Source organism: Urtica dioica, chromosome 4 (genome assembly GCF_054948205.1).
Source record: "Urtica dioica subsp. dioica isolate 48M chromosome 4, U.dioica_male_clone48M_v1_H2, whole genome shotgun sequence".
NCBI classification, from domain to species: domain Eukaryota; kingdom Viridiplantae; phylum Streptophyta; class Magnoliopsida; order Rosales; family Urticaceae; genus Urtica; species Urtica dioica.
In genome coordinates this window covers 12,504,952-12,632,474 of record NC_142759.1, presented here as the reverse complement: position 1 = coordinate 12,632,474, position 127,523 = coordinate 12,504,952, and the positions used below count along the sequence as shown (strand labels likewise).

At 38.5% G+C, this 127,523-nt stretch overlaps 9 protein-coding genes across 11 annotated transcripts; 7 read left to right on the top strand and 2 right to left on the bottom strand.

Annotated features, from left to right (window-relative positions):
* Window positions 1-5,738: 5,738 nt before the first annotated feature.
* LOC149400530 (zinc finger protein ZAT9-like) lies at window positions 5,739-7,199 on the top strand. Its single transcript, XM_089610301.1, has one exon. The coding sequence runs from the start codon at window positions 5,862-5,864 to the stop codon at window positions 6,954-6,956; it is 1,095 nt and encodes a 364-aa protein (XP_089466427.1). The 5' UTR covers window positions 5,739-5,861; the 3' UTR covers window positions 6,957-7,199.
* Window positions 7,200-37,484: 30,285 nt separating this feature from the next.
* Window positions 37,485-44,124, top strand: LOC149400529 (protein transport protein SEC16B homolog). 2 transcript variants are annotated; one of them, XM_089611270.1, is made up of 14 exons: window positions 37,487-37,582; window positions 37,696-39,366; window positions 39,455-39,781; window positions 39,872-39,988; window positions 40,110-40,232; window positions 40,362-40,529; window positions 40,931-41,056; window positions 41,153-41,287; window positions 41,527-41,654; window positions 41,768-41,876; window positions 41,964-42,263; window positions 42,348-42,491; window positions 42,569-42,870; window positions 42,966-44,124. In XM_089611270.1, the coding sequence occupies exons 2-14, from the start codon at window positions 37,846-37,848 to the stop codon at window positions 43,498-43,500; spliced, it is 4,035 nt and encodes a 1,344-aa protein (XP_089467396.1). In that variant the 5' UTR covers window positions 37,487-37,582; window positions 37,696-37,845; the 3' UTR covers window positions 43,501-44,124. The 2 variants fall into 2 exon arrangements, with proteins under 2 accessions (XP_089467395.1, XP_089467396.1); XM_089611269.1 differs by having other exon boundaries at window positions 37,485-39,366.
* A 2,793-nt stretch (window positions 44,125-46,917) lies between these two features.
* On the top strand, window positions 46,918-50,574 carry LOC149400528 (uncharacterized). The gene is made up of 7 exons (XM_089613736.1): window positions 46,918-46,985; window positions 49,191-49,480; window positions 49,594-49,653; window positions 49,748-49,860; window positions 49,954-50,022; window positions 50,119-50,170; window positions 50,285-50,574. The coding sequence occupies exons 2-7, from the start codon at window positions 49,193-49,195 to the stop codon at window positions 50,414-50,416; spliced, it is 714 nt and encodes a 237-aa protein (XP_089469862.1). The 5' UTR covers window positions 46,918-46,985; window positions 49,191-49,192; the 3' UTR covers window positions 50,417-50,574.
* On the bottom strand, window positions 50,488-59,145 carry MEE44 (Nucleotidyltransferase family protein). 2 transcript variants are annotated; one of them, XM_089613734.1, is made up of 17 exons: window positions 58,081-59,145; window positions 56,890-57,426; window positions 56,683-56,784; window positions 54,662-56,593; window positions 54,468-54,572; window positions 54,125-54,307; window positions 53,984-54,046; window positions 53,830-53,901; window positions 53,468-53,722; window positions 52,980-53,099; window positions 52,647-52,706; window positions 52,456-52,496; window positions 52,247-52,324; window positions 51,999-52,083; window positions 51,714-51,874; window positions 51,110-51,391; window positions 50,488-50,903 (listed from the first exon to the last, which is right to left on the bottom strand). In XM_089613734.1, the coding sequence occupies exons 1-15, from the start codon at window positions 58,951-58,953 to the stop codon at window positions 51,740-51,742; spliced, it is 4,641 nt and encodes a 1,546-aa protein (XP_089469860.1). In that variant the 5' UTR covers window positions 58,954-59,145; the 3' UTR covers window positions 50,488-50,903; window positions 51,110-51,391; window positions 51,714-51,739. The 2 variants fall into 2 exon arrangements, with proteins under 2 accessions (XP_089469860.1, XP_089469861.1); XM_089613735.1 differs by having other exon boundaries at window positions 50,488-50,805.
* A 21,584-nt stretch (window positions 59,146-80,729) lies between these two features.
* SPX3 (SPX domain protein 3) lies at window positions 80,730-84,720 on the top strand. The gene is made up of 3 exons (XM_089612842.1): window positions 80,730-81,061; window positions 83,576-83,741; window positions 84,265-84,720. Exons 1-3 carry the CDS (start codon window positions 80,819-80,821, stop codon window positions 84,660-84,662), a joined length of 807 nt encoding a protein of 268 aa, XP_089468968.1. The 5' UTR covers window positions 80,730-80,818; the 3' UTR covers window positions 84,663-84,720.
* A 22,800-nt stretch (window positions 84,721-107,520) lies between these two features.
* On the top strand, window positions 107,521-109,955 carry PVA12 (plant VAP homolog 12). Its single transcript, XM_089611793.1, has 8 exons — window positions 107,521-107,754; window positions 107,927-107,997; window positions 108,101-108,182; window positions 108,299-108,414; window positions 108,501-108,662; window positions 108,770-108,835; window positions 109,284-109,367; window positions 109,561-109,955. The coding sequence occupies exons 1-8, from the start codon at window positions 107,703-107,705 to the stop codon at window positions 109,669-109,671; spliced, it is 744 nt and encodes a 247-aa protein (XP_089467919.1). The 5' UTR covers window positions 107,521-107,702; the 3' UTR covers window positions 109,672-109,955.
* On the bottom strand, window positions 109,934-111,461 carry LOC149400524 (calmodulin-like protein). Its single transcript, XM_089611792.1, has 6 exons — window positions 111,015-111,461; window positions 110,785-110,904; window positions 110,580-110,693; window positions 110,434-110,494; window positions 110,223-110,347; window positions 109,934-110,125 (listed from the first exon to the last, which is right to left on the bottom strand). Exons 1-6 carry the CDS (start codon window positions 111,387-111,389, stop codon window positions 110,057-110,059), a joined length of 864 nt encoding a protein of 287 aa, XP_089467918.1. The 5' UTR covers window positions 111,390-111,461; the 3' UTR covers window positions 109,934-110,056.
* A 1,531-nt stretch (window positions 111,462-112,992) lies between these two features.
* LOC149400523 (uncharacterized) lies at window positions 112,993-118,257 on the top strand. The gene is made up of 8 exons (XM_089610444.1): window positions 112,993-113,190; window positions 113,275-113,756; window positions 113,862-114,217; window positions 114,605-115,218; window positions 115,351-115,384; window positions 116,009-116,825; window positions 117,027-117,605; window positions 118,182-118,257. The coding sequence occupies exons 1-8, from the start codon at window positions 112,993-112,995 to the stop codon at window positions 118,255-118,257; spliced, it is 3,156 nt and encodes a 1,051-aa protein (XP_089466570.1).
* A 4,370-nt stretch (window positions 118,258-122,627) lies between these two features.
* Window positions 122,628-125,699, top strand: LOC149400522 (phosphatidate cytidylyltransferase 4, chloroplastic-like). Its single transcript, XM_089610303.1, has 7 exons — window positions 122,628-123,079; window positions 123,473-123,744; window positions 123,836-124,026; window positions 124,281-124,405; window positions 124,560-124,693; window positions 124,844-124,959; window positions 125,076-125,699. The coding sequence occupies exons 1-7, from the start codon at window positions 122,780-122,782 to the stop codon at window positions 125,165-125,167; spliced, it is 1,230 nt and encodes a 409-aa protein (XP_089466429.1). The 5' UTR covers window positions 122,628-122,779; the 3' UTR covers window positions 125,168-125,699.
* The last annotated feature ends 1,824 nt before the right edge of the window (window positions 125,700-127,523 follow it).

The following is a 127,523-nucleotide window of genomic DNA, read 5'->3' as shown; positions in this document are numbered from 1 at the left end:
AATTCCATAAATAACTTATGTGTTATGTTGGAAATTAATTTATTTGTGAGTAAAGGTTACGTTACATGGGTTTAATGCATTAAGTGCCTTTATTCTGGAGTAATGGAGACGTTTGAGCGAGCTTCCAAGACTGCACACGTTCATAACTGACCAGTATTCAAGTGCCTTTATTTTGGAGCATTAAGTGCCTTCAAGTGCCATTATTCTGGAACGTTTTCTTGTTCAAATCTATTCAGAATTGTGCCTATAAAAGCAAGGCCCGAGTTCTCATTCGAACACACAACAACACTCCTCTCTCCCTCTCTTTGAAATTGTTTTGTCTTTTGTAGTCCGGTGATAGCTTCTGACGCTCGGGTTCTAGTTCGCCGAAACCGAGTCTTGTGGTGCATTGCTCGTCTTAGTAGTCGTTGTATCCTGAGAGGTTTTTGCTCACGAAATTCAGCACCCGTGGGAGGGCGATAAAAAGCTTCAAAGAAACCGTCAAACGGGCCTCGACCTTTTCCTTTCCAACTTCCTGTTCTTTTCTATTTCCGGTTTATGTTCTATTTTTTTTTCTTGCATGTGTCTTTAATTTCCTATCAATATTATTTGTAATATTGCTAACAATTTTTACTGCTTACAGTTTTCTTTTCCCTTTTTACTATTTACAGCTTCATTCTTTTTTTGTTATTTTTTTTATTGTTTCATCTAAAAAATGATAAAATTGTTTGAAAATGAAAAAAATAAAGACATATACTTGGTAAAGGTTAAAATTTAAGTTATTCAAAGAATTAGCATCTTTAAATGAGTTATACGTGTAACTCTCCCAAAATAATTAAATGGACACAAATAACCTTAAATGGACATCAGTTTAAATTAAAGGATGTACAAATAAAGTCATTAATCCTGAGAATGTCTAAAACTCTATGAATCTTATTTTATTATTATGTTTTAATCAAATGTTTACCCTTTCAAGTTGTTTATAATCCTTTTATTTGAATTTTATTCTAATAGATGCATGGATATATTATAAATGATATTTTAGCATATTTAAATATGGAATTATAATTAGGTTTTTATTCCGGTCAATTTTCTTATATCCTTTTATATTTCATTCACATACTCAAAATATTTATTTGTTTATTTATTACTAATTAACTATTGTATATTTATAAAAAAAAAAAAAAAAAAAAAAGGCATGAAGTTTTCCATTAGAATTTGGGTATAATACTCATAAATACAGGATAATTACATCTTAGTACAAAGCAAACCACGGACCTAAGTCGGAGTGAATCTAACACTAAGTACAGGTGTTCACTCGTGTGTGCATACTTCCGACACAAGAATGAATATAGAGCACATTATAATTCGAGCACTCATTTGGCTTTTTCAAAATTCCCACAAAGGTTTCTAGAAAAATCCAAACAACCGTGGTCCGATGACTATGAAAAAAATAATTCTTCCACCTGTATAAGCATAAACCTAATATGAAGCCCACAAATGGGAGGTGAAAGGTGCTAATCCGTCTCCAATTCGAAACAAAACGATCAACAAGCAAAAAAAATCAAAATATTCAAAAATATCGTAAGGTTGGAAATAATAAAATTAAAATCAAATCTGAAAACGCATATGGCAGTATTGGTCAATATTACATGATATATTAACAGTGTAAGCGCATTTATCAATATTAACCAATATTACAAATTTTAGTATAGTAGCATTAAGGATTAAGCGGAAAGAAGATATATATATATATATATATATATATATATATATATATATATATATATATATGTTGGAAGTTTAAGAGATTATTTTGTCATAATTAATGTTTAAATGTTGTAATAGCATACTAATATGTAATATATTGGCAATATCAACTATGATCAACGATTTTATTGTTATGTAACACCATAGTTTTTTATACTAGTACGTACGCTTGTAAATTTTCAACTCTTTACACAATTTAAAACCATTTATATACTTCAAAAAATGATAACCAAGTAACTAATTTAATTATGAATAAATCATAGGATATCCTGCGTGATAAAATAACCAACTCATGGATAGAATTTATATACATATACTATACATACACGCCAAGTGGATGAGAGAAACCGGACACACTTAAGGATTAAAGATGATAATATGTAGGGTCTGAGTAGAGTCTTGCAAAAGCAAAATCAGACCTTACTCACGATTTTTTTTTTAAATCATATCTTATCTATATCCATTTATTTTTAATAAGTCTGAGTCTGAATAAAACTCTATAAGGTGCATGATAAGCCATATATATATTTTCTTTTACTAATTTTAGTATGATTTATTAATAATAAATAAATAAATAAATCTAAAAATATATTTGAATAAAAACTGAACGAATTTAAAAAAAAATACTTAAATTAATAAATTTGACACTAAAATTTACTTAGAATTCATAAATATAATAGTAATTTTAAGCGAGTTAAGTCTTGGATAAGGTACCTAAAAATCATACGCATACTCATACTCATATAATTTTTAATAGATAATACACGTTCCCTATTTATTACTCGTTTGTTCGGGTAAGATCTTGCCCGTGATAAATAAGATCTTGAGGGTACGTAAATCCGTGGATAAAAATTGCCATCGATAGACACGTTACGAAGCTAAAAAGCCATGCCCTTAATTAAAGACCTGAAATCTTACAAAGCATGCGTTAAAGTGGTGTCGAATATTTCCAATGGATCAATTCAGTGCAAACAACATTGCCAACTATTCTTTCCAAAACTGAGAAATATGAGAGCACATCACAATATATTTCTATGTTTAGAAATAAAAGTCATGTATTAATGGCGTGACTGTGACAAGTATTCAGCATATTTAACACTAACCCATGGAATAAAATTGTTACTGATTCTGTGGTTGAATTGAAGACGACGTTATTAGGGGAAAATCAAAACTGTTAATTCCGAGGTTAATCGCATGATCATTTTACCATTACAAAAACAATCTGGTTCATTGCAATTGGCCAACTCTGCATGGTTTCAGAGAACTCACTATTAAATGCGTTTATTAGCTTTGAATAAAGGCTAATCTTGAAATTGAAGTTCCAACACATTAAATTTCAGAACCACAAAATCCCAAAAGTGTGATTTCTGGCTGTGTTATTCTCTGTGTAAAAATCGGGAGTTAATTTAATATAATTTTGCGCGTGACATATGCTAATTCAAAAACATTTCACTATCACAAAAGGCAAAAGGCCTACTTTATATGTCAATGTTTTTCAGTGCTAATGTTAAAGAGCAAATAAATAATAACAAACCTTTAAAAAAAATATTATAAAAGTCTTCATAATAATAATAATAACTGTAACTTAGAGAGAGAGAGAGAGTATTATTAGTATGGTATCGTTTCGGCCGAACTTTCTCTTTTCCTCGATTTGACTAATCTATACTCTATAGTATTCAATCACTCGAATAAAAAGAAAGCTTTTTGTTTGTGAATGAATAATATCTTCCATGCCTTTACTCGAAAGAAATTACAGCAAAAGTACGCAGCTATTACATTTTGGCCATAACAACTAACCAACATTTGAAATCACACGATCCACAAATAGTTGCGTTAAGTTATAATTTTTAGCAACAAAAAAGAATATATTGGTTTTTGAAACACATAACTAAGATTGTTCAATTGCTCGATATATCAATCGCTTCATTGTTCATACCACATTTTGCATAGCCACTCTCCTCATATTCTTACCTATTATACACAAACAATATATAAACTCACTTGCGAAGTTTGAAACGACACTTTCATGGGGATAAATGCATTCAACAAAAGTTATATGGTATGATCATAATTTTGTCTGCTAAATTCACAACAATATTTTTCCAAATACACTCAGTCACGAGACAAAGCAAGGAGTCACACGATGGTGTTAATTAATATTTGTATAAAGTATAGGGTCCCTAAATTTATACCGCATTGTAATATAATGTACATTTATTTTGATTGACATTTTTTTTATAGAAGTGATGGACAAAGTTCACATGCATGAGTGACCAAGCTAGAAAATTTTCCATTAAATATACAGCCTTTGGGTGGCTTTCAAAAGTCTTGTATGGCCATTCATGACACATGAATGTCAACATTTAAAACGTAATGATAAACGTCCAAATTTTCATATACAGTAATTAACATACCACCCTATACGTACATCTACAAGAATTCTACAATACAATATTAAGATGAAGAAAAAAAGAGCAACCCACAAAATAAAAAGAATATTTCTTTATGTATACTTAGCCAACCTATAGCTAGTTTAAGCCCAATAATAAGATGATAATGCTCTATTACAACATTGTGATAATGACATTTACTTGCCGGTATTAAAATTGATCATAGGGTTGGATTCTCATAATCACAAAGCCATGATATTGAACAACCAAATGGACAAAAGAGAGAGAGAGAGAGAGAGAGAGAGAGAGAGAGAGAGAGAGAGAGAGATATACATATTGGATCAATGAAACTAGACGTTTATGAGCTCTTTGCATTGACACAAATAAGTGCATTCACACTCACATTATCTTATAATTTTTTTTTTTCTTATGGCCATATTGCTTACGAATCATGCAATTAATATTTATGTGATTCTAATTTAATTAATGGCCAAAATGGACCGGGCTTGTTTGAACAAAAAATGTGGGGAAGCACATTTAGGAGAGTAAGACTTGGTCTACCAAACCCTAACAATCTCTCTTTCAATCCCTTAGAAATCTCCTCTCTCTATGGGAGAGGACAGAGGAGGTTAGTTAACCAAAGATCCAAAATTAATGGGAGAGAGAGAAACTAGTTTACTCAGCACATAACTCTAAACAAATCAAAACAAAATGGGTGTTATATATAGATTGTGACTAAATAGCCTAGTTTCGGTTACATCGGAGTGGAGAGACTTGGGCTATTTTTGTAAATCATCGGTTGGTGTGTTTTTGGTTTGGTGGTGACACGTCCATTTTAATTATAGTTGTTGTATTTATGAAGCTTTCAAAGACACTAAAATTAATAATAATATTACATGTTTAGGGAGTGTGTTTGTGATTGATTAAGAGTCACAGCTCGGTGATGGTTAAAAATGAGGTGGTAGGGTCGTTTTTCCTTTTCGAAGGACACCTTTGTGTGTGTGTGTGTTTATTTTCTGCCTCGTCGTTACAACAAACCTCTTTAGCAGTTTCCTTGACTTGGACAAGCAAGCCACCGGTTTATTCTGGTAACTCTTGAACATTGAAATCACCATAATGCCCTCATTAATAACCACGCCTTAATTAAAACATAAAAAATATGTTTAGATATATGGAATGACGCAGATGCCCTTTGTGTTTGGAGAGTGTTCCGAAGCAGTTTGTAGCGAGTGGTTTGATTGTTAACTAAAAGGGGAAGAAATATGATGGTGAAGTATTGACTAGAGAAAGGGTATTATTGGAAATAAAAAAGAATAGTGAATTTATAAAGGAGAGGGAGAGAGAGAGAGAGAAGGGGTGGGAATAAATACAGAAACGGGCAAGGTTCGCATGTTACATGTTGCTCTTTTCTCTCTTCATGCATACGCTTTTAATTAATACTTAATTCATTATTAAAAAAGAAATTCATAAATATTTTCCATTTGCCGTTTCTCATAAGATAAAAGTTACGAAAATTCACAACCCAAAAAAAAAAAAAAAAAAAAAGAAGTATCTCTCTCTTTGCCCTTTTTACTTTGTATATATCTCTCTCTTGGTGGAGGAATGCTTGTCACCTACTCCTTTTTTTAGCTTCCAACTCTCTCTCTCACACCACAACGCAGCAACTAAAAAAAAAAGAAGAGCGAGAGAGAAAGAGAGAGAGAGAGAGAGACTCTGTTTGGTATGATGGAGAAGCACAAGTGCAAGCTCTGCTTCCGAAGCTTCTCCAATGGCAGAGCTCTCGGCGGTCACATGAGGTCTCACATGATGAACCTTCCCATCCCTCCCAAGCCACACCTAGTAGTAGTAGAAGAGAACAAGCTCGCCGAAGAAGCCGATTCAGCTTCGTCGCGATCGGAGCAACATTTTCGGCGATTCAACGTCGACGATGTCGAAGAAGAAGAAGTCTCCGACGAAAAGTCTCTGTTCTACGGACTCAGAGAGAATCCGAAGCGGAGCGTGAAGCTCGTCGATCCGGAATTCTCGATGGTGATCCTCCAGGACCGCGAGAGCGAGACCGAGTCTTCCAAGAACCCGACCCGACGCCGATCGAAGCGCGCTCGGAGGCCCGACTGGTCCACCGAGCCGGAGCCGGAGCCCGAGCCGGCGAGCTCGATCTCCGACGCCACGACGGAGGAGGACGTGGCGTTCTGCCTCATGATGATGTCCAGAGACAATTGGATCAAGAATCGGATGAAGAAGAAGAGAAGATCGGACGATGAGGAAGACGAAGTAGATGAAGATGAGGACGAATTCGAAAACGACGAAGACGAAGACGAAGAAGAGAGCGAGTTCGAAGGAGGAGGGGAAAAACGACAGGAATCATCGGCGGCCAAGTGTAGTCCGAAGGGAAAGTACAAGTGCGACACGTGCGACAAGGTGTTCAAGTCCTATCAGGCTCTCGGAGGCCACAGAGCGAGTCACAAGAAGCTCAAACTCAGTAACCAGGCCGAGTCCAACCGCACCGAGTCGGACAGGAGGGACGGCAATGCGGTTTCGCCGGAGAAGAAGTCGCACCAATGTCCGATTTGTCTCAGAGTCTTCTCCTCCGGCCAAGCTCTCGGCGGCCACAAGAGGTCACACGTCATCGCCGCCGATGCTTCTCCGCCCAAGCCCAAACCGAAGCCGATCGTGGTTTCGGCGCCGAGGAGTAATTATAATAAGCTCGGCGGCGAGAACTTGATCGACCTCAATTTGCCGGCTCCGGATTACGATGATGACGAGACTAGTCAAGTCTCCGACGCTGAGTTCGTCAACAGAGCAATCATTAGGCAATGAAGATATATATATATATTTGAATATATATACACGACAAAGAAGTCTCTTTTTTTTACCTCTTAGGTAAGGATTTTTGGATCTGAGAATTGATATTATTGAAAGTCTCTGTTCAATTTCGCTATATATTTATCTATTTTTCGTTTTTAGCTCTCTTCATATTGATTCTAACAGTAATTCATTTCTTATGAAGAAAAAAAAAACTATCTTTGTTCTGGTTTATGTAACTCTCCTCTTACTAATTCCAACAATGATGGAGCAAGCAACAACAGTTTTTTTTTTTTTTTTTTAGTTTATTTTATTTTGAGGCCGTTTTTAGTTCTGATCCACTATTCTTGTTTTGTTTGTTGTGTGCGTAGTTTTTTTTTTTTTTTTTTTTTTTTGAAAAAGTCATTCACTCTGTCTCTTGAGCTTAGAGATCAATCAAGCTCAAAGTTGTTTTTTTAGTTAATTAAATTAATAGATGAAAGAAAAAGAAATAGTAAAGTGTAGTTGCTTAGTAGTACTTGCATTGTACGACAAAATATAGTTGAACTTGAAAGAAGAGGAAGCTAATTCTCTCTTATCTACTACTGTGCCACTCTGTCTTTGTCTGCCTGGGTTCTGTTCTGTGTGTTTACTTCTTAGATATATATCTGCACTGCACAACAAGTATGTCTAGACTCTAGAGATTAGAGCAAGAGAGAAAAATTTGCATGTTTTAGAGAGAGAGAGAAAGTAAAAGCGGAAGTGTTTTACTATAATACCCTTCGTATGTGTCTGACTTTGATACTCTTATTTATTTCATTCTATTTTGTTTTTAATTTGTTTTCGTTAATTAAAATTCTGGGGAGTAGAAGAAGAATAAGTCATTTAAGGCATTTTAAGACGTAGGAGATCTGAAAAAGTTGATATTGAGTAATAATAGGCAAATCCCTCGTTTCACTAACAGGATTTTTTTTTTTTTTTTGTGGGTTTTTTTTTTCTTTTTCAAAATAACATTTTGGTTTGGCTTGAGCCCACGTATCTTCTCGTGTGGCAAAATGATTTTTTATTTTTTAAGAAAAAAAAAACTGATTATGTAGTTTGTTTTGTATTTTTGTGTATTTGTTTATATATATATATATATATATATATATATATCGTTTTTTAACTGCTTTATCATATCATAGCATTAGTTGGGAGTAATCTTAGTCATTTAGTTGAAGTTAATCTTAGTCTTAAATTTAAAGTTTCAGTTGAGAAAAAAAATTGAATTTTACACACACTAAGCATTATTACAAGAAAAATTATATTTCCGTAGTTGACAAAATTGTTGTTTTTATTATAAGATAACCTAATAAACCAAAAAATTAAATAAATAAATGTGTTTAACACTTAATTGCTCGAATGTACACGTATTTTGTTGCAAAGATATAATAAACAATTGGCTAAAGAACAAAGTGCATGGCTATTGCATCATGCAGTGTTAACCTTACAACTTGGCATTTGTCACACTGATGTGCATAATAGCCAAATCTGGTTTATCACTGATTTTGATTAGCATATGTTTAGGTCTGATCAGTTGGCAAATTGAAGAAGAATTAAATTATCTTCTTTCTATGCATCATTATCGTCACACCTCTTTCCCTTTTTTATGATGATAACTACTTTTCATCTTATACCAATCTCATTTAATCACTCATAACTTGCTCAAAACTCATGAATGCTAGAAACTTGATTTTAATTTTGTTTTCCCATTTCGGTACGAATAGAAGTTGCCAAATCCGTAAGAAATTATCAAATGTTAACTTTTACCAAGTTTATCTTATCATAATTTTTATTTGGCCATTTGTCTATATATATGCATGAAAAATATTATAATTTAATGCGTTTGGTTAAATATTAATTGAGAGATCGCTACTACAAGTTTACAATATATAAAAGTGCCCATTGACAATGTATTCCATTTGTCAAACTGGAGAATAAAATAAAATAATAAAGGCTTAGCTTATTCAAAGTGGACCATTTTTTTTTTTATTGGATAGAATTAAATATGATTCTTTCCTTGAAATTTTAAATAAAAAAATTAATGACTTCCACATAAAGACTCTTGAGTTTTTCCCTTCTCATCGACTGTCTGCGGTCATCCTATTTTCTCTCCTTCCTATGTTAGGCCAAACCCAACTTGCATTGGCATTCCATATCATCTCCTCTAGTTCTCTAAGTCAAGTGGAATTATTTAATCATTCATAATACTTATTCCAAAGAATATGTTTCACCAACAGATTTTGTGCTAATCGGTGAGCTTTTTTTATTCGATCGATATTTACCACACACACACACAAAAAAAAAAAAAAAAAAAAAAAAAAAATCGATCAAGTAAGCATAACTTATTCACAGATGACGTTAAGCTTGATAAATAAATAAATAATAGTTCTAGATTCAATTTTTGCAACCGAAGAGAATTTTGTTGCTTTTTTTTCGTATATATATCAGCTACGTTTGCTACTAGAAATATATTACATTACGTGTTGACTAGAGAGCCATACACATAAAACATATGTATTAGTCGACAATAAAACAAAGTGTACATATATATGACGAAAAATATACATCAAAGAAAGGATCATTTGAATAGAAATATTTGTTTATAAACCTTTTTCTTATTGACCCGATTTCAATCGTAAATATTCACTTTATATTCCCTGTATAATGCCAAAAATATATTATTCGTAGACCGACCTTGCCTTATCAATCTTCCACCTCCACTCTCCTAAAATAAAAAGAGATTGAAAAAAAAGTAAACAAGTTTTTTTTAAATGTAGAAAATAGTTATCACCATTAGTAGACACTAGGGTAACACTAACATGTATGTATAGAGCAATACAAGTAGAAGAATATACTATATTTAACTTTTTTTCTTTTTCTTTCACTTTTTTTTCCCTTTCCCATCATACAATTGAGCGGACCATATGGAATTTCATAGAGAAAAAAAAGAAGAGAAGGTTAAAATCAGATTCCGTATTCATTGTAGTCCATTATTAAGTAGTATTAGTTTTCACCTAAGGTAATAAGGCCTCAAAATCATCATATGAAAGAAAGAAAGCTCGTCATCATTATCATCATCTTCTAGATCTAATTGTCCACAATTTAGGTTATGGCATGCTTAGCTTTAATGAGGAGCCAATGAGAAGAATACATAGCAAAAAATTTAAGCTAAGTATTCTGTATATATACATGTGTGTGTATATATATACATGTGGTGTTGGCTGGATAGCGTTGGTTTTGGCTAGCTGGCTTTCCCTATATTTTGAAGAGGGCCATATCAGTCGGTGCGTCGGTTCTGGTTCCATTCGAGAATTAAAATTAAGTATTTTATAAAATTAATAACCCACAAAAAAAAATTGATAATCGGTTAAAGTTAAATTGACAAAGTAAAAAATAAAACAAAACAAGTCATCTGTGGTGTGAGAGGGCTATATACTTCATGCCCTCACGATGTACATACAAATGTGACTAAGTAGTGGATGATTGTGCAAAGTTTCAAACGAGATATAATGATAATAAAAATAATAATAGAAAAAAAAAAAAAAAGAAAAAAAAAAACAGACAAACCAAAGCAGGCGTTAATTGGCCGTGTAATGACTTTTAGAAAAAGGGCCCAAAAAGAACCAAGTCAACAATGGGATTTCTTTTTTGAATTATTTTTCTCTTGCAAATTGTTCTAAGTCTAACCAACACTACATCATCATTGGAAGAAGCCATTGTAACTTCTTTTCTTCATTTAGTGGGAGAGAGAGAGAGAGAGAGAGAGAGAGAGAGATGGTCATGGCTTCCATGAATTCCATGTTAAGTACTATCACCAGAACCACAATATAGAAATACGAGTTTGGTCTCTTCTAATTATACTCAAGTTCATCACGAGATTAAAAATGAAAAATAAAAAAGGCCAAAAAGCAGTTTGAGATTGACCAAAAGTTTATAATTGAATTTACTGTGGGGGTGTATTTTATTTATTAATTTGGTCTTGAGCTAGAATGTATAGTTGCTTGACTTTCACATCAGACTTTAAATAGCTAAGTGCTCCAAAGTAATAAAGGACATGCTCTTGTGTCATTTGTGTATTCATACTTTACTATATCATAAAGTCACTACTGTGCTAATTGAGATCTATTGTGCACGCAATATTTAGGGCTGAAGTTGAACAGTATTGTCTAACTTAATTTTCAATAATTGGGACATGTTTATTATGTGGCATGGAGCAAAAACATTGACACCTTTCTCATTTACCATAACAAAATATCACCTCTCTCTTTCAAAAAAAAAAAATATCACCCCATGACTCATGAGGTTATATATATAGTAATGAAATGAAATTTTAGTCCCTAGTTCAAGTTCAACGTATGAGTTATGTGCACCATGAATATCTTCGCACTATTGGCTAAAGATGCTACGTACTCACAAGAATCTTGGTCTATTATTTTTTTCCTTTTCTTTCTGGCTCCCTTTCATAAACTAAAAAAGAAAGTGGAACTAAAAGCAAAATTCAAGTACTATTTAGAGTGTGTGGTTTTAGCTGAATTGAAGCTAATTAAGCTGTAAAATCGTCAAAGTGGAACAAGTTTTGTTAATTCGTAGTGATGTTGAGTGTATATGAACTTATACCTTAACTAAATTATTTATAATACTCACTAGAACAAATAGAGGCTTCCGGTGCGATGTCGCACCTAATGCCCTATAATCGCACCTAATAGTTTATTAGATACGACTTTCGGTGCGGCAAAGTCGCACTTAAAAGTCCGTCGCTAAAATTATTAGGTGCGACATGTCGCACCTAAAGATGTCCATATTAGGTGCGACACTATCCGGTACGACATGTCGCACCTAATACCCAATCTATTTTGCTGCAAAAACTCTTAAAATTGACGGATGATTTTATATCGGGTGCGACATGTCGCAGTTAATATCTTTATGCACTAAAAATGTGAATTTATAGTAGTACTGCACTAGCAATATATTTTAGCTAAAACTCAACTGTTGGAAGATTTATCTATTACCTAACATGTGAGACTCTATAACTACCAATAAATAATGGCAATAGCTTGTAGCATTTAAAATATCGGTTTAGTGAGAAGGCAATAGCCACATAGTCAACAAAAGGCTCAACATAATCCATTTAACCGCATAAGAATGATCGATGTGTATTGTTTTAGTCAAATAATTACCGCACAAAAACAAAGAGAGCGTTAGAGAGTTTCAATGCTCAACTTGTGAATCAACCATATGTTTCCTCACCAATTTTGGCATTCAAGACATGTCGTCCTAACCAATTTTTCTTTATGAGACCTCTCTAATCTCCACACATTTATACATTCTTTGCTTTCCATTTTTTAAGAACACTCTTCGCTATATATGTGTGTGTATATATAATTATATATATATATATATAATTATATATATATATATAATTATATATATATACACGCGCATATTTACTTTTAAATTTTTATGCAAAGATGTAGTTAGGAAAAATAACAAAATTACCTCAGATTTAAAAAAAGATGGGAATTTTCAATATATTGTCTCGGAATAAAAAATAATTAATTATTTTGATTAACATTTGGATATTTTTGTTCTCAATATGTTTTATAGACTTTAAAATTGACGAACTAGACCGAACTCTAAAACAACTTGTATATCATAAACACGTTAGGGCTAAAATCATACTAAGAACTAAACCTGGCTTAGCGGTATTCTCCGCACGTCCCGCTCCCGCATATGCCCGGACTCCCGTTATTTGACCAGACGGGAGTCCCGTCCTGTTACGTAACGGGACAGTAGCGGGACCCGCCTAACGGGATTCGGATAATAAAGATTTTAAAAGATTTTAAATAATTACATAGAAGAATTTAATTGAAAAGATTTTAAACTAAATGGGTAGAAAGAAATAATAAAGAAGAATGTCAATTTAAAAATGGGCCTCCTAAAAAACTTCACCGACCCCAAAAAATGTGCGACGGCGAGGAAAAAGAGCACCCCTTACCTCGTTAATTATTTGAAAAATTATCCCGGCCGACAAGGGCCGGGATATCCCTTAGTTATACAAGTTAGACTAACCATTGATGTTTACATTTGCAAAATCAACTTCAAAATCGTCAAGAATATCAAAGCACATGAATGTTTCTTGTGCTCGATTTCTATGTTGAATCCAATCCTTACCACATGTCAATGCTTCGACCATCTCCGGTTTCAAGGTACATCTTCTATCGTCGATGATGCGGCCCGCGCTACTAAAAGCCGCCTCAGATGACACGGTTGAAACATGGATGGTGAGGATGTCTTGTGCCATAGATGACAAGACCGAGAACCTCCTTGCGTTCTGTCGCCACCAAACTAAGAGGTCGATGGCTTCGTCATCCGGTTTGACTCACTCGTTCCGATCGTACTCTTGTATCTCGGGATGGGACCGTGTGTCGGCTGGGCTCGACCTCGGTTGACTTGTCTCACCTTCTTGTTGTTGAGGAGATGGCTATAAGCAGGCGCATTGACGAAGACATTCGTGTATTGGTGTCTTCTTGGATACTGCGTCTGTGATTGATTTGGTTGTGTTCGATATTGCGGTAGGAGTTTCGCTTCATATACCCTGAAAAGATCATAAAAAGCTTGCACGATCCTCGCAAGATCAAGTGCAACGTAATCTTGGTCCTCGAAATGATTTCTAATGTATTTAAGAAACTTTTTTAATCCACCGATTTTACATCGGCAGTCTAGAATGGCTCCAAAACCGTATAAAAATGGGACCTTTCCAGCCCCCCAATATTTTAAAAACTTGGCTCTCATTGCTTGAATACAATCTTCAAAAATTGTTTCATTTTATATTTATCAAAATACACAGCAATTGCGGTCATAGTATGAAGACCGAGAAAAGAAGTAGGAGTGTAAACAGCGGAAAGATAACAAATTTCTTTATAAAAAACGTCAAGAAAAGAAACAAATGATTCAGCCATCTTAATATCATATTCGGTGATAGCGTCATCGCCATGTTCACTGTTAATGTAAGAAACAATAACATTGACATTATGCTCAGATAGAAAGTTGGTCAACATAAAAAATGTAGAATTCAACCTAATTTTGTTATCTAGATGGAACGTGCACTCTTGGAGACCGTTGTGTCTAAGGCGTCTCTTAAGCTCGTCTACTCTACTGGTTGAACTATTGATCCAACTAATGTAATTCCTAATTTTGTTGATGGATGAGTCATAACTAGCGGCTCCAGCTTGAACTATAAGGTTTATGATATGGGTAGCACATCGTTGATGCAAAAGGGTATCGTCACAATGAAGTCTTTGCTTGTGGCATTATCTAAGGTTACAGATATAATCTTATCGGTCAAACCCCACTCAGCTATAACACTAACTATGATATCTAAGATATTTTGACTAGTGTGAGAACCTTCTATCTTCCTAAAGGCTATGATACGTTTGTTGAGGTTCCAACCGTTGTCTATATTATGCACTACAACACTCATGAAATCCATCTTTGATTGACCAGTCCATATATCAGAGGTTAAGGCTACACTATACCTACCAGATGATATTGTGGCTTTCATTTGTTCATTTTCTCCTAAAAACCATTTTAGGATATCGGATCTCAAGGCTTTCCTAGACATCATTTGAACGTTTGGAATTATAGAACTGATGAATTTAACAAAGCCTTGAGATTCGATAAGACTAAAAGATTGATCGGTGGAAACAAAATATTCTACTAAATCACGTCTAAAGAGTAAAAGATCGATGTGACTTACAGTGCTTGACGAGGCTCCAGATTGCGTCCCCTGACAGTACCTGTGATGACGTTCCGACTCTTGTGTTGTGAGCGCTGAAGATTTTTCCACAATTGTGACATTCTCTGGCTTTTTCGCCGTTCGAAATCACCTCTTCAAACCACGTCCACACAATGGACCTAGCACGACGTTGTGGTTGTTGTTGTGATTGTTGAGGCGGTTGTTGTTGTTGAGGTGGTGGTTGTTGTTGTTGAGCACCTTCATGTTGTTGTTGTTGTTGTTGTTGTTGTCGTGCTCGTCGTTGTTGTGTCTCCTCTTGTTGTTCACGTTGTCGAGGGCGTGGAACTCTAACGGCAGGATCGACTTGACTTTGACTTCGACGTTGAGGTGGTGGTGGTGGTAGGTCTTCTTCTTCCTCCTCCTCCTATTCTTCATTTGGATTTTGGGTTTCATCGTCATCTTCTTCTTCATTTGGATTTTGAGATTCACGCATATGTTGCTCGTATTCTTGAAATGCTTCATAAGCCACTTCGGATGGCGGAATTTGAGCTTGATACGCTTGCTCGGGATCCATTTGAGGGTAGTATGGCACTTGGGTGTTTGGAATTTCGGTGAATTCAGAATGGCCGAAAGTAGGAGCAACATAATTTGGATCGAAACTGTATTCGGTGTTTAGGTCGGGGGCGTTTTGAGACAAGTGCAACCAATTTTCTTCAAATCGGTGCATTTGTTTACCTCGGGAAGTTCTTCTCCTTCGACCTCATCGGTTGTGGGATGAAGATATCATGAAAAATTGAGAGCGTTTGAGAGAATTTTAGATTGAGATTGAGAGGGTTTGAGAGAATTAGAGAATGAGATTGAGATAGTTTGAGAGAGTTTGAGAGAAAGGTGTGAAGAAAATGAATGAAATGGGGGGTGTGTTTATAGATTTTAGAAATAAATGTCTAAAAATAAAAAATAAAAAGTGGCTGAAATAGCCACCAACGGCTCTTTTAAAACGGTCAAAAACACCAACGGCTCTATTTTTTCGGCCGTTGGATCAAAGATACGGCCGGGACTAACGGGATAATCGTGTCCCACTAGGACAAAAATAGTCATCCGGTGCGACCATTGTCAAACCAAATACGTCAAAAGTCGCACCTAAAAGCCCGTCGCTAAAGGCATTAGGTGCGACATGTTGCACCTAATAATCATATCTTTAGGTGCGACACTTTCAGGTGCGACATGTCGCACGTAATGCCCAAGCTATTTTCCTGCCAAATTTATAGAAATTATTCATATCGGGTGCGACATTGTCGCATCTAATACCCTTCCCGCCATTATATTCGGTGCGACATGTCGCACCAAATATGTTATTTTAATTAAAAAATTTACGAAATCAGAAATTAAAAAATTAAATCAAAATAATATGTTATTTTAATTAAAAAAATTACAAAATCAGAAATTAGAAAATTAAATCAAAATTCATTTAAAATTAAATAAAAATTAATTAACAAAATTCTAAATTAGAAATAATATTCTGAAAGTGAATTGTTAATTAAAAATACAAATTCATTCTAAAAAACGAAAAATTAATTCCTAATTTTTTTTCATATACAACTTATCGATAGTAGAATTCCCTCTACCAAATAAGTTGCCAGAACTTCGGGAACCGCTTCCGCGTCCTCGTCCACTGCTGCCTGATGCGCTGGCGCTCGTTCCGCCGCTTCCGTAAGGACGGTCTCGCAATAAATCCATAGAACCAGGCGTAGAACCCGCGTGGAACCTGGCGTCTGCTGATCAGTGCCACCTGGTTGCGGTGCAGGCAAAGGTTGGGGAGTCATGGGAGGCTGTTTGTGCAACTGGCTGAGGAAGGCGATCTGTTGCCGCATCTCCTGCAGCTCGGCTTGTTGGGCATCCATCTAAGCTCGCATCTCGGCAACCAATGGATCGGTCTGAGATGACGAACTTGACGAGCCTCTATCTAGCGCTTGAGCAACACCCAGCGATGACTTTAGGATCGAAGGCCCTAAACGGACTTCCCAGTCTCTGCGTACTCCCAAAACGTCACGCATCGCGTACATCTCTGCATCTTCTTGGGAGATCACAGTGTTTTTCTCCTCCGCTTGCCGCAAAATATCTATCGTCTGGGCGGTGATTTGATCCTTAAAAAAACAAAAACTTATCAGATAAGAATAATGAAAGTAATTAAATATAATAAATAAAACAAATAACTTACAAATTGCGACTTCGCGAAGTCCGTCGTCCACGATCCCTTAGCGTCATGGTGTTTTTCTGACCATACTCTCATCTTCCCTTCGCTGTAATTTTTCAACATTAAAATATGAATCACATATATATTGCATATTAATATTAAGCGACTTACGTTCCTCGAGCGATGACCAAAAAAACTAAGCGACCCTTGTCTCGCCTTCGTCTTCTTCTTCTTCGAATTTTCCCGGTTGCAGACAAATTTTGCCTGCGAGACATAAATCCGTTAAGTTCAATATTAAGAAATTCAAATAACCATCGAAAGTTCAACTCATACCTTATGCTCCGGCGAGGCGAACGTCTCTATTGCCTTCAACCAGGCTTCCTGGTTATAACCTTCGGGAGTTTCCTTTTTAGCGAGATCCTTACTCCCGCAAAACGTCTTGAAGAAGAAAGAGAGGGCCGGTGAGACAGAGAGAGAGGGGGACGTACCAGGGAGGGCCGGCAGCGGCGGAGCGGGGAGGGACGGCGGCGGGGGCTGGGTGAGAGAGAGAGACAGAGTGAGACGGTGAGAGAGAGAGAGAGGGGGACGTACCAGGGAGGGCCGGCAGCGGCGGAGCGGGGAGCGGCGGGGGCTGGCTGAGAGAAAGAGAGAGACAGAGTGAGACGGTGTGAGAGAGAGAGTGAGAGACGGCCGGTGAGACAGAGAGAGAGGGGGGGACGTACCCGGGAGGGCCGGCAGCGGCGGAGCGGGGAGGGACGGCGGCGGGGGCTGGCTGAGAGAGAGAGACAGAGTGAGACGGTGAGAGAGAGATAGAGTGAGTGAATGTGTGAAAAAAGGAGAAAGCTCGGGTTTAAAACCCCAAACCTATTGGGTGCGACACTAACGCACCTAATAATCATATTGAGTTCGACAATGTCGCACCCAATATGAAATCTCAAATCCAAAAAAAATTCGGAGGGATTCTCTGACAACTTTAAATTTAAAACCCATTGGGTGCGATATTTGTCGCACCTAAAAGTATTAAGTGCGACAATTTCATATTAGGTGCGACACTGTCGCACCGAATAATACTAAACATTAGCGAAATTTTTAATCATCCGAATGAGTATCCGATGTGACATGTCGCACCGAATATGGTCTTAGGTGCGACATTTAGGTGCGACATGTCGCACCTAATACCCTTCCGCACCAGAAATGTGAATTTGTAGTAGTGTCCCGTTAGTCCTGTTAACGGGACTCTCTTCCCGTCCCGCCACAGTAGCGGGACTCCCGCTCCCGCTACTGAGCCTAACGGTAGCGGGGATTCCGTCCCGTCCCGCTACCGTTAGGCCAGGTTTACTAAGAACTAAGACGAAGTAAGCTTAGAAGCGAGCATCGATAAAGCTTCATATAAGATGAAAAAGGTCTTGCTCACAAAATAGATAAAATAATGTAGATAAATAATATACACTTCTCCTCTCCTCTTAATATAAACAATATAAAGTTACTCAAGACTAGTCTTAAAATTATAGAATAGTTTTTTTTTTTTTTTTTAGTAAAAATTATAGATTAGTTCTAAGGTTAGTTTCTCTTAATAGTCTAGAGCGCGATATCAAGACCTAGACATGCATTTCCCTTAGTTCACGCTAGAAATTACTAAATATACTCTGTTCCCCTCCTTAAAAGTCACATATATGTACTAAAAAAAATCCCATCAATGGTAAAAGCTGACCATTTGATTTTTGACTCACGTGTGAGTTACAGCCCACTAGAGAGAGTCGCTTTTAGACTTCACATTTTCTTCTCGGTTTCACCTAAAACTCCATATGAGAATTGTGATCAAAAGCGTGTCACAAACGGTTGTGAGTACGGGATCAGAAGGAATGCCCAAAACCTAAAGACTGAATTTAAATAAACTATTTCCTTATTAACTGAACTAGCTGTTGTCTCATTCCTTAAGCCTCGTATATGGAAAAGGCAATGCATGATGTATATATGTACTTATATTTATATAGACCTTAGACGACGAATATTCCACTTTTTTTAACGACGCTATCACACTTAATTTCTAGTTAAATAGAATGTTGATGGATGAGAAAGATACGTGCAAAGAAGAGAAGAGTTTTGATAAATCATTGACCAAACTTAGGAAACCGCGTTAACACATGCAACATAGATATATTGATTATATAGTACTACTATACAGACAAAATAAATTAACAAATTAAGTGTTGTGGATCTTTTTTTTTTTTTTAATAAAAATACATCACATATTTTTTTGTCTATTTACTTCCTCTTGTCCCAAAATGTTTGCGGATTTTTTTTTTTTTCACTTTTCAGTTACTTGACTTCTAATCTATTAAGGCTTAGGATTATTATCTTCTCACGCCTAGCCAGTGAGATTGAATTGATTTGATTGCCTTTGCCCATTTGTGGCTTGCCCTCAAAATTATTCCGCAAAATTAGAGCCAAAGAATAAAAAAGATACTTTCGATCGGATCGATTAAGCAACAGTGTTAGGCCTACTAATGCTAATTTGGTGCCATTTTTTTTTTTTGCTTAAAAGGTTCCCCCCATATATTTATATTATATACATATACATGCACACACGTATTTTGTGACACTTCAGCAACACCAAAAGTTGTTTTTTCTTGTATTTTGATACTCCCAAAAGAAAATCATATTCCGGTAAGCTTATAATGATATGAGATTATACGGAAAACAATGAAGCATATTATAAGCTTAAATTTTACCAGCTATAATTAACTTCACCTTTTTCTTCTTCTTCTTGTTCTTCTTTCAGAAGAGCTTATTCAGATTTATTGATTTAATTTGTCTTTTGGCAAACTTCTAGAACTTTAATTACAAACCCCTCTAGTGGGTTGGATTTTTTTTTTTTTAAATAACTTTTATGGCCATTACGAGGTCTGTGTGTACACGTGGTTTATAACGCAATTGGGCTCAAGTTGACCAGACGGGACTTAATACATATTTCAAAGAAACAGAATTATGCGTACGAGTTTTTGGAAAACGTATGAAATGGTTTAGAAACTGATTGCTCACACAGCAAAGATGTGATTAATAGGAAGCCAACGAGTAAGCCGAAAAGGAGGAGCTATTTCCTTTCTTATTTACGCGTGACAGAAATTTATGCAGGTTAAGGTTGACGTCAGCAAGTTTATAATTGACTAATGACTATCGAACCCCAATAAGTATAATTACTATTGTACGTGTTTATAGTTTGTTCAACCACTTGTGTTTTGGATGCCAGTCTAAATGTCTCATTGTGCCTGGACTATTGACACTTTTCCGAACCATGCACTAATTGCTTACCACCAAACCTAATTATTTTATTTTTTTTAGTTATAGATATTTATCTATTAGAAAGTTGATAAATTTTATGAAGGATAGATAGTCTACTTCAAAACTGAAATTTATTATGTTTTGCAAAGCAGTTAAGGTTTGATAGGTATTGTAAATTGATCATATACGTCTTGTTTGGAGTCATACGGTGGATTTTAGAAGACTATGGCGAAAAAGAGGAGAAGACCCGAAGGGCTACAATCACTAAAGAACCCTCGGAATCACGAATGAGTAGTGAGAGGGAGAGTTTTGGCATGATTTTGCCTAAAATTGAGAGAACTTACCTCAAAGTGGTGGTTGCATGGGGTATTTATAAGCCTTGAAGGCTTTGGGAGGCCCAAATCGAGTTCTTGGGCGAGCTTGTTATTTGGGACGGACTCTAGCAAGCCCGCTGTGTGTGTGGATTCTGGCGAGTCCGATGTGCAGGCCACATCATGACGGCGGGGAGAGCCCGATGTGCGGGGCGTGTTGGGCCATAGGCAGGCCCGGCCCAAGCATTAGGCCAACTAGGCAATGGCCTAAGGCCTCAAAATTTTGGGAAAAAATTAAGGCCCCGTTTGAGGCCCAAAATATTTGTTTATGATTTATAAATTCTTAATCTGGAGAGCAAAAGTCTCACATAATATTCCTCATTCTTTTTACAGACTTAGTGTTCTAAATTGGGTCTTTGTTAATTTATTTCTTTTCGTATTTTGGGCCTTTTATTTGATGGCTTTATTTGTAAACAAAAATGGTCTATCCCTTAGAAAAGCTTGTGAACAAATATGCGTAAATATGAAATTGTGTTTTTAGTTATTTATTTTTGGATATTATGTTTATTAAATTTGGGAGAGAAAAAAAACTAGTACATTTATTTGGTACACAAACAAGTTCTCTAGATTAATGGTTTCAGCTTTATTTGGAGAGTATGTTTTCTACATATTAGGTTTATTATAGATCAAAAAATAGAGTTGGAAGAAAACGACACCAATAATTGACATTTTTTTTTGTTAGTGTTTTTAGTTCTTTGTTATTATATTTTTTTATTATAAAGGGAATTGTAATATTTTGATTTTTTTTTTAAATCAATGATGGTTGAAGATTTTTTTTAATATTTTTTTTGTTTTTTTTATTAAATAATAGACCTAATTTTTAATTTTCGCCTAAGGCCTCGCTATATATCGGGCCGGCCCTGGCCATAGGTAGGGGTTTTTAATTGAGTGTGTTCGTCGTTTCCTCTTTTTACTGTAATTTTTTACGTCGACGTGTTCATTTTTCACTTTACACGTCACAAAAGGCATTAATCAAAATAAATGTGAGAAATTTGACATAGTTATATTTATTAATTACTAATTAAAATGAAAAAAAATATGACTAAAAAGTTTGCCTATTTAACTTTCAAAATATAAAAATCTGTCGAAATTGATGAATACCACTCCTACACATAAACAAATTAAATTAATTAAAAAATCACTCCCAGAGTCGAAAGTTAGTATAGGTTGTATCCGTTAATAATGATTTTTAAAAGTATATATTCGTTCACATTTACTATTGCAAATATAAAAAGATAAAGTTGGAACTTTTCAAAAAAAAATTATTAAAAAAAATTAACATAAATGTTGATTTCTATATAATTCTAACATTTTAATTGATTTAATCCATGTAATTTTTCTTCCATAAACAATCAAGTTCGACTATTTTCACACGTTAGTCACCTAATAATCGCATAACTGTACCAAGTGGTTGGATATGATCGTATGATCCTTCTCAAATAATAAATATAATTGATAAAAATAAAAACAATCAAAAGCAGCGTATGTTTTTTTGAAGTTAAACTAATAAATTTAGCTTAGAATAATGCTATGCTCACCCGGCAGCGGTGCAACACTTTGAGTGTCTACAAGGGTGTGGAGTTTTGCGAGGATGGTGCTTTTGTCCCCGACAGAGAGCATCCGAGACCAGAGGTTGGACGCCGATCTTTTTTGGGTGGACTTCGGATTATGCTGACTTGTGTTTGGATCTCGGTTAAATCTGATCAGATTCATCTCCTTTGTGCTCATCAGACTTCGGTTAAATGGATCTATCCACGAACTATTTTGTGTAATTTGAAAGAGCCTGATTTGATTTAAATGTGTTTTCTGTTTTTCTCTTTGTCGGAAACATGCATAAATTGAGTGATTACTTGTACTTAATATTAGATTCATTATGTCTACGTTTGTTGCGTGCATTAAGATGTTTTCGCATGTATTCGAGGATATCTTATCCTATTTCTAATGATAACTTCATGCCTTATTTTCAAATCCCATAAATAAATAAATAGGTAATATTAAGGACGCGTAAAAGACTCCAAATAATTGCATTCTAAAATTATTGTATTCAAATCCTTGTGATTTTGGTTATGCAGTGAAGGACACAAAATTGACAACTCCTAAGAGGTGTATCTAAATTTGAGACATTTTATATTTAGAGCCAAGTTGGCTTTAGCCAACTTGAATCAATGTCGAACTTCATATTTTGTCCTTAAGAAAATAATACAGCATAATTTGTTTTCCTTTGATTTTCTTGCTTGAGTTTGGAAACTAGGGTTTTACAATGAAAACCAAAATAAATTTTTAAAAAATTTAAATAAAAGTACAAGATATAATAATAATAATTACTACCAAATTTTAGTTTTGTCGCATTGTTTTGTTTATTTGAGCTACCTTTTATTTGCATGTTTATGTTTTGATTTAGTTTAAATTGAGTGTAGATCATATTATTACCTACCAATTTTGTCGCAATATAATTTGAATTAGTCTCCTCTACCTCTACGTGGGTGTTTTTATCTCGGTTGTTGGTGAATGCTCATCATTATAGATGTGCTTCTAAAAGAGTCATTTATGTGCTAAATTGGCCATCCGCCTTTTTTATTCCAACTCATCGAAACTTGACATGTGTTAACACCCCACGAGCACTTTCAAACACCAATATTGATAGATTTAGAGATAAGGATTTTTATATCCTACTTAAGAGTTTTTCATCAAATTAGTGGTCGTAATTGTTTGTTTTGTGAATGAAATGATAATGTTCATTGCAGTTTGCTTGGAATCCACGTATGCTAATTTGTTGGAATATTTATTGCTCACATGTTTTTTCAGAGAAATGAAAAATCAATTTTATTATACATTTTCTATCATATTTTTACTTATAATTTATTTTTCTGAAATTTTCTCAATTCACACAGCACAACTGTAACACAATTTCTCATTTATTCCTTGGAGTTTTTATGTTCCAAACGTACGTTAAGAGAAGTATCAAATATCTAATCCAAGTGTAGATTCAGATTTTTTGGAACCAAGCATGTAGACATGATCCACTGATCAAATATGTAAATTAAAACTTAAAAGTAGACATCACAGTTCGCCACTAAAGAGGATGAGTTTATAATTAAATTCCAAAAGCATGATAATAAATTGGGATTATTCCTAAACTATTACCTCTACACTATTTTTTGACCAAAATTCAATATGTCTAAATTAATCCAAATATATGACTTTCATTTTGTTTAACTTACTCTTTTACCCTTTTTTTACTCTCTACTCATTTGTCATTCTCTCTCTCTCTCTCTCTCTCTCTCTCTCTCTCTCTCTCTCTCTCTCTCTCTCTCTCTCTGCAATGATTCTATCTTCTTCTTTTTGCTGTGTGTTCTTCAATCTGTGGCCAAACCCTAAAATCAAAACCCAAATCTTCGCTGGAGAAAGCTGGTACACGGAGCGAGGAAGCGGTGCGGCTCGGCTTCCGAATCGAGCGAAAACCAGCTCGACGGAGACGATCGTCGAGCTCCAGCGCGTTCGTTGCTCTGTCACGCCTGACGGGATTTGAAACTCGCCATCGCTCTCGACTCTTTTGGTTGGGCATGGGCGAAGAGGGTTTCGGTGCCGTCGACGGCTAAGTGGGAGGAGCTGAGGTGGGCCGGGGTCGAGGGCACGACAGCGGTGGTCGGAGGAGGCATAGCTCGGCGACGTCGTTTGGGAGGCCTGTGATCAGCTCTGAAAATTTATAGGTTTTCGTTGAAGATTTATTGACATTGATGTCAATAAATATGCATTTTTATTGACATCAATGTCAATAAATCTTCAAAAGAAGTTCCCAGAATCGTTGAAGATTTATTGACATTAATGTAAATAAAAATGCATATTTATTGACATCAATGTCAATAAATCTTCAACGAAAACCCAGAAACGTGAGACGTGAGGGAAGACACATAGACATGAAATACGCAGGAAAAGAGAGGGAAGAGAGAGGGACGTGAATAACCTATCCCATTAATTCAAAAATAAAAAAAGAAAGTCAAATACTTAAATAAGAAAGAAAATCAAATGTTATTAAAAATAAGGGTATTTTTGTATTTAGTGAAAATAGGTAGTCATAATTTAGGATTTATTTGGGTTTAGTATATTTTGGTCCAAAATCTTTGTACAAGTCATAGAATATGAATAACCCCTAATAAATTAAAGAAATCATTCCCATAGTGACTTTTAAAATTTGATGAGAAGGGACTTCCAATGGATTTCATTTGGCCCATAATTGTCTATATAGTATATATGCAGTTTGGGAAATGGTCTATAACTATATACTGGGAGAGTTTTCAAATGAGCATCTAAACAGTCCCACTACTAAAAATCATCACAAGTATTACCGTTTCATAATATTATTTTTATTTTTCACCAAAATTATAATTTAGACAAAAATACTAGTAAAAAGAAGAGAGAGAATATTTTTTATTTATTTTTACCCTCTTTTTTTCTTTACTTTTATTTTAAACAAAATTAGTCTCGTTTGTGCTAAAAAATTTGGTTTTTAATTTTATTTTAGAAATCTGAGTCTTTTTTTTTTTTTTTTGCGATTTGTTGACATATATATGTCAACAAATGACAACTGGAAGTTGGTTGATTTGTTGACATAAATATCAACAATTGACATAATTTGTTGACATAAATGTCAACAATTGACATAATTTATTGACATACATATATCAACAATCAGCACAATTTATCAATGTCAACAATCGACATGATTTCTTGACATAATTGTCAACAATTGACACTTTTCTATAGTCATTTATTGAGAAATATACCTACTTAAAAAAAATTAACAACCAACCACACAAAATCATTCTAATCCCAGAAGTTGTTTGTGATTATTAATCTCTAGAATGAATTACCAATACTGATAAAAAAATATATATATACAAGTAATCAAACAATAAAAAAGAAGCTGAAATTAATATTAACATACAACATCTCTAGCACAATTAAAATCTGCCACACAATAAAAAAGTTAAAAATTAAGCAATAAATAAAATAAAAATGCTGACATAGATTAAGAAATGATTCATCCACTCTTCTTCTGTGGGAAACTGGAGAACAACAATAATGGCACACAATCACTCTCACTCTCACCCAGCTTCGAGAACAACAAAAATGGCAGATAAAGACGAATGAGCGCAAGTAGACGACGACTTCAAGAAGCTCTACACACTTATGTCGGACTGAGATTCGGCGTCTACCTCGCTGTGTTCCGGTGATAGACAGATGAGCTCCATCGCGCAAAGGAGAAGATCTGGAAGATGCAGTGGCGGAGAAGAGATGGCGCGAAGATAAGTGGATTCTTCATGAAATTGCACATGGAAAGCGGAGGAGCAGATCGACTCTGCGAACCAAGAGATTGCTTTCTTCAATGCCGTCGTCGCCGACCTAGAGAAGAACACAGAGGAATCCAGGGACCGCGCCTATGCAGACTCCAAGTCGACCTCGTCTAGCGTGACCACTAATTTATCGACAGAAAGCCGAGATGAAGAAGATGGAGCGAAAACAACATTCCCGGGTTTGGAAGCGAGAGCGGAAGAGTTCACCGAACATAGTCAAATCGTCGATGGAGAAGGAACGAGGACGGTCGGAGCTCGCCGAAGATTTGGATTTGAAGTCAGAGGGGCGTTTTACTCTGCCCAATAAAATTTATATGTGCTTTTTTTGCGTAACTGTGTGTGTTTATGGATTGTGGCTGTGTGAAAGAGAAAATGGTTGAAAGGAAAAAAAATAAGGCCAAAACGATATTTGCACACTGGGTCCACTGGTAGAATTGTCAAAATGAGTGTTTTGGTGGAAAATGAGAAAAAATGTTATAAGATGGTAGTACTTGTGGCAATTTTTTTTTACTTAAATTGGAACAAAATTAATTACACCAATAGATTTAGAAATTAACGGTTTCAATATCAATGATCATTAAATATTACTATACTTTTAGGCTACTTTTTATTGCCCATCAAGGGCCAATTCAATTTGCATCGATAATTTTCATGTGTGAATATTTTTTTTTCTGTTCCTTAACGGAGTAGTTAATTTCTAAATGTCATTTTCTCTTCTATAAAATCGAGGTAAAAGTTCATAACTAACTTAAAACATGCGATACTTTTTACATTTCACTCATATTTTTAAAATATTTTACTAGTAACCGTTTATCTTTTTATCGGACAAAAATAACTTCATGTTTCAGAAGTTTAGTCAACAATTATTGAAATATGATCACCAATTATTGAAATATGATCAACAACTATTGAAATTCGGTTAATTGTTATTGAAATCTAGTTAAAGGTTATTGAAATCTGGTCAATAGTTATTGAAATATGGTCAACAACAATTGAATCTGATTAACTGTTTTTGAAATCTAGTTAAGTGTTATTGAAAATGGTTATTTATGAAAATGAGAAGATTCAACGGCTTGTTGTCGGCCCGTCTAGGGCCGACGAGGACAAAGGTATCTCTTCGACCCGCGTGGCTGGTGTGAGGTCTTGAACGGCGAAACCCTGACCCAACCAGGGGCCGGCCCAAACCAATGGCCATGTCAAATGCCTCACTCGGCCATTGGCTGAATCAATGACTCACTCGGCCATTGGCTGAGTCAATAGCTCCCTCGGCCATTGGCTGAATCAATGACTCACTCGGCCATTGGCTGAGTCAATAGCTCCCTCGGCCATAGGTTGAGTCAATGGCTCACTCGGCCATTGGCTGAGTCAAGGACTCACTCGGCCATTGGCTGAGTCAATGGCTCCCTCGGCCATGGGCTGAGTCAATGACTCACTCGGCCAACGGCCGAGTGAACCTTCCAGCCGCCCAGGCAATTCACTCGGCCAATGGCCGAGTGAACCTTCCAGCCGACCAGGCAGTTCACTCGGCCATTGGCCGAGTGAACCTTCCAGCAGTTCACTCGGCCAATGGCCGAGTGAACCTCAGCCGGCCCAAGCTTTTCACTCGGCCAATGGCCGAGTAAACCTCACCACCATGTTCACTCGGCCATTGGCCGACCCAGCCACTCAATGGCCGACCCAACCTTGCTCACTCGGCCAAGGGGTCTTCAAACCACCCCTTGGCTGCCTATAAATACAAGGGTCCTTCCCTTGACCCAGGTAATCCATTCTTGAGTACTGAAACGCTGCCGAACTCGTACCTCGCTCGTTTCTCTCAAGCTTTGGCCTCTAAACACCCCTAAAACCTCTATACTCCACCTCAATCCCACTAATGTTGAGCGTCGGAGAGGTAAATAGGGGCACCCCCCCTGTTTCCCCTTTGTAGTTCACGTGTTCTCTACTCCTTTTCAGGTACTCTGACGAACTCAAGGGACATCCACAGCTAAGGGACGACTCGGGATACCGGGTCCGACACGCTCGAGTCAAGACGAGACCACTTGGTCCGGCCTTGGGTCTAACCGTCTTCGGCTCCTAAATAGTTGTCCGAAAATCAGCGACAACATTTTGGCGCTAGAAGGAGGGGATCTCTCGACCTTGGCAACACATCCCCTCTACCGGTCTTCTTCTCACTTCTACGACTCTCGAGAGATGAGTCGTAGCCCCGCCACCTCCGTGGGCGCCCGAGCGACTAGCTCGAGGCGCGACCTCCAAAGCTCTGCGCACCGTCTCGAAGGGCAACCTCATGATAATGAGAGCCAGCCCCGAGACCGGCGAATGACCCCGAGGCCGCAGTCCGAAAGGACACGGCTCGAAGGCTTGCCGAACTCCTAGACCGCCCCGGCGTTACCAACGCACTCATCGCCGACCTCCTCGACTCTAACGACGTCGACGACATCAACCACGAGACCAACCTCGACCACGCTATTCACGAAAGTGGACACGCGCGCACGCTTCCAAGGGGACACCCTCGGGCGGCCGCGTCGAAGCATCAACCTTTTGGTGAGCACCCACACGCGCCCTCGAGGGGACACCCTCGGGCGACCATGTCAAGGCATCAAGGCTCGCACAATGCCCGAGGACGCTCGGCCTCGAGGTCCCGAAAGGGACGCTCCAAGCTCACCGTCCGCATCCAAAACCCTTGTGAAGGTGACAACGTCGATGGTCTCGGCCTCCGCCAAAGGTGTCGCCTGAACGACGCGCCCTTAACAAGGGTGATAGGGACGGCCTCCGGAGACTTGAGAGACCGCCTCAACTCTCAAAGAGAGGATCACGAGTTCGACTTGAGAGAAAAACTCGACGCTCAACGTGAGACCGCGATCGTCTTGGGGCAGCGACCACCCAACATTGATCAAGCACCCAACCAAAAGCGCGCAGCCGTGGGTGTGAAACCGGCCGTTGATCATGAGTCACGAAGGAAAAGGCACCGGAAGGGTCAAGTCCCTAACGACCACCCTTCTCCGACCCCAAAGCGATCCTTCGTCCCGCTCAACACAACGCCCGACCGGATCCTACGCTTACGCCGCGATGAGCTGGGAAGCCCCACTCCACTCACAAAAGACCCCGCGAAGCGAGATCGAAGTAGGTTCTGCGAATACCACAAAGATCACGGGCACGTGACGATCGAATGCAAGCAGCTTAAGAAGCGAATTGATTCCCTAATTCGAGTTGGGAATCTCAGGGAATTCGTCGCATCTGCTAGCAAGCCATGATTGTCGCGACTTCGACATTTAAATTCACGCCCGAACTCGATCGGCTTCGTGGTCACTTTCATTTCGAAAATGTAATTTCCTTTTTTCAAAGAAGGCCAAGTGCCATGACAAACTGTAGTGACCCCCTTATTGCAATAAAGAGTTATTTCACACATGAAAAAAATGTAACGCATACTATTGTATACCTCTAACGCGAGAGTTTCTCAACCTTTGTCTCACAAACGCAAGAAACTCGGGGGGCTAACAGGGACCAACGCTCAATCAAAAAACAATTCAACAACAACTCAAAAAATAAAAATAAGAGAGACTCTTCACATGTCTCCTCGAGATGAATTCATTCCTCGAGTCGAGCTACGAGTCCGCGAGTCGACCGATACTCCTCGCGCCGACTCTTCACAAAACTCCTCGTGCAAGCTCTACGTGAGTCCTCGAGTCGAGTTTGAGTCCACGAGTCGACTGATACTCCTCGTGCCGACTCTTCGCATGTCTCCTCGAGATGAATTCATTCCTCGAGTCGAGCTCCGAGTCCGCGAGTCAACCGACACTCCTCGCGATAACTCTTCACGAAACTCCTCGTGCAGGCTCTACGTGAGTCCTCGAGTCGAGTTCGAGTCCACGAGTCGACTAATACTCCTCGTGCCAACTCTTCACATGACTCCTCGAGATGAGTTCATTCCTCGAGTCGAGTTTCGAGTCCACGAGTCGACTGATACTCCTCGTGCCGACTTTTCACATGTCTCCTCGAGATAAATTCGTTCCTCGAGTCGAGCTCCGAGTCCGCGAGTCAACCGACACTCCTCGCGATGACTCTTCACGAAGCTCCTCGTGCAGGCTCTACGAGAGCCCTCGAGTTGAGTCCCAAGTCCACAAGCCAACTAACCACTCCTCTTGCAGGCTTTACATGGGTCCTCGAGTTGAGTCCCAATTCCACAAGTCAACTGACTATTCCTCGTGCACGCTCTACATGAGCCCTCTAGTTGAGTCTTGGGTCCGCGCTCGCCGCCCAGCTCGTGGGCCGAAAGGCAACGAGTTACAAATGGGTTCAAGGTCTGCGTCCGCAGGGCGTATCTGGTCTAGCCAGCGCCCACGGGAAACCTCGCCACACAAATGTGGCATCGTGCTCGCCGCCCAGCTCGTCGGCCGATAGGCAACGATTTACCAATGGGTTCAAGGTCTGCGTCCGCAGGGCGTATCTGGTCTAGCCAGCGCCCACGGGAAACCTCGCCACACAAATGTGGCATCGCGCTCGCCGCCCAGCTCGTCGGCCGATAGGCAACGAGTTACCAATGGGTTCAAGGTCTGCGTCCGCAGGGCGTATCTGGTCTAGCCAGCGCCCACGGGAAACCTCGCCACACAAATGTGGCATCGCGCTCGCCGCCCAGCTCGTCGGCCGATAGGCAACGAGTTACCAATGGGTTCAAGGTCTGCGTCCGCAGGGCGTATCTGGTCTAGCCAGCGCCCACGGGAAACCTCGCCACACAAATGTGGCATCGCGCTCGCCGCCCAGCTCGTCGGCCGATAGGCAACGAGTTACAAATGGGTTCAAGGTCTGCGTCCGCAGGGCGTATCTGGTCTAGCCAGCGCCCACGGGAAACCTAGCCACACAAATGTGGCATCGCGCTCGCCGCCCAGCTCGTCGACCGATAGGCAACGAGTTACAAATGGGTTCAAGGTCTGCGTCCGCAGGGCGTATCTGGTCTAGCCAGCGTCCACGGGAAACCTCGCCACACAAATGTGGTATCGCGCTCGCCGCCCAGCTCGTCGGCCGATAGGTAACGAGTTACAAATGGGTTCAAGGTCTGCGTCCAAACAAAGACGTGCAAATCGATTATGCCTTCGTTGGCAAATCGAGAAAACAAGACGCGCACAACGCAACAAAGACGTGCAAATCGATTATGCCTTCGGTGGCAAATCGAGAACATAAGACGCGCACAATACAACAAAAACGTGCAAATCGATTATGCCTTCGTTGGCAAATCGAGAAAACAAGACGCGCACAACGCAACAAAGATGTGCAAATCGATTATGCCTTCGGTGGCAAATCGAGAACATAAGACGCGCACAATACAACAAAGACGTGCAAATCGATTATGCCTTCGTTGGCAAATCGAGAAAACAAGACGCGCGCAATACAACAAAGACGTGCAAATCGATTATGCCTTCGTTGGCAAATCGAGAAAATAAGACGCGCGCAATACAACAAAGACGTGCAAATCGATTATGCCTTCGTTGGCAAATCGAGAAAACAAGACGCGCACAACACAACAAAGACGTGCAAATCGATCACGCCTTCGTTGGCAAGTCGAGAAAATAGGCCACGCACAATAAAGCCGTGCTAATCGATCACGCCCTCATTGGTAGATCGAGAAAATAAGCCGCGCACGGTCAACCCGAAACCATAGGCCGTCCCTCGCGACGCGCGAAGGCCATTCCTCATGACGCAAACCCGAGAGCGTTCATCCCGCATCCGTATAAAAGCGTAGATTTTGAGTTTCCACTCGATCTACGCTCGACCGGAAACTCGGGGGGCTAATGTTGTCGGCCCGTCTAGGGCCGACGAGGACAAAGGCATCTCTTCGACCCGCGTGGCTGGTGCGAGGTCTTGAACGGCGAAACCCTGACTCAACCAGGGGCCGGTCCAAACCAATGGCCATGTCAAATGCCTCACTCGGCCATTGGCTGAATCAATGACTCACTCGGCCATTGGCTGAGTCAATAGCTCCCTCGGCCATTGGCTGAATCAATGACTCACTCGGCCATTGGCTGAGTCAATAGCTCCCTCGGCCATAGGTTGAGTCAATGGTTCACTCGGCCATTGGCTGAGTCAAGGACTCACTCGGCCATTGGCTGAGTCAATGGCTCCCTCGGCCATGGGCTGAGTCAATGGCTCACTCGGCCATTGGCTGAGTCAATGACTCACTCGGCCAACGGCCGAGTGAACCTTCCAGCCGCCCAGGTAGTTCACTCGGCCAATGGCCGAGTGAACCTCAGCCGGCCCAAGCTTTTCACTCGGCCAATGGCCGAGTAAACCTCACCACCATGTTCACTCGGCCATTGGCCGACCCAGACACTCAATGGCCGACCCAACCTTGCTCACTCGGCCAAGGGGTCTTCAAACCACCCATTGGCTGCCTATAAATACAAGGGTCCTTCCCTTGACCCAGGTAATCCATTCTTGAGTACTGAAACGCTGCCGAACTCGTACCTCGCTCGTTTCTCTCAAGCTTTGGCCTCTAAACACCCCTAAAACCTCTATACTCCACCTCAATCCCACTAATGTTGAGCGTCGGAGAGGTAAATAGGGGCACCCCCCCTGTTTCCCCTTTGTAGTTCACGTGTTCTCTACTCCTTTTCAGATACTCTGACGAACTCAAGGGACATCCACAGCTAAGGGACGACTCGGGATACCGGGTCCGACACGCTCGAGTCAAGACGAGACCACTTGGTCCGGCCTTGGGTCTAACCGTCTTCGGCTCCTAAATAGTTGTCCGAAAATCAGCGACAACACGGCTAATATTGATTTTTTTTTTACGAAAAACGGTTACGTTTGACTATTTTCACTAAAATTGGTGTCGCTGTTTATAGTGATCCCTTAAGAAACCCAAATAAAATGACATATTCATATGAATCTCGCTTTCATATGATTCCACCCAAACATATCTTTGTAAAAACTCTGTTTCAACGCGGGAAAAATTGGTATAGCCAGCAAAGATTATTTCATCATTTTAAGAGGGGCGCATAAAATTTAGAGATATTTGAGGGGGCAGCGTATACCTGAAAAAAAAATATACATTTTTTTTTTTAAAATATGAAAATTTTATATACAAAAAGAATAAATAACAAGCAAGGAGTTAGTTACCAAGTGGTAATTCGTGAACGGTGCCAAATAAGAAATGGTCAGCTAAAAAAACTGTGTTTATCGAAGAATCTATGGTTCTCATGTGGTTTTAAAGCAATTCTCATGGGTCAATTTTCAATTCGACTATTTTATTTAATTTTTTTGTCTAAAATTTGCACTTTACTCCATCTTATTGAACCTGAAACCTTGAAAGTAACAGAACAATCACAGAGAAAAACCAGATCTCTCGAGATTAAATCATGCAGAATTTATCCATTTACCGCGAGATTCTTCTACTTTCTAACCTCTGCTCATTGTTTTCTTCCTGAAAATCATAAGAGCGTGCAATTTTCTTGTGGTAACCAACCCGGTTCTCGTCAGTTTATGATTTATCAAAATACCTTGAAGGTTTTTTTTTTATATTTGATTTAATTTATAAGATTTATTTTTGAGTTTAATTAGTTCACTACAGTATAATATTTTATTCTCAAAGTTAATTATCCATACCCCGATTTTATTCAAAAAATTTAGCTGCTTTTTTTTTTTTTTTTTTTTTTTTTTTATGTATAGAGGTTTGATTTCGAGTTTATGTAATTGTTTCTTGACCAATTTAGAATTTAATTAATCAATTTAGCAAATTTATTAGTGCGTTTTATACACTCTTATCATTTTTTTAATCGAAGTAGTTTTCTCTAATATATAGGTTATTAATGAGGTACAAGTGTTTTGAGAGTAATGAACCAATTTTAGGGGATTCGAAGACTTTTCGGACAAGTTAAAGCGAAACTAGAAACTTGACGAAATCTTATGTATGATTTTGAGATTTAGATATCGGAGCAATCAGTTATGACACATTTAAGTTTCTTAAAAATAATAAAATCATTTATAATGTTCTTATTTGGAATGTTTAAGCAAAAAGGGAAAAAAAATTAATATACATAAATAATTCTAAAATGGACTATTTTACCAAAATTACGTAAGAATTTGACATTATTATTTCATGTAACTTTGTATCATTGTTCGGATTTCTCTTTACTAAAAGTGGCTCGTAGTTTAGTCTAGTGTTAGTTTTAAATAATTAAAATTACAAAAATTTATATAAATAGTCAATTAAAACGTTTGGAATTGCTATATAACCAACGTTTCGTAAATCTTAGATAAATAACCATAAATGTGACGTGGCCTAATAAATGGAGGTGGCTATTTACCTAAGATTTACATCTATAAATATATGAAAGTTGTTATTTATCTAAGATTTACGAAACGTTGACTATTTAACAATGTCATAAGGTAAATATGACTATTTACTTAATGTACCCTTAAAATTAGGCCGTGGGTTCAAACACACCTCCACCATAGGACAAATGCCTTCTAAAAAGATTATATCTATTAAAAAGTATCATAGATATTTCTTTTATCATTTTTACATGGTTTTCTTAATACACACTCACTCACACACACACACACACACACACACACACACACACACACACACACACACACACACACTCTCTCTCTCTCTCTCTCTCTATCTCTCTCTCTCTCTCTCTCTCTCTTCTTTGAATCATCATATTAAAATATAACTAAAAAAAATTAGTCCATTTTATCCATTACAAAAATTTATTGGAAAATTAAGAAAATAACCAATTTAAACGTTTGACATTGCTAAATAACCAACGTTTAGAAAATCTTAGGTAAATAGCCACTTTCAGACATAAATCTTAGGTGAATAGCCAACGTTTGACATATAAAAGTGATTATTTACCTAAGATTCACATTTGATAGTGACTATTTATCTAAGCTTGACCAAACGTTTAAATTAGTTATTTTCCTAATGAACCCACAATATTTAGTTGTTAATTTTGGTAAAAGAAAAAAAAAACGAATATTGCGCACGTGTACAAAAGACCAAAATGGTTAATTTTCATAGTCAATGGAAAATAATGGTTTGTTTTGGTAAATAACAAATGTTAGGCATGCATACAAATTCCATACATGTTATGCATATCATATTGACAAATAAAATGCCAACAAAACAACTTACTAAAAATAAATTACCAAAAATTGTTTTTGATAGATTTGTGAGAGTAGATGTTGGGTTTAAAAAAGAAAGATACCAGAGCGAGAAATGAGAGAGAGAATTTAGATACTTAAAAAACGGAAAAAGTAAGGTTGTGTTTGGTAGTTAACTCAAAAAGTTTTTTGTTTTCTGTTTTCTAATTTTTGTAGTTGTATTGAAAAACTGTTTTGTAGTTGTTTTCAAAAAGATGTTTGGTACAGTTTTCATTTTTGTTTTTGAGAAAGTGAAAAAACTGAAAAAAGTGTTTGGTATAGTTTTCATTTTTGTTTTTGAAAGAATGAAAAGAGAAGATGAGGAGAAAGATGAGAGAAGAGAAGAAATTTTTTTTCAAAAACACCTTTTATTTGTTTTCAGTTTTCTTTACTTTTTTCCAAAACAACTTCAAAATTTTTTGAAATTTTTTTCCAAAAACACCTAACCAAACATGTTTTCAATTTTGGTTTTCAATTTTTTCAACCCAAAAACTAGAAAACAGTTTTTGAATGAAGAAACAAACATGGCCTAAGTGTGCAGGGAGGGAGAAAAAAAGATAATTATGAAATAAAATATAAAAGTATTTTAAAATAAATACTCGACAACAATTATTGAAAAATTGATTTCATTGGCACAACACTCAGATGGGTTATTTTGTTAAATATTTAGGTTAATTCGTATGATTTTATAATATTAAGTGGCCTAATTCGTATGATTTAGCTTAATTTTTAATGTTTATTTACCAAAATAAGCACGACAAAAGTGTAAATTATCATGTTACAACGTTTTTAAGATTGTCAACACAAACTATTAAAAATAAACTAGAGAAATGTGATAATATATATTTTACTATGCATATTTTGGTAAATGAACAACAAAAATTATACAAAATGCCGATTAGTTGATAAATTTATAATTATGATAACAATCACTTTGATCATGGTTATTTTGGTTTAAACTTTAAAGAAACAACCCACGCAACGTACTGAATTCTTTATCATTTGACATTTCAAACATAAACCCACCACCACATGCATCTAGAAAATAATAAATAAATAAATAAATTGAAGAGGAAAACCATTCCCTTTTCGTAGCACGTGGAATATATTATATTGAAACACTTCATAAATAAACAAGTATTTGTTTTTCTTGAAATAAATAAACTAGTATGAGCTTGTCACATCACAATTTTGAAAAGAAGATTTATTTATAAAAAAATAACACATATATATAAATATCATGTTTTGAGGGAAAATATCAAGTTAAACTAATTCATACCATAAAATATATAATTGTGCAACAACTATTCCTTATCTTGATTTGTCATTAATATTGAATATGATATTTATATGTGAACCTTATTTTATCTTTACTCGTTTGTTCATTATAATCATATATGTAATTTATTATAAAAAAATTAAATAAAAATAAAGATCTCTAAAATGATAAAAATCGACATTCAAAAACCATAAGAATTACTGATTCGAGCGTGAAATCCAAAAATCAAAGTCGCAGTTTGAGAGGTATGAATTTTATTAGTCTATTTTGATTTAGTTCGATTACAAAATTATGGATTGGAGAAATAAATTACATATAGGACCATAAGACGCGAATTTATAAGGGTAAAATGAGATTTACATATAAATATCAGAGTAAAAATTTATTAAAAGTCAATAAAAAGATGATCTGTAGCATATTTATCTATTTTAGGATATAATTTTATCATTTTAAATAAACGAAAGGTATAATCTCGATATTTTTTAAAATCAGAAGTTAAACTCGACATTTCACTCAAACACAAGAGATATATGTGTCATTTTTCCTTTATTTATAGGTCATTTTCCCTAAAAAAAAAATATCGATAAAAAAATAACTAACGAATATTTTAAATTTCGCTTTAGACCTCAAAATGTATTAAGTTGGTCCCGATGATATAATTGTCTATAAAAAAAAAGCCTTATATTAGGAGAGTAGTGTATAAAATGGCTGAGGCTGAGGCCAATCGGTGAGCAGTAATGCAGTAATTTATGTTGTACTCTCTATGCACTTTTGATATTTCTCTATTCAAATCATACATTACATACAGTCAAACATCATTAATGCTTTCAATTGGTGGATCTAATTTGTCTTTAGACCAAATTATCTATGCGTAGATACTTTCAAAATCTACATTATAAAATCCAATTAATTTCTTTGAATTTATTTAGTTTTTCGAAAAAAAAACAAAAAAAGAAAGACGATTACTTCGCTTAAATCCTTTAAATGTACGTGGGTAAATGAATATATAGAAGTTTTTTTTATGCTAAAATCACATGAATATATATTGGGTATAAACTCACGATTCTTCAATTAGTGGTGTAAATTTGATATAACTGAAGACTTGAAGGTTCTCATTGCAAATGCTCAATTCATTTTTCGGAAGAAAAAAAAAACAAAGAAAAGAACAGAAAACGAGATTGAAGCATTTTTCAAGATCCACCGTCTGTCTGTATTTATCATAATCATACTAAAAACCTCTCTCAACTCAAAAGCCTCAGTTAAACCTGTAAGTTGCGTTCGTTTGAATCCATTATTATGTGCATCTCCACTCTTTTCTCTTCAAAATGATCTGTTAGTTTTTTTTTTTTTTTTTTCGATCCTCTGATTATTTTTTTTTAGCAATCTCGCTGATCTTGCTAATTCCGATCCCAAAAAGCCCTAAATTTGTGGAACAATCGATGTAATTTGTGATGAACCGAAGAGCTTGAATTTTTTTTGGTGAATCGAATCGTCGACTGTTACTGCGAATCGGAATTCGGGTCGGTATCCATGGCATCTTCTCCGTTCGAGCTCGATGATCAGACAGACGAGGATTTTTTCGACAAATTGGTCAACGATGACCTGGATTTCGGTGGATCGTCGAAGCCGGGTGGTATTGTTGAGACCAGCGAAGTCGTGTTAGCGAACGCGGTCGAGAATTTGAGCATTTCAGCAGTCGAGAAGCCCGAGAGAGTCGATTCGGTTTCTGAGGATACTTTTGGGTTCGGCGATGGTTTGGGAGAGAAAACAAATCTGGACTCGTTGAACTTATCGGCCGTTGCTGAAGAGAGCAAAGTCAGTGAATTAGAGTCCGAATCTGGGAAAGTGAAGGTGGTTCAGTGGGATTCGTTTACCTCGGATTCGACGAACCTTCGCGGGTCGTATTCAGATCTTTTCGGTGGATTCGGGGAGAATTCAGATGACCCGTTTGCGAATGTGGGCAGCGGAGAGATTTCCGTGGTTCAAGCTAGTGTAGAAAATGTTGCTTTGGAAGAAAGTTTTGTAGGTGCTTTAGGTTCTTCCAGTCACGAGAAGCCTCGGGAAGATCAACAGAACTTCGGGAATTCCGTGGATTTGAATAGCAGTCAGTATTGGGAGAACGCTTATCCGGGTTGGAAGTATGACCCGAGTACCGGCCAACAGTATCAAGTAGAGGATCACAATGCAAATGTGAATTCAAGTGCTAATTATCAGGGAAGTTCGAATTTGAGTAATTCGTCCGCTTCGAACCAGACATCATATCATAGTTATTCGGAGCAAACAGGAGCGAATAATGCTGTTTGGAACCAAGTATCGCAGGGAAGCACAGAGTACCCTTCCAACATGGTGTTTGATCCTCAATACCCTGGATGGTATTATGATACGATATCCATGGCGTGGAAATCGTTGGAGTCGTATAATCCAGTCGTGGATTACTCTACAAGTGTTGACGGCGGTCAACAATACGCCAACAAGACTGATCAGTACTACCCGACACAGAATAACGCGACTCAGCAAGAAAGTGTAGCGAAATGGGACGGTTCTCATAGCGATTACAATCAGCAAAACGCGAGCGTGTGGCAAACCCAGCAGAATGCACAGAGTGTGACGGTTGGCTATAATGGAGTTCAGCAATCGGGGAGCCAATACTCAGTGGAAGATCATGGAAACAACAACTTAGTAAGCCATCAACAACAAATGGGGTCGAGTCAAGTATTTGGTGGCGGGTTTGGAGTCAGCAGCGGGGTTCAGAATTTCAACTCCCAAGGGAACTTTCCACAGTTTCATAACCATGTTCAAGAGGTGAAACCCCAACCCCAAGAAGCCCATTTCTCGGCCGCACCGTACAACAACGGTCATAACATGGCTCTTTATTCGAGCCAACCTATGCAGAGCCAAAGTAGTAGTGGGTTCTCTTATGTTGGTGGTGGTGAAGAGAGGACATCTGCGAAAAGACCCCCACATGCTCTTGTTACTTTTGGATTTGGTGGGAAACTTGTGGTCATGAAAGACGCTACTTCTTCATACTCCAGCTCGGTGTATGGAAGTCAGGTAAAGACTCTTAATTTCACAGTATACTTCTATGTATATATATTATGTGTTTTACGTGTTAACACTTTTTTTTCGGCTGTGAGATTAGGATGCTCAGGGAGCCGGTGGTGTGATCAATGTTTACAACTTAATGGAAGTTGTAATGGAAAAAACTGATGCATCAAGTCTCGGAACTGGTGGTCGGGATTATTTCAATGCATTATGCCACCAATCTTTTCCGGGTCCTTTGGTTGGAGGGAACCCCGGAACTAAGGAGTTGAATAAATGGATTGATGACAAGATTGCAAGCTACGAAACTGCTTACATGGATGTTGCGACGAGAGACCTCTTGAGGATGCTTTTCTCCTTACTGAAAATTGCTGTGCAGTATTATGGAAAACTTCGATCTCCCTTTGGCAGTGACCAAGCGCTAAAAGTATGTTTTTTTTTTTGGAACAATTATGACCTGTTAGGAATTAAGCTCATGTGCGTGACTGATTTTTTACTTGTATTTTAATTTTTATAGGAAAATGACAGTCCAGATTCAGCTGTTGCAAAGCTTTTTGCATCTGCTAAAACAAGCCAAGAGTTTGGGAATTATACGCAATGCTTACAGAACATACCTTCAGAAGCGCAGATTCAGGTTTATCCCATCTCTTTTTCTTTATTTATTTATTTTTTAGTACTCTCATATTCCCTGCCAAGCCTGCTAATGTGCATTTTTGGGTGATAGACTTACGTTTTAGTTATCTGTGCTATTTTAGGCTACCGCACTCGAGGTACAGAAACTTCTCGTCTCTGGTAAGAAGAAGGAAGCTCTTGAATTCGCACAAGAAGGTCAGCTGTGGGGTCCAGCGCTGGTCCTTGCTTCACAACTTGGTGATCAGGTTCCTATCTCTTTAAAACTTAATTTAGTAGAATTCTGATATTTTTTATATGCACGTTGTGTACTTATCACGTTTTTCAGATCTATACCCGATTCGATTTATTATTTATTAATTTTTTTTTATGCGCAGCCTTATGGTGATACTGTGAAGAAGATGGCACTAAATCAGTTCCAACCAGGATCACCATTGCGAACCTTATGCCTTCTAATCGCCGGGCAACCCGCAGATGTGTTCTCTAATCCCGCCACCCAAAGCACTGTACCCGGTTCCTTGAATACTTTTCAACAACCTGCACAGGTGACATACAAATTCACTGTATTCTGTCAAGGATCCCATATCATTGAAAATAAAGGCAGTAAACAAGGTGTTGTAAGATCTTGAGATACTCCTCTCATTGCCGATTGATTTTGAGATGGAACCCATGATAGTTAACATGGTATCAGAACCCACAAAACTCAGACGAGTGTAATGGGATCCGGCCCAAGACGAGTGAGCCTAAAGAGCCGCAATTTTTTGAGGAGTAGGTTAAGGATCCCGCATATTTAAAATAATGGGACTTAACAGGATTTTTATGATCATCGGTGATGGAACCCAACAAATTCTGTTAATGGATACATTGCCTCTAGACTATTAGTTGTGCTGAAAATTATACTTCATTAAATCAATTTTCCCAATGTTAATTATGACTTGTGCCACAGGTACGACATAACTCTTTCTTGGACGAATGGACACAAAATCTTGCTATCATAACCGCAAACAGAACAAAAGATGATGAACTTGTTATCATCCATCTTGGTGATTGCCTGTGGAAGGAGACAGGAGAGGTATAGTGAGTTTTCATGTTTTGACTTTCTTTCCTGTGTGTGACATAAATTTAAAGCTGTTCTTTCTTGGAACTGACTTAAGACTTAATTATACAGATCACAGCTGCGCATATATGCTATTTGGTAGCAGAAGCCAACTTGGAGCAATATTCGGACAGTGCAAGGCTGTGTCTTATTGGTGCAGATCATTGGAAATCGCCCCGAACATATGCGAGTCCCGAGGCAATTCAGGTCTATAACAATATCCTCTGTTTCTGACCCTTCGTAACAGTTTCGCGTGTAGGAAAATTCTAAGAGGACATTAAGGGATTAACAAAAACTTGAATTTTATCTTGGCATTAAATTTAAGCTGAACTATGTTTCTGTTACATTAAGTTTCTCTCAATGAAACTTCTGCTTCTTGAGGTTTTCTTATTTTTCTGGATTTTCGCTCATGTGCATAACAAACAAGCTTTTGACTTTCTGGGCAGAGGACAGAGCTATATGAATACTCGAAGGTTCTTGGAAACTCTCAGTTTTCTCTCCTACCTTTTCAGCCTTATAAGCTTGTATACGCATACATGCTGGCTGAGGTTGGCAAGATTTCAGTGGCTCTGAAGTAAGTAATACAGTTGTTGATTGACTCTATTTTATCATCTATCAATGTCGTTGACTGAGTCATCAATAAGGTCAATGCGACCATTTTCTGATCCCCACATTACATTTGAGCAGGTATTGCCAAGCGATACTGAAGTCCTTAAAAACTGGCCGATCACCAGAAGTGGAAGCATGGAGGCAATTAGTGTTGTCTTTGGAAGACAGAATCAAAACCCATCAACAGGTCAAATATGTAACTAAGTTTTGGTGGTTAATTCCTCGTTCTGAATTTTGAAACCTCTTAACAAGAGAACATTTTGTGTGAGCACAGGGTGGTTACGGTACAAATTTGGCACAGGGTGGCACCAAACTGGTGGGTAAACTCCTGAGTATCTTTGATAGCACTGCTCACCGTGTTGTCGGAGCAATGCCTCCGCCGATACCCTCAGCAGCACAAGGAAATACTCAACATTCCGACCACGCTCCTCAACTCGGAATCCCCAGAATATCCAACAGCCAATCAGCCCTGTCCTCACCCTTCTTAATGCCCTCTTCGTCAACGGAGAATGATAACATTACGATACCGAATCGAAGCATTTCGGAGCCAGATTTCAGCCGAAGCCCACGAAAGGTCATTTTTTTTTTCTTTCCCATAATCTTCAATTTGTAATTAGAGGGAGAAAGGGTAATGAAAGTAAGGTTTCTCTGGTATCAGGTTGATTCAACCAAAAAGGAGAACTCCAGTACTGCTCCAGAAAAGACCACGGCACCTGGGAGTTCTCGCTTTGGTCGTCTTTTTGGGTCCAAACTACTGCAGAAGACTGTCGGATTGGTCATTCGACAGCGTCCAGAGAATGAGGTAACCATTTGCGGTTCCTTCTATTCACCTCTTGAGTTTTTCCCAGTATTAAGTACTCTATGTATGTTCTCGTGAAGGCTAAGTTGGGGCTCGAAGAGATGACTTTCTATTACGACGAGAACCTTAAACGATGGGTTGAAAGAGGGGTCACACCTGCAGCCGAACAAGAACCCTTGGCACCGCCGCCGACTTCCGTGGCTTTTCAGAGCGGAACTCAAAATAACAACAGCTTTCAAAGCTCTCCACAACCAGACCGTTTCAACACCGGCCCAGAAACCCGAAACTCGAGCCCTCCAGAGGGCAGTCCTGGGATTCCCCCAGTTCCACCCAGCTCGAATCAATTTTCCGCTCGTGGCCGTAGTATGGTTGGCCGTCCAAGGTACCGAAAATCTGAGTACTACCTGTTAAAACCCGTCTGCTTAGAGAGCTCTTCGACGTGACTTGCTCTAAAAAAATATATTCGAAATTCCACAGGTACGTCGATACATTCAACAGGTCAGGACCCGTGACAACAAAAACATTCCACTTGCCGCCCGCTCAGGCTGCTAAACCCGTCGGCGGAGCCAAGTTCTTTGTCCCGGCGGCAGTGACATCGTCGGAGCAAACTGTGTCAGAGAGCTTTCAAGAGGGAACTATGACTAGCAACGGTTCCTCGTCGTCGTTGAAAGACGAGGCGAGCTCTCCGATGACCCAATTCCCTACAACTCCGGCGCCGGCGTCGGCTCCGGCGATGCAACGCTTTCCGAGCATGGACACGATTGCGAGCAGATCTGGGGATATGGGCAGAGGAGGAAATTATGGGTTGGTACCGGCAAACTCGCGGAGAACGGCTTCGTGGAGCGGAGGACTCAACGAGGCTCGTGATAACAATCCTTCTTCGACGAATGAGATAAGGCCTTTAGGGGAAGCTTTAGGGATACCTCCGCAGATGTACATGGGAAATTCGACGCAGCATCTGCGGAGGAACAGTGGCAGTTTTGGGGACGATCTTCATGAGGTCCAACTTTAAATGTTGAATTTGTTTTACTTTTTTTAGGAAAATATTTATTATTCTTTTTCAAGCAATAGAAAAGTCAGGGGATCATTTTTTTTTTCTTCTTTTTTAGTTGTGTTCTTTTTTGAGTGAAGTCCCTTTGAAGTTGAACCACATAGCACAATTAGACTATTGTTAATGTACATCTCTGAGAAGCCAATAAGTGGTTTTACCAAAAGAATGAGGTGTTTGTCCTTTGGTTGTGAAGGGCATGGATGCCATGGAATTCAATTCATGACCTGCATTAGCCGCTTTGCTGATGACGTGGCATGTTATGTATGGAAGGAGATTTGGGTTGATGCGTTTTTGAAGGAAGAACGCTAGGCATTTCTCTCTGCCAATTTGAGGGGTAAACTATACCGTATTTACTTTAAAAGAAATACAGTGAATAACATGCCACTGTATAGCATTTCTCTTTTACCACTTTCATTTTCTTACTTGCTACGTACATCTAAGATCTTTCATATCTCATTGCTGTGTTGTAGTAAATGTGAACAATACATTTCGCTTTTAACGAGACGAATATTCATGCCACACTTCGCTTCTGTTCAAACCAAGAAGAACATATTTCGATGAATAAAAGGTGGTTCATTTGTATTATCTTTTAGGATTTATCCTACTTATTACTCTCTTACAAAATTATCCTCCACTTTTTGTTTTTTTTTTTTTTTTTTGTTTTTTTTTTTTTTTTTAACTTTAACCACATACGCTCAACAATCTGTGTTTCTCTTAACGGAAAACCAAAAATATATCGAGTTAAAATTTGCTTTTTATATTAGTATTATGTATTTCAAATATAATTATTTGATTAAAAATGTCGTTTTTTACTTGTATTTTTACCTTTTTTAAGAACTAAAAATGTCGTTTTTTACTTGTATTTTTATCTAGTATAATCTAGTTGATGATTCCACACCACCTCCAAAATAGCGGTCGTGAGTTCAATCTCATTGACAGCAAAGTAATCCTAAAAAAAAAAAAATAAACATTGAATTATGATATTCGATGTAATGACGAAATCATTAAATCGTGTATAATTATACTATTTTCTTATTTATTTACATGTTAAAAAAAATAGGACGGGCTAGCTATCTAGCCCATATTAGACCTCTCTTTTAAAATAAATAGCTAAACTATGAGTTTAATTGGATAAATAGCCCAAACTCAAACTCACAATACAATATACCAAGTATACCCTTCTACAACAACGTCTTCATTGTCATCAACCCTAACAACTCAGTCAAATCGAAATCTGCGACTTCAGAGTTTCAACATTGTCTCTCTCGGCGTTCGAAGACTTGAACGACATCGAGATTGACTCCGACGCCGCCAGATTTGGTTCCACCATTGTACGGAAACTCGAAACCCTAAGCTTCACAAACCTCTTACTCCGAACCTATGTCGAGCTCGATCTTATTCGCCAGAGCAAAGACGAGTCCTTTTTTGCCGCCGAGATGCCCAAATTCGTGATCCTTGTCGGGACAAAGCAACGATCAGATTAACTCATGCAGAGTTAATCCAATTAACTTTCACAGTTAATCGGATTAATTATCTCATTTATACGCAAAACTGGACTTGCGACCTCCGAACGGTCGGATTGGCGCAACCGTGGGACTCGCCGATATTCGAGATCGTTTCAGGAGAAAGATTGTCACAGTTAATCGGATTAACTCTCACAGTTAATTCGATTAACTGTCATAGTTAATACGCATAACTAGACTTGCGGCCTTCGAATAGTCGGATCGATGCAACCGCGGGACTCGCCGATGTTCGAGATCATTTTCGGAAGAGCTTCATCATAGGTAATCGGATTAGCTGTGACAGTTAATCGGATTAACTGTCGCCAACCTAAACTTGCAGAAGCGAAGAGTCGGGGAACACAGATCCATTCATGGTGGCTCCGCCTGGACACTCTCCATCGGCGACGAGCACGATTGGAGACGATGGTAGATCGTCTCTCTCTCTCCCTTCCGCGTCCTCACAACGATTCACCCACTCCGGCGACCTCTCCGATTTAGATCCGGCCAATCTCGCGTTCCGGGAAGACGAAACCCTTGCGATCAACCTGATCAACTTGCTCCACTCCGTCTTAGTCGTCGACGACCAGAGAAGCAGGTTTCTTCGCTCGATCCGGAGCCTAGGGCCAAGGATCGTCACCATCGTTGAGGAAGAGGCGGATCTGGACTTCTCAGACGATGAGGAGTCCTTCGTCGCTTGTTACGAGAGTGCGTGAGGTGATTTAGGGTGTCCTTTGAGGCGATCGACGAGAGCTTTCCGAGAACGAGAGGCTGATTTTGGAATCTGCCGCGGGACGCTCGTGGACCTCATTGCGCTCTCGCCTGAGGAGTCGACGGAGAAGAGAGAGACGGCCGAGAGGTGGGGAAGAAAAATCCGATTGGCGAGATTTTCCCCGACGCCGTTTTGCGACAAGGTCTGCGACGACGAAGAATCGGAGAGGAAAGAATGGTGATTGATGTTGAACCATTTCTTTTTAATGGGAGGGTAATTTTGAAACCCAAAATATTTTGGATTATTTTCTTAACAAAAATGATATTTTAGCTACTATTTTAATTGCTTCGGCTGCTTATTAACAAATCTAAAAAAAGGAAAATATCAAGAATATCCCTCGTGTTTATGCGAGATTTATCTCCTCTATTCCTAGAAATATTAGACATCTCCTTTCAGTTTAATATTCAAATTATTTTTTTGTAAAAAATAAACGAAAAATGTGATCTTTGTAATATAACATTTTTTTAATGGAGGTATAGGTTATTTATATTAAACTGAGTGGATATATCAAATATTTCTAAAAATAGAGGGGATAAATCTCACATTTCGATTAAAGAGGAGGATACTCTTGAAAAAAAAATAATGAGAGATTGAGAGATTGTTTGATAAACTTGAGAAACATTTGACACACTAAAAAAATAACTTTTAAGATCCATAAAAGTAAAAGCCCGGCGAAGCGCAAAACCAAACAACGGCGTGAGAAGGATAAATGAGTGCTTCTCTTTTCCTTCATCTTCTTCTTCTTCTTCTTCATTCAATAGTTGTTCCTTTCCAAAATAATCTTGACTGAGAAGAAAATGGATTATTCCTCATCGTACCCACCACAACCACAGGTACAACAAGGGTACGAATACCTTCAGCAACAAGCACAAGCACAACCATATTCCACAAACACTCCGAAGGAAATGCATTATTCCTCATCGTACCCATCACAACCACAACAAGGGTACGAATACCTTCAGCAAGCTCAAACACACACACAAGAAGGGTATCAGCAACAATACTCGCACGATTCGACCCAATCCCAAACCTACGATCCTTCTCAGCCCTCCTATTACCATTACTACCCTTACGATCCACAGCAACATTACCCATATTACCCTCCTCCGCCGACTCTGACCCACCAACCCATTTCCGATCCGCCTCCTCTTCCCATCTTTCCCGCCAACTTTCCGGTAAGCAGACCTCCCTTATGCCTAGATTTTCCTTTCTAATCCGTCTTCACATTATTTATCCGGTGGTGAAAAGCTCTTATCTTTTGTTTTTTTTTTCTTTCAATTTGCTCCCAAACCGGTTGCGTTACCAGATGATTGCATATTAATTCCCTTCTTGCCTGTATGATTTGATGAGAAGAACAAGACCCATTATAATACCCATTTGAATCCACAGATTGCACAAAACCCGTACCGAGGAGGAGGCAGATCGGGAAGGCCCTCGAGAGGAAGCGGCCGAGGCCGCGGCCCCCACACCCCATCTTCCTCGGCCGCTTTGCCACGTCAGCCAAAGCCTAGTCCTCAGCCACAGCCTAGTCCTCAGCCACAGCCTAAGTCTCAGCCACGGCCACATCCGTATTCCTGCGAGGTTTGCATGGTCGGTTGCAACTCCCGGGAAATCCTCGAGATGCACAACAACGGAAAGAAGCACAAAAAGAAGCTGCAAGAACTCGGCCGAGCAAGTCACAAGCCCGATAACGAGACCAAGACCGAGACCGAGAGCGAGAATAATGCAGAAGGGGAAGGAGATGTGGCTGTGGTGGTGGACAATCCGAACAGAGACGATGAGGGTAATAATAAGAGGAAGAGTACGACTAGTATAGCCTCCGAGCGGGGCTGTAAGAGCAGAAGACTCGGCGGCGAAGGAGGAGCGGCTCCGATCGTGTGCGAGTTGTGCGATGTCAAGTGCGACACTCGGGCTGTGTTCGATATCCATTTGAGCGGCAAAAAGCACCGATCCAAGGTCATGCGATTGGGTCGGCAGAGCGCAACCGTCGAGGACCCTCAGATCGCGCTGGCTCGGCTTCTCAGGACTTACGCGGCTTCGAACGTTCAGCTCGACCCTGCTCAGCTCAAGTGCCTCGTCGATTTGTGCAACGGTGCTGCCAACAATGTCGCCGCCGTGCCTGTGGAATCCGTCGAGCAAGTCCCGGACCAGCCACAAGATGGCAAGACTGAGTAGTTTCGGTAAATCATTGATTGCTTGGTTTTTTTTAGGTTTGTCCCATTAACAGTTCCTTCTGTTTGTTTGGGATTTTGGCGAGTTGGAGTGTCAAAATTGTTACAGAGATGAGATATTGTCGGAGCTTTTCCGTGCCATTGCCATACAAGAGTCTCTAATGAGGTTGGCATGTTGATAATTAATGTGAAAAGTTTGACTCATTTTTTTGTTTGACCTTATATTGGAGCGAACATTTTGAGCAAATAGGATCCTAAATCTCTCATTAATTTACTCTTTTGAAGTCAAATAGTCGTGTTTTTTCTTCGGAGTAAAGGTGAGCAAGATGATTAACTGGTTATTTATTTTGACCATTTTGAAGGATTTACGGTTAACTGTGCAAAACGGTTGAATGTTAAACCAACTAATATATATTTCCAGTATTTTGTTAATTTTGACCAAAAACACCGGTTAAAATGCTTTGCCTCGGCTTCGGAGACAATAAAATTGGAGTAAAACAGTCCTCAAATTTTTTTTTTTTTTTTTTTTTTTTTTCATATTTTTATGTGGCTAATAACCTGAAACAACTGTACACTGGTAATCAACAGAGCCAAAAAAAAAAAAAAAAAAAAAACCAGATTCAATTCCACTTCCCGCGTATATCCTTTCCAAACTATGAGAGAGTAACATTTGCTTCGCTAATCAGATTCAGAGTCCAACAAGACGGGGCTTGGCAAACGGAAATCCCGAGCCTCATCCATAGTACCAATGATCTATCGACATTCGAAATGGTCAAAGACTTCTCTTTCCCAATGTAATGTTCCACAAAATGTAATGTTTTATCGGCCTTTTTCCGAAATGGAAGAGGAGGGCAATGATTTAGGCCATATATATTTCGCAATCTTCAACGCGGCGCGCTTGAAATGTTCCTCATCCTTGAATTCAAACTTGTCCTGTGTTCGGATTTCACCAAGTGCTCCGATTTCTAAATAAAAAAAAAAAAAAAAAAAAAAACCACATCATAAAAAATGCAAGAACTTTGTTAATTGTGCAAATAGAAAATTTTGTCCTAGTGATAATATTTAAAAGTGTAATTAAATTATCTAAATGTGTAAAATATTTAACAAATTGATCACTGCCTCCAAACAAACATGACGTAGCTAAAAAATACTAGAGCAAAATTTGTATTTTGACCATTAAATTCGTCTCTCTCTCAATTTTGCGCGCAGGGATGTGGTCGGTGCAACTACAACGAGCTTCCCTGCCGCCACAATCATCATTCCATGGCTTCGTTCAAAATCCCCAAAACGCCCCTTTCACTCTGCCCTTCCCTCCCCAGAAACGTAGACACATTAACGGAGTAAAGGCCGTTTCGAGTTTGATAGATGAAATTCCACCGAATGCCCTTCGCCGGAAGCGAGACCCGAACTGGAGAGGAGGCTTCAGTCTGGGGGTAGATTTGGGATTTTCCCGCACTGGCCTCGCTCTCAGCAAAGGCTACACCGTCCGTCCTCTCTCCGTAATTATCCCACACCCTCCATGTCCAATTTCGTCTTTTTAAAGAATAAAATTGTTATTACTATTAGTTCGTCGCTCTTCCGTTTTGTTGTTGACTCTGTTACTCCGTTTAAGGTTTTGAAATTGAGAGGAGACAAACTTGAGTTACACCTTCTTGAGGTTGCTAAGAAGCAGGTACGTACGTCGACTAAAACACTAGACTGAGTTTTCATTTGATTTTCATTTTTCTGTTACTGAAAATTTAATAATAAATAAGTAACAAATGTAGGAAGTTGATGAGTTTATAATTGGGCTTCCAAAATCAAGCGATGGGAGTGAGACGCCACAGTCAAACAAAGTTCGGAGTGTTGCTGGCAGATTTGCCGCTCGAGCTGCCCAAAGGTGGTACTTTTATTTTTTAATAAATATAACTTGTTTGTTTATTGACGTAATGTTGACCATAATAACTTTAATCTGTGCTTCGTCATAATCCAGGGGTTGGAGAGTTTACTTGCTAGATGAACATGGGACAACTAAAGAAGCATCTGACAGAATGATCAACATGTAATTTTTCATGTGCATATTCATATTTTTATCACACATACTGTCATTGTGGATTGGTTAATAACTTGCGAAATCTTTTTTTTTTTTTTTTTTCAGGGACCTAAGTGATTCTGCTAGGCGAAACAATTCCGATGCCTATGCTGCAGTGGTAACGGAATTAAATATTTTCAGATTTTTTTTTATTTTTTTTTTTATGTTTGGTGTAATGTTTTCATAAGTGAAGCTTTTGATGTCTTTGGTTTGCTTTACTAATTTGGAACAGATAGTGTTGGAGAGATATTTTTCGACAGAGGGCGAGGGGATCGAGCTTGTCTTGCCGAAGAGCGGAGATCTACAAGAGCAACTCCGACGAGGTCCTCCCAAGGACGTTGATCTCTTCTCTGAAGACGACTAGAGTTTATTAACTTGAACATCGTGGATCGTTTTTTTTTCAAGTGGAGACAATTTTGTTGTAAGGTTTGCCTTTGTATTAAATTAATACATAATGTACAAATTACATTACATGTAGTGTACATTTACAACTATAGAACCAAACCACCCTGTTACAGAAAAGAGAGCGGACTGCGAATAATTAACAAGTACAAATGTAGGATTGTTTATGCGATTATCAAACAGAGAGCACAAGCGTGGAGAAATGAGTAAGGGTGATAACTGCAACAATAATTCACTACTCAGGCTATAGATATCGCTTGTCAGGACAACCTGGCTATGCCCATGAACTCGAGGAAGATTTATTCACGGCTCCTTTATCTTGGGAAAACCAGTTTATTACTTTCTTCGAATCTGAAGTGTCAGTTTTGAGAAGGAAAATGGGTTAGTTGCGGTTCGCTCAAAACTGGCATACGTGTTATCTACATGCTTGAAACTTGGTGGCATTTTCCCTGGACATAGGAAAAATCAGCCATATTTAAGTTATGTATAGAATATATAACTCGTGAATTGTAACAGAGATCTCATAAGAGATGTGTAAAGATTGCCAAGACGTTTCGGATGGCACCCATGTCTTTGACTTTCCAAAGTAATTTATGCTAATTCAGTAAGTCACAAGAAAGCATCATTTTGTCTATAATTTTACAGAATAAATTACCTCAATTATGATGGAGATGTAATGAGACAGTTCCCCCAGATATCCCGATGATGACATGCGGTGCGAGGCCTGAGTACAAAATCATCATTTGAGAATAAGACACGGTCGCTCTCGATGTTCAGATCGCGCCTCCTATTAGAGAGAGCTGAAAAACTATGGTTTTTAGTTTCACCCATCTTTTTCTCAGAGTCTTGAGCCCTTTACTCGAAACCATTTACGGTATGTAGAGCTTACATACCGCTGCGATCTTTTACTTAATCAAGAAACCGAACGCTGCGAATGCTATAAGAAGAGGGAAAATATTAAGAACATTGTAATGTAAGAACTATGAAGATAGAAGTGAAGTGACAAACCCTGGGAAGTAACATTAAGAAATTCATTTTGAAAAATTACACAAGATGTTCACATAGTTCATATTTTAAAACCCAATCCGATGCTATTCTCTGTAAGGAAGAGAATTCTTTAAAACGGAAAAAATTAGATTTCTGTTGCTTTTTGTTAATGTTGTCTTAAATTGTTTGTCCTCACTTAACACCCAGAAAGAAAAGAAAAAAAGACGGCAGATAAACTATTGTAACATTACAACAACGAAATCCGAGAATACCTTCCAAACATGTAGTGTATGATGCATTACTCCTCCTGCGATAAACCAATACTTGGTATAATTTTTGGAAGCAGTTTTGGAGAAACATCCGAACTCATATCCTTGTCACTGGAAAAGTTGGCACACTCATTCTCCAATATCACATATGCTTCCGAGAATGCCTATATCATATTTATTTGTGTGTGTCACTCAAAACATATATATCCACAAGAGTAAAGCAAAACTGAACGGAATGAGAGCAAAAATAAACTGAGACCATAGTTGAAATATAATATAGGAAATTACCTTGATACATTGATGAATCCTAAAGCAATTCCTACCCACATTATTTGTTGGGAATAGGGGATCATCAATGTGTATTGGATCAATGCTGGAACATCAAACATCATGCAGATATGATAATCAGAATTTTCGTATCACTGAATCAAACCTGCAACTTTTTGGTTTATCTGACTTCTCTTATCATGATAGCAAGATTTTTGGAAAACTAAAATCTATGCTTATGGTATAAAGCAAAAATAGGAGTGCCTTACCTACAACCTCTTTCCCTTTTTATATAGATTCCACTTCCCCTCACTGATGTTCGCATTTGACGAGGATCAAATACATTCCTGGAAATAAAGTTGGTTTATATAAGATAAAACGTTTTTTGAGGAGCGTACATGAATAACGAAAAGATTTCATGACATGTCTCATGTAAATAAAATAAGCACTTGAATTAAAGACAGCATTCACAACATACCCAAAAAAGTAAAGAAAATCTATCAGCAGGCTCCCATAATTCTGCAATAAAAATATAATGTCACTAAAATATAATTTGGCTTCAGCTAGATCACTAAATCTGTGAACCGATCAACTTGTGGTCCATGTAATTTAATTTCACGTGTGATAAAACATTCCATAAAGGATGCTGCTAAAACAGCATTAACTCACCTGATTGATAGACCGGCCAAGATGATGCTGATGTTGAAGAAAGCGTATAACTAGCAATATCTGTCATGGGAATGAAGATTACGATTGATTACATACTAAGGAGATAAAGTAGACATTTGATACCAGGCACAGGTGTGGCAAAGCCGAGCCTGATTAGTTAAAGCCACAATTACAGGATCTCTAGTATTAATTCACCAGAATGCATCAATTGGATGGTAGTATATTTTGATCAGCAAGATCCAAAAACATTTGCATATGATTTATAGGACTCGGTTTAACATTACAACACACCATCATCATGTCCCAAATTGATCGAATGAAATGACTACTCACCAAACAATACGAGCTCAAGCCACCAGAATAGGATTGATCCAGACTTCGATCCGACAAGAACTGTTTGAGTACCATTGCAAGCGGCACAGCTGCTGGAAACTGCTCAGTCAGCTTCTTAACCTGCAATTTGAATTAATATTTAGGAATAATTCATAAAGTGCTAAAGGTGTTCTAAGTACAAATGCAGAGGAATATAAGGCACAACTTCAAGTAACGCAGTTCTGTCCTAGTCATATTATTTATTAAATTGAGTTTATATTTATCTGCTTGGCATTATATCTTTTACAGTTAGTAATCATTTCTATGTGTTAGCTCCTAGATATTTGAGTTTAGATAGATTTAAATAGCATGTTATACCCAAAATTACATATTCAGAAATAAGAAAGAGAATCGTTTGCTTCTCTATCTGCAAACAGGTGGACACATAAACACCCAAGGGATAGAATCTGAAGGTCTTTCTGTATACAAATATCAACAAAATTGCATACCAGCTCAGTAGTCTGGAGTCCTGTATGTGACGGAGATTTAAAACTAATGTCAAGCCGAACTGATATTGAGTCCTTTGGAGAATCACGGTTTATCGGTGTGCTTTTTGGCAAAGTAGATTCTTCCAAAACAACCACATCGCTATGAGCTGTAGAGCCTTGGTCATGACTAGGTTCTTCTTTTGGTGATTGAACGTTTGAACTAGATGAGGCGATCAGATCATGAGGAACTTCAACCGCGAGCATGATTATAGGTATCTGTTTCAAAAGACGAATCAGACGAGAAATAAGTTAATTATGGTACAGATGATGGAATGAAAATTACACCCGTAATTAGGGGGATAAAAAAAGGAAGAAAACCATACAGCTGTATTTTCCACGGTCTTCAAAGAATCGATTTGAACCCAATCCTGGTTGGCAAGATATCTAGCTGCATGCTGAGGAGAAAGGCGCAATTCATGTTTTAAATAGCCAATCGAGTAGAAAGTAAAAAGTGAAGATGAAAAAGTGCAAAGATACCTGAAGGCATGTTTCTTTAATACCATTACGACCCTCCAGTATACCAGCTTCTTTGATTGGCTCCTACAGACAAAATTCAATTCAATCTTTCCATTTTTTTAGCGATATCGAATTTTCGAAGGGTGAGATTAGCAAATTTACCAGGTTCCTCACAGGAGGGAGACAAACAACAAGGTCTACATCACTGGTAGGAAGTGCCAAACCTGTCAAATTCGAACCAAATATGTTTGTCCTGGACCTGGGCCACAGCACTTGGAGAGAACGTGTAACCCGCTTGACAGCCCATGTAATGTAAGGCTTTCTGGCCAGATTTTGTGCAGCAACCTGGAGGATCCATGCAAAAAAATCATTTGTATATTTTAGGTCATGCAAATGGCCAGAAGCTTCGAACTTAAAAGAAAACTTCAATCAGTGAGTTTGGAACAGAGGCTAATGATCAGTAGAAGCCAATGACGAAAATAAAGCGGCTAATCAAGCTTTATACCTTCTTGCAGAAAGCTTCAATCTCATCATGGAGTAGGGTAAGGGACGCTTTTCGAGTTGGACAGCTTTGTAACTCAGCTGGTTGCATCGGTAATGCAACATCTGGCTGCAAGAAAACATAGTTTGGAGTATTAAACTAGAGCATACTAGAACAGAAAGTAAATTGATTTGAAGCAAAAACAATGCTTCACTTACGTGTTCTTGGTCACGAGCTAGATGGGATATAGCTATGAGACGATCCTGCAGCAAAGCTGGAGGAAGAGGTTGTATGATTGAGTTCCCTGAAAAGTTATTACTTCTCCAAGATGGCCAGACAATTTCAGCACCATCTCTGTATAAGCAAGCTTCTTCCAGATTAGCTCCATCGTGGAACCAGCCTCGCATACCCCAATGCCTTGGGCTCGAACTACCAGACCTAACAGTCGGAAAGCCCCTGTGTTTTCGGGAATCACTCACGGGGGACGGTGGAGGGGGCCGCGGGCCCCGCGTAACACATCGCATGACAGGCGACGGTGGTCGCTTTACTCGAGGGTGTTCGCTTCTAGAAAGCGGAAGACACGGACTTTTAACATCATGACCACGCTTAAACTCGGACCTTGACCTGTCCCGCGTTATATTTGGGATTACGATGGGAGGTAAAACATGATAAGGAAGGGAATCTCGAGCTTTCCCTTCGACCTCACCGGTTAAATCTGTCAGCGATCTAGATGTATCTTCCTCGGAAAGTGCATCCGTAAGTGTTGTCGGGGTATGAAGAATCTTGGCCTGAATCTCGCTTCCCGCCATGACATAGCCCAAGGCCTGGTGACCTGGGCCAAGAGTATCGAAAGGAGAACAAAACGCAGCAGTCGGAGAAGTCAAACCGTTTGTGCTGTACGGAGATGAGAAAGCAACCATATCGTCGACAGCTCTGTTCATGTCAGCCTCGCGCCAAGCCCATGAACTGTCGTCTGAGCTAAGGGAAGGAGGACGAGAGAATCCTCCCATGGGGCGATCGGACGGGTCCCAGTACATCACTCCACCACCAAAATATTGATTATAATCTACTTCATGGATATCCATTTCGTCCTCCGATAACCACTGGCTGTCCCAGTCCTCCTGTAATTCATTTTTATTCTTTAAATCGGGAGAATCTACGAAATCCCCGGAATTCTTTCTTTCCTCATCAGTGCTCGCTGGATTAAGAGGCATGTTGCAGTTAGAGAATTCCTGGGGATAAGTGTAGTGCCACCTCGGCACGAACCCGGATTCATAATTACAGGTCCGAGATGGAGCTAGCCCACAAACGCTGCGAACCATAGGAGGCCAGTCTACACTCATAGGCAGTTGTCGGGCCAAGAGCGGGCTACACGTACCTTCAATATTTCGCTGGTGTATGGCCGGTATCAAAGTCTGAGGAAAGTGATGATGCCAGTTGCGACTTACATCCAGATGCAATCGATCTGTGGCATGAGGGAGATGTGGATAACGAGGTGGAAAGTACGTAGAAGCAACACTCGGCCACTCATTTGGAGGGCCATGTGAAGAGCTTGAAGGCGTTGTATCAGATAGACATCTACCATCTTGATCCCGAATTAAAACATTTTTCTCTTTAATGTCAAAAACTCTAACCTGTTTCTCTGACGAAGATGATTTTAGATCAGGTTCTCTAATAAGTTTAGGCTTCTCTATGTTTATATATCCGTTTCCAACACTGTGACCATCCAACACATGCGTAGAGAAGGGTACTGCATTTCCATTAACAATACAGCTAGGTTTTCCTAAAATTGACGGTATACTTTTATTCTTGTTTGACTGACAGGAGTCGGCAACTTCAGCGTCTTGAACACTTTGGATGTTATCTGTGATGGGATGTCCTTTGGCAGAACTAGAAGAGCTTGAGCTGACAAGGGCAGGGCTCTTAACTGAACTCTCACTTGACTCGTTCTGAAAGCTTAAACTAACGGACGATGGGCTTGATATCTTATCTTGAGAAACGACAGAACTGGAAGCTTCCGTAACTGATCTTTTACAGTCCATTACTTCACCAGGATCCTTAAAGCCATTAATCCTTTTTTTTCCTTTTCCTTTTCTCGTCTTTCTAGCAGCGGATTGAGTTTTTCCAACATTCGGCACATTTGCAGGTTCCTGATGGCACGGTAACAGTTACAAAAAATTCAAACTTTCAAGGAAATAGGAGAACCAAACTAAACGAAAGGACAAGGAATCACTCCTACTTTAAGTGAAGACATCTTGCTAACATCAGTCCCTTGAGGCACCTCAGGTGCCTCCTTGGGCTCCAACTCTCGCTGCTCATAATTTATTGTACAATCGATGGCCTGGCATAACACAAACACAATATCCAGTATTTGTTATCAACAAGCTTTTCATGTATTAAAAAGACAATTTGCAAATCCCTCGCAAAACAATGAAGGAGAAAATACCTTAACTGATTTGTTCAACAATTCCCCACATCCCCCTGAAACAGGATCTAGCTTCTTTGTGTTACGGGGCCTCCCTTTTTTCTTACGGCTACTAGCACCTGATTTTCCCTTGGGTTTAATAGGTGAAGAACTAACACTTTCCTCTGCTATAAGTTCAAGTTTCGTGCAATCAAGTGAGATAACCATTAGCAATCCTCTTACTTTTCTTAGTATAAAATCAGAAATTGTACAAATTGAACTCAACGAGCTGAAGAAAATTTTCCCTTTATCACAGCCACTATCTTGACATAAAAATGTCATCTTTACAATATCCCGAAGCACAATTAAACTATTCAAGGCATTACATAAGGAAGCAGATTTTCCAGAAGCAGAAGGTGGGACAATGTTTGACCCAAATTCAGCGTCAGTTCCAAGTGTCGAGACACTCTTTCGTGTATTTACATTATAGCTGTACCTCAGTGGCTGCTCGTCTCCCGTTTTGAAGAGCCCGAGCTCATCCTCTGATCCACTACTCGCCGCCTTCAGAATCTCACCAGTCTGGAGATCAAACGGATCAGAGTTTATCTTATTACCGTAAAATGTATCAAAACCAGGATTTAACCACAATGATCATATTTCAATGGTATTATGAAATTGTAAAGGTCACGAATTTATTTCCATTATCGTAAAAGCCCACGAGGTACTGAGTCAGCGGTATGGAAGATAGCCCGTGAGTCTGACTCAGGCAGAGGTCACTGGGGCAGAAAATATGTGACAGCTGGAACCTGGAATTGGGGCGTGTGGGGTTCACAAAAAAAAAAAAAAAGAAAAAAAAAAAGAAGAAGATAATGCTATCGAAACAGAAACAGCTAGCCTTTCAAGCTATAAAGATCACGTCTTGATCTCCATCGCAGTAAAGATTTTAGGAGCCAAATCAATAATATGATTTTCCAAAGCTGTTATGAAACTCAAAACTATCAGAGCTAAACACTTTAAGGTAAGACGCATAAAATCAAGCATTGAATGAACTTGCTAATTGAAAAGAAAGAAAATTTGCCACAAATGGTATACAAAACGATCAGAGACTTCAATGCATATATAATATTGAAGTCGCTTCAAAGTTCATCTCCAGGACAGAGAAACTATCAAAGCCAAACGTATGTAGAAAAAAGAAACATCTTTTTCGGATATTACCAAGCAAGAAGAACTAACCAGATTCTTAGCTGATTTTCCTAACGCAGAAATGAACAACTTCTTCTTGGTCGGAAGATCAATATTGTCCCACCAATCAACACAACCTTTCTTCCTCCAATAAACATTCGCCGCCACTCCGGCGGCGGCGAGCTTCTCCTTCAACCTCGCTCCTCTCTTCTTCACGTTTCCACTGCACTGATTCAGCCAAGCCAACCTCAACGAGACCTCTAACCGGTTCGCCACGAAAGCTTCAATGCTGTAATAGCCTTTGTCCTTCAGCCACTCTAATTCGACCCAATCCGATCCCAATTCGCTCTCTTCGCCTCTCAGAAACCTCCCATCGGAGACTCCGTCCATGACTTCAACAAATCTATCGAAATCCTCGACCAACTCCTCGATCACCGTCATCGAGTCCAAGCGACTAGCCGACGAGAACGAGGACGATGACGAACACTCGGCCTCCTCTTCCGACGAGAAAAGCCGCGTCGACTCGAAGATCGCCCTCTCCGACTCGTCCGACTCGGAAACCCTAGCGAGCAATCCCGATGAGCTCTTAAAGCAGACGCTGGGGAGATCGCCGGAGAGGATGTCGGAGAGGACGATGAAGCGGCCATGGCCACGCGCGCGGCGCGTGGAGAGCATCTGGACGAGGACGCGGACGAAGCCGGCGTCGACGGCGGTGAGGTGGGAGCCACGGCGGTGAACGGAGAGGGACGCGAACCACTTGAGAATGGAAGACCTCGGGTTGGGGTTAGGGCTAGGGTTTGAAGACGGCGATCGGGATTGGGATTGAGAGTGGTAGAGAGAGATGTGAGAGGTGAGCGCGTCGACGAGCTGGTTCTGAGTCGGGAGCGAGTTCCGGAGATGACTCAGCTCTGGTTTCGAAGACATAGTTTGATGATTTCATGCACACGGTGAGAGCGCGAGAGATTCGTTTGATTGCAGAGACCGATGAAGATGGAAGAAGAATGAGACGACAATTACGAGGGAATTCCAGTTTTTTTTTTTTTTGTCAGAACAATCGGAGTTTCGACTTTGTTGTTTTTTTTTTTTTTTTTTCCCTTCCGGGTCGCTGTGTTACTGTTACCGTGAAATAAAAGATACGCCGTTTGTCAAGGTCTGTGTGTTTGTACTTTGTAGACGCCGTTACTCAGATGTTATTTGTTGTGATGTCGTTAGAATTCAGACATGTATATAGATTGCCAGAAACTTGTCAATAATATAAACAAATTGAGAACACCTAACTGATTAGAACTTGGTATATTTTCTTAGAAATTTATTATGTTTGAATTTCAGGAGTTATTATACATGTTCCCAATTTTCATCGCTCATCGCAATTTTCATCAGCCATTACAATTTTCATAAACACATTTATTTTCAACTTTCACATATTTATGTTGCAATTACTATCGGCTACCACAAAATTTATGATTTTTGAGGGGCATGGAGGCGAAGCGACGTTTCAATCCTTGCTTTGATCTTCAACTTTAAAGATATATAACTTAAACAATTTAATTCCAAGAGTATGACTTTTTGCATTGTTTATTTACTAGATATATTTTATTTTTATTTTTGAAATTAATAATATTATTAATTTATCAACCCCATCTTCTACAACTGTTTTACTCATTTCAGATCGAGGAGGTACACATTTTGCGAACTGAATGAAAAAAAAAAACCAATTCAGTGGTGACATTCCTCCTCAATAAGATTTTATCCTTCCATTCGCTTTTATCTTTCCATCTTTTTACGGACATGTGATGTGCCATATAAGCAATAGTATAAGGGAGAATGGTAAATAACAAAATCCTTCTTTGAGAATATAAAAATGAATGGTGCTATTAGTAATTAAAACAACATGAAACACCATGGTTGATTTGTCCATCTTGTTGACAAGCATGTTGTCGTTTAGGTTTAATAGAAGATTCGATGGCTCTTCTTCAAATTGAAAAGCGGCTCGCCTTTGCAGCATTCCAGATAATGTTTATGGGTCCGACAATAACTTCTTTATAAATCATGGTCTATTTTTCTTCTTCCTCGCATCTATTGTGCATTCCCATTTTGTCTTAGGCAGAGACGACCAATCAACTCCTCTTACAATTAAAACACATTCTCAAGCAAAGAACCTATCCTATCGTAATGCTCAAAGACTTGAAAGATGATAAAAAAAAAGCCGAGTCATCTAGAACATGTTAGACTTTATTTTATAAAGGTCAAGTATGTGTGTGGCCCAAGTGTAATACCAATTAGTGGGCTTAATATATAATCAGATTAAATCTTATTGGTTAATTAAAATAAAGGTAATTTTCCTATATTCCCCGATGATGAGTCTATATAAAGAGAAATTCTAGGGATTGGTCATCTTTCAACCCATTACGTATTTTTTCTATATCATCAAAAGAAAGTTTTCAAGTAAAAAATGGTCAAAAGAGAAAAACCAATTTCAATGATTCTGTCACCGCCGTCGTTGCTCTCATCATAGATTGAGGTAGGCTTTCTTGATCTCTAATGATATGTGAAAATCATCTAGTTCTAACATTTTGGTTATTTAATATTGTTCAAATTAATGCTTACTTAACATGTATTACTTAATTTCCAAGACAAAGCATAAGTTTTTTTTTTTTTTTTATCATGTACATGTTTGAAGGTGTACCAACCAGAATTTCTCCTCATTTGAAGACTTTCAAACACATTTTGACATTTAGTACATCTGGAATATGAATTTGAAGATACCATCTAAATTATCATTGCCCTACCCAAATCCTCTATTATCTTAAGCGGATAAACACCGACCTTAACAAAATCCTCTACTAATTAATTTATGTGATAAGTACAATGAAAATTGCTTGAATCATCCCAATCAATTGCTAATATAACAACCATTTTTATAAACACGCATAATTCATATATTAGTGAAGAAATTTAGTGTTTGAAAAAAAAGGACTGCTTTCTGTTGAAATCAAGCTCATCAGTTCGCCAACTTGTCCGAGCTAAGCTTCACCTCGTCCTCGTCACTTCGCCCCTCTTCCTGACAAGTGTGCATTTGGAACTCGCACCTCTTGGCATTCATTTCACATGGGAAAGTGTCGCATTTATTTATCATGTTATTTTCTATGTCTTGTTCTCTGTGTAATATTTATTACTCTCTATTTACTAGGCATATTTATTACACGTCTTTATTACTTCACATGTATTTAGATTACTCTCATGTATCTACCATATGTATAAATAGGTGATACAATTTCATATGAAATAAGATAATAAATATTCAAAATCTCGGAACACTCTCTCTCATTTCCGATTCTCTCTTTCTTTATCGTTTCTACATGGTATCAGAGCCCAGAAATTCAATAATCATGAACTCCTTCGAAAACTCATCCGCCCTCAACACCACTTCGATCACCTTCCAGACCTCGCCCACTCAGTCTCAATCTGAATCCTTCTTTCAACATATCACGAGCCACAAACTTAATGGCCCCAACTTCCTACAGTGGTCTCAGTCCGTGCTCATGTTCATATCAGGACGAGGTAAAGATGACTACCTTACAGGCGTGGCTAAATCTCCGAAGATTGAAGATCCGGCGTTTAAGAGTTGGAAGGCCGAAAACAACATGGTGATGTCCTGGCTCGTAAACTCTATGCATCCCGAAATCGGGAAAACCTTCCTCATTTATCCAACGGCAGCGGAAATCTGGCAAGCAGCTAAAGAAATCTTCTCCAACTCAGAAGATGTGTCCGAACTGTTTGAGACTGAGAACACTCTCCACGACCTACGTCAAGGGGATATGTCTGTTACTCAGTTCTTCAGCTCGCTCACGCATCTATGGCAGAAGATCTACCTCTACGAACAGCACCAGTGGACCTGCTCGGAAGACTCAAAACTCTACCGCAGGATAGTGGAGACCAAACGTGTGTTTAAACTATTATCCGGTCTCAACCAAGACCTCGATGAGGTCAGAGGTCGGATACTTAGTACAAAACCACTATCATCTCTCCGTGAAGCCTTCTTCGCGGTCAGACACGAGGAAAGCAGGAGGAAACTCATGCTTGGAGTTATCCAATCGAGCTCAATTACGGGCTCATCTTCAGACTCGTCCGCCCTCACCACGCATGGAGACGAAGTACTTGCAGCTCGCGACTCAACAGAGAAACCTCGCAAACCTCGCCCCTACTGCGACCATTGCAGACGACCTGGACACCTCCGAGAAACCTGCTGGAAGCTGCATGGGAAACCACCGAGCTCGAAGTCAACCCGAGACACTAAGGATCCGAACTCAATCAGAAACTTGGTATCCATTTCGTCCGCTGCCTCGACCTCGATCTCGGACTCTCCCTTCAACAACAATCAACTCGTTATTCTCCAAAAGCTTATCCAACAAGTCCAACTCAGTGGAGAACACTCTGGCATTGGTCCTCTAGGTAACTCTCCTAGAGTCCTCCATGTAAGCTCAGAGAATCCCACAGCATGGATTGTCGACTCCGGTGCCTCCGATCACATGACTGGTAATCGAAGTCTATTCACAACTTACTCCGTTTGTAATAGAAGCATATCAGTCACCATCGCCAACAGAGCCAAAACTCAAGTCACTGGTGTTGGCACCGTGGTCTTGACGAAGTCTATGAGGCTAGAATCTGTGTTCTTTGTTCCCCAACTACAATGCAATCTCTTATCTGTGCATAAGATCAACAAAGACTCTAAGTGCCGAACTTTTTTTTATGAAAGTTCATGTGTGTTTCAGGAACAGGTCACGGGGAGACAGATTGGTAATGCCGAGCTGAGTACCGGACTCAATGTCATCAAGCCAGATCATCCCGCCATGTGTCAGCTCACCCAACAATCACTCCAGTATAAAGAGATCATGCTCAATCACTTTAGACTAAGACATCCAAATTTCATGTATCTCAAAAGACTGTTTCCTTCTTTGTTTATCAATAAAAATATCAATTCCATTCAGTGTGACATGTTTGAGTTCGCTAAACATACTCGAAGTTCATATCACTCCACCTCGTGCAAACCATTTGCCACAATTCACAGTGATATATGGGGACCCTTAAAAGTTCCCAATATCACTGGAGTTCGATGGTTTCTTCTCTTTGTTGACGACCACACTAGACTTAGTTGGATATATATGATGAAACAAAAATCTGAAACATCCAACCTATTCAAAACATTTCACAAACTGGCCAAACACAGTTCAACACCTCCATCCAAATTGTCCACACCGACAACGCTCGAGATTACTTTAATTCGAGCTCGGCGATTTCTTCAAAACACATGGCATAATTCACTCCAGCTCGTGTGTTCACACCCCGCAACAAAATGTTGGGAATATTCCCCACTTGAAGATAATGAATAAATGATTACTAAATTCGATAATAAGACTACTTTATTAGCATTATATGATTAGTGGGTTGAGTTCTAAACAATTAAAATCAACAACAACTATCTTCCAAAGCCTCCGTATCTAACTGAGTCACGTGCTGGGCACCTGAGTTCGGGCGGTGTGCTAAAACATGGTCGATGACTGATATACGCCTGGAAAGCTATATCTAAAGTCATATATGTGGAACACATAGGTGAAGGTTGATCACTATGTGGGAGCATTCTACATTTGTGGTAAGTGTACGACCTGGACAGGTCTTGGTGTAGATGTGTCTTGGGAGCATCCTAGAATGGATCATTGTCACGCTCATCAACAATAAACTTTCCTTAAATGGAAAGACATGATCTTGAGATATCACTATCGATCATACTAACTTGTCTGAAAGTTATTAGCCCATATTTAATAGATCTACCTGTTAAGCTATTAGCTTAAAGGAATATAGAGATCTATAAAAGGATTAATGAAATGGTTTAAGCTTTAATAAGCTATAAGACAAGGGGATTGAGCCCTTAAGGAGAGACATTATCATCAATGATACTCTTCTTTCTGATACAACGAACCACTTCATTAGGGATCTTCAAAATTGAAGATGAACTGTCCTTTGAGGATGAAGTTCCAATAACATAAAGACATGGATCGAAGTAGTTATACTACTAAACCTTTTGAAATATGAAAGGTAGATCCTAAGTACTTCATGATTGTACATGGATGTTTGTTATAATCGATATTTTGAGAATGATCGATAAGTATAGCTCCTAAACAAGTGTCATGAATAAAGTCATTACTATTATAGTTCTAGACCTCATTATGACACAAGTAAATTGACTGAGCTAACTCTTTCTAAAATTAAATTTAGAAACGACATGCTCGTTCCATTATGTCTCAAACATACTTATTGATATAAGGTATGAGCTCAATGTTGATGCTATCAACATTGTCTTTAAAAGGACTAATAATTAGACTTTAGACAATGTCGTATTTCCGAGAATAACTACATGTGTTGTAAACACTGTAATTTCTGGAAATAGTAAGATACTTAGTTATTTAAATATAGTAAATCCTTAAAGTCCTGTGTATATATTGAATATGAACACGACAAACAAGGATGAACTATAAATAACCAAGTAATGGAAATAGGTCAATAAAGTTCTTATTTAAACACGTTCAATATATCACACTATAGTAAGTGGTGATGAGATCAAACCATGCAATGGTGCAACCTGTTTTGGCACCAATAAGGGATGTACACCTTGATAGGGAGACTTGTTATCTTTAGATATAAAGTCTGGTGTATAATCTAATGGTATGCGAAGTGTTAATTTGTTCTAAAGTAAATTTATTTACTATGGACAATTTGACTTGACCTTAAATGGTAAGTCAAAGATCACTTGCAAAAATGCATGAACTAGAATAATATGAAAATGGGATATATGTCAGATCGACATAAATGACAGAGTATAGATAAAAGTGAGAATCCATATGATGGGAATCTCAATCCTGGGTCAAGGTCTAAACCGTCTACAATGATGACAAAGAATTAAATTGGCTGAAGGAAACTTATCTTCTCTGGTCAAAGTGGGAGATTGTTGGGAATATTGCCCACTTGAAGATAATGAATAAATGATTACTAAATTCGATAATAAGATTACTTTATTAGCATATATGATTAGTGGGTTGAGTTCTAAACAATTAGAATCAATAACAACTATCTTCCATAGCCTCCGTATCTAACTGAGTCACGTGCTGGGCACCTGAGTTCGGGCGGTGTACTAAAACATGGTCGATGACTGATATACGCCTTGAAAGCTATATCTAAAGTCATATATGTGGAACACATAGGTGAAGGCTGATCACTATGTGGGAGCATTCTACACTTGTGGTAAGTGTACGACCTGGACAGGTCTTGGTGTAGATGTGTCGTTTAAGGACCGTTACGACACACTAACCGAGGCCACTATGATGGTCACAGTGAGACTTGATCTAAATCCTGAAGTGATCATGGACACTGGGTTATGTTACTGAGCTCTTTGACTCATTCGCTAAAAGGCTATTCATGCTAATCACAGCTTATGTCTTGGGAGTTTTCTCAGAGCATGATTCGAGTGGGAAGTGATTTACAGATACGGAATCCAGCCTTCCTGAAAGAAGGTTAATGTTCACTCACCTAAGGGTTGATTCCAGAACCGATAGATTGCTAGCACTTTCGAAGTAAGTAACGTTCGAAAGAATCTTTCGCTGGGGAAGCAACAATGCTTATGGCTGATATGTATCAAGAAAAGTATAACGGAAATATTGACTTCTCTTGACACGGGTTGAACCTGGAGGATCTTGATCACGAACTGACTATATCAGTGGACACTCGTCACGATGAGTAAATATAATTCTTGTATAAATGAGAGTTCAGTCTTGGCTTACAAGGTGGAGTATTTGACCAAGATTAGACGAATCGATGGACAACAGAGAAAGGACTATTTCGTCTTTTTCATCGGATTTGTTAAGCTTCTATTACTAGGTCCATAGTCCCCGATTCGGCTCTGATAAAGGCGGATAAGAACTTTCGTATAATAATGTTTATCATTATTAATCTCACTTGTTGTAATTGTGATTGACATCATTAATTCTGGAAAACGGGTATTCGCAGAATTAAATAAATATTTATGGTATAATTGTTTATTTATTGTTTGATCAAGTAAATAAACAATTATTAATTATTTGTTTATTGTTGGACCAAGTAAATAAATAATTAATTGGGTTTTAAGCAATTGGGCCTTGCACAAAATATGAAAATCGGATTTGGGAATTTTTGGCACTAGGGTTTGCGCAAATTCCCCCTTGGCCGTGTGCCTAAAATTCGAATTTTATAATATTGGTATTTACCAATATTTTCTCTTTAGTTGTTTAAATAAATGAGAGAGAAAAATATAAGATATTGTCCTATATTTTCTCCTTATTTAAAGGAAAGTATTTAGGGGAATATTTAAGAGAATAATATATTCTCCTTTATTATCTCACTAAATAAATTATTCTCTATTTAAATAAAAGAATAATATCTCATAGATATTGATCTGATGGATGAGAGAAAAAGTATGATTCACTTGTTGAGATCCAAGGGCCTAGATTTAATCCACCAGTGTGAACTTAAAAGGAAATAAAATATTCTGGAAGATTCCATGAATATCTCATTTTACTACTATAAATAGGGGTTCATGAGAAGGCAAAAATAAAGGATTTTAACCTAATAATTTCGTGGCCCTCCCTTGGCCGTGCGAAATTTTCTCTCCCTCCCCTTGGAAATTCGTTTCCATTCTTAGTAAAATAAGAGAGAGATCTCGAAACACCTAGTTTCGTGATCCAGTGAGATAAAGACTGTGTCCACTCATCTTTCTTATTCGTCTCGGAGATTACGTTTCGGAATACTAAGGTGTCATCCTCGAGTCCTTCATCAAGACGACGCAAGGAGTACGCGATTGGATTGGAGCGTTCTGTAGCTGAACCGAAAATCAATGTAAGTACTCGTTTACTCTTATATCGGTTGCTTGACTTATATGCTCTCGTGATTAAAATAATTAAACATAACTAGATCTTGTTTATTATAACCATAATTTAATTAGCTTATGATCAGCGTAATTAATTATTTTCCGCATTAATATGTCGTAACGGTCCTCAAACGTCACATCTCATTTTTGGGGAGAAGCAGTCCTCACGGCCACCTACCTCATAAACAGAATGTCATATCGTGTCCTTGGCTACAAAATCTCATCCCAAGTCCTTCAAGAGACATACCCTCACTCTCGACTCATCTCAACTCTACCTGCGAAAGTTTTATGTTGTTCAGTCTTCACTCATTCTTATGACCAAGGTAAACTTGAACAAAAATCGCTCAAGTCCATCTTCCTTGGCTATTCAGCAACCCAGAAAGGCTACAAATGCTATGAACCCCGATCACGAAAATTAATAGTCTCCATGGATGTATCTTTTCATGAGTTCAGTCCTTACTTCTCCAATTCAGCTCGTCAGGGGGAGAATAATGAAAATAACTTCCCAAATTGGCTCATCATAAACCCAGAATTCACCTCGCCTCTTAGTCCACCTAGTTCCTTACCTATCCAAAACACGATCACCTCGCCCCAAAGTCCGACCTCACCTGTTCAAGATAATCCCACCTCGTCCAGTCCGTCTCCGACTCCCAGCTCGCAAGCCTCTGAACCCTCTCCATGCGAACTGATCATCACCCAGAGTCCGGTACAAGCTCGCGAACTAGATGTCTCTCCGAACCTGAACCACGACACTACTGAACAAGGTAACACCTCATCTCCGGACTTACCAATTGCGTTGAGAAAACCTGCTCGGTCGTGTGGTCAATACGGGATGGAGGATTACGTGTACTATGAGAACTTATCTACAGGCTACCAAGCCTATGTGGCGAAGTTAGATGAAGGAAAAGTGCCGAACTCCATCGAGGAAGCCCTTCAAAGTCTCGAGTGGCGAGATGCGAGTCATGCCGAGATCCAAGCCCTCGAACAGAATGATACGTGGGATATCTGTTAGGAATATTGCCCACTTGAAGATAATGAATAAATGATTACTAAATTCGATAATAAGATTACTTTATTAACATTATATGATTAGTAGGCCGAGTTCTAAACAATTAGAATCAATAACAACTATCTTCCATAGCCTCCGTATCTAACTGAGTCACGTGTTGGGCACCTGAGTTCGGGCTGTGTGCTAAAACATGGTCGATGACTGATATACGCCTGGAAAGCTATATCTAAAGTCATATATGTGGAACACATAGGTGAAGGCTGATCACTATGTGGGAGCATTCTACACTTGTGGTAAGTGTACGACCTGGACAGGTCTTGGTGTAGATGTGTCGTTTAATGACCGTTACGACACACTAACCGAGGCCACTATGATGGTCACAGTGAGACTTGATCTAAATCCTGAAGTGATCATGGACACTGGGTTATGTTACTGAGCTCTTTGACTCATTCGCTAAAAGGCTATTCATGCTAATCACAGCTTATGTCTTGGGAGTTTTCTCAGAGCATGATTCGAGTGGGAAGTGATTTACAGATACGGAATTCAGCCTTCCTGAAAGAAGGTTAATGTTCACTCACCTAAGGGTTGATTCCAGAACCGATAGATTGCTAGCACTTTCGAAGTAAGTAACGTTCGAAAGAATCTTTCACTGGGGAAGCAACAATGCTTAGGGCTGATATGTATCAAGAGAAGTATAACGGAAAAATTGACTTCTCTTGACACGGGTTGAACCTGGAGGATCTTGATCATGAACTGACTATATCAGTGGACACTCGTCACGATGAGTAAATATAATTCTAGTATAAATGAGAGTTCAGTCTTGGCTTACAAAGTGGAGTATTTGATCAAGATTAGACGAATCGATGGAAAAAGAGAAATGACTATTTTGTCTTTTTCATCGGATTTGTTAAGCTTCTATTACTAGGTCCATAGTCCCCGATTCGGCTCTGATAAAGGCGGATAAGAACTTTCGTATAATAATGTTTATCATTATTAATCTCACTTGCTGTAATTGTGATTGACAGCATTAATTCTGGAAAACGGATATTCGCAGAATTAAATAAATATTTATGGTAGAATTATTTATTTATTGTTTGATCAAGTAAATAAACAATTATTAATTATTTATTTATTGTTGGACCAAGTAAATAAATGATTAATTGGGTTTTTAAGCAATTAGGCCTTGCACAAAATATGAAAATCGGATTTAGGGTTTTGGCACTAGGTTGTTGCGCAAATCCCCTTGGTTGTGTGCCATCAAATCCGAATTTCATGATATTGGTATTTACCAATATTTTCTCTTTAGTTGTTTAAATAAAGGAAAGAGAATAATATAAGATATTGTCATATATTTTCTCCTTATTTAAAGGAAAGTATTTAGGAGAATATATGAGAATATATTTAAAGGGAAATAATATATTCTCATTTATTCTCTCACTAAATAATATATTCTCTATATAAATAGAGAATAATATCCCATAGATATTGATCTGATGGATGAGAGAAAAAGTAGGATTCACTTGTTGAGATCCAATGACCTAGATTTAATCCACTAGTGTGAACACAATAAAAGGAAATAAAATATTCTGGAAGATTCCATGAATATCTCCTTTTACTACTATAAATAGGGGTTCATGAGAAGGCAAAAATAAGCAATTATTTTGTGAAAATTCCGTGCATCACTAGCCTCCCTTGGCCGTGCATCTGCCTCTCCCTCCCCTCGGAAATTCGTTTCCATTCTTAGTAAAATAAGAGAGAGATCTCGAAACACCTAGTTTCGTGATCTAGTGAAAGACTGTGCCCACTCATCTTTCTTATTCGTCTCGGAGATTACGTTTCGGAAGACTAAGGTGTCATCCTCGAGTCCTTCATCAAGACGACGCAAGGAGTACGCGATTGGTTTAGGAGCGTTCTGTAGCTGAACCGAAAATCAATGTAAGTATTCGTTTTTCGCTCAAATCGGTTGCTTGATAAATATGCTCTCGTGAATTAAGTTAATTAAACATAGCTAGATCTTGTTAATTATAACCATAATTTAATTAGCTTATGATCAGCGTAATTAATTATTTTTCCGCATTAATATGGTTATATGGTGGAATCATCTCAAACAAGTAGCATCAGAATGAATGTTCGTGTCTAATACGCGCTTGATTCACCAACAATATCGTCGAGCTACCACCAGGCAAGCGAACTGTTGGATGTAGATGGCTGTTCACCATCAAACATAATCCAGATGGCACAGTGGAGAGATACAAAGCCCGCCTTGTCACAAAAGGGTACACTCAGGCTTATGGCATCGACTACCAAGAGACGTTTGCTCCAGTCGCGAAGTTCAATACCATCAGAATCCTCATTTCACTAGCAGCCAACTTAGATTGGCCTCTCATTTAGCTCGACGTGAAGAATGTTTTTCTAAATGGCGAGTTGGAAGATGAAGTCTACATACAACTCCCACCGGGATTCGACAATGATCAAGGTGCCAACAAAGTCTGCAAACTAAAAAAGTCTCTATACGGACTAAAACAGTCCCCACGAGCATGGTTCGAAAAATTCACCAATGTGCTCAAGCGTTGCGACTACGAGCAGAGTCAAGCAGATCCAACACTCTTCTCAAAGATCTCCACACAAGGCAAGCACGCCATCCTGAGTGTGTATGTGGACGACATAGTCATCACTGGAGACGACCTAGAAGAGATCAGGAGACTGAAGCAAACTTTGTCATCTGAGTTCGAAGTTAAGGACCTCGGCAGCCTACGATACTTCCTTGGCATGGAGGTAGCTCGGTCTGAAAAGGGTATCTCTGTTTCACAGCGCAAGTACACTTTGGATCTCCTCAAAGAAACTGGCATGCTTGGCTGCAAACCAGTAGACACTCCGACGGATACCAATGTGAAACTTCTAGCTCGCACCTTCGAGGCCGCCACTGACAAAGAAAGATTTCAGCAGCTTGTGGGAAAACTCATCTACCTCACCCACACGAGACCAGATATTGGATTCGCAGTGAGTATGGTAAGTCGATTCATGATTAACCCTTCGAAAACTCACATGGATGCAGTTATGAGGATCCTCAAATATCTCAAAGCTACCCCAGGGACTGGCCTCTCCTTCAAGAAAAGACGAAGTTGTGGTGCCGAAGTGTTCACAGATGCGGACTGGGCCGGATATGTTCCAGACAGACGATCAACATCAGGCATGTGCACATACGTCTGGGGAAATCTTGTTACCTGGCGAAGCAAGAAGCAATATGTTGTCTCAAGAAGTAGTGCAAAAGCCGAGCTCAGGTCGTTAGCAAGCGGAGTATGTGAAGGCATCTGGCTGAAGAGAGTTCTCGACGACCTCAAGATCATCATCGAAGGTCCAATCAAGCTTTTTTGTGATAATCAAGCTGCTCTCAGCATAGCTAAAAATCCAGTCCACCATGACAGAACGAAACATATCGAGATCGACCGATACTTCATCAGTGAAAAGATTGAAGCAAAAAGTATCGATATGGAATACATTCCGTCAGGTCATCAGGTCGCCGACATTCTCACCAAAGCCCTTCCTCGAGCGACCTTCTCCGAGCTATGTAGCAAGCTTGACCTCCTCAACATATACAGTCAAGCTTGAGGGGGAGTGTTGAAATCAAGCTCATCAGTTCGCCAACTTGTCCGAGCTAAGCTTCACCTCGTCCTCGTCACTTCGCCCCTCTTCCTGACAAGTGTGCCTTTGGAACTCGCACCTCTTGGCATTCATTTCACATGGGAAAGTGTCGCATTTATTTATCATGTTATTTTCTATGTCTTGTTCTCTGTGTAATATTTATTACTCTCTATTTACTAGGCATATTTATCACACGTCTTTATTACTTCACATGTATTTAGACTACTCTCATGTATCTACCATATGTATAAATAGGTTTTACAATTTCATATGAAATAAGATAAGAAATATTCAAAGTCTCGGAACACTCTCACTCATTTCCGATTCTCTCTTTCTTTATCGTGTCTACACTTTCAATAAAGCTAAGCTCAAAACTAAATAAGAGCTTGGTATCCATAAAATGAAAAAGAGAGCCTTTGATTCTTTCCATATAAACATATACTACCACGAGTGTTATCTGACTTTGGTGATGAGAGTTGTCTCGGAGTAGAAGATCTCTGGGATCGGTTTATTTGCTACACCAAACCATCTTGAGGTGATCGGTGTACGAGATCAAGACCATCTTTTATGAAAAGGTTATATATATATTTTGTTCTTTTTTTTAAGGATAGCTTTGTTGTCATTCGACCCACAATTTTTATTTTGAAAGTGGTGTGAAATTTTTAACTAAGTTATGTTAGTTACTACACTTTTTAATTATTTTAAGCTCATGTAAAACATCACCTACTAAAACATAGACGGAAATGAAAGGATAAACTTTGAGACAACTATAAAATTGATAGTCTACGTTTGTAAAGTTTAAAATTTAAGGAGTATTTTGTCACACTATACTATAATTTTGATTTTAATATTTCTCACGAGAAATTTAATATTTACTGTACAAAATACACCTTTATACTTCCAATATAGCTAGCTAGGGTAGAAAGATCTATAAGATTCTTTTGTATACAGTCTTATAAAGTAGGGTAATTTAGCAAAATAGCCAAAACAAACCTTTAGAATTGCTAAATAGCCAAGGTTTTGTAAATACTAAGTAAATAGCCAGATAGCATTTAAGACAAATCAGAATTTACTAAAAAACCCTATATTTCCCGCCCATGCACACGAATGACTTTTAAAAAAAAAAAAATAAATAAATAAATAAGTTAACGTGTAACGAAAAACTAGGAGCATTAACTGCAATTGATTCCGAATATCTCTCCACCATTTTCATACGCCATTAAGAAAAAAAACTCCCAAAAATATTTCAAATCCTCTCCTCTCTGCGACGAACAGGGTTCTTCATTTGGGCGACCGACGAACAAGAAAAAATTTCCAGATCGCGTCCTCAAGACGGCTCCAACAGGTATGCATGTGCGATTATTCTGCAATGGAAACTCTTATTTACCAATATTCATCCTCGATTTCCTTATTAAAGTATCAAAATTTGTATTTACAGCCACGATTTACTTCATAAACAAAGAAAACAATTTATTTTCCTTTATTTTTTGGATTCGATTATGAAATATACGGTATAGAACATTCATCTCCCTATATATTGTGAGTCCCTGTATTAATGGCTATAATCCAAACATTTACACACAACCCTGTTCATGACCTCGAAATTTTGGGGAACCGATTATTGTGAACGAGTTTGAGGAATTAATCTTGATTTGTTTGTCAATATATTGATGCGTGGTCATTTTACAACAGGTTTCGGTGTAAACTGTATGTGATAAAATATTGTGACTGCGTTTAAAATGGTTGTGTGTTTACTGATAGAATGGAAGAGGTTTTGAACTTGTTTGCAGTAAATCTGAGTTAATCCGAGGTTGTAAACCTTGGTTTTGACAACAGGACTGGTTGTTAATGTGTGTAGTAAATGTATGTAAATATTAATAGACAGAACTGGTTGTTAATGTGTGTAGTTAATGTGTTTGTTAATGTGTGTAGTAAATGTATGTAAATACATTTCGGATTCGTGTAAGTGTTTATTTACGCATATTTACTGTATAATTTGTCGTATCCTGAACTTATTTTCATAGACAGATTGAAATATGATTAAACAAGATTGAATTTATTTCAGGGCAGAAAAACTTAACTCACTATGGCAAGAACAAAAACTCCAGCTGTCAAAAACAAAGAGCTAACAATTACACCCTCATCTGAAGTAGAGGTAAATTAACGTTTATGATATGTTTCAATAAATAATCAAAAAATTAGAAAAATAGCCAACTTAAACGTTTGATATTGCTAAATAGCCAAGGTTTGGTAAATATTAAGTAAATAGCCATAAATGATGACGTGGCTTGATATGGCAGTGGCTATTTACTTGATATTTACATTTGTAAATATATAAAAATGGCTATTTACCTACTATTTACCAAACCTTGGCTATTTAGCAATTCTCAACGTTTAAGTTGGCTATTTTTCTAAATTACCCATAAATAATTTGGCCTAAGAATATTTACAACAAACACTATTTACAATGATGTTGCGTGATGATATTGTAGGTCCCAGCAAAACCTCCAAGAAAAATAGTTAGATCCCGTAGAGAGAAAACAGGGAAAGGATCACAAACAACACACACCGACCACAAGGTAAATTTCAAAAATAACCGTTGACATCATATGTATTTATGAGTAGTTTGAAACTAACTTGAATTTACAGTTTGGCGAGCTCATAATCCCAAAAACATTCTGGGATACACAGCAGCGAATAATAGCTCACTCTCAGTTTGATATAATGTATTTACTCAAAAGAAGCCTGACAACTGATTTCCAGAAGAATTTATTCAACCAAGGACCATTTGGGAAGTTCCAAAACTTACAGGGGACCACATACCCTAAGAAGTTAATACATCTACTGGTCTTATCACAAGTACATTCCGAGGACCCTACTGAACTCCTTTTCAACATAGGGGGTAATGTTTTGGCATTCAATGTCTATGATTTCGAGCTCTTTTCAGGTACCCACAATTTTCACCATTTATTTACATAACTTTATAGATAATGAAAACTGAGAACATGAGAATTTTTCAGGATTGAAATGCGGGCCAATTCCTGACATTGACAACGACTTGCGCCCTGACAACCCTCTCAAAGATGAGTACTTTATGGTGAGTGGTACTCAAAAAGCAAGGTATTTACTAGGAATGTTGTCCGGAAGCTTTGGCGGGAGTGATGAAGATAGGATTGCCCTGATGAATGTGTGCATCCTAGAGCTTATGGTGTTACCAAGGGAACTAAAGGTCGAAATCAATGATAAACACCTTCGTATGGCAGCTGACCCTCAACTGTTTTCTTCATATCCATGGGGCCAAGTCAGCTACAATGCACTATGTGCATCAATGAGGAAATTGCAAACTGGCTGTGTTGGTACCAAAGGATTCAACATTGAGGGTTTTCTTCAACCCTTAGTTGCATGGGCATTCGAAGTAATTCCAGAGTTTGCAGCTCAAACCTTCACAACCCGCCAACCAGAACATAACATTCCAAGAATGTTAAAGTGGGCGTTTGATTGCACCCCCACCTACGATGAGCTCAAGGTGGCTATATTCGAAAATATCAAGGTATTTACTATAACATAACATTTATGTTAATATTTAAGTGTAAATACTAACAAATATTTGATTTGTAATACTACAAACAGATTAGGATAATCCCCGTGATACCTACGGAAGAAGAGTTGGCATTGGGATTCGAACCACGTGATGAATCAAAACCCACTCTACGACATCCTCCTAGGGCCAATGACATAAGTCCAGCATCAAAAAAAGGGAAATCAAAGGTCACCAACAACGCAACCTCCTCAAACAATTCAGCTCCAAAAGATGTGAACGAGGAAATCCAATTTCTCAAAGACGACTTAGATTTTACACATCGCAGAATGTATAAAATGCAAAAAGAAATAGAGGACGTTAACGAAAAGTACAACAAGTTGGTGGAAATCGTAAACCAGTTTATTCATAGAGATGATAATTCACCTCATGCACCTCACAATATAGTAATCTCCTAAACATTTACTAATTACAGTATTTATTGTATTTACACTAATTAATGTATTCCTAGTATTTACAACAAACTTTTAAACAGGTTGAAGGGACACCCAACAATAAACCCGAAGACGTTATCGCGCACGATACTGATGAAGAAGACATGAACGAGGTAAATAATAGAACCTTAATACGTTAATAAACTTAATGATAACATTGATTAACGTTGTGAATTTTTCAGGTCGAAGTATACCTTGACAAGAATACCGAACCTACTGCTCAGATTGAAAAAGAAATTACACAAGTAAATTCGGCCCAATCAACTATATTAATATATATTAACATTGTATATCTAAATTCATTTGTATTTACATATGCACACAGGCTGAAGACGCCACCGTTGTACAAACCAAAGTGACAACAAACATCGCGGCACAACCTAATGCACAGCTTGAACAAAAAGTATTGGAAGAGGCAATCAAGTCATATCAATTGACATTGACAAAATTGGTATGGAAAATGCTACCTTTTCAATAACATCAAACCAATGGTTTACTTATTTCTGCATGAAACACCTATAAGAATTATATTCTTTAATATTTAAAACTTTACAGATGAAGATGAGGTCAAAGAAAGATAAAAATGACAATCAAAGAGAGGAAGGACAATCTTCAATTCAGCCGGTTGAGTACGTAGACGTAAACATCCAAAAAGAGGGCACGGTAATGTTTGTAAATAATAAAACTTCAATAAAATTAAATCTTCACATATGACTAGTAATTCCAATATTTATATGAATCAGGACAATGTGGAGCATGACATATCACCTCTGTTGGGACCAGACAAACTAGTGAATTACAGCCCAGTATGTTAAACAAGTTTATATTTACAACTAAAAGATTTTTGTAAATAAATGATTAAAATATTTCCAGGACTCATTGAAGAGATTACAAGATGATTGGCGATATATGCTGGATAACGTTGACATCGTTGCTGCGACACAGGTCCCCCAGGTTGGTGACAATAAAGCTCCAACCGAGAAGGACGAAACAAGAGTGAAAAAGCGTCTCAAGAAAAACGGCGAAGCAGTTGCAATGAAGCTTGCAGTGAATGAGAGACCAAAACGCGTTATAAAGAAACCAGCAACACTACATTCCCCATATGTCACGAAAAAGAAAGGAACCAAGCAAGTTGATGAGAATCCAAGCAGCCAGCCTAGTTTCTCACTCAACATCGACGATGTCTAACCATTTATCTTGCTTTTTAATTCAGCACCCGGATTTTCAAGTTAATTCTAGTACTAATTACGTGTATTTTGGGTTTTATGTTTAGAAACTCTTTTGGTATTTGGATTGAATGTTAATCCAAAGAAACATACATATCACTAAACTTTGTCATTTCTAAGACCTATATATTATGATGTTAAACTCTTTTTTTGCAATCACTACTTATGTAAATACAGGATTTACTTCTGTATACGCATTGCTCAAGAACATTCAACCATCATTATTTACATAAGTTTACTTATCCCTACATAAATCAACCAAACTTTATAAGGGTTATTTACAACTTATATATATTAACAAAAAACTAAACTTTGTCATTTCAAAACAAAACTTTGACATTTCTAAGACCTATATATTAAGATGTTAAACTCTTTTTTTTGCAATCAAGACGAATGTAAATTGAAACATACGTTTACACTTGTAAATGCACATTCAAACATCATTATTTACATACGTTTACTGAACCATACATAAAACAACCAAACTTTACAAGAGATATTTACAACGTATATATATTAACAAATCAGCACTTTGATCATATTTACAAAGGTGTACTTAAACCTATAAATATCTATTTACTGTTGTTATATGTACAGAGTAATTTATTATTTTAAAATTGAAAATAAATTTCAAACAAAAGAGTTCAACATCTTTATTAGTAAAAAACAATAGTTCAACAATAAATAGCATATTAAAAAAACAGCAGCTCAAAAACAACATGATTACACACATCCTCTTTTATTGTGACCTAGTTGTCCACATTTGCTACATCTTTGTCGATATGGCTGAACTCTTTCCGACTTGGAACGAAACCTTTTCTCTCTAGGTCTCCCAGCTAAACGTTTCTGAACTGGTGGTGGTATTGTAACAGCATCTGCTGGCAGATCCCAAACTCCATCATGGCAAACAGGAACTACATCTATGGCATACGTTGCACAATAATTTTGTTGAGAATAATATGCAGGTACATAATCAATGGGCCTCAAATTCCTACGATATAAAGCAGCTACAGCATGGGCACAAGGAAAGTCTTCTAGTTGCCAATAATTGCAACTGCAATATCTAGTATTGGTGTCAACAATCAAACGTCTAGCACCATCAACAACTTCAAACTGACACTCATTAATAGCATAAACCTGTAAATAGTTGAACGTTAGTAAATATCAATGTTATTTACAATTATTTACACAACATTCATTATAAACTTACGTTCATAGTCCTTGCAGCTTCTTGAGACTCAAATAGCATCTTGAGACCAGTATTTGTAAGGCCGGATTGCATTTTAGGAATGAGAAGTCTTTTCTTATTGAACCAATCTTGAATAAGGCTACGATAACACAGTACCAACATGGCCACAGGCCAGCCCCTTGCTTCTCTCAAAACTGCATTCAAGCACTCCGAAATATTGGTAGTCATCACATTAAACCTCTTTCCTGGAAAATGACTTCGTGACCACAATTCTGGATTGGCCCGCAGCAAATATTTTTTGATCTTTTTATTAGAGCACGAGATAATGTTCAAAAAGAAATCAAACTCTTTCGGCGTGTAAGCCTTAGCACACCTATAAAACAGAGGCTGAATGAAAGACTTCCCAAATTTTGTTTTCACGTTAGCCCATAAGTGTTGCATGCATATAGCAAATTTGGCCTCAGGAAATACATCATGAACTGCCTTAGGGATTGACAAATTTCTATCCGATACAAATACCAAGTCCTCCTTGACCCCATAAACATGCCTCAATTGCACCATGAACCAATTCCAAGATTTGTCATTTTCAGAATCAACAATACTAAAAGCCAGTGGGAACAAATGATTATCCCCATCCTGAGCAGTCGCCAAAAGTAACGTACCATGTGATTTCCCTTTCAAAAATGTGCCATCCACCGAAATAACTGGCCTACAATACTGGAATCCATGCACCGACGCCCCAAGAGCCAAGAAAAAATATTTGAATGACTTATCAGGATTTACTTCTGTAACACAATATGAACCTGTGTAAATATAAAACAGTAAATCGGTTATGATCTATTAACTGCCAATGTTGTAAATAAATGTAAATACAAATGCAACTCAACATATATTTCCATAAAAAATCAATGCAGAGAGTGATACTTAAAACAATATTCGAAAATACCTGGATTCTTTTCAACAATCAAATCACCAATTACAGGTAAATGACTGTATGATTTTTCGTAGTCACCACGCAACTCTTTTAGCACCTCTGCACGTCCCTTCCACGCCTTGAAATAACTAGTATCAACTTTATATCGAGACTTCATTATTTCAACAACACCAACTGCTGAAATTTTGTCAGCCATTGAACCCCTAAAATCATCTTTAATACACTTGCTTATCAACGACGACGACGCCTGTTTATGCTTATGAACAATAGAAGATCCGTAACAATTATGTTCTTTTACAAACGTCCTAATGACCCACATATTTGATGAAGAACATACAGACGCTCTCATAATCCAGCAACATCCAACATTCAAACATACAATAGTATATCGGGTTTTGCTCGATCTCTGAACCCGGAATTCAAAGTTACCACGAAGTGCAATCATGCTCATAGCAGCCACAAGAACATCCTTTCGCGTAAATACGTTATTGACATTAACGTCAAAATTCATTGGGAAGTTTTTCAAATCAAGATCATCGTAAATAACAGTCTGTAAATCATTTAAATTACATCCTGTATTTACATCACCTGAATTGTGAATCTCCCTCCATTGGCGTTCAAAAAGCTTAACTGCATTATAACACCAACGTAAATATTCGTAAATAAACTGTGATAAACCTCAAGAATGAAATCAAAATTAAAAAACTTTCATCACCTGACTCAAGCAGCGAAAAACCAGACATGGCGAGAAGAAACTGTAACAACGTGTGAAAAATTCTGGGCTTTATGAACAAGAATTTAAATAATAAACGAGGGAATATAATCTAGCGAATAATATCAACAAAAATATATAAAGAGAAACAAATAAATAGCTCGGGTGCAAATTTATTCCCTAAAAAAAAGGAACCGTAATTTGACCAGATCACGTTCTATTATATTGGGAAACAATTCAAATAAATTCGGGAACCATTTATACCGAAAATTCAAATTTTGTAATTCAAAATTCAAACATAACAGGGTTTTTTCGGAAATAAAAAAACCCATGATTGGGCCACGTCATCAACCCGGCTATTTACTTAGTATTTACAAAACCTTGGCTAAATAGCAAATCATAAGGTTTGATTTGGCTATTTTGCTAATTTTTTGTATAAAGTATTTATAATTCCTCTAGTTTGGCGATACGTTAACCTTACCAAACAGCTCATCAAAAACTAAAATATTAATGTTACTTGATTTAATTTTCATTTCACCGTAGTTGATTCTTGGGAGATTCCCGGGAATAATCCTTTTAATTCCGTGACTCACAGCCCATTTCCTACAACCAAAACCAACTAAAACCCACGTGACAGATCGTACGGCACCAATCAGATTCTTCCTTCATGAAACCGCCTCCATTAGTCTTCAAAACCCAATAATTAAATCAAACCAATTGTAGAGCAAATATCATGCCACATATAAGAATGTTACTATATAGTCAATTTTCTTATACTCGTGACTTTCTTTTATGACAATTATTATTATATAAAGATGTGGCGATATATATTAACCGAATATGCTGAAGAATTCTCTTTACTTCAACGACTCCTCACTTCGTCACGCCAAGCATATGCCTCCTAATATTCCAACGATAAATCCTCTTTTTGGCCAACAATAAAAGCCTATACTTCTTTGACAAAAAAACACTTCATTACAATGATCAAACTTTTTATCCTACTTATCTACATTTATTCGGATCAAAGCCAAACTACCCTTCTCTTCTCTTCCTCCTTTTTGCCTAACTAACTAGCTAAAACTCGGATCAACAATGAAGTTTGGGAAGCAACTAAAGCAACAAATTCAAGAGACTCTTCCGGATTGGCGGGACAAATTCTTGTCGTACAAGGAATTGAAGAGGCAAGTGAAGTTGATCTCTTCTTCGGCCCCGGCTTTGTTGAACACATCGGATGGTGGAGGAGAGGCCGGGTTTGTGATAGTTTTGAACAATGAGATTGAGAAGTTCAATGCCTTCTTCATGGAGCAAGAAGAGGATTTCATTATCCGCCACAAGGTACATTTTTCATATTAGTGTATAGTATTGTTGAGTATTTTCGGAATGCTCGAATTAGAAAGATCAAGTCTAAATGTAAATTAGAAATATTCTTGAGCTGTTTTGGGTCTTTGAGTTTGGCCTAGTGGACTAAGTTGACCCGAAGACACCCAAAGATTACTTACTTTTTTTTCAACCACCCAAAGGGTGTGTTGTTGTTGTTGTTTTTTTTTTTTTTTTTTTTTTTTTTTTTTTTTTTTTTTTATGCTTCCAAGTTCAACCCAAAGGTTACCTGTTTGTGCTTAATTTGAGTGTTTGCATGGATTTGGAGAATTTGTGCACTTCATGTAATAAGCTTACAATATTTGCCCACCAGAACAATTATATTTTTGTAATGGATTCTTGACAAAATGGATTCAATTGAATTTGTCAGAAATATAGTACTTTCTTTGCTAACAATATTTAATCAATTCCAGATTTTGTTTCTGTAAAATATAATTAAAGAACAAAAAATTAGCAAAATAGCCAAATCAAACCTTATGATTTGCTATTTAGCCAAGGTTTTGTAAATACTCGTTCACAATAATCGGTTCCCCAAAATTTCGAGGTCATGAACAGGGTTGTGTGTAAATGTTTGGATTATAGCCATTAATACAGGGACTCACAATATATAGGGAGATGAATGTTCTATACCGTATATTTCATAATCGAATCCAAAAAATAAAGGAAAATAAATTGTTTTCTTTGTTTATGAAGTAAATCGTGGCTGTAAATACAAATTTTGATACTTTAATAAGGAAATCGAGGATGAATATTGGTAAATAAGAGTTTCCATTGCAGAATAATCGCACATGCATACCTGTTGGAGCCGTCTTGAGGACGCGATCTGGAAATTTTTTCTTGTTCGTCGGTCGCCCAAATGAAAAACCCTGTTCGTCGCAGAGAGGAGAGGATTTGAAATATTTTTGGGAGTTTTTTTTCTTAATGGCGTATGAAAATGGTGGAGAGATATTCGGAATCAATTGCAGTTAATGCTCCTAGTTTTTCGTTACACGTTAACTTATTTATTTATTTTTTTTTTTTTTTTAAAAGTCATTCGTGTGCATGGGCGGGAAATATAGGGTTTTTTAGTAAATTCTGATTTGTCTTAAATGCTATCTGGCTATTTACTTAGTATTTACAAAACCTTGGCTATTTAGCAATTCTAAAGGTTTGTTTTGGCTATTTTGCTAAATTACCCATTAAAGAATTATGATGACCGCACACATAGTTATATTCCTGTGAAAACAGAAACTTTTTATGGTTATATTAGCCTGGAATTTATTCATGTTGTCAATACTTTACAAAAGTCTTATTTAAAAAAAAAAAAAAAAACAGTAGTATGAGAATCATTCCATTAAAGATGCTAACAATGTTAGTCATAAAGTCCTTTATATTATAATACAGAGGTATACAAATTACAATTCAATTAGATGAAGTGAAATATTTAAGGCTTTAAAAATGCTATTCAATGAGTTCTCAAATGCTTAGACCATCTCCAACACATAACATCAAATTGATGTAATTTTTACACCAAATTGATACAACTACAATGCTTTCATTTCCAAATCTCACAATAAAAAGAATATTTTTTTTTATACTTTTCAATATAATTTTTATCAATTGCATATTTACCTCTCTATTAATTTGTTATGTCAATAGTAATATTATAAATAATATATTGTTATTCTATATCAATAATATTAAATTAATTTATAATAATGCAAAATATTATATTAATATTACAAAATTAACATTTTTAATTAATAAAAACACAAAGAATTTTTAAAAAATTTAACTTTGTATTTATTTATTTATTTTTATGCATGCATTTATATTTTTCAATTTGCACTTTTTCATTATGTCATGTGTTTAATTATATTTTTATTGAGGCTGTATATCTATTTTTATTAGTATAATTGTTGTGGTACTTTATTTAGTATGTATTGTGTTTAATTAATGTTATGTAATTTATTTTATCTTATTTATTCTCTTTTTTAATTGAGAATATGTATTTTTATATAAATTATTTGAATTAAAGTCAAAATAATAAATTGACTTTTTTGTTATGAATTTGCAATTTAAAATTGTGCTACACCAAATTTGGTGTGGATGAATAGTCTCACACCAAATTTGATTTGATACTATTTATCTATACTAAATTTAGTGTAAAATTTGGTGTAGGTTGGAGCAAATCCACATCAAATGTGTCACTTCTCATATCAAATTTGGTGTGGATTGAAATTGATCTTACATAAAATTAGTTTTCAAGTTTTCTGTTCTTTCTGATTTGAACTTACATAAATGAAGTTCACTTTTCTTTTTTAAGAATAACCCCCGATTTTTTAATTATTATTTTTAAATAATAAACTTGAAAATTTTACATGTTACGTTTTATTGTTGGTTGATCAGTATGATACAGCTCATCTTAAGATTAAATTGATATCAAATATAATTGATCGGTGTATTAATTTGAATTTAAAAACAATATTGCAGGAGTTACAACATAGAATCCAGTCGGTGGTTAACATGTGGGGTTCAAATGGAGATCAACCCTCGGAGATTCTATACAAAGAGGCAATGGAAAAAATCAGAAAAGACATCGTTGACTTCCACGGAGAAATGGTTCTCTTAGAGAATTACAGTAACATCAATTACACTGGTATTCATATACAATTTTTCCCCTCAAAATTATAAATTTATGCTAAAGTAAATTCCAATGGCACCATGATTCAATTCATTCCTTCAAAGCCTATCTTTTTTATAACAATATATCGAATTATATCATGCTAACATTTTTTTTCCTGGGGATTGAGATTTAAAAAAAAATTAAGTTAGGCATATATTTTTGACACATACGCATTGGCTAAAATAAATGTATTTCGTTTGTTATTTTGGTTACCAAACAAGCAGCAATGAAGTAGGTCCCTAAAGTCAATTATAATTCTGACCAAATTAAAAACTAAAATTTATGATATGATAATGACCTTAATTTAATATTTAGTCATGGTAGTAAATTAAATTGAACAAACTTTGGTTTCTTAATTATGTGATAGTTGACAAGAAATTTAACATACATTGTCTAAATACACCACGTGTCTAGTTCTCCAATTAATTAATCGAAATTCATTCAGCAAACAAAACTATAACTAAACACAATTTCTCTGGGTTTATTATGATTTCAGGATTGGCAAAAATATTGAAAAAATACGACAAGCAAACTGGAAGCATATTGCGATTACCGTTCATCCAGAAGGTTCTAGAGCAGCCATTCTTCACGACTGACCTTGTTTCAAAGCTCGTCAAGGAATGCGAGGCCATCATAGATGTCTTGTTTCCAGCAGAAAAAGAACGTGAACAAGGACAAGATCGATTTTTGGAGACTAAAATAGAATCTAAGAACGAAGGCATAGGGTTTGCACACGAAGGCATATTTAGGAACACGGTTGTGGCTCTGATGACAATGCAAGAGATGAGAAGAGGAAGCTCTACTTACGGTCAATTTTCTCTCCCGCCACTAAGCATCCCCGAATCAGATCTCGTCCAATTGATTCAACTCAACTCTTCCATACCTATTATATAATTTCATCCTATATTAATTTTTTTCATTTTTGGTTTGTTATAATATTAGTATCTACACGTACGTAAGATTATTTATTCTTCTATATACAATTGTATTTCGATGATCGTTAAATTAGCATATTCATAGCCATGAATCAAAATGAAATTAAGTTTTTAATTTTAATAATGGTGCAAGATAAAATACGTGGAAGTATGTGTTTGAATTACAGAGAGAATTTATCGGTTTGAATATTTGATGGATTAATGACGATAGATTACATTGTGCCTAATATACATATCTTTACATCAATATCTTAACTCTCTCTCTAACAGAATTCTGTTAGCTTTGCAGTTATGCCAGATTGTCAAGTCTTCGGCTAGCTCACTTCGTTTGACTGGCTGAGCTTTGTTTCTCTGCCGAGTGAGCAATGACTTTAACATCCCCTCTCAAGCTGAAGGGTGGTCTTTGCACGCGAAGCTTGTCTCTTAGCTTGAGGAACCGGTTGATCGATAAGCCTTTAGTTAGCACGTCAACAGTCTGATATGTTGTAGGCACGTATCGGATTTCGATGTCTCTTCTTACCACCATGTCTCTAATGAAGTGCAGTCTATTCCCACATGCTTTGTCTAGAATGGAAAACCGGATTAGCTGTTATAGCCGCAGCTCCTAGATTATCACACTACACTAAAGGAGTTTGAGCTATTGGTACTTTTATTTCTGACATTAGTGACTTGATCCACAGTATTTATGCTCCAACATGAGCCAGTGCTCTATACTCTGCTTCCATACTGGATCGAGCCACGACGGCTTGCTTTCTTGAGCTCCACGGTACCAAACATCTAGTTAGGAACACGCAGTAGGCACTCGTTGACCGTCGATCATCATGGCAACTTGCCTAATCAGTATCAATGAAGCTTGTGAGAGTGAGATATTGAGAATGAGAGAAAGTCAAGCCATGTGTGATCGTACCCTTCAAGTATCCGAGTACTCTTGCATGCAAACCAATGATCTTCTATTGGCCGTTGAAGAAATTAGCTAAGCTTGTTCACGATGAACGAGATATCTGGTCGGTGATTGTCATGTATTGCAACGCCCCAATCACACTTCTATATGAGTGGAACAAGCTTTTGCACTGGACATATTGACCTTGGTTAACAGATCAATGACGTACTTTGACTATGCGAGATACAAGCTAGTAAGGTCTCTCACAACTTCTATCTTAAAAAAAATGGAGAGATCCAAGTTGCTTGAGAGCAAACTGGGCATTGAGATCACCGATGAGCTGTTGGATGGTCTTTTCTGCATTTATGGTCACTAAGATGTCGCCTACATAAACCAGAACAAGTATATAGACTTGACCTTGTGAGAAGATGAAGAGAGACGGGTCAACTCGTGAATATGTTAAGCCCCACGTGAGCAAAGCAACTCGAAGCTAATCAAACCATGTCCTCGAAGCCTGTTGGAGGCCGTACAAGGTTTTGTGAGGCTTGCATGTGATCAGGTTTAATTAGCTGGGTGAATGAATCCCTCTGATTGACGCATGTACACATCCTCGGTGAAAACACCGTTGAGAAAAGTATTATTAACGTCTAATTGCTTGACATCCCATCATTTGAACACAACGATAGTGAGTACGGTTCTCATTGTGTTTTTTAGGATGATCTAAGCATATATATATATATATATATATATATATATATATATATTGTTCAAACAACACACGATCACAATAATTCACACAATAAACGAAATAACGACAAATAACTAATGGTACACGATGCTTTAGTTATTTTAAGTGGCTAAATTCCTTGTGGATAAAAAATACACTTATGATACGGTCACCATTTTTTTTCAAAAAATTGCCTACGTAAGCCACCTAAACTATATGAATTGTAAATTAGCCAACCTTTGGTAAATACTTTGTAAATAGCCAACTTGCATACGTGGCAGCCTATTAACTACCTAAAATATATGTTTGGTTGTGTTAAATAAGTTTTTTATTAATCTGTTAATAAGTTTACTTGACTATTTACAAGAAATTAACCAAATATGAGCTATATTTCAATCCACTATATCCGTGTGGTTATATAACTTAATAATCTTTTTTTTGTTGGTATTTTAAGAGGTCACAAGTCCTACAAAGTAATTATTTTATTACAGATAATAATCACGTTAAGGTACAATATATATATATATATATATATATATATATATATATATATATATATATATATTTATGGATTATACAAGATCTCTATATTAAATCAGAACACTATTATTATCCTAAGCTCTTTGTTGCCTTCATGAGACGATTCTCTCACTGCCAACTTTATTTTTTATTTTTTACTTTTTTTTAGGGAAGTAACTTCATTAACACGGGAAACTGGACACCAGGTCCGAAGTTACACAATCAACCAGCCACGCAGGGCAATCATCAATCCAAGAGCAAGAAGTATTAGAGACCATACAGTGACGAGCCACACAATTGGCCGCCTCATTACACCCTCTCGGGATCCACTTACAGCTCGCCGAAACATTCGCGAAAAACTCGCAGATGTCGTGGACAACCGGGCCTTGGACTCCTCGCAGCTGACGCGTCTTAACCATCTGAACCGCTCGCTGACTGTCCGACTCTACCTCTGCCACCCTCCACCCGTTGGTCCGGGCGAAGTTGAGCCCCTCCCTGATCGCCAAGCACTCTGCCGTCAACGCTGACTCCACATCCGAAACCATCGAGCCAAAGACTCCCAACACCTTTCCAGTACTGTCGCGGACCAGACCCCCAAACGCCGTTCGCCGAGAAGAGCTGTCCCACGCCGCGTCCACATTCAACTTGAGCGAAGCACCCGCCGGGGCCGTCCAACTCTCTCGAGACCGACACTCCTCGACCCGGACAGGTCCCAACACAGCGCGCGAGCAATTGCTAAAGCATTCCAGCCACCCCGTAATTTCACTGACCCAATTCGTTGGATCTTTGGAGACGTTCTCGAAGAGCCGGAGATTACGGTCCGACCAAGCCGCCCAAACGAGTCCACAGAACAAAGCCATATCGGCCTTGGGCAGGGCCTCATGGGCTCTCAAACACAATTCCCCGAAAGGAATTTCCCCCGTCTTCTCGACCCATCGCTGAAGTGTGGACGCCTTCCAGATCGATTTAGCACGCTCACAACTCCATATCGCATGAGATGCATCTTCTGGGAGTGCACCGCAGAAGACAAAGAAGGGAAGGCAGACGATCCCACGTCGGCTAAGATTTCCGTGCGTTGGGAGAAGATTAAACCAACACCGCCACAGAAGATGCTTGATCTTGGCGGGAATATTCAGCCCCCACAACCTCTTCCACCACCTCGGGAGGGTATCTGAAGAGCACGCAGCCCCCGAACCAGCCTCTTGACGCGCCAAACGATACTCGGACCGGACCGAATAGCAGCCGCTATCCTCAAAGTGCCACACCAATAAATCAGCCCCCCCCGTTTTCGCTGGTCGGGATACTAACCACTGTATGCACATCATATGGGACGAGAAGGGAATCCAGGATATCTCTATTCCATCGGCCTCTATCCATGAAGTCCCGAACACGCCACACTCCGCCATCGCGCGGCTCCGGGGACACGAGCCGGAAGGCACCAGGCCTGGGAAGCCACGCCTCGCTGAAAGCCCGGATATTTCCACTCCCAATTTGCCACCGCACCCCTTTCTTTACAAGATCCATGCCCCAACAGATGCTTTTGCACAGAAAGGAGAAATGCCCTTTGCTTTCAAGATCAAGAGCCGAGCCTAAAGGGAAATACTTCGCTTTAAATATGCGACTCATAAGGCAGTTCGGGTAGTGAATAAGACGCCACGCTTGCCTCCCCACCAAAGCCCGATTAAAATCACCAAGATCTTTAAATCCTAGCCCCCCCTCACCCTTCGGCTTGGCTATAAGATCCCACCGCTTCCAGTGAATCTTGCGTTTATCCTCGGACCCGCCCCACCAAAATTGCGCAATCAAGCCTTGAATCTCACCGAGTAAAGTAGCCGGGAGCTTGAATAAGCTCATCGTGTATGTGGGGATCGCCTGTGCCACCGCTTTAACCAATATTTCTCGACCTCCCGAAGAGAAAATTCTAGCACGCCACGAGCATAGCTGCTTTCGGATACGCTCCTTTATCTTACCAAACACCGCCAACTTGTGTCTCCCCACATTAACAGGTAGCCCCAAATATGACTCTAGCTCCGCCACATTGGGTACTCCAAGCGACCTAGTTAAGCTTGCCACTGTCTCCGTCGACACGTTCCAGGACACGCAAAACACTGATTTGTTGAGGTTGACTCGTTGCCCGGAACCAGACTCATACACGGATAGGATGTGACGGATCGCACGCGCATTAGACCCATCGGCCTCGCACACCAACAAGCTGTCATCCGCGAACAAAAAATGTGACACCGAAGGAGCCGCCGGGCAGCACTTGAATCCCTTGAGAAGCCCCAACCGTTCTTGACCCCGAATGAGAGCCGAGAAACCTTCCGCGCATAACAAGAACAAATATGGGGAAAGGGGGCAGCCTTGACGGAGGCCGCGAGTCGGAGTAATCACGCCCCTCACTCGACCATTAATGACCACTGAGAACACCGGCGATGAAATACATCGAAACACCGTAGCAATGAGTTTCGGCCCGAAACCCATGCGCTTCATCATCGCCGTCACAAAGCCCCACTCCACCCGATCATAAGCTTTGCTCATGTCGAGCTTTATCGCCATGAAACCCCGTTTTCCTTTCGTGCGCATCTTGATGGAATGGAGGAGTTCGTAGGCAATAGCAGCACATCGGAAATGAGGCGGCCCGGAACGAAAGCACTTTGGGTCTCAGAAATAATAAGGGGAAGAACTCCTTTGATTCGATTCGCAATAGCCTTTGTGACAATTTTTAGAGCCACATTGCAGAGACTAATGGGCCTAAACTCCGTCACATGCCGGGGGTTCTTCACCTTTGGGGTCAAGACTAAGTGAGTCTCGTTCCACCTCGAAACATCAGCTCCCGAATTCAGAACATCAAGACACTCACGAGTGAGATGTGATCCCACCGCATCCCAATTTTTCTGGAAGAAAAGAGTGTGAAAACCATCCGGGCCTGGTGCTTTGGTCGGGCCCATCGCAAAAAGTGCCTCTTTGACCTCCTCCACACTGAAGTCCTCTTCGGTATAGGCTTGGGTCTCGGCCCCCAGGCTTGTGACATTCTCGGCCGTAATCCTGTTGAAATCGTCCTCGCTTGCTCCGTTCGAACGAAAGATCCCCTTGAAGTATCTATCCACTACTCCCCGAACCTCAATCTCGCCCGAAACCCAAACCCCATCTTCGTTGACTAGTCCCCGAATAGAGTTCCGGTTCTTCCTTCTAGAAGCTCGAGCGTGAAAGTACTTTGTGTTTTTGTCACCCCTTTCAGCCACTCGGCCCGAGCCCACTCTCTCCAATAATACTCCTCCACCAAAATCAACGACTCCAGCTCCTTGTTCAACTTGGTAGCCACCAAAAGATTATCCTGCGTTCTAGCCTCACAGTTGATAGCCTCGACCTGCGCCGCCAGCTCACGTATACGCTTAGCTCGGTGACTAAACGAAAGAGCCGCCCACTTCCTTAACTCACGTCGGTACAGCTCCAACCGGGCCTGAACCCGAAAATCTTGCTCTGCTCCAGCCTCCCAAGCCCTTCTGATAACATCACGGCACTCCGAGTGGGTGAGCCACCCCGGTTCGAATGCCCAGCGCTTACGGGTCGTTCTCGCATCGTTCCTCGTCAAGCCCTCCGGCCCCGTAGTAATAAGAAGCGCTCGATGATCTGAACCATAGAAGTCAAGCACTTCCACAGCCCCAGAAGGAAAAAGGGAAAGCCATTCTCTATTCGCGCATGCTCGGTCTAAACGGCACTGAACATTGGAGTCGCCAGCTTGCCTATTATCCCAAGTGAAAGGTTCTCCTTCAAAACCCAAATCGGCGAGCCCACATGCCTCTAGAGCCTCCCCGAATTTAATCATGTTGTGCGCCCGCCTCCTCGTTCTGCTGAGGTGCTCGTGATCGTAAAGGACTTCATTAAAATCCCCAGTACAAAGCCACGGACCGGTTGACCCCACGCTCAGACGACGTAATAGCTCCCAGGAAACGTGACGACTAGACTCTTTAGGCTCGCCGTAAAATCCCGTGAGCCGCCACGCCACCCCATTCTCGTCCTCCACGAATGAGTCTATGTGCCCTTTGCTGAAACTTCTAATCCGTACGTCGATCCCATCTTTCCACAGAAGAAAAAGACCACCGCTCAACCCAACCGCCGGAACACCAAAACCATTAGAAAAACCCAAACGCCATTTCAATCTATCCACCCGCCGTCTTTTCAATTTCGTCTCCGAAAGAAAAAGGATGTCCGGGTTCCGCTCACGGATGAGGTTCCGTAAGAGGCCGATCGCCCCGGGACTTCCCAGCCCCTGGACGTTCCTGCATAAGGTTTTCATGGCGTCCGGACAGCCCGCCCGAGGCCGGCCACCGATATCTCTTCTTTTGGTTCTGTGTTCGGGATGACTCCAATCTCTCCTCGTCTAACCGAGCCATCTGCCCACCAGCCTCGTTTCTCAGCCTCGTCACCCCAGTTCTCTCCTAGCAGATTGGAGAGCACTTTTGGCGACATAAGAATGGGTTCCTCCGAAGTCGGGGTCGATACCGCCACTTCCGATGCAAGCTCAGTACGACGTCTTTTACTTCAAAACTCAACCTCCAGATCCCCCACATCCTCTCCGGCTCGGATCGGCCCCGGCAAAACAGTCAACTTCGAGACCACCTGGACTTCGTGAAGGGAACCCTCGGTCTGGTTCGCCAGAGTTTTGAAAGAAGAAGAATGAGAAATATGCCTAAGAGGAGGAGATAGGCCGAGTGGTATATCCACCAACTCCAACTCGTTTGGGCTTTTAACACCACCCTTGGTCAAGCCCACTTTCCTTTTTACCTTTCCTCTAGACATCTTGGGCTTAGGGGACTTCGTGAGCCCAGTCCCACTAACAGTCGTAAAGTGGGCCCCCCCACTAATCTTCTTTTTTCCCCGTCCTTCTCCCAAAAGGGATAGAGGTTTTGAATTAGGATCATTTGTCAGCATGCCGGTTCTCAACTCTTCTCCGCAAACGGAAACTCTCTCGACAACATCAGATGCAGGCGTTGCAGGCCATGCGACGGAACCCCCAGTGGACAGAGGCCCGCAGTTACCCAACGACTGTGCCAACTCTCTCGCCTCGAGATCTCCCCCAGAAACCCTAGCATCCTTGTCTCCACCTGCCGCCACCTCTGTGCCTCGTTGGGTACCAAGTAGTTTCCTCCGTCCTCCGCCGCTGAAGCAATCTGCGATCAGGGAGTTAGCATTAATCCACTCTCCAAACATGGGGACTGTAGGGAACCCCTCTTTTGTGATGAGCACGTCTTCTTTCAGGAGGCATTCACCGCTACTATGCCCCAGAATCCCACACCCGTAGCATAGAGTGCCAAGGTTCTCAAACTTGGCTTGAATCCACAACGAGGGTTGCTCCTCCCTGTCGATGAAGAATCGAGGACACAACGCCTTTTACAGGGGAATCAGCACCCGGAACCGCACCATCGTTCCGAACTTGGCGTTCCTACCAATCCTACCGCTGAGGATCTCGCCAAAATTGGCCGTGAACCGCCTGACAGAAGGTTCGTTATTCAAAACAGGGGGCAAGCCGACCAGTCTAACCCAAAACGGACAATGATTAAATTGAACTTCCCCTATGGTCTTCGACTCCGGCCGCGCCTCAAGCAAAAATTGGGCCCCACGAATTGTCCAGGGGCGTCTCTCCAGAGCCACATTCATATCCTCGAGACGCCGGAATGAGAGCTTGAACGTACCTGGGACCACTTCCGAGATCGACCACTGACCCATCTTCTTCCAAGCCCCTCCGAGCACCGCCGCAATCGTGCCTCTGCTGAGAGGTTTGTTCCCCAAAAGCCAGCCCAGAAGAACATGGTTCTCCCCTTCGATCGTGCGATTATTCCCATCCCGATCCCCGGGCTCGAAATCAGAGACCCGGAAGGACAGCGTCTGGGAGCTCGCTTCGCCACTTGCTATCTCCGATTCGCCCCGCTGATGCGCCATCAGGACACATGGATTACCCTAGGGACCGTGAGACTGTCCCACCGCCAAACCGATTAATTGCTCGCACTCTTCACACCCCTATCAGCACAAAGAAAAGAGAAGAGAGAGAGAGCGCACCGGAAATCGCTTTTGTACAGAGAGAAAAACATGTCTAAATAATTACTTTACTATCACTTTACTAAACTTCCTCCAAGTCTGCCTCGAGAATCACGATAGATAAAATCTCTTATTTTATCTTCGCATGCTTTGTTTGTGAAGTCATCAAATGTTCAGAATCAACCTCATTCTGATGAGATCTTCAACCTCTATTGGAAGATATCTGGAAAAGCACAAGAATTGTTGGCGAACCATGATAAAATTAAAAATCATAACAACAAGAAAATAAAATAACATGTAGACTATTTATGAGACCTTCAGTTCTATATGTAGCCCGACAAATCAACTGTTCCCTAGATTTTCGCAATAATATAAACTTCGATATTATTTTTTCTTTCTAGAAACTATTTCACTAGTGTGGAGTGTGGACATGCAACTTGCAATACTGCTGTTGGAGTACCAATAATTTGTACACCTGATTAAGAGGTTATTTTGGTCAACAAATTTCTCAAACTAAGTCTTATAAATTCAGAGCAAAATAATATCGTATATAATCTTTAGACAAAACATTTAATCTTTGAAAACATCCTTTCTCTCTTTTTTATATTTTATTTAACCAATTACTCATATAATAAAATATAAATAATATGATTCATAAAACATATCTAGAAAATATAGTCTAACTAAATTTATTATCTATAAAATTTAATTAGAAAAATCTTAATTAATTTTATTTACAAAAAAGTGTTTTGTGCAATGGTACAAATTTTTGTGCAAACTTTACAGGATGGCTTATTAACGTCGTTCAAGTGAACCACGCACAAAGTCGATTCTTATTATTTTGTCAAAAAAATTGTTAGTTTTGGCAGCGATATCTAGAAAGATACAATTTGCGCGCGGGAAAGAAATTCGACGGCCTAGAATCACGCCTCCAGCTCACAGGAAGAAGAAATTAAAATGTAGAAGAAAAAGAACGAGGAAAATGATAGATTGAAGAAGAAGACATAAGAGGAAGAAGAAAGACAAGACAAGATTGTTCAGTGGTCGGAGGAAAAGATGAATGAGTGAAAAAGAGAATAAAAAAGATGATGAAGGAGGAGAAAAGAAGAAGATCAAGGAGATGTAAAATAAGACATAAACAGCACGAACACCAAGATCGAGTATAATAGAAAGAAAATACTAACACACTTCGTATAAATACTAGGGCTATAACTTATAAGTCATTTTGCACAATATTGTTGTTGGAATAATAGAGATAATTTGGATAGTAAAGAGTATTTATTATCAAATGGGCTAGTGATTTTAGGCAAAAATTTGAGTGTGGTCCACTAAACGGAATTTGATAATTTCTTTTATTATTATTCCTTGCGGAATGAGGTATAATATCGATTATAAGTTTGCCAAAATCGGAGCTATAATAAATGAGAAATTGATATTCAAAGTATGCTTAAAGTGCACATTTGTTATGTGTAAATGAAGTGAATTTCAAGAGTCCCACATAGGTTGGATTAAGTATGTTGTGTTGTGTATATATACTATCATCTTTCTTTAGTTGATAAGCAAGTGCAAGAGAGGAGAGTGTAGATGAGTTAACTCTTAACCCCTCGCGCACACACACGCGCGCCGCCGCTGAGCCGGGTCGGGCTCGGTTTCAGGAATGTCTGGGGTTGGGCTTGGGCCAATCCTTATCTTTTTATTCCAATTGTCACTTCATAAAGTTTTTTTTAATTCCACAAATAACTTGTTTTGTTATGATGGGAATTAATGTTGTACCGTGCATTGAATGGCATAATGCTGGACGGTTTTGCATGCATTGAGGTGGGCGGTTTTGGTATCTGAAAGATTTCAAATGGAAGGCCGAGAAAAAAAAACGTTTGTCATTAGTATTAGTTAATAAGTTTAATTTTCATAATAGCTGGACGGTTTTGTGAGGCTCAAGGTTGTAACCCCTCTGAGACCTTGCCCTGTAAATATAGGCCTCTAGCTCTCATTCAAAACACAAAGAAACACAATTTCTCTCTACTTCTTCATTTCTCTCCGAAATTGTTATTTTCTCTTGTAGTCCGGTGGTTGGTTCACTACAACAAATAGAGCCATTACCGACGATTTTTTTTGTCGGTAATAACCCCTTAATCGTCGCTAAATCTTTTTAGCGACGATTTTTACCGTTGCTAAATGTCCGTGCCTAAATATATTTAACGACGAAATAATCGTCGCTAAATATATACCGACGACATTAGCGACGATAATGTCGTCTCTAAATGTATAAACGAAAAGTTTTTTTTTTTTAATTTTGTGAAATATATTTAGCGACGATTTTATCGTCGCTAATTCGCGCGGGTAATTTTTTCCCGCGCGAATTAGCGACGATAAAATCGTCGCTAATAACTTCGCTCTTTAAATAATTAGCGACGATTTTGTCGTCGCTAATTATTAAATTGTTATTTTTTTCGTTTTTGAAATTATTAATTTTTTTCGTCGTTAATTTTTTTTTTTTTCGTTTATGAAATTCTAAAATGAAAAATCAAATAAAAATCAAATTATATTATCGAAATCAAGTTATATATAAAATTCAGTTACGATTTCGATAAACGAGAATTATGTAAATAATAATCTACTATATACACAAACTATCTAATAAAAGACTAGTCGCGACCTTTGCTTCATCGTCCCGCCGGTCGTTTTCCCCCTCCTCGACGTAAAACGCTATTCTGCTAGCGCTGATACTCTGCAATGTGCGGCGGAATCATGTGCTCTTTAGCTGTTTGACTTGGACCGCCGGGCGTCGTCTGCTGGCTACCGTCGGGAGTCCTCTACTGGCCGCCCGTCGGAGTGTGGACGCCGGGCGCCGGAGTGTAGACACGTAACTCGTCCTTCGATGTTTACGTGTTGTCGGGTCATTGCCATGAACTCTGTCATGCCAGCCGCAAACTCAACGCTTAGACGTTGGTCCTCGATTATCCAATTCCTATTTGGATAACTCATTTTACCTAAAGATTCAACATTTTAAAATTTAGTAGTTTCAGATTTTATTTTATAATTTCATGATCCTACTGAAATTTCGGCAGAACCTCCCCTATAAACTTAACAACCCGGCATCAAGCCTTTAACTTTAAAACCTGCATAGAAACATCCTAAAACTAACAATAAATCGAACCTCAGTGGTTCGATTATTAAAATACATAATCCATACCAACTAATTAATTTCACATTTTTAATCATTTGTAACAAAAATTAAATACAATTCCATTTAATTTCACATAAACTACCTAATCGTTTTTACATAATTTTACCTAATATAAATATTTATAACTAATTTAAATATTTATACCTAATATAAAAATTTATAACTAATTTAAATATTTATGTAAACAAAACTAATTTAAATATTTATACCTAATATATAAATATTTATAACTAATATATAACTAATTATGCAAATATAAATATTTATACTAAATTATGTAAATATAACTAATTCCTTTATATTTATAACTAATATATATATATATATATATATATATATATATATATATAAACTTACCGTGCAGGCGGAGGAAGAGCCGGACCGGGGAGGACGAGGACGAGGACGGTGTCGGCGGCGGAGCGGCGGAGGAACGGCGGAAACGTTGCAGGCAGGAGAGAGAGAAAAGTGAGGAGAGAGAGATGTGAGGAGAGAGAAAGAGACTAACCGGGGAGGACGAGGACGAGGACGGCGTCGGCGGCACACGGCGGAGGACGGCACACGGCGGACGGCGGGATAGGAGGAAATGGGCGAGAATTCGGCGGAGGAGAGGAGGAAAATCAGATTTAGGTCGTGAAATGAAATGGGGGAAACTGATACGCGACCTGGTATTTAAAGACATTTACCGACGATAAAATCGTCGCTAAATGGTTAACTTTCGTAGCTAAATGAACTTACCTTTTCAGTTCATAACCAGGCATTTAGCGATGATTAAATCATCGCTAAATCATTTCGTTTTAATTAAATTGGAGGGATTTTTTCCTCTTCAAAATTCGTCAAAATTTAAAATGATTTAGCGACGATAATATCGTCTCTAAATCATTTCGTTTTAATTAAATTGGAGGGATTTTTCCCTCTTTAAAATTCGTTAAAATTCTAAATTAATTCGAAATTATTAGCGACGATATTAATATCGTCGCTAAATGAATTCAAAACAATTTAGCGACGATATTATCGTCGCTAAATATATTCCCGCGAACTTAGCGACAACAAGAAATAATTAGCGACGATATTATCGTCGCTAATTATCTTTGCCGCCAAACTTTAAAAGTTTTGGCACCAAATAATTAGCGACGACAGTTTAGTCGCTAAAAGCATGATTATTGACGATTAAGTCGTCGCTAATAGTTTCGTAGCTAAATGTCATATTTCTTGTAGTGGTTCTGTTACAGGTCTAGTTCGCCGGAGAAGTTCTATTGGTGCAAAGCTCTTCTCAATTCTGTTGTTGTATCCTAGGAGGTAAATTGCTCGTCGATTCTAGCACCCGTGGAAGGCAATATTGCTTTAAGGAAACTGTCGAACGGTCATCGGCTTTGTTTTCCCTGCTTTGTTTTTTCCTTCATCTTTTTGTTTATAATTTTGTTGTTGCTCTTTTTCTTTATTTTAATTTTTCTACTATCAAGTTGTTTATTTATTCCCGAAAATAAATATTATTTACGTAATATTTCTAATAATTATCTAAGAAAAAATGATTGGGTAAAGTGGTTTTTTTAATTTTTGTAGTTCGCCACAGCAAAATTCCTAGAACTTTTTTCTCTCTCTTTGAGCAAGTACATCTTACTCGTGGATCTTTTAAAACCGTTGTGCAAGTGGATTTATAGTGCGGTTGATATCTAATTATTACAGATTAATTGGTTTATTGTGGTATAAAAAGTGAAGATGGCCATGGCGAGTCCGCAATCGGAAATAACACTGTAAAAAAGAGAAATCTGATTTGAATTTCGTACATTAAATAATAAAAAGCAAATACTGCAATTGAAAAAATATAAAACTATGAAAATCACAATGAAGATGCTAAAAATAAGGAAAATAGATAGTCACGTAGCTATAAACATATTAGTTGAACTAAAAGGATTAGTCGGTATAATAATTTAAAAAAAAAAAAAAAAAAAAACTGTCAAATATGTTTGTTATGACTATTTATTTCAAATTCTGGTTACTATACAATTTTATACTATGATTGATGTAGCCTATTATGCATGATTTTTTCTCTTAATTAATACCCGTGCGGACTTTCCTTTGACGGTTTATTTAAATTAAGGGCAAAAACCAAGCACCATCACTTAAGAAGTAAACAAAAAGATAATCGTTTATAATGTAAGCTGGAAAATTAATTGCATAACTAGCTACGTACCTGTGAAAACAGTTCTGAGCTCTATCAATCTACAGCAATTATGAGAGAGCTGCCTGGCATGAAATAGTCATATATATAGTAACATAATCATATATAGTCTCACTAAACATATTGTGACCCCAGGTTCTGAGGAACCAAACAACTGGGGTATCATGGCCAGTTAATAACTTCTTTTTCACATTCCTAAGAAATCCCAAAACTGGTGTTATAGCCACGAATTTGCACACGAGTACTAGAAACATAATCAGCAGCCATGAGGAAAAGGCCATGTGTCCCCATAATCCTGGAAGAAGGATAGAGAAGAGGGAGACCGAAGAGAGCCACGCGGTCGGAGAGACGATTGTATAAGCTCGTCCGACCACGCCGCCACTTGACATTTGTTGCGAAGGCAAAGCAATAGGCCAACGTGGCACCCAAAAATATCCACATTTTGGCTGGATGGGTGTGAAAAGGGGGAGGTTTTCAAGCCTTGGGATTCAACTTTGGAGGACTCCGATTAGGAGCGGGTTCAGGAATTCAAACACAGCGTGCCATGCCGTCATCGATGTAATCAATCCTATGCCTCTATATATAAACATTCAACAACAAAATAGAATGTCATGATTGAAGTGGTGAAGAATTTTTTTTTAACATGTCATTTTCTTATAGATACCAACGAGCGTGACGTTATTGAAAACAAGATTCATGGCATCTTTCAGGAAGTGAGTTAATGATGTACAATTAGAATAAATGTTTTGGAGCTAAATGATCCACTCCCAAACATAGAGTAAATAATAATTTTGACTGACAAGAATATCTAATAATGTTTGATCTTGTTATGATTGGTCTTTATTTTATATGTATGTTTTGTATATAATAAATGCTGAGCGCGCTCACACGTCTACCAATGTTTGAGTTACTAGGGTAATGGGTGAGTTACCGCATAGTATATCGCTTACCGTCATATCTCGGTAGCGAAACTTATAAAACCGTAAAACACCTATAAAATTGAGGTTAATTTGCCGCGCCGATACCGGTAGAGAATCACGTGACATAAAAAATCGAACCAGCTAAAAACTTCATAAAAATCGGGGTTTATCGTAAGAAAATCGGGATTTAACGTAGTTTTAAATAAAAATTAAAATGTATGAAAGCTTATTTTATATTTATTTATAATGAAAAATATACAAGTTTCTTTCCCGGAAAACCCACGATAAATTATTGCGGTAAGTGGTATACTTATAAAATTTGAGTTCCGGCACGATAACGGTAAAATCTCTCTCTCTCTCTCTATCTCTCTCTCTTCTCTCTCTCTCTCTCTCTCTCTCTCTCTCTCTCTCTCTCTCTCTCTCTCTCTCTCTCTCTCTCTCTCTCTCTCTCTCTCTCTCTCTCTCTCTCCACCCACATTGTTTGTAATGTGCATATATACTAATAATAGTGGAATTCCCACCATACAATGTTTCTACGCCTCGGCGACAAAGTGATGCGCGAAATCTCAAAAGAATCCACGGAGATTGGGATTTGGAAGAAGCTTGAGTCATTGTACATGACAAAGTTGCAAGGAAGGCTGTTTGGCTTAAGAATGTCAAAGAATAAGTCAATCTCTGAAAGCCTTGATGATTTCAACAAGTTGGTGATTGATCATACCAGCATTGGGGTTAAAGTTGAAGAAGAGGATAAGACTGTGATGATCTTGAACGCGCTTTCAAAGACCTACTTCATATTGATCGAAGCCATGAAATATGCCAAGACCTCTCTATATGTCTTGAAGATGTTCTTGTTCCCTCACCTCTCTATATGTCTTGAAGATGTTCTTGTTCCCTCATGTGTTGAGAGAGAGAATCTGCGGGAAGACCAGACAAGCGCAATCACAAAAAAATTAAAGAATTTCCCACAAGCAAAAGACCATGATGAAAAAGAGTTTCCCTGCAAGTGTTATCAGTGTCACAAGCTTGGACATATGGGCGAGTTTTGGAATTGAAGTGAGGGGATTCCAAATTCAAAGGGAGCGTGAGTTGAAATTTAAGGGTAGAAATAACAAAATGTGTTATTTATGTGATCGTTCATATAAGATCATTGTGTATTGTTAACTACTTATTAATTGGTTAATTTCCTTTCCAGTGGGCTATAACCCTCCATACGTAATTGACATTGCACCTAATTGGACTAACAATTGCACATGCTTTTATATTTTATGCATTGCTTAATTGTTCATCTTATGTATCATAACATCTTGTCACTTTTATTATCTCAACATTGTGTGTGACATCTTATTTCTTAGTAAATAGAATTTCGATTTGTTTAGGTTTTCATCACCTAGTGAGAGAGCAATAACGCTTTGAGGAAATCGTCTCACTAGTCTCAATGTTTTGTTTCCATCTTTCTTTTTTAATACAGGTCGTTGAGGTTGATTTGATTTTTCATTGGATTTGTATAGTCAATTGGTTTATAAACACATGTCTATTCACACACACAACCAATGTGAGACTATCTCTTCAATACTTACCATGATAACTTTGCAAAAGAGAAAGGGGGATTGAGAGAGAGAAACGAAAAATAGGTTGAATACTATTAGGGTTACATGGTAAATTGCTTGTCTAATAATACATCAAAAATGAATATAAATAGGCAAGATAATAAATAGCTAATAAAGACTAAACTACCCTTACATTATGCTAGTAATTAGTATGGTAACAATAGGTAAGTAATATCCATATAATTTAAAAAATACAAATATACGGGTAGTCACTGATTAGAGGGACCATATAAATAAATGCTAGGGAAGTTAGGCATATAATATTTATAGTAGTTAAATTATAATTTATTTATTTAATAATTAATAATATAGCTCAAATTAAAATAAGACGCATGCGGTATTTATTACGAAAGATTTAGACATAAACATAGATATGGATTAGATTATATTATTTTAATATTTAAATAATGAAGTTTAAATTTTAATTGAAAATAATTATTTGATTATTTCATACACTTGTTCGTATGGGCAAGAGATTCCTCTTTTTAGGCATCATTTGTGAAATGTCTATAATGTTATGGGAAGAAGTAACCATTACCATCCTTTTTGCTATCTTTGTTTTTTGTTTTTGTTTGTTTGTTCTTATCAAAATTATACTGACGATGTTTAAATGAAAATTTTATTTTGCAGCTTCATTCCATTATGAATTTAAATTATTTTGTCATAGATTCTCACGGATTCAGCTTAAGATGCTCATAGTTTAGTCTGAAAATTTATTTATTTATTTTTGTAAATTAGAATGATCATAATGGTACCTTAGCTTATAATTCAGAGAGTTTTCTTGTTCAATTTCATATATATATATATATATATATATATATATATATATATATATATATATATATATATTATAAAACGAGGAACCTTTCACTAATGATGAGCAACCAAATCAGTCGCTATAATCGACTCAGTACAAGAAGGGTTCTTGAATAAACAACATATATTGTTGTTAAAATTAAAAGTTTCTCAGGCTAACGTATGAGCCGCAACACATTTCCCAGTGGGGAACGTAACGACACAAGCTATCGCTAGACTCCGTAAGTAGACGTCGGACATTGCAAGTAATATGGCCAATGGAGGCCACCGTTGTTGCACCTGAGACCGCTGAAATGGCAGTATGCTATCAATTCCAAGACATAGTTTTGTCTTCCGGTTCTCAAATTTCATCCAAAGATTTTCAAGTTAATAAAAATTACCAACCTAGAATATTTAATTTACAATTAAGATAGGGGATTTTTTTTTAAAAAAGTTTTGTAGTTTAAATGAAATTTCTTGTGTAGATTCATTATCTTATCGATTTGAATAATTTTGTAAAAAATTCTACTTTCAATTCTCGTAGTTCATCTTAAAAATTTCATTATTTTTTTAGTAAATTAAAACTACAAGAATAGTAAATTTTATTCGAATAGATCTTTCTTGTTGTTTCCTTATTTGATATAGTTGGTGATTGAATATAAAAATTCTTGTGCATGTTTATTTTATTAAGAATTATGTTTCTCTCTACTTTGCCTTTGTGGTTTTTGTAGTTCATGTAAAAATTTATCAGATTTTTGAAAAGTAAATTAAATTATCAAAACAGTCAAGAATTTGTTGCAACTAATCATTCCACTAATTTATTTAAGATTCTAGCCCAAATTTTATTTTATATAAAAAAAAAACCTACTAGCCCGCCATAAATTAAATCAACTAAAAAGTCAACTAAACTAGTGGCCTAATAGTTCATCATTCTTTTGAAAAGTAGTCCAAGATTCTTTTTCTTAAAAAAAAAATAATCCACCAGCCCACAGTAAATTAAATTAACTCATAAGTTTCATTTTATTAAAAAAAAAAGTCCACCAGCCCGCAATAAATTATTAAATTAACTAAAGAGTTAATTTAATATATTGCGGGCGTGTGGACTATTTTTTTTAAGAAAATGAAAAAATGTGCTATAATCTTAAAATGAGTCAATAAATGTCTAATTGCAACAAATTCTTAATAATTTATTATATAAATGTATTGATTGAATAGTGTGATACTTTGAATTTATACATGCAATTCCCTCACCACTTGAAGATATATATATATATATATATATATACATACATATATATATATATATACATACATATATAAATATATATATATATTTTACATAATTTTTATACAATTTCGTATTTTGTGATCTTTAATTTTTCGGAATATGTTTTTTATCGTACAAACTTATATAGTTTGATTAATCTCAAGCCGTGACCATGATATAAGAGAGAGAAATGTTTTGGCACCAAAATACCCTTCATGATTAATCATTTTATTTTATTTTTCGTTTATTTTTTAGATAATTTAATGAAATTTGTAACTTACTAGGTCATTCCAAACATCACGTTTATGATATAATTAACGTTTGAAAACTTATTAAAAAAATAACCAAATAGATAAGGTGACACTTGAATAAACCATTTAAATTTTTTATTTTGTCATTTCAGCCATTTTTTTTCTGTCGTGATTCGTCACTCTTTCTCTCTTATACAGTTTTTTTCCATCAAAACTTCAAAAATCCATATATTCCTCATATGAACTCGAAATTGGGTGATTCCAAATCCTACGGATTCATCTCGAGGAGAGCTTCAATGATAGACCCATTGAAAAATCATGTCTACTACTGTCGAATTCCGCCGGAGTTCACCATTGGTACATTAATTGTCATTAATTATCGAATTTTTTAAATTATTTACGTGTTTTGTTAATCATAACATGTTTAATAAAAGGATATTTAAGTTAAATATAATTACCATTGGCTACTTTCCTAAACATTTGCAAACGTTGGTTACATCTCAATTTTATAATTTAGTTTTGGCTACAAATCTACAAATCTCTAATTTTAATTTAATTTAATTTAATTTTCATTTCATATTTTAACAAAAACATTTAATATTTTTACTAACATTTTGTTCTTCTCTTTTTCTCTCATCTATTCCTATTCATGTCAGAGATTGTTCTTTTTTTTTAATAGTTTAGGGTTTGGAAATTTTTTATCGAATATATGTTATATGCGATATAAAGTGGTATGTGAAGTTAAAATTATGCATTTAATGTGTTTTTTTTAAGTTTTTTGTAATTGTAAAAAAAATATTCATTTGAAGATTTATTGACATTTTTATCATTAAATTTTCTAGATGTCTATAAATTTTCAAAGAATATGAGAATAAATCTTCAAAAAATTTGAGAATTTCTTTGAAGATTTATTGACATATTTTTCAATAAATTACATGGATATCAATAAATCTTCAAAGAATCCGGGATTTTTCTTTGAAGATTTATTAAATAAATTTTTTGACAAATATATCTATAAATCACAAGATTTATTGATAAATATGTCAATAAATTACTGGATTTATTTACCAATATATCAATAAATTACTAGATTTATTGAAGTATATGTCCATAAATCATTAAATTTTCAAGTACTCATACAAATGTAAATCGTTAAATTAAAAAAAAAAAAAAAAAAACGAAACAACAATGTCTTTGCAAAATCATTGTTACACTTATATATAAAGTGGGGTTGAGACCCATTTGTTACTAGTCCTACAAACAATTAACTACAGTTATCACCCAAAAAAAAAAACACAAAATGAAAATAAAGCTCATAAGTGTTGATATTTACAAAATGTCACGTCAGTTTGGGTATTATTTTCAGCATGAGAAGAAGCATATTGCAAGGCTAAATCTTTGAGTATTTGAACCAAACCCTTCAAGTTTTTGCTGCCGAATTCAAGGCAATCCATCACCAACCCACCATCGACGACCTCTCTATGAAATGTCTCCACAATCTCCCTTTCCCAATTCCAATCTAATTAAACATAATTTCATTAAAATCGATATTAAAACTCTATTATGACTTGAAAAAGGCTAAAAATAACAAAGCCCTTACCGACTTAGCAACCACCTTGAGAAAACGGCTCAACATCGACTTAGAAACCTTGAGGACTTTTTCGTAATTTTTTCCCAACCACGCGATGCGCTCAGAATCCGACTTGGCCCGAGCAAGCTCGGTGACCCACCTGAGCAACTCGTTCGAGCCGGGGACCATGCCGATCGAGGAGATCCGAATACGACAAATCCCTCTAGATGTTGTTCTTCAAGTAGTCCTGGGCCATCGAATCAATCCCGCTAGGATCCAAGTCATATCACGCTCTCCAACTTCACCGCGACGCGCTCGCTCCAGCTCGTTGTGGAGGACATTGATTCTCTGCAGAAGCTCTTTCAAGTAGTACCAGCTTTGGCCGATGAGGATTTGGGTTTTTGGCCACGAATTTACTCTTACAGTTTGGGTTTCGATTTTAGAGTTTGGCTACGGATTGAGGAACATGAGTTGTAGGGAGAGAGAGAAATGTAAAATAAGTGGGAAATAAAAAAGGACAAACTAGTAGTTGCACAAAATAATAAGTCATAGTTTTTTTTTATTCATTTGAACATATTGGATTTTGGTCCAGAAGTATTGAGGAAGTCATACTTCTGGAATAATCCCTTATTCAAATGAAGAAAAAAAAATTCAAACAGATTTATGAGAACGAAAGTTCTTGAAGGTGTGGGGTTCCATCTAAAACCAAGCTTGGTAATTAGAGGAGTAACCCACAAGCCTTATAAAGAGTCCATGATCGTAATACCCAGTCGATGTGTGACTATCCTTGATACACTCCCTCACGCGCACAGGCACATGCACACATTGGCACAGGCACTGGAAGCGTGAAGTATAGGCCCGATCAGGTAGCCCACAACCGAGAATATAGGCCCGATCAAGTAGCCCACAACTGAGAATGGGCCCCGCTCTGATACCATTTCACGATTTGAAGCTTGAGTTTATTCAGAGAGAGAAAGGAAAAGAGATGTATTTCGAAGAATGAAAAATACTGTTTCATTGAAAATAACCGAAGAACAATACAAGATATTTAAACAAGATAGTTTACCAGAAAAGACTAAGTTACCCTCACTTAAGAATAAAACCAGAGGGTAAAATAGTAATCTGATAAAGCAAAGGTTTAAAACAAAAACTAACTTATCACCTAAGATACATCAAACACGCTAACAAATACAAACATAAGCCATCAATTCTAATAAAAGTGAACAACATGAGAATTCAGCAACTTAGAAACAAAAAAAACCAGTCATGCACGAGAGAGAGAGAGAGAGAGAGAGAGAGAGAGAGAGAGAGAGAGAATTGTTAAAAATGTAAAAACACAAAATGAGAAGTCATACTTTTGAATTTAAATAGATTTATTAGATTTTAGTCCAAAATTATTGAAAATATCATACTTGTGGTATAATCCTTCAAACTAAACTCATTCTCTTTGGAAGAGTTACATAATTACCTCGATGCTAATTCTTAGAAAATCTCAAATTTCAAAATCTCTCCCAAATAAATTTATTTTAATTTTCAGAGAATTTTGAATTTACTTTAAATGAAACTGTAAACTCAATTAAAAAATTTGTAAACAAAAAGAAAAATAAAACATAGAGAGAATTTGAAGGATTAGAGTAAAAAAAAAAAAAAAAAAAACTGGAGATCCTTTCTCAAATGTTGCTTGGGCTCATAAAAAAGAATGATAAGCCCATTTACGTCTCGTCGTTCATTCGGTGTTCTAGACCGATCCGTCATGAGAACCCACGGTGTAAAATCAGATGATTAATTTTGGGGACATGATTAATGTGCTCTTTGGTCGTTTCCTTTTCACGCCGAACGACATTGCATTGCATCATGAAATGCCGTTTCCTTTTGACAATAACATTAAACGACAATATCTTCTAGGAACCAACAACACCAACTACCAACACCATTTTCAATAACTCTTTCATTGGAAAACCTTAAAGCAGTGACTACTCGTTTTCCGACAAAGCAACTTAATGTCAATTTACACCAAAGAGTTTACAAAGCGGACATGTTTAGTGTTGTGGGAGAGTGGAAAATTTGGCGAAAATTTATAGGCAGTTAATATGAAGTTATACTCATATAGTGTACTATGTCGCTCTATATGTAATGAGTAAATACATCAAATTTGTCATCTAACTGTTTGACTGAGTTGGTTAGCCATTGAATAGCGTTACAAATTTGGCAGTGATTTGATTTTGAAGCATACGTGATGTGTTGAAAATATTTGGGATATGACTTTAAAAATTGAATTTCAAAGGCAACTGTAGCTCGTGATCAAATTTAAAAGTGAGTCCACTTCAATCATAGTTATCGCAAAAAGACTAAATGGATAAGTGTAACTCAAATTCTGTCGTAATTTAAGATAAATGATTTTAAATTTTGTACTATATAATAAAGTAATAGCATCATCATAGATCAATTTTTATTTTTGGCGCATGATGTATTACGAATTAGTGTAAAAAACTAACTTCTTTTTTTTTTTTTTTTTTCTCTCGTTTCCTCTCGAATTTCCCAACGTTTGTCACTTCTTTTAAAAGGATTTTATTTCTGTTCATAAATTCATATTCTGAATTTTGGTTTATGTGAATGTGATAATTCCTCTGTATAGGTGGGGTGGGGAGATATTAATGAAAGAAACAAATCTTTTTATATTTATTATTTTGCTCAAGTCTCTGGGCTAGAGGGACTGTCAAGATTTAATATATAATACTCTTGTTTTAGGCGATTATTGTTTAATTTCCAAAAGCAATTTAGGAAAAGACAGAATTACCCTAGCAACTAAACGGAGCATATCGAAAGAGGAACCGCAAAGTCGAGGTCAAAGAGAGACAAAATAACCACTGTCCCACGTTGTTGCCTTTTATCTCTCTCTCTCTCTCTCCTGCCTCGCTTCGTTGGGTTCGAAATCTCTCACTCTCTCTCTCTCCCTCTCTCTCTCTCTCTCTCTCTTCGGAATATCCACTTCCGCCGCCGTCAAACCGCGACACTTCGACGTGAACCGCCGTACGATCTCTCGCGGATCGCCTTTGTAGAAATGAGTACAGGCGATCTTCTCAATATCGAGCCTCAAGAGCTTAAGTTTTCCTGTGAGTCTCCAGTTTCTCTCTCTCAGATTCGCTCTTCCGATTTCCCAAGGCTTTAATTTCAAATTCAAAAGAAAAAAAAATAATTATATCTTTTTGTTAAGTTATCGTCATGATTTAGATCCATAATTTTATTCTGATCTGTTTATTTTCTGGGCAAAATAAAAAAAATTAGTTGAGCTGAGGAAACAGATCTCGTGTTCTCTTCGGCTCTTGAACAAGACCGACAATTATGTTGCTTTCAAGGTAAATTCTGTTGATTTAATTGTTAGGGATTTATTTTTCCCGAAGATTTGTATTTTATAACCTCAATTTCGTGATTAAAATATGGGTTTCTCATTTTCCACAGGTAAAGACGACGAATCCTAAGAAGTATTGTGTGAGGCCTAACACTGGGATTGTGTTGCCAAGGTCAACTTGCGATGTTACTGGTAAAGACTCGAACTTTTTTTTGGTTCTAATGAAGTCCTGTGCAACTCAGCAGAGTTTTGAATGTTTGTTATGTATTTAAAATCATATGATCTGATCAAAATTTGGGTATTTTCAGTGACTATGCAAGCGCAAAAGGAAGCCCCAATTGACATGCAATGCAAGGACAAGTTTTTGGTTCAGAGCGTAATTGCCAGCGCCGGCGCGGCCGCAAAGGATGTTACTGCTGAGATGGTAATATTACTAGAGCCATCAAATCGATAGATTAGCAAAGCTGTGTCTATAACCGATTCTCATTGTTCTTGTCATGTGGTGTTTAGTTCAATAAGGAATCGGGTCATCTCGTTGAGGACTGCAAGTTGAAGGTTCTGTATGTGCCTCCTCCTCGGCCTCCGTCGCCGGTCAGAGAGGGATCGGAGGAGGGTTCGTCCCCGAGGGCTTCCATATCCGACAATGGGGTCTCTGCTGATTTCAGCATCACCGTGAGTGATATTCTTGTTGGTGTTTCTAATTGGATTCATCAGTGTTTTCTTTTCATACCTGGTTGACGGATGATCTAATCTGGTTTACGTGATTTTGTGCTTTGTAGGCTTCGAGAGGCACTGTTGAGCACTCGGGGAGAGCTGAGGCGACTCAAGATAACCACTCGTCTGAGGTACTTTATTCTATTTCTGATCTGGTTTTCTTATTATTATTATTGCTATTTACATTAACTTTTCATGTAATTTATCTTAATGGAGAGTGCATTTGGTTGAATAACTTTGTTGTTTTGGCATCATTCATGTTGTACATACAACACTTGTGTGTTGCCGTAGTTTTAAAATGTACTAACCCTTTTGATGTTGAAGGCCGTTAGTATTGTTTTTGTGAAGCCTTAGGCTTTGAGTTCTCATAAAGTCAATGGCCTCTATTTTTCCTCGGTTATAAAATGAAGCTGGCTTTGCTTCTCTGTCACTGATCATCCCATATGCATGCCGTGATTTTGACAAGGAAAATTAATTTGAATTATCTAAGTATGACAAAATGATCGTCTCTGCATCGAAGTTATGCCTAATATGTTCATGTGTATATTCATTGTATCACTGTGTGAAATGTATGCACAGGTTCAGGCTAGCTCGCTTATCACAAAGCTGACCGAAGAGAAAAACTCTGCAATTCAGCTAAGCAACAAGCTCCAGAAAGAACTGGTAAACAACTCACTTGATTCTGATAATTATTCCACCGATCTTTGAAATTTTCTCGCTGTTCAATCCCATACTATCCCAGTTACGATTAACCTTTATCCGAATCTACTAATTTTCCTTTAAACCAACTTTCCAATCTAAAAATCAAGGTACTTGTAGAAGAACTTCTTAGAACAAGGGTTTTGTAATTTTGCAGGAGCTTTTGAGGCGGGACTCAAACAGAAGTCGTGGTGGCATTCCATTAATGTATGTGATTATCGTGGGCTTGATCGGCCTCATTTTGGGCTATCTTTTGAAGAAGACATGACTTTGTTAATCAGGTCTGCTTGCTTCCGTATCAGAAAATTGGTATGTAAAAAAACCAGAAGCAAAACAGCGTTGTGTGAGTGATCTATTGGCAGAGTCATTGTTGGTGTATTTTCATCAGAGGAAGAACATCTGAAATGTGTGACCCTTCTGTTCTATTTTTTTTTTTTTTAATCTTTTTTTATTTATTGTATTAGCAGGCATTGACATTCCTAGAACAACTTAAATTCAAGTGTTTTTTTTTTCGTTAGTTAAATGACAAGTAAGACTTGAATATTTTTGTTATTTTGCAATTGAGAATAGCCAATCCTCTTGACATAGAAGAATTTCACCATTGATTTTACCATCCATGATTACATCACATCAACAAAATAACTATCACATGATCAAAATTCTTCAGACCCTTTTATCATTTTGCAACGCATGGCAATCTTCCTGAAATCATCCATACTTATCTGCAACAGATTTTAAACGCACGAGTTAAAATGCCATAAAGAACAAATCAAGCGCTTTTGTTGATGAAAATAAAAAAAGAAGAAAAAAATCATTTACCTTGCCATCACCATCGCTATCAAAACAACGAATCATATCAGCCAATTCCTCGTCTGTCCACGTGAAGTCATGCTGGTTCGCTACTCTTTCCAAATCCCTCACAGAAATCCCATCGTTCCAATTCCCTGCACACGATACGATTTCCCCTTTAAAGTCCTTTTTAAATTTTAGCATTCCTAAGAAGACAATAGTGATGATGGTTTTCTGTTACCGTCAAACTGATAGAAGTGCAGAATAAGTTCATCGTCGGTCATCTGAAGCCGGCTGGCAAACTGTTTCCCCCAAAAATACAATAAAATTTTAAAATAAATTAATATAACAAAAAACAAGTAGATGGCCAAAGTAAAAACACCCAACCGTTTTTCTTCTCTTGTTGTCATTCTTCACTGAATCTCCTTGAGACTGATTTACTCCGACCACGTCTGAGCTTCTCTCTGCAACCCCGCTTTCTTGCAGTGAAAGAGCAATGGCCTTCATGGCATCACCAGAACATTTCAGCATCGAATCATTTCATTCACAAATCACAACATATCAAACATCTGAAATAGCAATGGAATCAAACCATTTTTAACGCCTCATCATCGTCATCTATGTAACCCGAATTACTTGAGAACTTCCTAGCCGAAGCTTTCTTCTTCGATTTTGTAGCTGTTATCATCTTCTTCTTCTTCTGATTCTTCGCCTGTCAAATTTTTGGATACGAAGTTACAGTACTGAACCCAGGAATCCAAATCTCTCTAATTTCAAGTCAAAAGCTCTGAACTTTGCTCAACCAAAATCAGAAACACATACCTTTCCTTTGTTATTGGACTTCCTATAACCATTACCGTCTTCGTCTTCGTCACTGCAATCGTCGTCGTCTTCTTCTTCTTCTTCGCCGGAAGAGCTCGGTGGTCTCTCGTCTTCAGGCCTGTAATCATCGTCGTCTTTCTCAACCTTGGCTTTGCTCTTCTTGTTCTTCGAGGTCTGTCTCTGAGCCTGCGACGAAGAGCCCATCATCGTTGTCAAAGAAGACGCCATTTTGCTGAGACCTAGAGCCTCCATTCTCGCTTTGTTCTCCGCGATTCTCGCGAGCCTCTCTTTCTCGTAATCCGACGCGACGGCGCGTCGTACCTCATCGCCGTCTTCTTCTTCTGATCCAGATTCCACGGAATCGCGTTTCCGCATATTTTGGCCCCTTTCTCTCTACACTTCTCTTGCTCTGTGACAAATGATGGCTGGTAATGAATAAATATACGGTTTTCATATAAACTTCGTTAGTTTCTTAGATTGGTCCTTTACATCTTCTTTATTTCTTATTTAGCCACAGAGTGTAAAAATACTCAGAAGCAAATAAAAATTCCCGAAAATAATCATCAAAATTCCCGCTAGAAACATTCCCAACAACTCGTCCTATGTTCTCGACTTTACCATATGATAAGACTCTTCCATCCCTGAAATATTGATCTACCAATTCACAGTTAATTACCGGAGCAATTTGGTGGAACGCATCATCGATGTTAATTTATCACAACCACCTCCCATTACGGATATTAGCACTTTTTAATGTGGCTTAGTTGTTGTAAAACGAAAGAGAATCCAAAGCGACCACAACGCCAAACGGGAGGTACTTGGATGTATCACATAGCTCATTTCATTTCATGAGCATCTTATTTCATCCCTCCTCAAAAATTTACATGGACTCCCTAGATATATAATCATATGAAAAATTCAAATTTTATCATATAATCAACTTTTAGTAAATTTTAAATAAATAACCGCTCAATTTTATTAGCGAACCCAAAAAGATATTAATAATTGTAAATATTCGTTAATAATTATATATAATCATCGGACTTCAATGATATAAATGGAATGCTAAAAACGTTCAAATAATGTCACATCACTATAATGATTATTTATCTAATTTTTTTTTAAATGACTATTTAGTAAATCTCGAAATTTTGGTGGCTTCTTTTCTCAATTAATTGAATTTACATTGTGTCTTGATGTATTACACATGAAAAAACAGGTTTTTCGAGATTTCCTCACCCATCCCCCCGATCGTAGTGGAAAATACCAAATTACAACCACAACGGGAGGAATTTTCACCTCTCTTGAATTCTTTGCCTCCAAATGATGTTCTATATCTTTTGATTCGGTTTGAATATTGTTACGGGATAAAATAGTCAGACACCGAGTAGGGTAGTCGGAACCCCGAGCAGAATGCAAAACCCAGCACCGAACTCAGGTAAAATAGACCTAAGAGTTAAACATTGAAAAGGAACGACCCGTTCATAAGTTAAGAACGAAACCTATCGATCAGAACTTCGAAGAGAAGAGAAGATCGTGGGTCAAAGACTAGTCAAACCAAAAGAAAACATGTTTCAAATGCTTAAACGCGCACCTTGACGGTTCAGAAATCGTGTAACCGTCCACCTCAGCGAGAGGGAATCGATAGTTACCCAAAAACCGTCTAGAACGTGGGATTGATCACCCCACGTTCTCCAGAATAACCGTCAAAACCCACAACCACGAAGCTACACCAGACAAGTATAAATAGGAGCTCGTAGAGGACTTGAGGAAGGAGATCACTAATGGATTGATACTCAGAACCTCTAGAAAACATTGCTCTCTTGTATTAGATTCGTCTGTATAAAGAGAAAGTCTTACCTAAATCATCTCTGTACTCGGAGTTCTTATACTCGGAGTCTGTGTATTTTCGTGAGATATTGTTGTACTAATTTTACAGGTCAACAGTTGGCGCTAGAAGGAGGGGGAGCTGAAGAATATGGCTAGCTCATCCACCCCGATCACTGTCCCCAACCAGGAGACGGAGATAGAACATCACAATCGCACCTTGCCTCTCACCCTGGAGGAAATAGCTGAACTTCTCCCAGAACCTAGTCTCGAAGAACAATTCAAACAGATGCAAGAGCGTCTTTCGGTCTTAGAGGCGAATAACAGGGAGCCGAAGAGAAGGCTGCAGGCAAAGAAAGTCACACTGCGAAGCGCGGTAGTGATCCCAGATGAAGAACCCTCACACCGATCAGGGAAAGAGCCCGTCGGGCAGGATCCGCAGATTAAGAAATCTCAAAAACATGCTAAAGATCGGTATGAGAGGATGGAAGATGACTCTGAATCCGAGAAAGAGCAGTCCAGCCAGGAAAAGATTCCAGATCGGTACCAGCCCACTATGGACAGAGGTCATTCAAACACTTTCAGAAATAGCATGGTAAGCTCGGAAACTGAAGACAGCGCGAGCACCAACAAAACAAATTTTAGAAGATTGGAGCGTCGAATCGAAGAAGTGGCCCTAGGTCAGAAGGAGTCTATCCCGAAAGTTGGAGAAGCTGTCTCCCCTTTCACAGCACGCGTGTTAGAACACCCGCTGCCTGATCGTTTCAGGATGCCGAGAATCCCAGTATACGATGGAAAGATCGACCCAGGAGACCATCTAGACATCTTTTCTTCTTGGATGCTGTTGCAAGGGGCCGGACCAGAAGTTATGTGCAGAGCATTCTCTATCACTTTAACTGGCTCAGCCAAAAGATGGTATAGAAAACTAAAGCCAAACTCCATAGGATTCTGGAAGCAGTTATCCAGAAAATTCATGGAACAGTTTGTCGGCTCCAGCTCGGGAAAAACTCCCAAAGAAAGGCTGCTAGCAGTGGGACAAGCCAACGACGAGTCATTGAAAGATTTTATTAATCGCTATTCGGAGAAAGCTCTTCAAGTTGACGATCTGAACGAAGACTTTAAGCTCTTCGGGATCTCCTCCGGCGTCCGAACAGAATCGGAGTTTTGGTGGTCGCTTCAGAAGACTAGTCTAAGGGACTACAACGATTTCCTGAAGAGAGCTCAGAAGTATATCAACGCGGAGGAAGCAAGGTTGGCGGCAAGAAAAGCGAAGCCACCGAAGAGCTACCGAGAAGAGCACAAGGAGCGACATTCTGATGATAACCGCCCACCAAAGAAGAGCCGATCTGGAGCAGGACCTCTGAAGCCTTTTTCCAGTAAGTTTGACAAGTATCATAAACTCAATGCCCCGATAGAGGAGATATTTAGTCTTACACAGGACAAAGAAGATTTCCCTAAGCCAAGGCCGATCAAGAAAGATATCTCAAAGAGAGATAAAACAAAATATTGTGCTTTCCACGCAGACATTGGTCATCGCACTGCAGACTGCTTCAACCTCAAAGAAGCTATAGAAGCTCTGATCCGAAGAGGAGCACTGAAGAAATTCAAGGCCGAACACGGGGATCAAGAGGATCAAAAAGGTGAAGCATATGCTGAAATCTCGCTCATAGTCGGAGGACCACATGTGGGAGGAACTTCAAGGAGCGCTCAAAAGAGCTATGTAAGAGAGGCCTACACGGGCCCCCGACAAATCTTGTTCACAGCCGAACAAAGGCCTAACAAGATAGCCAAGCCTAGCTCGGAGCCTATCACCTTTACAGTAAAGGATGCTCGGTGGGTGATGTTTCCTCACAACGATCCACTGGTCATATCAGCTCTTATCGGTAACAAGAATGTGCACCGAATATTGGTGGACACTGGGAGTGCCGTCGACGTGCTCTATGAAGACACCTTCAACAAAATGGGTCTTAAGCAAGACACATTAGCTCATTCTCCTGAAAATCTCTATGGTTTCACAGGAGACTCAATCCAGCCTAAGGGAGTAGTCTCACTCCCGATAACTGTAGGAGAGAGCCCGAGGAGTAAAACCACTATAACAACATGGGTGGTTGTCCCCGGGAAATCTTCGTTCAACGCGATCATTGGCAGGCCAACCTTACAGTCCCTTGGGGCTATCGCTTCTGTGGAATATTTGAAAATGAAGTTTCCGACCGAGCACGGAGTAGGTGAAGTAGTCGGTACACAGGCTATCGCAAGAAGCTGTTATGCAAATTACCTCAAAGAGAGTCAGGACAAAAATGTCCACAAAGTTATGATGATCGACTCGGATTTCGACCCACGCCTTCCGAGCCGAGAAGAGATTGGCCCAGGGGATGAAGTCGAGGAAATCACTCCGGATCCAAAACAACCTGAGAAGAAGCTCAAGATTGGAAAATATCTTGAATCAGGTACCAAAAATAATTTAATTACTCTCTTGTCTAATAGCTTAGACATATTTGTCTGGTCACAGTCCGACATGACAGGGATAGATCCCCAAATAGCGTGTCATAGGTTAAATATAGATCCTAAAGAAAAACCCATTAGACAAAAGAGAAGGGCTTTGAACTCCGAAATGTATATAGCCTTAAAAGAAGAAGTAGATAAGCTAATTTCTAACGGATCAATAAAAGAAACTAAATATCCAAAATGGGTAGCCAATCCCGTCCTGGTCAAGAAACCTAACGGGAAATGGAGAACTTGTGTAGATTTTACGGATCTGAACAAGGCTTGCCCAAAAGATAGTTTCCCTATGCCGAGAATAGATCAGTTAGTAGACGCCACAGCAGGCCATGAAATTTTAAGCTTCATGGATGCCTACTCTGGCTACAATCAAATCCCTATGTATGGTCCCGACCAGGATCACACGGCATTTATAACTGACCGAGGACTATACTGTTACACAGTAATGCCCTTTGGGTTAAAAAATGCTGGAGCAACTTATCAAAGATTAGTAAATCATATGTTCGCTGAATTACTCGAGATTACGATGGAAGCATACATTGATGATCTGCTAGTCAAAAGCCGAAAAATAAATGAACATACGGACGATCTTAAAAGATCATTCGAACTTTTAAGGCAATATCGCATGAAATTGAATCCTCTAAAATGTACATTTGGTGTCTCCGCAGGTAAATTCTTAGGTTTCATCGTTCATGAGCGAGGCATCAAAGTAAATCCAGAGAAGATCACAGCCTTATGGAACATGACACCACCACGGAACATAAAAGAAGTGCAAAAGTTGACAGGGTGCATAGTTGCATTAAGCCGTTTTATTTTGAGGTCAACCGATCGGAGTATTCACTTCTTTAATGCGCTCAGAGGCTCCAAGGAATTTGAATGGACCAAGCAAAGCGATGAGAGTTTCGAGTCTCTAAAAGAGCATTTGGCATGGCCTCCTACTTTAAGAAAAGTACAGGAAGGAGAGCCCCTGGAAATTTACTTAGCCGTATCGGAGCATGCAGTGAGTTCAGCGCTAGTCAAGAATGAGGGAAAGCACCAGGTCCCAGTTTATTACACTTCGCGACGTCTCAACGAGGCGGAAGGAAGATACCCGGAACTCGAAAAGCTAGCCTTCGCCCTCATCACCGCCTCTCGGAAGCTGAAACATTATTTCCTCGCACATCCGATTACAGTCCTTACCAATTTCCCGCTACGCCAGGTGCTGCAAAAACCTGATGTGTCTGGAAGGCTAATGAAATGGTCGATCGAGCTGACGCAATATGATATACGCTTCAGCCCCCGACCAGCAATCAAAGGACAGGCAGTAGCTGACTTCATTGCAGAATTCACATACAGACCAATTGATTTCCCAATTTGGGACATGTACGTGGACGGAGTGGCCAACGAAAAGGGGTCTGGGGTCGGGATTGCGCTATCCAGCCCAGAAGGAGACAATGTAAAATTCGCTTTAAAATTCGATTTCAATGCTTCAAACAATGAAGCTGAGTACGAAGCTATGATACATGGGCTACAAATAGCAAAAGATTTAGAAATCAAAAAGCTCAAAGTATATTCGGATTCTCAGTTAATTGTTAATCAAATGAAATTTGGATTTCAGGCAAAAGGCGAAAAGATGTCGCTATATGCCGAGAAAGCCAGAAATCTGGCAAGCAAATTCGAACTTTGCGAAATCACCCAAGTCCCCAGAGCCATGAACGAAGAGGCCGATGCATTAGCAAAGCTTGCCACCCAAGGATCCGACTCGGAGTCAATCCCAGTCATCAAGATTGGGCAACCTAGCATTGAGCAAGCTCCCCATGTGCTTCAGGTCGACCAACGAAAGTCATGGCAAACTCCGATCAGGGAATACTTGCAGCACGAAACTCTGCCCGAAGATAAAAATGAGGCTAGGAACTTGAAATTCAGAGCTGCTCGGTATTTCCTAGAAGGTCAAAATCTCTACAAAAGAAGATTTTCTCAGGCTCTCCTCAAATGTCTAAATGAAGACGAAGCTGAGTATACTCTCAAAGAAATCCATGAAGGAATATGCGGAAGTCACATCGGATGTGAAGCACTGGCACAAAAAATCATCCGGCAAGGACTCTACTGGCCAACACTAAAAGCCAACGCTCGGTACATGACACAAAAGTGCGTCAAATGCCAAAAGTTCTCTAACATCCCGAGGCTTCCTCCTAATCCACTCATCTCCCTCTCATGCCCGATCTCATTCGCAGGATGGGGAATAGATTTGATCGGAGCTTTGCCAAAAGGCCGAGGTGGATGTAGGTACGCGATTATAGCCATCGACTATTTTTCAAAATGGGTTGAAGCCGAGCCCTTAAATAAAATAACAGCTCATGCAATTGAGAAATTTGTATGGAAAAATATTATCACTCGTTTTGGAATACCAGTCAAAATTGTATCCGACCACGGAACTCAGTTTGACTGCGATTCCTTCAAAAGTTTTTGTGAAAAATATGGCATTAACAAGGTTTTCTCTACTCCAGTAAGACCACAGTCCAACGGATTGGTGGAGGCCGTCAACAAAACAATAAAACACGGCCTAAAAACAAAGTTAGGCGACCAGAAGTCAGAGTGGGTGGATATGCTCCAAGAAGTCCTCTGGTCATACAGAACCACCGAGCACTCCGCAACTGGCGAAACGTCTTTCTCCCTCGCATACGGTTCCGACGCGGCCATCCCGACCGACGTCATGATACCAACAGTGAGAAGAGAAAACTACTCGGCAGAGGTAAACAACGACATTCTAAAAATTAGCCTAGACTTGCTAGAAGAAAAAAGAGAAAAAGCCAGATTAAGAAATCTCGCTAACCAACAAAAAGTTACTCGGTATTTCAACAGGAAAGTCCGACCAAGATCTTTTAAACTCGGTGAAAAAGTTCTCAGAAGAGTTTTTCTCCACACCAAAATCCACTAGGAATGAGCCTTCAACGCAAACTGGGAGGGACCCTACATTATCCGAGAAGACTTCGGAAACGGGGCATACCGACTACAACAGTTGAGCGGTGATATGGAGAAAAACCCTTGGAATGCCGAGCACCTTCGCCGATTTTACGCTTAAGTTTTTTAATTTTTAAACATTCAAAAAGCGGCTTGGTCACATGTATTGTGTTTGCAATTTCAAAAAGCGGCTTGGTCGCACGTACTTGTGATTTCCAGAAGTTATTTATCTTTCATTTCTCTACTCGGTGTTAAATCGCATGGTTTTTATAAATTACGGCTAAATAAACTAGGCGGCAGGATAATTAGCAAACAGTTGTTTAGAAAACTTAAAGGAAATATACTTAGTTATACTTTATTTTTCCTAAGTTCAGAAATACTTTTTATTCTTTTTCGCCAATGTCAGAAACATAGATAAATTAACATGGATTATAGATCCGACCACGGATCAATTGTTCAAGACCCGAGCGGGTTAACAAAAATTACATAATAAAATATCCGACCACGGATCAATTGTTCAAAACCCGAGCGGGTTAACAGAAATTAGAATGCAAAACAAAATAAAATTCTACTCCTGGTCGCCTCCTCCATCCACGTCATCACTAGCTCTTGATTCCGAATCCTCATCGAGATCCGTAGTATCCAGAGTAGGATTCTTCGGGCCGAGGATCCGAACGGCCTCGTTTATCCCGGCGGCATAAAGGTCATCGCGCATGTTGCGATAATCCTCGGAAGCCTTGTACTCTTCCACCGCTGCTAAACGAGCAGCCTCAAGATCCGCTTGGAATTTTCGCGAGAGCTCCGTGAGCTCCGATCGGGTCTTCACCGTTTCGTCCTTGGCCGCATCCCTCTCCTTGAGAAAACGATCGTTCCGTTGTCTAAAAGATGTGAGCTCGGAGCCTAGTAGTCCGACAAGGCCGACCACACCAACGAAAACCTGTGGTAATCAAAAGGTCAATTACAAAATTTGTCAAGAAAAGAAAAGAGATACCGACTAGGTGAATGAAAACGTACCGAAACCGCGGAGTCGGTGACCTGGTTAAGCCTCTCTAAAGGCTCAGACCCGAGAACCGCTTGGACCTTCTCGGCAGGAAGATGCTCGCGAAGGAAGGTAACGATCGGATTCAGGTGGTCGGATGCAGAATAAGGTTCGGTCAGGCTTTTCACCTGAGAAGAACTCGGAAGTTCCGAAACTTTTGAAGCAGACGCGGTCGCCCACTTACTAGCAGCCGAAGTCTTGGAAGCCTTAGTACGTTTCGGGTTAGGAGGAACTTGTTCGGGAGCGGGTCTCTTCTTCGCCATCTGTGCAATCTCTGTTAAGAAACAAAAAATAAGAACGAGAAAAGATTGGAACATATGCGATTTAATAAAAGACGAATAGAATGCTCACTCGAGTAGGGATAATAATAGTATTGATCGAGTAAGTCTGGGTCCGACAACACAAACGTCGACCGATCAGCCTCCGAAATGTCAAAGATCTCCGAGTGGAGTGGTCGCTCGTCCTCGGGATACTGTGGAAGGGACCCTGGAACCAAACATAAAATACATGAGGAAACCAGAACAACAAATCTGGTCCAGTTTATCAAATAAGAATGTTGAACCAGAGTCACACCCAGTTCCGAGAACGAAGCTCTTATGGGACACCTTTCGTAAGAGGCGTTCCCTTCAACCCTAAAGAAGTAATCCTTCCAATTTTTCTGGCTGGAAGGAAGACGAGTAACCACCCTAGATTGGTCATCATGGGCCCGAGCATAATAATAACCATGTTGGCCGGGAGCCGACTTAAACGAATAATATTGCGAAAAATCTTGTAAAGTGACGGGCCGATCGTAAACTTTCGCCCATAACACAGCCATCCCAACGAAAATCTTATACACATTGGGGACGAGCTGAGTAGGAGAACAACCCAGGTCAGAAACGAACTGAGAAATAAGAGGATGCATCGGTAATCCTCCGATCACATTCAAGATAGCCTTGTTGAACGCTATCTTCCCGGCAGGAGGCCGATCGGCCCTCTCATTTTCTAAAGGCGCCGAGATGATAATTCCTTCTGCTATCTCAAATTCCTCCCTCAGTTCTTGTATATATTTTTCGGTAACCCGAGAAGTCCAAACCTTGGTCGAAAACTGCCCTCTTTCCGTTCGAAAACCAAGGCCTCATCTTCTTCCTCTAGGAGATCAACCCCAAAAGTCCTCCCGCTCGGGCCTGGAGCATCGTGGGAATACTCGCGCGAAAGGGAATGACTCATCGTCTCTCGGGACTCCGACTCGCTTCCCCTCGAAGAAGCAGACGAAGACGATATCTCCAGAACCATGGTCTCCCTACACGACAGGGAAGACGAATCAAAAACCTTTTCCTCGTTATCAACCCCCTCGGACTCAGGACTGGGATACACGCATGATTCATCAAAAGCCATTACGGGGCGGTCCCATCCGATCTCTGGGACATGATACCAAACGCGACTCCTGAGAAAATGAAACTTGGATCCATCCGACAAGATAACACTATCGGGATCAGGCTCCGATCGTCGAACGACACGAGGGTCAAAACTCAGGTCAGGACGCGCAAGTCCTCCCATGTCCCTAAGGAAGTCGAAAACTATGATCCCTAAAGTCCGAAGGGTCCGAATACGAGAAGTAAAGGAAAATACAGATCACCGAATAACGATCTCAAAACAAAATAAATGTATCGGATTAATGATGAAGAAGCCTTACCCGCGAGTTTGAAGATCGGAAGATCCGAGCAAAAAACGAGAGAGCTGAGAGCACAGTCTGAATAGGCAGATCAAGCCGAGAACGCTCCGAGAGTAAAATTTAGAAGAAAACGTGGAATGAATCCAAAACCTTAAGAGAAGCCTTATATAAAGACCACACGAACGACTTGGATTAAGCTTGTCCAAGAAGCCAAGCAGATCTGACCGTCAAAGCAAAACGACGCGATGATTCAATATCACCAAAGGTAAACGACGTCGTGCGATACCCTACAAAAAGATAAAATGTAGAACGTTACTCGGGATATTCCGAGACGAACAAGCAAAGATGAATGCGGTAATCTGTTAAACCGAAATAGTTCATTACCATTTTTGCTGAAAATACTAAGAAATTGGAGGGCTGCTGTTACGGGATAAAATAGTCAGACACCGAGTAGGGTAGTCGGAACCCCGAGCAGAATGCAAAACCCAGCACCGAACTCAGGTAAAATAGACCTAAGAGTTAAACATTGAAAATGAACGACCCGTTCATAAGTTAAGAACGAAACCTACCGATCAGAACTTCGAAGAGAAGAGAAGATCGTGGGTCAAAGACTAGTCAAACCAAAAGAAAACATGTTTCAAATGCTTAAACGCGCACCTTGACGGTTCAGAAATCGTGTAACCGTCCACCTCAGCGAGAGGGAATCGATAGTTACCCAAAAACCGTCTAGAACGTGGGATTGATCACCCCACGTTCTCCAGAATAACCGTCAAAACCCACAACCACGAAGCTACACCAGACAAGTATAAATAGGAGCTCGTAGAGGACTTGAGGAAGGAGATCACTGATGGATTGATACTTAGAACCTCTAGAAAACATTGCTCTCTTGTATTAGATTCGTCTGTATAAAGAGAAAGTCTTACCTAAATCATCTCTGTACTCGGAGTTCTTCTACTCGGAGTCTGTGTATTTTCGTGAGATATTGTTGTACTAATTTTACAGGTCAATAAATATGATAGGATTTTAGAGGACATTTTGATACCAAAACAACCATTCCCTTCAAATTGAGACGTTTCTAAGATTAACAAATAGTGATAATGTTTCTCCAACACCATAAGATTGATTTTCACTGAAAATGACTTATTTACAAGGATTAAATAAATATATGCCTTGAAAACTCTAATGTCAATTGCCTTTAGTAAAGCTCAAAATATAGACCATGATATGGTGCATTTGTGTTTATAGTTTACACAAAGACAACGAACCAAATAAGAAATACATGATTCAATTTTAATAAATTGTATATAGCAGACTATCATGGCACCAATTTCAAGATACATATAAATAACAGTCAAATATTATAATCCCATATAACTAACAGTTAAATATTCTAATCACTATCATGACTAGCACTAGATCATAACACTAACCAATTTAGATAAAAGGGTTTGAATGTGAAGGAAATTTTAATCCATGCTGATTCCATGATATTTAATAAACTCCGGGAGCTACCCTGACACTACACGTCGTTTTTCCTTCGAAAGGGCGGTTTAACAATGTCGTTTCCGAAACCCGCCACAAACTCGATGAAGGACCCACAAATAAGGCTTTTTCATTAGCAGAAAGCGAAAAAGAAAATAACATAACAAAAAAGAAAATAACATAACAAAAAAGAAAATCATTTGGGAGCTCAGAATCAGCAGAAAGAAAGAACCCAAGAAAGAAGAAGAAGAGAGGCTAAATGTCCTTAATCCAAACCCGAACTTCTTATCTCTCTTGATATTCAACCTTCGAATTCGTCCTCTCATGGCTGCGACGACGGCGACTGCGACGTCGTTTCGCCCGGGGCTCCGCCGCCACAGGCTCCCCATCCCATTCTCCTCCTCTTCGTCTCTCTGCGCGTGCCCTTGTCGTCCGGTTCGCTCGGAATCTCTGATTCTGGCTCGGTCTCGGAGCGTGTCCGACGGCTTAGGGTGGTTCGTCGGCGGCGATAAGTCCGAATTCGCGTCCCAATTCGACGCGCGAGGCGTGCGCTCGAGCCGGAGATTCATCGCCGCCGTGGCTCGTGCCGAACCGGACCGCCGCGGTGACGACAATGCCGAAAAGGTTGGTTGAGTCTTGAGATGACGCTTTGAATTGGACATGTTTCCATTAAAATTTGATGTATAAAAGATTGGAAAAGTTGTTGTATCAATGTTAATTTAAGAAGAAATGAAATCTTTGGATTAAAGTTTTTCTTGAGTTCGTTTTAATGTGAAACAATGCTTACGAAATTCCTAACTGTTTTTCTTGAGTTAATTTTTATTTTAGTTTTTATATGCGAAGTCGTTAATCTAGTAATTGTAATTTGAGGAGTCTCAAAGTTTTCTTAATCGAGTCAGGTAGTTTATACAATTTTCCTCAATGATAAATTTAAAACATAGATAATCATTGAATCTAGTTATTGTAATCAAAAGAGTCTCATGAGCTTGTTAAACCATTGATGTAACTGCATTGCAGGAAGTTGGTGAAAGCCAGACTGTGCATTCGAATTCAAGCCAGTTGAAGAAAAGAATCGTGTTTGGGATCGGCATAGGTGTGAGTGTCGGAGGAATCGTATTGGGCGGAGGATGGGCATTCACTGTGGCTTTAGCAGCGGTGGTGTTTGTGGGGGCACGAGAGTACTTCGAATTGGTGAGGAGCCATGGAATTACCGAAGGAATGACACCGCCGCCTCGATATGTTTCTCGGGTTTGCTCTGTTATCTGTGCTCTCATGCCCGTACTCACATTGTACGACCACTAACGTTTAACGTGTTCGTGTGATTGTTTCGCAATTCTACCAGAACTTAATGTTTGTGTTTATTTATTTATTTTTTCCCAGGTATTTTGGTAATATAGACGTTTCAGTGACATCCGCTGCGTTTGTTGTCGTGACTGCACTGCTTTTGCAGAGAGGGAATCCTCGTTTTGCGCAGCTTAGTAGCACCGTTTTCGGTCTTTTTTACTGTGGTTATCTTCCTTGTTTTTGGGTCAAGCTTCGATGTGGTCTTTCGGCCCCGGCCCTTAATACCGGTAATGCTTTTTCATATGCTCGTTTTGGTAATTGAACTTGGCAAAAATGCGGCTCGTGTAATAAAGATGATGATTATATATATATATATATATATATATATATATATATATATATATATATATATATATATATATATATATATATATATATATCATTCTCTCTCTCTCTCTCTCTCTCTCTCTCTCTCTCTCTCTTCCGGTTTTCCATTGTTCGCTTGTGTTCTCTATCGGATTATATTTCCTAAATTTTGCAGGCGTAGCAGCTTCTTGGCCTATTATTCTCGGAGGCCGGACTCAATGGACAGTTGGTCTTGTCGCGTCCTTAATTTCTATCAGCAGCATCATTGCAGCCGACACTTTTGCTTTTATTGGCGGCAAGGTAAGTGTTTTTTGTGTTGCACCTCTACATTTTTGTCCCTCACATCTAATATGTTTACGAAGCCCCCGCAATCTTAATTACATCTAGAGCTGATTCAACATCTTTATTGGAATTTCGTAAGGACATATTTTTATTTTTGTTTATTTTAATGCAGACATTTGGTAGGACGCCACTCACTAGAATTAGTCCAAAGAAGACATGGGAGGGAACGATCGTAGGCCTCGGTGGTTGTATAGCTACTTCGGTTATGTTATCGAGGATCTTTTGCTGGCCAAGGTCTTTGCTGAGGTACACAATCTTCTATAGTCCTCGTTTATTTATACAGTGAATGCGTGTAAGTAAGCTTTTTTTTTTTAATTGATGTGTGTAAATAAGCTTGATAAGCTTGCCAGTCTTCTATAACCCTTTGGTTAATACAAGGTTTTGGGCTGTTTTCAGTGCAATAGCTTTTGGATTTCTTAATTTCTTTGGGTCTGTGTTTGGCGATCTTACTGAGTCGATGATCAAACGCGATGCCGGTGTCAAAGATTCTGGATCGCTGATTCCAGGACATGGTAACCCCTTATCTCCCGCCGCTGATTTCATTACCTTCATTTTTTTTTTTTTTTTTTTTTTTTCGAAAACCTTTATTTTTTAAAATATCTCCAACCTATATATATTTTTTTTTCAGGTGGAGTATTAGACAGAGTGGATAGTTACGTATTCACCGGCGCACTCGCCTACTCATTTGTCAAAACCCTTCTCCCACTCTATGGTGTTTGAATCAAAGATCAATAATCAGGCAAGCCCAAAAAAGGAAATACCGAATAAAACACTTCCAACCACAATCAATAAGCAAAAGTACAGAGCAGAGATCTATCACGGGGTTGCTCTCAATTTTTTTGTATCAGAAGAAAGAAGGTATCTGGAAGGACACTGGTATGAAAAATTGAGATTTTCGATTAGCAGCTCAACTCCATCAAGCTGGCGTTGCGATTTCTGGTCCCAGAACTCAGGACTCAGAAGGCTATTACTATTAGTGTTATCAACTGTGATACCCAAAGGCTAGTCTTCATTCCCATTTCCCGTCTATTCTATCGTTTATTTATTTATTTTTCCTTTGTAATGCCAAGATAAAAGTTGTGCAGATTGGTCAAGTTGAGATTGTATCATTTTTTGGAAACACCGAGTTTTTGTGCATGAGTAATTTCATTAGCCAGATTCGCTAGACTCAAGTTACAAAACCATGCTCTTAGTTAACAAGCTACAAATAGACTTCTTTTGAATTTGGACTATAATGTCTTAACTTCACGTATTTCATTTTCTTTTATCCTCAATTTTTTTTACACACAATTTTGTTTCACAGATCTCAATTTATGCAAGTCTTCTAGTCTCATATTTAATGATTATTGGATTTTATTGAAATCCAAAATAACACTTCGTATTTTAGGAATTTTTTTTTTTTTTTTACAGATATTTAATATCTTTGTATGGGATATGTGATACAACTATTCCCTGCTTTGGTGGATTATATTTGTTTAAATCTCCTTCCATGCAAGTCAAGCTAAAATATTATCTTGAAAAAAAAGAGGCTAAAATATGAGAGAAAACGGAGTTATAACTGCAATAAAAGGACTAATATTTGTGATTAGTTATGTGGCGGATTGTTGCCCCATTTTACCTGGGTTATCTCATTTTTAAAATATCTTACAATATCTTGTTTTTTTTTATTCTTCTTATGAGACTACCTCGTTTCCTTTCCCGTTTGTATTTTCTAGTACTCCATTACCTCAAGCCTATGAGTTCTTTTTTAAGATTAGTCGATGATAATAGAGGGAGGATAATATTTGCAAAAATGAAGCAAAGTTTAAGTTTATGTAGTAGGTGGTGTTCAATATAATCTTGAAGAAACTTTTGTCATAACATTTAGCTCCCTAGGTTTTTTTAGAAATGACTTCAAATGTAAAGTAAATGAAGGATTATGTGTCTACTTACAGGTAGTTATGAAATTTCCCCTTTTAAGTGTGTTACCAAGCTAAACACGGGCGTTAAATTGAAATAGAATTCCTTTCCGATTTGCCCAATAAGCACAACGATTTATGTTATGGTTCAAAAAAATTCGGTTTTCTTCTGTTTTTGATAACAGCACTGAAATATAATTTTAATTCCAATCATAAGGTTTTTTTTTTTTTTTTTTTTTGGATATTAGATGATAGAACATTTTTTTTTTTTTTTGGCCGGGATTCCAATTTTGTCTGATCGGGAACGTTTATACCAAACTACTACCAATAAACGCATAGACGAGGTATAAAAGAGAGCAAAACATTCAAGAGGCATTTAATATTGATCCGAAGATTCCGAAGGAATTTTAAAATGATTTTTTTTTTGGACTTTTTGTATGAAATAGCCATTTCAAACTTAGTATTTAGCAAAATAGCCAATATTTCACAAGTTGATGCAAAATAGCCACTTATAATGTAAAAATACTAATACACCCTTAATTATTTTCAAAAACTTTAATCTTGCTTTCCAAAAATATAATCCACTTTTCGATAAACCAAAAGTAGAAAAAGAAGAAGAAGATATCAAAAAATTTAATCATACTTTCAAAAAATTTAATCCACTGTGCGAGAAATTAGAAGAAGAATAAGATGTCAAAAAATTTAATCCTGCTTTCAAAATTTTTAATCCACTGTGCGATAAATCAGAAGAAAAAGATGCAGAAAAACTCGACGACGATCTCCGACGGCGATCGAACACAAACAGCCTGCTTCGCGACTGATACGAAGAAATCGATAATGATGATGATGATGACGACGAGATGAAACGAGATCCTGAGCTATTGACGATGAGTACGGCAATTTGTACTCATTGACGAAGACGAAACTGCGAAGACGAGGACGGCGATGGCGATCGACGAAGACGAGGACAGCGATGACGACGACGACCGACGGAAATGACGGCGACGATCTCCGATATCGATCGAGAGCTATTTTTAGGGCTTTTTTTTCATCGATTGTATTGTTTGGATAAACTGAGTATTTGGTGTATAAAGATATTTTGGGGGTTTTGTCAATTTTGGCTATTTTGCCTCAACTTTGAAAAGTTTGACTATTTTGCTAAACCTAAACTTTAAACG

Excerpts from the sequence above, each read along its gene's own strand:
- LOC149400530 (XM_089610301.1), top strand. The coding sequence starts at position 5,862 with ATGATGGAGAAGCACAAGTGCAAGCTCTGCTTCCGAAGCTTCTCCAAT.
- LOC149400529 (XM_089611269.1), top strand. The coding sequence starts at position 37,846 with ATGGCATCTTCTCCGTTCGAGCTCGATGATCAGACAGACGAGGATTTT. Across the intron at positions 39,367-39,454 it reads GCTCGGTGTATGGAAGTCAG|GATGCTCAGGGAGCCGGTGG; the intron begins GTAAAGACTCTT and ends CTGTGAGATTAG. Across the intron at positions 41,655-41,767 it reads AAGATTTCAGTGGCTCTGAA|GTATTGCCAAGCGATACTGA; the intron begins GTAAGTAATACA and ends ACATTTGAGCAG.
- LOC149400528 (XM_089613736.1), top strand. The coding sequence starts at position 49,193 with ATGTGGTCGGTGCAACTACAACGAGCTTCCCTGCCGCCACAATCATCA. Across the intron at positions 49,654-49,747 it reads TTGAGGTTGCTAAGAAGCAG|GAAGTTGATGAGTTTATAAT; the intron begins GTACGTACGTCG and ends TAACAAATGTAG. Across the intron at positions 49,861-49,953 it reads GCCGCTCGAGCTGCCCAAAG|GGGTTGGAGAGTTTACTTGC; the intron begins GTGGTACTTTTA and ends GTCATAATCCAG.
- MEE44 (XM_089613734.1), bottom strand. The coding sequence starts at position 58,953 with ATGTCTTCGAAACCAGAGCTGAGTCATCTCCGGAACTCGCTCCCGACT. Across the intron at positions 57,427-58,080 it reads GAAAATCAGCTAAGAATCTG|ACTGGTGAGATTCTGAAGGC; the intron begins GTTAGTTCTTCT and ends TTTGATCTCCAG. Across the intron at positions 54,047-54,124 it reads TCCCTCCTGTGAGGAACCTG|GAGCCAATCAAAGAAGCTGG; the intron begins GTAAATTTGCTA and ends TTTTGTCTGTAG.
- SPX3 (XM_089612842.1), top strand. The coding sequence starts at position 80,819 with ATGAAGTTTGGGAAGCAACTAAAGCAACAAATTCAAGAGACTCTTCCG. Across the intron at positions 81,062-83,575 it reads ATTTCATTATCCGCCACAAG|GAGTTACAACATAGAATCCA; the intron begins GTACATTTTTCA and ends ACAATATTGCAG. Across the intron at positions 83,742-84,264 it reads CAGTAACATCAATTACACTG|GATTGGCAAAAATATTGAAA; the intron begins GTATTCATATAC and ends TTATGATTTCAG.
- PVA12 (XM_089611793.1), top strand. The coding sequence starts at position 107,703 with ATGAGTACAGGCGATCTTCTCAATATCGAGCCTCAAGAGCTTAAGTTT. Across the intron at positions 107,998-108,100 it reads ACAATTATGTTGCTTTCAAG|GTAAAGACGACGAATCCTAA; the intron begins GTAAATTCTGTT and ends CATTTTCCACAG. Across the intron at positions 108,415-108,500 it reads AGGATGTTACTGCTGAGATG|TTCAATAAGGAATCGGGTCA; the intron begins GTAATATTACTA and ends TGTGGTGTTTAG.
- LOC149400524 (XM_089611792.1), bottom strand. The coding sequence starts at position 111,389 with ATGCGGAAACGCGATTCCGTGGAATCTGGATCAGAAGAAGAAGACGGC. Across the intron at positions 110,905-111,014 it reads AGTCCAATAACAAAGGAAAG|GCGAAGAATCAGAAGAAGAA; the intron begins GTATGTGTTTCT and ends AAAATTTGACAG. Across the intron at positions 110,694-110,784 it reads ATGATGAGGCGTTAAAAATG|GCCATTGCTCTTTCACTGCA; the intron begins GTTTGATTCCAT and ends GATGCCATGAAG.
- LOC149400523 (XM_089610444.1), top strand. The coding sequence starts at position 112,993 with ATGGCTAGCTCATCCACCCCGATCACTGTCCCCAACCAGGAGACGGAG. Across the intron at positions 115,219-115,350 it reads AGATTGGCCCAGGGGATGAA|TCCGACATGACAGGGATAGA; the intron begins GTCGAGGAAATC and ends GTCTGGTCACAG. Across the intron at positions 117,606-118,181 it reads AAAGGCCGAGGTGGATGTAG|GAAAGTCCGACCAAGATCTT; the intron begins GTACGCGATTAT and ends GTATTTCAACAG.
- LOC149400522 (XM_089610303.1), top strand. The coding sequence starts at position 122,780 with ATGGCTGCGACGACGGCGACTGCGACGTCGTTTCGCCCGGGGCTCCGC. Across the intron at positions 123,080-123,472 it reads GTGACGACAATGCCGAAAAG|GAAGTTGGTGAAAGCCAGAC; the intron begins GTTGGTTGAGTC and ends ACTGCATTGCAG. Across the intron at positions 124,960-125,075 it reads ATCGCTGATTCCAGGACATG|GTGGAGTATTAGACAGAGTG; the intron begins GTAACCCCTTAT and ends TTTTTTTTTCAG.